General features: G+C 52.7%; 1 protein-coding gene, 1 long non-coding RNA gene and 1 other non-coding gene across 6 annotated transcripts; all 3 read right to left on the bottom strand.

Annotated features, from left to right (window-relative positions):
- Positions 1-7,864: 7,864 nt before the first annotated feature.
- Positions 7,865-9,446, bottom strand: LOC148182704 (uncharacterized). Its single transcript, XR_015774336.1, has 2 exons — positions 9,134-9,446; positions 7,865-8,300 (listed from the first exon to the last, which is right to left on the bottom strand). It is a non-coding gene; the product is annotated as an uncharacterized LOC148182704 (long non-coding RNA).
- LOC148182705 (small Cajal body-specific RNA 16) lies at positions 8,928-9,083 on the bottom strand. Its single transcript, XR_015774364.1, has one exon.
- A 53,446-nt stretch (positions 9,447-62,892) lies between the features above and the next one.
- On the bottom strand, positions 62,893-128,671 carry MGAT5B (alpha-1,6-mannosylglycoprotein 6-beta-N-acetylglucosaminyltransferase B). Of its 4 annotated transcripts, XM_005526803.3 has the most exons (17): positions 128,429-128,671; positions 121,940-122,052; positions 102,933-103,077; positions 91,670-91,782; positions 90,513-90,586; positions 88,922-89,086; positions 87,986-88,150; positions 87,210-87,379; positions 78,573-78,704; positions 77,644-77,777; positions 76,480-76,610; positions 74,079-74,234; positions 73,332-73,478; positions 71,864-71,980; positions 65,323-65,397; positions 64,618-64,892; positions 62,893-63,513 (listed from the first exon to the last, which is right to left on the bottom strand). In XM_005526803.3, exons 1-17 carry the CDS (start codon positions 128,494-128,496, stop codon positions 63,315-63,317), a joined length of 2,379 nt encoding a protein of 792 aa, XP_005526860.2. In that variant the 5' UTR covers positions 128,497-128,671; the 3' UTR covers positions 62,893-63,314. The 4 variants fall into 4 exon arrangements, with proteins under 4 accessions (XP_005526860.2, XP_087921638.1, XP_087921637.1 ...); XM_088065512.1 differs by lacking the exon at positions 121,940-122,052; XM_088065511.1 differs by lacking the exons at positions 121,940-122,052; positions 128,429-128,671 and adding an exon at positions 109,276-109,404.
- Between the last annotated feature and the right edge of the window lie 10,713 nt (positions 128,672-139,384).

The raw sequence follows: 139,384 nt of genomic DNA, 5'->3' as shown, positions 1-139,384 counted from the left end.
TTAGAAAAATAGGAGTCTCAGCCAAAGGCTTAGCAGAAACGGTGAGTGTATTTCCTATAGAAATAAAAACAAAGGCTGTTTACCATCCCTCCTTTTAATGAGTCTGACAGTACAAATACTCTCAGCTCTCTCAACAAGCACTGAATCAAGCTGCTGGGTCACTCACCAGATAGAGACTTTGTCCCTATTTGCCTCTAACATGTTGATAATTTATTTTTTTTTTAATACAAGAGGAGTGATAAGAAACAGTTATTACTAATAAAAGTATTGCACAAATCCATCTCCTTTTAAAGGACACAGTGACTCCACTAGAGCCAGGTCTGCACCCTGTGGGCAAACACAGCACCTTTCAGCAGAGCTCTGTCAGGACAAGTTGCCTTTGTGACTGCTGCTCCTCCAGCACCACAGTGCCTGTGTACAGCTTATTCCTGTGCCTGGAGGAAAACGAGGCATTATGAGGCACTTGCACACCAAAATAACTACCAGTATTGCTATTTTAGGGTTTAGTTTTCAACTTGCAGTCTGTGGATCAGGCCTGTGCTGGCAGCCTTCGTCCATGTGTGTCTCAAAACTTGAGAAACACAAGTTTTGTGACGCTGTTTGCAAACCCCAGAAATACTGCTTATTGTCTCCGATCAGCATCATGCCTGGCATGAATTCCGGTCCTGTATCCAAGGCAATCTCATTATTTGCTATACATACACGATCTGTGTGGCTAATTTCTTTCTCCTTCTCACGAGTGAGGAACCTTCCTGTGCTCCACAGGCATGCCTGTGTTTAGGAGATTAAAGAAAGCAGGCAAGACGCATGAAAAATGTCACCCTGTCGCGGCGGTGGCAGCCTGAATGGGATCACAATTCTGAGACAGATGTTCCTTCCAATTGAATTGTCTGTGTCAGTGATTGCAGAGTTCAGGGTTCTGGAGAGGAGTGAGGCGGAGGGCACGGCTGAGCAGAGGGCTGGCTGCAGCCGGGGAGCTGGCACAGCGCAAGCAGCAGCGCTGCTGATTCTGACACGGCTGCACCATTAATCTGTCTCGGCCTTGAGCACCGCTGGCTGGCTGTCCTGGAATTAATTTGGCTAATGTAGCGCGTGATGGAAAGCCACGTTTGCAATCTCTTTGCCAGGCAAGGCTGGATGGATTGATAGCATCCTCTCTCCCTGGTTAAGAGAACTCACAGCAGAGCTCCACTGAAGGGACGCCCTCTGAGACTGTGGCTCCATCCCCCAAGAGCTGACAGAGAAGATGTTTAACACCTCCTGGCTCTGGTGGTTGTCAGGGGGAGCCTGAGGAGACAGGGAAGAGGTGGCATTGTCACAGGGGTGGCTTTGCCACCCCTGTGCAAGTGGGAGGTGTCAGAGTTTGTTCTGAGGGCAGGTTTCAGTGTCAGTCTCCAAATAACTTGTTTTCTCCAGCACAGGAAGCCTATTTGCAGTCATGGTTTCAAACTGGTGGCTACAGACTAATGTGTGACCACTAAGTAGTTATCTAATGAACAGCTCTTTGATTTGCTTTTGGTCACAATCAGGCTGAGTGTCAATTAAACAAGAGCCCAGTGATGGAAAGGACTGAAATGTCCCCAGACAACTCCTGACAGAGACTGAAAATGAGCCCAGTGCTTTCCTTGTGTCCCATCCCCAATCCCCCCGATGCACATGGGCCCTTGTGGGCCTTTGCTGCACCACTTCTATGGGGAACAAAAAAGAGTGTTCTGGAGCACCCAGGAGGAGGCAAGAGGCAGGTGAATATGGCAGTGATGGGAGCTGAGGCAGAACCAGAAGAACCAGCCCAGCAGACGCTCCAGAGAAGCAGAGGACAAATCTGCCCAGCAGCTCATCCAGCTTGGAAAGCAGAAAAGGGTGTGCAACAGACAGGATGATATGAGAGGGAGACCATCACCCATCCAACAGAGCCCCAGCTAAATTAATTTTGTGTCACAGACAGCAGGAAAGGACTTTTTGAGGGAGGCTGAGCACCCCTTTACCACAACCACTGTGTAAGATGCCCTTGGTGAGCAGCTGAGTGCCCCTCCCCACCACTGCACTGGCACATTCAGGATCAGAGAGAACTGGAGCTGATTGTAATAAACCCATTAGCACATGGATGTGAGCCACAACACAGCACTGTGCAAACTAACCCAGAAGGAGCTTTGTAGGAAGTTAATTGACAAAAATAACCCCCAACCCACCCTGGCTGCTGCGCTTTGCCATGGGAACAATATTGTGCATGTGATCATATTCAGCAGGACACAAGCAGCCTAAGGGTCTTTTTACATTTGGCTTGAAAAGGCTAAAAATAGACCCCAAACCACATTCCTTTTTTACATTGCCATCTCCTCTGCCTCTTCCTATTCACTGGCACTTTCACATGCAAAGCAGGATTTGGGATCCAAGGCCCCATAATTAGACTGCAGCCTGGCAGCTGCAAGTGGAACAGCTGGAGGTGTTATTTTTACAGGTTATTAATTGACTCCATGAAAGCCCAGCAAACAGAGAGCCAGCGAGCTGCAGTCCACAGCCACATGACAAGGTCTTAATGACAGGAAAAGATAAAATAAAAGAGAGAACGCAGAATCCTAAAGCCGATTAGTTAGAGCAATTTCTCCAAAGCTAAATATAGGGAAAAAATCCTCTCCCATCTTCAGCTCCGTTGGCGGAGATGAGAAAGCACAAGGAAGGAGATAGACAGAAATTTCATTTTTCACATAAGCCCCCATGGGTGGAAGGCAGATACTGCTGCTTTGGTGACGCTCCCAACACTTAAATCCAACTGTCCCTGGCAGCTCCCCCTGACCAGCCCTTTGTTCAGCACTCACAAGTGCAGCTGCACTTGCTCCAGCCTCACTGCACTGGACAGGGGAACGACACAGGGAAGGTCCTGGTGCCATGCCAGCACCCAGCCATGGCCAGGCTGGCACAGCCCTGGTACCTCTCTGCCAGACACAGATGGGTGAGCCTGCAGAGCCCTCCCTCAAAGGGGCTGAACCACCCACATTGCCCCAAACCAAAGCAGGACAGAGCCAGGACACTTCTTTCCAACTCTCTTTCCTCCCTGCCTTTCCTGCAGCTGGGGACAGATGAGGCTTGGGGACAGCTGAAGCCACCTGCAGCCACAAGAGACACCCCTCATCAAGAGCTGGAATAAGGAAATGAGTGCTGACAGCACGAGGGGATGGGATTGGGTCATCACCTCTGCAAAACCTATTGTACATCTAACATCTCATGGAAATAAATTACAGGCAACTCCAGCAGAGATGCTGAGAAGCTGGGAAACTGGCAGAGCATTTCAGATTTATGGGAAATTAATTTAGCCCTGGATGCTGAGAGCCAGCAAGGCCCCCTCCCCAGGACAGTCCATATTGCTGGCCCAAGATGTGGGGTCTTTGTCAGACCTCAGGTTTAGCTTCTGAAAATAAATCACACTTGTACAGCAGAGGTGAAGCAGTACCTCTCCCAGAGCAGAGGACAGCCAGGATCCTGGCACTCAGCATCACCTGTGCTGGCAGCCAAAGGGGAAGGGGAGGCACTGGAAAGGCTGCTGCTGCTTGGAGGCCAAAACTTAGCCCAAGAAAGCCCCTTCCTCATCAGGACACAGAACACTCCCATGTTCCACAGGTCTAAGACAGGGATTTCTTCCCACTTTCATTACCGACACAGCAAGAGAAGCACCAAACACCCCCTCCAGATGTGTCTTCACAATGTTCAGTCATAGACAGTGGTTAGAAGAAGGGGATATTTCTCTCCAACCTTGACACTAGACACCCCTCTGGGTGGGTTTGGGGTTTTTCCAGTCCCTCCCATATTCCCCGCTGTTCAGGGTCTGTATCTGGAGACAGGTGAGGGAAACCCATGTTTTGTAATCTCACCCTTTGGAGACCATTTCTGTGATAACCAATCCCCTTAGACATCCCTTCAACACAAGTGTGCCCTCCTGGCCCAAACCCACCCCTGGGCTCACTGCCAGGGCTGTTTTCCATGCCAGCCTGGCAGTGGACTGTCCTCGGGCAGGAAAGCTCCTCTTCAAAAGCCAGCTCTGCCTCGTGATGTGATCTGGGAAGAGCTGTCAGAGCTCCTGCTGGCTGCCAGCACTTCATTCCTGTAGGATGGGGTTGTGGGTCAGGCCTTTATTTCCAGCACTGTCTGCCTGCTCCACACACAGTGCCCAGGCTGCCAAACACCCCCAAACCACAGCAAAGCCATGGGGCTTCCAAAACTTGGGTTTCCTACTGGCATGGAGCTTTTCCCCAGGCTGGGGGTCCCCACAGGAGCAGAAGGGCCAGGGGCAGAGGGACAGCCCCAGAATGGGGGTCCCATGGGGAAGGCAGGGCTGGGTATCCAACCTCAGGGCTACAGGGATACACCACCTTCCCCTCAGCCAGTAATTCAGCCCAGGCAATTGCTCTGTGTCTGGCAACACAGGAGCTGGACCCCCCCACTGCAGGAGCGAAACCAAACATGTTAACAGACAGCTGTGGTTCTGCATGTGCCCTGTGTCCCCATGGTGCTGCACAGAGCCCCTCTGCACTCCCTTTAACCCTGGCAGGTGGCCTGCAAACACACTGCCACAGGAAGGGAACTCAGCATCACCTGTGTGACCCTGCTCAGGCCTGGGGAGGTGCATGTTGCTCCTGCATCCACAGGTGGGGCAGTCCCACGTGTCCCCAGGCTATTTTCCCCGGTAGGGCTCAGTCTGTGCCATCTGTGCTACCATCACACCTCTCCACAAGATCCAAAGCCGTGGTTGCACAGGGATAGACAGCACTTTGGGGACAGCAGGAGGGGAGGAGGCTTTTTCCAGGGGGTGTCAGAATCACAGGTGACAGTGCTGGAGAGCAGAGAGCTGCTGGCAGCTCCCAGGGTTGCGAAAGTCTTTGGCCTTCGTGGCGTGGGATGGGGATTTGGGAGCAAAGCACATCAAGCAAGCTGAAGAGAGTGACATTTTCCTTCCCAGCTGCTCCATCCGTGCCCACGCAGCCGGTGGGATGACTCCGTGCAACTAATGATGCAACGTGATTAGTAAACAAATGATGTATTTGCACCAGGAAACAAAAAAAAAGAGGAAAAGGAGGGAAAAGAAAGAAAACGAGTCACATTCTGGCCTGGCAGCATGCAGCAGTGAGCTCTTTAAAAATCTGCTGAGGAAGGCACTTCCACAGCACATGGTTTGGGCAGATCAATGAAGCTGCAAAGCAGCCTGGCAGGCACACAAATCCACTTTCTAATGAAATTTACAGCAAGTGGAATTTAGGTCACTACTCGGAAGCATTCAGTTTATTCCAGGCAGCTTTTAAAATATTTAAGAAATAGCTGTCAAATTAAGCCTGCTCACCTCTGACTGCAAGGTCCAACTTGGAGCCATGGCAGATTTCTTAGCTATGGCTTAAAAAGAAATATATTTTTAAGCTTTCTTTGATTGCACCCTCCCACCATCACCACAACACAGCGATTGGCATCAACTCCTGCCATGCAATCCTGGCCCTGGTGGGAGCTGTGAGTTCCAAGGATGCTCAGGCTGTACCCAGCCCAGCCTCATCCTTCCCCAGGGTCAGGGCAGTGAGACACCAGACATGTCCTTCCTGCAGGCTGTGCCCAAAGGACTTCAGCTGCTGCTGAAGGAAGAGCAGTGCTACAGCCAGACCTAAAAGCAGCTCTCGAGGGAACAGCTAAAAGCAGCCTCTTAGCAGAGGTGAGCTTTCAGCAAGGCTGAGCCATGCTGAGTGGAAGGGTCTGGGCTTCACTGCAGCTTGCCAGCGTTATTCCCAGATGTCACACTCCAAGAGAGCTGCCAGAGCAGCTTCAGTGAATGGTGGAGGGAGAGGAAAGGTGGCAAACAAGCAGTTTTTTGGCTGTTTACCCAGCAGAAGTGGCCACGGCCCCCAGTCTCCACACTCAAAATTCCTGCAGAGATCAGAGCAGGCCAGACATTTCTGCTTCCAACAAACCCTTACATAACACAGGCTGTGAGCTGATTGCTGCCCCAGCTCAAGGTCCAGCCAGGCACAGAACTCAAAGTTCTTCCAGCCTCAGCACAAACCAGGAGCAGAGTGGGGGAGAGCGGAAGGCAGCCCTGGAGCAGGGCTCAGTGTGAGGGGAGACACCACAGGCACAGCCAGGCCCTCTCTGGGCTGTGCTTTGGAGGACAAAGAGGTTTCCCCATCACTCACCAACCTGCCCCACCTTGGCAGCTGCCCTCAGCTTGTTCCTCACAACCTGGCCATCTCCCCTGCCCACAAGGGACCTGCTCCCCTTCCACAGGGTCTGACCAGACCCCAGCACAGCCCCAGCACTCAGGATTTGGCCTGGCTGCAGTTGAGTTACAACACAGGTGCCTGTGCAAACACCTCTGCCTCCTTCCTCATTATACACATAAATACCCATTTCACGCTCAGCTGATGGAGGATTTGTTAGGCTGGGTTATGATCCTGGCTGCTGCTCCACAGCTGGCTGTGTTCCAGGATCTGGAACCAGGGGACACAGTCTCTGATATCTCTCCCATCAGCACTCCTGGCCATGGATGAGCACCCCAGAGCACGCTCTGACACCATCCCTGTATTCATCCTGCATGGCCTGGCCCTTCTTCCACCTCACTGTCTCTCCTGACAGAGTTCCATGTCCATCCCTGCAGCTCTCCTGCCCCTTTTTCTCCATTCCTTGCCCATAGGGATGTTATTGAGTCTGGAAGAAGTGATCCTTGGATATTATCCGGCTCTCTGGGACCCCTCTTCTCTCTAGGGCATTTTCCCATGGGATTCCTCCAGGAAGGTCCCTGGAGAGGCTGGTTAGCTCTTCCCATGCCCAGGGCTCTGACTGACATCCCTGGCAGCACACAGAGGCCTTGGGCCCTCCTGACTCCACAGAGATGCTCCCCTCCCAGATGGATCCAACTCCAAATGTCTGCAGACCCATACAGTACCAGCAGCTGGAGAGGAGCCTGTGTTCCTCCACATCCCCAGCCACAGCATCACCTTCTCACCCAGACACCCACTGAGTGAGCACTGGGTGCTGGAGCAAAGGCAGCACTGCTGGGTCCAGTTCTGCTCAGGACTTCATTCTTAATGACACTTGGAGACAGAATTTAGCAAGGAAGAAATCCCATACATGGCTAAGGAGCCAACGTGGCCACCTCAAGCTGAGCAGCACATACTACAAGCACAGGGAGCACACACAGCTCAGCAAGCAGCACGGGATTATGGAATTTCACAGCACAGGGTTGTTTGGCTTGGCTTGGGAATGTTGCAGAGCAAGTGGAAATTCCCTCCAGGAAGGGAAATCCAGGAGCCAGGCTCCTGTGCAACATTTGTCCCTGCTGTTTAGATACATTTTGCTCCCCAAACAGAAGGAGAGAGAACTTGAAATGCCCAAGTTATCCTTCCAGGAAACCTCCTGCAGGAGCTGGGTACACCTGATCCAACCTACAGCAGAGCTGCCTGCCCTGCACACTCCAGCTGCTCTTCCTGGCTGCAGGATGGCCAGGGACATCCCATGGAATGCTCCAAGCCCGGCTGGCAGTTGCGTAATGCAACAGGGCAGGGATCTCCCGAGGGATGTAATCCTGCCATGGTCTCGCTGCCTGTGCATACGATAAGAAAGGCTCACAGCTTTCCCATTTCCGTGAAAACGAAAGATTCTGCGGAGCTCCACACCCTCTAGTGGAGGTGGGAGCTCGGCACACCGATGCTCCCAATCCCACAGCACCGCAGAGATCAAGTCGGGATCCCGAAAGCCCCTGCACATCTGCAGGGTGTGACAGCCCCGGGGTCAGTGCAGGTGCCAGTTCTCTGCTGCCTGCACAGCCACCTGCAGCAGTTAAACACCTGCCTGCTGTGCTCAGGCACAAAAGCATTAAATAAGAAAAAAGCAAGTCAACTTTGAAAAATGGATTTTATTCATGTTCACCATCCATTTAGGCACAACTGCTTTCTATAACCTACAGGAAAACTGGAGGGGGACTTTACAAGAGCATGGAGTGCCAGGACAAGGGGGAATGGTTTCAACAGGGAGGGGTTAGGTGGGGTATTGGGGAATTAGTGACGGTGGGGAGGCCCTGGCAGAGGTTGCCCAGACAAGCTGTGGCTACCCTATGGACATGTTCAAGGCCAGGCTGGATGGGGCTTGGGGCAACCTGGGCTAGTGGGAGGTGTCCTTGCCCATGGCAGGGGGTGGAAGGAGATGGTCTTTATGGTCCTTTCCAGCTCAAACCCTTCTATGATTCTGTGATAACCCAAAAAGACCACACAGGTATAACCAAACTGCAAGAGCAGCTCTCACCATCCTGCAGAATCACCTCTCAGTCCAGCCACCTGAAAATAAATAACCAGGATGTTCAGCCAGGAATGCAGCTAAAGCCAGAGCCCCTGTCCTACACAGACCCATCTCCTCTTGATCAGTGTTAACTGAAGCACCATCCCACCCCAGCTCTCCCTAAAATCCTTCCCAAAAGCATCGCTACCACAAGCACTTCCAAAAGCACACCAGAGCCAGATCACCCATCCCACAGCAATAACAAACGGGTAAAGGACCTGTTATTTTGGCAAGGGATTTTTGCCAGGAGCCAAGATCACTGTGGTGCCACTGTGTGGTTCCCAGCACAGGCCTTCCCCCCTCCCTTCCCACACTTGCCAGGGCAGAGTCTGTCCCCAGGTGAACCCCCTGCTGCAGGAGAGACACCAAACATGTAACAACAGAGCAAAGTACACAACTTCCAACAAAGCTTTCCATCTGCTCAAGTGCAGAAACCACCTTATCACTATTCCCTACTATGTGGGGAACAAAGTTGCAACTCAAACAGTATCTAGTGATAAATCAAGCACCCAGGTTCTCATTTCCATACCTGAGAGAGCACCAGTTTGATTTTGCAAGACATTTTCAAAAGACATGTATACATTAAAAAACCCCAACCCTGTTTTTCCTTGGATTAGTGGTGCAGCTGTTGTATGCAGTATCATACATGACCATCAAAATGCTTCATGAATGTTCACACCTGTTACTGCACAGGTGAGGCCCAGCACGGAGCCCACCTGGGAGCTGCTCTTGGGCACGGGTGAGGCTGGCTGGCAGCACCCAGCAGCCGTTCCCCAGCCCACAGACCCCGTACCCCTGCCCAGGAGGAGCACCCAGAGCTCCCACGACTCACCTGGTGCACCCTCACCTCAGGAATGGAAGCACAGAGTCCCACCCATGTCACCATCTGGGGCTGTGGCTTCTCTGGGGCTGAGCCCCCGAAGGAAATCCTGTGAAACTCAAAGTTCTGGGACACTGGCTGCAAAAACAAAGTCCTGGTGTGGTGTTGGCCCGGGGGCTGGCCCTGCAGCCCCCTCCCCACCACACCGCTCACTCCTTACACCCCATCCAGCTGTTCCCTGCTGCTGTCCCACCCTGCTGTGGGCCCAACACCTCCCCAGGGAGCAGCCACAGCCCAGAGTTGTCCTTGCACAGCACCCCAGCCCTCCCACCGAACTCCTACAGTCCCAAAGCCCCCACAGAGACCCCAAACCCTGTGTTCCCCAATGCTCTAGCCCCCCAAACCCTGCCTCCCCCAGCCCTCACTGCAGCCCCCCATGGAACTCTGACCCCCAGGCCGTCAGTACCCCCACTACACCCCAACATCTCCCCTGCATCCCCTCCCACTCCTCACAGCTGCCTCCCCACACCCTGTCCCCCCGACCCTCACTACCCCCCTTCATTGCTTCCCATGCCCCCCAAACCCTGTCTCCCCCAGCCTCCTCACGGTCACCCCCACTTCCCACCCCACTGTAGCACCCCCTGCAACCCCACACCCCTCCCCCCGTACCTCAATACCCGCCACTCTGCACCCCAAACTCCCTCTGCACCCCCAAATCCAGCCGGCCCCCGCTCCCCCCAAACCGCCATACCCTGCACTCCAGTACCCCGCACCCCTTCAGCGCTCCAGCCCCCCCAAACCCCGAGTCCCTCCCGCCCTCCCAGCCGCTGCTTCCCCGGAGCCCCCATTACCGCCCGGCCTGCACTGCACTCTGCCCCCCAGCCCCTCAGTACCCCCAGCGCTCCAGATCCCCCCTACTGCATCTCCCCGGCCCCCTCCCGCACCCAACACCCCACAGACCCGCCATGTCCCCGATCATCCCTCAGTGCCTCTCACACCCCGTGCCCGCCATGTCCCCGAGCCTCCCTCAGCGCCCTCTCACACCCCGTGCCCGCCATGTCCCCGAGCCTCCCTCAGCGCCCTCACACCCCGTGCCCGCCATGTCCCCGAGCCTCCCTCAGCGCCCTCACACCCCGTGCCCGCCATGTCCCCGAGCCTCCCTCAGCGCCCTCACACCCCGTGCCCGCCATGTCCCCGAGCCTCTCTCAGCGCCACGCGGCCAGAAGCGGGGAGCGGAAGCGGAGACCGGGAGCGGGCCCGGGAAAGCACCGAGAGCAGCCGCGGGCCGGAGCGCCGAGCAGGGCACGGCCCGCCGGGGACAGCGCCCTCGTACGGCAAAAGCTGGGACTGCAGCGGCGCCCGGGATCCTCCGGGAAGCGCCGGGAGAGGAGCCGGGGAACGGGAGGAGAAGTGCCGGCAGCGGAGCCCGGCGCTGTGGGGCTCGGGACCGGCAGAGAACAGCTCCCGTGCCGCTCGGGAACGGCCCGAGCCGGCGGGGGTTGGTTTTAGAGCTGCTGGTGCAAAGGGAGTCCCGGAGATGCTCCGGGGACTGCAGCTCCCCGCTCTGCAGCCAGGCTGGGAGCGCTGGGGGCCTTCACCTGGAGAAGAGAAAGCTCCAGGGAGAGCCCAGAGCCCCTTCAGGGTTAGGGGATAGGACAAGACAATAGTTTTATACTGGAAGAAGTGAGGAAGAAATTCCTCCCTGGGACGGTGCTGACACCCTGGCACAGGCTGCCCACAGGAGCTGCAGCTGCCCCAGCCCGGGAGGTGCCCGAGGCCAGGTTGTCCTGCCTGGGACAGTGAAGGGTGTCCTGCCCATGGCAGGTGTGGAATGAGATGGGCTTTTAGGTCCTTTTCAACCCAAATCATTCCATGATTCTATTATTATAATACCCACCAAAGGCAAAATCTCTGCACACAGAGAGTTCAGAGGCCTTTCTTGGCTGGAGCTGAAACCACAGGGCAGTTAATACAGAATAAATCAGTATTTTGATTTAATATTCTGCTGATGGTTCTCAAGGCTGCCTATTTATGTTGAATTGTGCTTCACTTTCAGTGACTCTGACAGCCCCACTCCTGTCTGAGAGAGAGGCTTTCAGCACTAATACAGATATCGCTCAAGAAATTTAATCACAATTTTCCCTCCCAAGACTTTTTGGTATAAACAGCCTGGGAGCAGAAAACCACTCCAACACACAAGCAATAACTTGCTCCCCGATGGCACATTAAAAATGAAGCAGTGTTTACGTTTATTTCTGCAATAACACACTTTAGCAGACCTCTTATAAAATATAAATACAGGTCCAAAGCCGTGCAAAACCTGGATGGGAGGAGCAGCTGGGGAAACCAAACCACCAGAGAACAAAAACTCACTTTTGCCCATTAAAGCTTATTGTGGCCTCTGGGTGCTGGCACATCCAAATACAGATTGAGTGACACAGGGACAGGTTTGTGCCACCAGCCCAGTCGAGCAGGTAATTCCACACTCAGGTTCCCCAGGAGTGGGTGCCTGCGCTGCTCAGAGCCTGCTCTGAATACTAAACTCTTCATTGCCTTGTGATTTTCCTTCTGCTGCTTGTAAATACACAGCAGGAGTGTTCTACAAATACCGGGGAACATCTTTCCAGTCCCTGTGAAAGCAGAGGGCACGATCCCTACTTTGCACAAAGAATTGTGATGCAGGGGATGAATGAAAACACAAATACCTGCAGATCTGAGGAGCTGACTTTTCAAAAGCTGCTTTTGTGCTTCTCAGAGCACAAAGTCCTCCCCTGCTGCCCCTTGACCAGTGCTTACAAGCTGAGGGATGTCCCCTCTCCCAACACAGCCCCGCTTCTCATGTGTTGCTGGTTTAATGCTGAAGTCACAATGCTCAATCTTCTTTTTTTCCTTACAGATTCATAGAATTCTTGAGGTTGGAAAAGACCTCCAAGACCATCAAATCCAACTGTGATTGCAGTGAAATCCTTTAGGATTGCTGGGTATGAGCATGGTGGGAGAGCCCTGGAGCCAAAGGTGCAGTGGCCAAATGAGCTGGCCAGGCTGTGCTGGCTCCCCAGGCACACTCAGGAGAGAGGGGGGCTTGAAAACTGAGCCAGGGGTCTCCAACCCCTCACAGCCTTGTTTGCCACCAGCCTGGCAGGGAGACACAATCCCACTGTGGGCAGGGACAGCCACCCATTCCCTCCAAGGCAGCCCAGGGCACGTGTGTGCAGAACAAAAGCATTTCACATCCTTTCATGAGTTTTATTTGTGAAGATAAAAGCATTTCAGTCCCTTTGCTGCAAGCCATGCATCCTGTTGATCCCCCTGTGCCCACCTCATGCTCAGTCTTTTGCCTCCAAGGGAGCCGGGGGCTGGCTAGCTGCCACACCCAGCAGGATTCCATCCCTCCTGGGTGCAATTCTGCCCAGCTCTGGCCGGCTGTAAACGTTGTGGATCTCATTTGTACAGCAGAGCTCGGGCTGCCTGGCTGATGGCAGGGATAGCGCTGAAAACAAACATTTTTTTTTATTTTTTTTTTTCCTTTTTGATAAAAGAAAACATTACCTCTCCGAGATTTACACAGTAGATCAAGCATAAACCTGAATTATCTCCCTCCTCTCTTTCTCCAGGGAGCAGATAATAGGCGGATGTCTCCATACTTCTGCTTTGTTCCTTGTCACCCAGCTTGGCGGCATTTTGGTTGCTATTAAACCACACTCACCCCCCCTTGACATTTAAAGGCCTGTTGTTTGATTGCTGTCACAGTCCTGTTCGTGGCTTCTTCAACCAGTTCCCTCCTCCTCTTCTCACCAATGATGGATTTTCTCGTTTACTCTTTTTATTTGCTCTCCTCATGCTGTGCTCCAGCAGAATGCTCTCACTGCCGGACGTGGGGTTTGCTACTTGCCCATGGTGTCACATCGCACCCGAGCAGCTCTGGGCACAGTGGAGCTGCCCTGGCTTTCAGCAGAGCTGGGAAAACTGAATAGCACCTGGATCTGGGAGCCTGGTCCTGCTGGGGTTGGATCCTGCTGCTTTCGGGGCCACTGCTGTGGTGTGGGATGTGTCAGACCACAGATATTCCTGATGGGGTCATTGGTTTCCACAGCTGATCCATTGCCCCACGTGGAATATCCCATGGGAAGAGTGGACACTGGCCCCAGGGTGAGGAGCACCTGGTCCCTGAGGGTGGGGAGCGGAGCCTTTCTGCTCCTTGGGAGCAAAGCTGGGATGCACCATCAGCTGGGGGATTGATTTACAGCTCATCCACCAGGGGAGAATGCACAGAGCAGAGGGTTTGCTGCCACCAGAGCTTTGCCAGATGATCTGCAAAGGACAAAGTATTCCAGTGCATCAAGCCCTTAAAATCCCTTAAAATCCCTTTGGACCTCTCTGAGCCCTCCTCTTGGCAAGGTCAGAAACGCTGAGGGTGGGACCCAGCTCTGCCAGTCATGCCAGAAAGTTGGTCTCATGTTCAGGTGTGGAGTTCAACGGGTAAAAGTAGGTAAACACAGGTGAAGTTCTTTTTTACCAGAGTTTGAAATAAAGCTGAGCCCTTGGACCGTGCATGACTGTACTCTGGGTATCTCTGTACCTGCTCCTGGCCTGCTCCCACCACCCAAACTCCTGTGTGTCCCAGGGCTGCTCACACTGAGAGAATCATGGAATCGTTAAGTTTGGAAGAGATCTCTAAGATCACCGAGTCCAACCCTTAACCCAGAACCACTGAAACGTCCTCAAGTGCCACATCCACACATCTTTTAAATCCCTCCAGGGATGGTGACTCCCCTCCATCCTGGGCAGTCTGTTCCAGGGCTTGACAACCCTTTCAGTGAAGAAATTCTCCATAACAGCTGATCTAAACCTCCCCTGGTACAACTTGAGGCCATTCCCTCTCCTCCAGTCCCTGTTCCCAGGGAACAGAGCCCAACATTTCTCCACCTGCCCCTCCTGGCAGGGAGCTGTGCAGAGGCAGAAGGGGCCCCCTGAACCTCCTTTTCTGCAGGCTGAGCCTGCCCAGCTCCCTGTCATAAGACTTGTGGTTGCAGACCCTTCCCCAGCTCCTGTCTGGCCACACTCAGCCCCTCAGTGTCCCTTGTAGTGCCCCTGGCTCATAGGGACCATCCAGTTCCTGCTGCCTTGGAAATGGGCTGTGAGCTACCCTGGCCCTTCTCCCTCTTGGGAAACACATCCAGCAGATACCAAAAGGCAGGTGTCCCCCCTCAGGAAGAGTGGCATGGCTGGTCATGTCACCTGGACACCTGAGCCCAAGGCATTTGGAAGAGCACACATCCCTCCCACCGCAGTGACAAGCTGAAAGCTCAGGGATCTCTGCCTTCATCTGAAAAACTAAGTGAAAATTCCCTACTCCACAGAGCTCAGCTGTAGCTGAAATTACTCCCATCAGCATCTCCTCTGTCCCCAGCCCCCTGCTGCAGAGAAGGTTGAAGAGGTTTGTGTATCTAATAAATTGTTATTCAAACACACTTGCTCGACTTGCTTGTAGAGGAAACATCCCTGACCAAATCCAGCTGTGCTGGGGAAAGATGTTTTCTCTCTCAGGCACTTGTCACTGTCCCCAGCTGGAGGTTCCTCCCCCCTCAGCCTGACAGTTTGTGTGCACGAGCCAGTGGAGCCAGCTGGGCTGGTGTCCTCCTCTCTGAAGATGACAAATCAAGAGCTGGTGACCTGCTGAGGAGCACCACTGTGGCCAGGAGTGTGCTGATTGCAGCACATCCCCACTGCTGCCTCCCACCTACCAGGGGCTTCCTTTTCTGGAGAATAACTCCTTGTGGCAAAATTTCTTCCAGATGCAGCTGTGTGTGGCTGTGCTGCCCTCCCACCAGCTGTACCAGGTGTGGTTTGTCCTCTCCACAGCCAGCAGCAGGCCCTGTGTCATGGAGCTGGACAAACTCCTCAGGCACTGAGCAGCGTGCCCACCCTGAGCTCCTTCCTCTCTGCTGTCAGGCACAGAATTAACACCTGCACAGCAGCATCCTCAGGCCTCTCCACGGAGCTGGAACACACCCCAGAGTGGGCTGGAGAGTCCCTCCCCAACCAGCACGCCTGCAAGGGTGGCACTGTCCGTGCCACAGGGTTCCTGGGGTCTCTGAGATGACATTTCTGGCTCTGTGTGTGCCTGCAGGCTGGCACTCAGCACCAGCAGCCTCTCAGCTGCTCCTCCCATGAGCTGTGGGATGGGGAGGGCTCTGGGCTGGCAGTGAGGTGTGAGGTGTGTCTGCACTCCAGGGTAAATACCCATTTCCAACCATAGCAGACCCCGAGCTGGAAGGCTGGGCATGGCAGAGGTGACTCAACAAAGGACCATGGCAATCTCTTTTAGCCTGTGCTCAGGCAGCCACACTCTAAAAGACTCCAAAGCACTTGAGAGCTTTCTGTACCCTTCAGAGCGAGGCCAAGGCACAGCCAGAGTGCCTTCTGGCTGCTGAAATTATCCCAAGGAAATGCCTCAGTATTGTGCCCAGGGGATCAGCTCTGAGGTGCTTTGCTCTGACACCCTCTTGTTCCACCAAACCCACATCCCTAAAGATCCCACAGCCCCAGCCAGGCAGTGGCACCACTCACAGAGCCCCCCCACCCCCGGCTGCCTCCCCACCACCCCAAAAATCTGCTTAACAGGGCCACAGATGCACAGGAGACGTTTCCAACACAGACGTCAAGGATGAGCGGGTGCCCTTTGCAATCTCCTTCTGCTGCATTCCTATAGAGTCTGGCCAATTTGCATAATAAACATGAGCTATAAATGTCAAAATCGGCCACATCCACATCTTATTTTCAGTTCACACTCTGACTGCATCTTTTTGACTCAAACTTGCCTTTGCAAATAGCTGGAGCCTGGCACCCTGTGCCTGCTGCCTTCCTGGATCGGTGGGGCTGGGCTGCCAGAGCCCAACACCCAACCTCCTTACGGCCACCCCAGAGCTCCTGCCTCCCCTGCAGATGCAATTTTAGTGGCTCTGTCACTGCTGCCTGGCACAAGTGGGCCCAGAAAAGTGCTGAGCCAGGAGGCAGAGCTGTACAGCAGCCTGGGGAGGGCCTCCTCTGCATGCCAAGAGGGAAACTGAGGCAGAACCAGCCAGGGATCTGGTTCTCCATGGCAGATCCACGCTGCAGGCTGGGGTACCCAGTGCCACCATTGTCTCACCTTGCTTTGCACCGTGTCGAGTGCCATGAGAATGGAAACATGTGGAATGTGTTTTCAAAGGTGCAGAGTGAGGAGAGACAGCTTCAAATCCTGGTGTCTTCCAGAGTTATCCATTCACTGCATTCCTCCTGCTGGGCCGTGGATAAACCGCACACAAACCCTGTATAAACCTGTATAGATCTGTATAAACCTGTATAGACCTGTATAAACCTGTATAGATCTGTATAAACCTGTATAGATCTGTATAAACCTGTATAGACCTGTATAAACCTGTATAGATCTGTATAAACCTGTATAAACCTGTATAAACCAGTATAAACCCACCTGCTGCTCTCTGGGACCCACTGTGGTCCCCTGCTGCCTGCATCCCGTGGCTCCTGCAGGACACACTTCAGCCTTGTACCCATTTTGGATCCCTACAGCACCGCTCTTCATTGCACTCTTCAAATGCAAATGAGGATTTGCAGGAAGCCATTTGATTCACGGGTTCATCCTTTATTTTGGCAGATAGCATCAGTTAAACGCCTGCTTATTTCTGCTTTCTGAGAACAATATAAACCACTTAAGTACACATGCAAGACAGACTGAGCCCTAAGTGCTTATGAGCTGTTTGATTTACCGAGGTGTCTTTATCTTTGCCGAGTATCTCGTGAAGTCATTTATTATTTAGCAGTAAATTAAAGTAGAGAGTCTGTGATTTTCAACAACAGAAATTAATATCCCAGCACTCTTTTGTACCATATATATCTAAAATTTACAGCACTGGAACCAGCCAGACAGTGCTGCAAAACCATCCGTTTCCTCTCTCCCTTGCTACCTGCTGATCACTGCTGCATAGCAGGAATAAAAAATGGACTGGCAGGAGAGACAGGAAAGGGTAGTTTTAAATTAAAAGTCCAGTTTTTGTGGTTCTCAAGAGACCCCCTTTGCTCACATCACTTATGGATAATAAAGTGAACATGCAGCAATCTTGCCTTGAGACAGCTGAGTTTTAACCTCACTGGTTCTGTGCTTGGTTAATAATAACAATAATAATAATTATTATTATTACTACCACACCTGCAAGCCTTGGAAGCACACGCTGTTGAATTCTTTGCCCACCTGTCCACAGTGGAGGGGTGGCCAGGGGTGGTTCAGAATCAGAATTCCAGGATAGTCAGGGTTGGAAGGGCCCTCTGGAGATCACCCAGCCCAACCCTGCTGCCAAGGCAGGGTCACCTGGGGCAGGGAACATGGAAACACATCCAGGTGGGTTTGGAATGTCCCTAGAGCTGGAGACCGCACAACCTCCCTGGGCAGCTGTTCCAGAGCTCTGCCCCTCCATGGGATCAGTTCTTCCTCGTGTTGGGGTGGGACTTGTTGTGTTTCAGTTCACGGCCACTGCTCCTTGTGCTGTCACTGGGCACCACTGAACAGGGTCTGGGGGTATTCCCCACCCCATCCCCTGCAGAGCTGGAGCAGGAGGGGCTATCCAGGGGCACAAGGGACAGCAAGGACAGAGCTCTTCCTTCTGAGGCTCATAAAGCCCATGTGTGGCTTTAGGAACGAGGCTGGGGTGTCACATTGGGGAACAACACATCCCTGGAGCTCCAACCCCCTCCTTTGGGTCTGTGCCAGTTCACCACCAGCAGCCTGGTGCCAGGTTCAAGAGCAATATCATGGCCAGAAAGTTTTATGGGCTGTGTCGGGCTCTGGCTGACACAAAGCAGCCAATAATTTATAGCAATCTCATGTACTACAAAGGCAAAACATGTCCCTCTTGGATGGAGCTCTGCAAGCCAGAGGGATAAATCAGCTCCAGCAGGGAGCAAAGATGAGAAAAGCAGAAAAAATGACCCAAAATGTTCTACTTAGATCCTTTGAAAGGAGCAGAGAGAAGGGGCCCTGCAAATCCCTCCTGGTGTGGGTGGTGTGGGCTGGCCTGGTCAGGCACCAGGGCTGTGCCGTGGTTCTGAGCCCTGCCTGGACAGTCACCTCCAACAGCTCCTTCCACCACCTTTTGTCCATGCCCACATGAGCCCCCCATCCCACCTGGGCTGCAGAATGAGGAGGGTTTGTCCCCAGAGCTGTGCCCCAGGTGCCCTGCAGAGCCATCTGGGCGGTGGCAGGGGTGCACTCAGCAGCTGCTCCTTATTCCTGCCTGGGGACGAGGCACAGAGCCCTGTCCCCAGACCAGCACAGGGGTTGTGCTTTTGGCCAGCAGATCCATCCTCTGGAAAACCCCCAGGAAACCCAGCCCTAGCTCAGATGGTGCCAGGACACCCATGGGCAGTGTGGGTGCTTTCTCCAAGCAGCAGCTCGAGCCGCACGGAGCAGCAGAGCCCAGGCTCCCAGCACCTGCAGAGGTGTTTCACTGCGCTCACCAGCCTTTCCTCTCACCAGCAGCTGTGCCACTCCTGCCACCGTGGTGCTGCCACACGTAGTGTGCACTCCTGCCCTGGCCTGCTGAGCCCTCATTTCCACCACGCTCGCTCACCGCGGTCGCACGGGCTGGATCACTCCCAAATTATACTTGTGCCCTTCAATTTCTCAGCTAAATTAAGAGAGTCGTTTGTCTTACAGCCAACCAGATAAAAACATGGAAAGACATCAGGAAACTCAGCCTGTAACAAGTCACGCTTTCCCTCTTTCTTCTCCTCAATGCAGAGAAATTTCCAAGGAGAAACCGTGGCAACGTTATTTGTCTTTGTTTTTGGGAAGAAAAGCAAGCTGATTAAAAGCAAACAAAAAGCAAGAACTGTGAAGTCCCAGAGGCTCCCTTGCAGGAGTTCAAAGGAAAAAAAGGAATAAAAAACTGGGAATGTTAGAGCAAGACATTTAAGCTTTGAAGACCGTATCAGTTATGGATGAATTAAAACACACGATAATTAGCACTGAAAGCTACAATACCTGAGGAGATGGGGGAAATTGCTTTCTTCACGCTCATCAAGCCCTTCCAAGGATGCTCCTGCCAGGATGGGTTTTGGGGGCAGGCTCTGTGTTGTGACTGGCAGTGTGTGCACGTGGTGGCTGTGAAAAACGAGGTTCACATATTTTTATATAGAATTTAAAAGTTTAATAGAAAGACAATTAGGAGATAAAAATAAAGTATACAGATACAGCCGGGTGTCTCTGCATTCAGCCAAGAGAGCACACCTCACTAACAAAGGATTGTCCCTTAAAAACAGAACCTTACTGCATATTCATAAATTCTCATACATGATTCAAACATTCTTTTTAAGTTTTGGATGTTTCTTTGTTTAGTTTCTGACTCGCCCCCTTCCCAATAAATCGATCTTCTTGGCTCCACCGAGTTTCACATTCCCTGATAACAGAAATGCAATAAATTCCTCCCCCAGAGCTCTGGTCACTGCTGTCCTCATCTGGACAAGATAATCCAAGAATGGAGTGGGGTCTCTAATGATCTTTTTCAGTCTTTGGGTTACACAAATGAAAAATAGTTTTTGTTTTAATACTGTGCCATAGCTCAACACATATGTATATTATACCACTATTTCTAAATTTCATCAATAACAGAAATAGAAGGAACTATACTAACATAACAATGTTTTCTGACCTTATACATCTAACATTCATTTTAATATTTGCCAAAAGCCAGCAATACAATATGTATCTATAACAGTGGCTGAGCTGGGACAAGGGTTATCCTGGGGAAACATGCTGCTGCCTGCATGGCTCGGGATTGCAGCCCACCCCAGCCCGGAGCAGGGATGGGACACAGCCTCTGTGCTCTGTGCCAATCCCCCAGCATGATGCCACCTGGGCAGGGAGATAAGGAGGGAGGACAAAAGTCCTCCACGAGCCTCGGGAAGCACCTGAAGTTTATCTGCTCGGCCTCTGCCAGCTGGAGATTACAGGCTTTTGTTTTCTTCTTTCCAGTGGCAAGAGGAAATAAAAAGTAAACAGGAAAAAAGCCCATCCTGCATGCAAAGCATGATCCTCAAATAAATACCACGGCTATGTTATCCCATTAAAAAAGCATTTAGCTTCGAGCTTTGAACACCTCGAGCTGGGTTTCTGGCTGTGGTGAGCAAAGGGGCTCGGTGCCTGCCAGCTGCTCCTGGCTCCTGCCTCCCTGGCAAACCATTTCCTCCTGGGTCAGAAATTATTTAACAGAGCTGCTCGGCTCCAGACCTGCCCAGGAGTTAATTTACTTGAAAACCAACAAATTCCATTAGGTACCTCTGTAGATCCTGAGCGGGGAGTCCAACTCTCCAAGAGTTCCACCTTTCCCTTTATAATCGTGTCAGGCTCTGCCCCTCCCACCGTGGGAAAGGAGCTTTTGGGCTGCTAAATCCTCTCCTGGTTCTGCAGAAAAGGGATGGCTGGAGCATTGTGCTCTGCTGGCCCTCCGGGGGCAGCGAATCCACCCAATCTCCAGCAGATGAATGGGAAAGAAGCGCTTCCCTGCGCGCACACAACACCGGGGCAGAGATAAGGATGCTCAGAGGGAAGAAAAAAAAGCCCAGGGAGATCTCTATCAAATAATGTGTTCCTGTAGGAGCGATTCTCAGCAGAGGAGAGGCTGTGCTGGGCTCCGTGGCACTTAGGGAGAGAAATTCAGAGCCGTGGAGATTACACAAAGAATAGAATTCTGTTTGCGCTGCAACAAAGTTAATCAAGTTGCATTTTTCTTTTTGGAGGAGGAGAAGGTGGTAAAATGAGGCAGCAAGGAGCCAGCCCTTCCACCCGTGCTGAGGGTGGCTTTTCTTTGCAGGTCCCTTGTCCTTGGTGGGGTGACAAGAGCAGGGGATGTGTCACCAACTCCATCAAGAGAAACCCCTCTCTGTGGAGCCCCTCCGCCCTCAACATCCCCAACTCCCCTCAGGTCCCCCTCCTGCTACTTCTTTATTTCTTTTAAGCCGCCCCCCCATTTTATAGTTTTTATCTCAATTCGAGCAGATCAAAGTTGACCCATCCTGCCAGAACTTTCATTCCTTTAGATGTGAAAGATGTGAGACACCCTGATGGCCGTTCCAAACCCTCCCTGGCTCAGGAGAGCGGCCGTGCTCCTGCACAGCAGCAGAACTGCAGCCAGCAAGGCTTTGCTGTGGTGTTTAAAAAGCTCTGGACCAAGTGTTTTCCTCCTGGACCATAAATTTGCAAAGCCCTTTCACCCTGGAATATTGAAGCTTCCCCGTGAGTGCCTCAGATGAGCAAACATCCTTCACACGAGGGAGTTTGAGGCTTCTCCTGCCATCATTTCTCCCTAATTTTAGGATGAGAGGATGGGATGAGGCAGGTACAGGGCTCAAAACCACGCAGCCCCTCCTGCTCCATGTCCCCATCCGCAGAGCCGGGTGATGGTCCAGGACCCCAACGCGGGGTGTGCCAGGGGGGCTTCCCGGGACAGGAGGGGGCATCCCGGGCAGGATGGAGCCAGGAGAGGCTGAGCCCTCCTGGAGCTCCTCGGGCATCGGCTCCGAGAGCCCTGACTGCCACTAGATGTCAGCGGAGACTGGGAATGGGGAGAGGGAGAGAGGGAGAGAGGGAGAGAGGGAGGGAGGGAGGAAGGGAGGGAGGGAGGGAGGGAGGGAGGGAGGGAGGAAGGAAGGAAGGAAGGAAGGAAGGAAGGAAGGAAGGAAGGAAGGAAGGAAGGAAGGAAGGAAGGAAGGAAGGAAGGAAGGAAGGAAGGAAGGAAGGAAGGAAGGAAGGAAGGAAGGAAGGAAGGAAGGGAGGAAGGAAGGAAGGAAGGAAGGAAGGAGGGAAGGAAGGAAGGAAGGAAGGAAGGAAGGAAGGAAGGAAGGAAGGAAGGAAGGAAGGAAGGAAGGAAGGAAGGAAGGAAGGAAGGAAGGAAGGAAGGAAAGTCCCTCATCTGAGCAGGCAGCTGCTCCTGGTTAGGCAATAAATGGGGTGTGGGAACAGCAGGGGAAGGAAATCAGGGCCTTTCTTTGAAGGGTGTGCTACACACACCTTGTTGGTGTGCAGGGAGCTGTGGGGTCAGCTGTGCCCCCAGCCTGAGCTCTGCACTGTCCCCAGAATCCTGTCACCAGCAAGAATGCACTGGCCATTTTTAACCTCCCCCTAAAATCACCCACCCCTATTTAACACCCTGCTAAAACCCTCGGAGCCTGCCACATCCTCTGCTTTCCTTTGCAATAGGCCTTTCCCCAGATGTGAAGGATTATTTTGGTTTCTCCAGGAGGATGAGACACTCACAGCACCGAGCCAGGCTGGGATGCCCCAGGGCAGAGGGCAGCCCCATCCCAGCTGAACACACATCCTCCCTCCCTCAGGTCTGGGAGCTTTGCTGCTGCCCCCAGTGTGGGACCAGTCTCCTCTCCAGCAGGCTGGGCTCACTCACAGCATTGACACCTAACAAAAAAATAACAAACACTTTATTTCCTCATGAAAATGAGGAATGGGGATGTTACCACTTGGAGAGATTTGATTTTGTGCTCACTGAATTATGACACATCAGTGGCAACCTCCTGATGAGATGCAGTTTCACATCACCAGTGGACGACTATTTAGACAGAGTTTGAAGTAATTCCCCAGCTTTCCCCAGTAAAACACTTCAAAATCACCTTTTCCTAGCAAATATCCCCTGCAATTTCTATTTTCTAGTAAAAAAAAAAAAAAAAAAGTAATTTGCATCAAATTCTCAGCTATTTCTTGTTGTGGGCTGAAGGTTTGCTGATATTAAATGGTAGAGAAGGGTAAAATTCCCATTCTCTTGCCAGTCTGGGTCTCCCTTTGTCCTCCTTGTTTTCAGACCTGGCATCCATCCCTCAATACAAAAGGTTCCATTTCCAGTTCTGCTTCTCTTCTTCCAAATATGTTCCAAGACTCAGAGGGCTATGGAAGAGCAGCCACTGTTGTGCAGGGCCCACACCCCAAAATCCTCCTGAAAGCCCACACTGATTAAAAGATTTCAGTTTCTTTCAGCTTATTTTTAAAATTTTGGTTCAGTTAGATTTTTATATTTTATTTTTTTTCATGGTTCACTGGCTGAAGAGGCTCTTACAGATAAAGGTTGCCTTGCACCCACTGGAGGTGGATGGAGAGAGATTTGCTGGGCTGGAATCACCTGTTGCCAACTGAGGGGGGCTGTTCTGCTGTATTTCCCAGGATTTTAGGCAGCATGTGCAAGGATGGGTGTTTTGGTGGCTCTGAGCTCTGGGCTGGCAGGGTAAAACCAGCCCTGAGCAGCTCTGCCAGGGTAAAACCATCCCTGAGCAGCTCTGCCAGGGTAAAACCAGCCCTGAACAGCTCTGCCAGGGTAAAACCATCCCTGAGCAGCTCTGCCAGGGTAAAACCAGCCCTGAACAGCTCTGCCAGGGTAAAACCATCCCTGAACAGCTCTGCCAGGGTAAAACCATCCCTGGGCAGCTCTGCCAGGGTAAAACCAGCCCTGAACAGCTCTGCCAGGGTAAAACCAGCCCTGAGCAGCTCTGCCAGGGTAAAACCAGCCCTGGGCAGCAGTGCCAGGGTAAAACCAGCCCTGAGCAGCAGTGCCAGGGTAAAACCAGCCCTGGGCAGCTCTGCCAGGGTAAAACCAGCCCTGGGCAGCTCTGCCAGGGTAAAACCATCCCTGAGCAGCTCTGCCAGGGTAAAACCAGCCCTGGGCAGCTCTGCCACATCCACACCAGGCTGGACGTGCTCACAGGGATGCTGCAAACCCTGAGTGGGATTTGCAGTGTATTAACCCCCCCCTCAAAGATGTTTTTGGAGCAGCAGGGGCCGGGGGAGGCTTTAAGAGACACCTCTGGCCAAGTCCTGGCTGACACATTGCAGGGTGGTCCCTGGCAGGGGGACAGAGCCAGCGGAGCAGCCCTGAATAATGCACAAAGCACCAGGAATAACAAACAGCTCCATCCCTGCAGCCCTGCTCCAGGCTCCAATCCCAGCCTTTCTTGGGAAGGGCTGATCAAAATCCAGCCACCATCCCGGAATGTGCAGAGCCTGGGCGGGCTGGGGGCTGCCTGGGCTCCCAGCAAGCAGGAAAACAGCTATTAGGCTTTTTGAAGCCTTCTGAAGGGAATTAAAAGGGAATTAAGTTGCTCACTTCAGCTTAGTCAGTACAAATAAACCTTCAGCTGTTGGATTAGCGATGCCAGAGCAGGAGCAGTGGCTGCTGGAATTTCTTTCTTTCCATTTTTTTCCCCTTTTTTTTTTTTTTTTTTTTTCTCCCTTTGTAATTTCATTCTTGTTATTCAGGGCAACAGAGTGTCAAAGCAGGCTGGATTTTCTCCAAGCAAGCTCTGCCTTTGCAGCCACGGTGCTACTGCTGTCATCCCTCATGGAAATAAAGGAAGAAGCAAAACCAACCAAACCAAAACCTTAATCCCAATTCACACCGGTGCCTTTCACCCCCACAAGAGCCCAATGCAGATCTCATTTTTCATGTATTGGAGAATACTTGGGAAATAAATGAGCAGTTTGCTCTGAAATCCAGAGCAGGGCTGGCACAAAGGCAGTCAGGGTGATCCATCCCTTCCCTGAATTACTGAATTAATGTGAGGAACACCGATTTCTTCAGGTACATGACAGCCAGCTCAGGGCTCAGTTTCCCCTACTGCAAAATCCCACTGCTATTTTCTTCAGTGCATGGGTGTACAGAATCATTTAGATTGGAAAAGACCTTTAAAATCACGTGCAACCACCAACCCAGCACTGCATGACTGGATATCAACTTTTAACTGTGCAAATCTATATAAATACATAGATAGATATAGATATAAATAGGTATAGATATAGATGATATATAGATATAGATATAGATATAGATATAGATATAGATATAGATATAGATATAGATATAGATATAGATATAGATATAGATATAGATATAGATATAGATATAGATTAGATATAGATATAGATAGATATAGATAGATAAAGGTTTAATCATGGAAGCAGAGAATCATTTAGGTTGGGAAGGACCTTTAAGATCATTGAGTGCAACTGTTAACCCAGCACTGCATGATTGGATATCACCTTGCTAATCTATTTTATTTATATAAAAAGGTTAATAATATAATTATATTCCATAATACAATTATGGAAGCACAGAAAAGTTAAGGTTGGAAAGAACCTTAAAGATCATTGAGTCCAACTGCTAACCCAGCACTGCAGGGCTGGGTATCAGCCTGCAAAGCTGTCTCTACATCTATAAATGCACACACACAGAGAAATGCTATTTATAGTGGGAAAAATGGGAATTTCTGGCTATGATGCCAGGACAGACACACTCAGAAGGGGTCACAGCATTGCAGCCTGGAGCTGCATTTCCTGAGTTAAGCCCAAGCAGGAGGCAGGACAAGCAGCCAGGAAACAGTGCCTGGTTTGAGGTGACAGTGGGTCCTGGATCCCAGTGGATCCTGTGAGCCCCAGGGTTTTCCATCATTCCACCCAGACTGGGTGCAGATGCTTCATTTGGGCAGGACACCAGCTGGGGCTACTTAAGCTGGGTTTTTGTGGTTTCCCTGAGCGGGGTTTTAAGCATTGCAAAGCCTCTGGTGCTGCTCAGGTTTATCCACCACCCCCTGTCCTGTCCCAGGCTCAGCACGGAGCAAACCCCACAGCAGAGCAGTCCTGCTGGCACCCAGCTGCCAGCCCCTGCTGCTGCCTGGGCACCTGGGCACAGCCAGGGCCCAGGGGGGCAGAGGGGGCTCCTTGGGACAGGGAAATGTCCCAGCATCCTGGCTCAGCCGTGTCACCTCGTCCCCTGCACGACAGAGCTTCCCAAGGGTGGAGAGGGAGCTCAGGGGGTTTGTGCAACACCAGGGCTTTTAGCACTTGGGCTCTGGGCTCTGGGGTGGTCTTTGGGGGAGCCAGCCCTGGTGGGGTCTGCAGGGCTGGAGCTGCAGGTTCCACGCCTGGTGTGACACACGGGGAGCCCACGCAGCACAAACCCTCCCTGCCTCTGAGTCAGCGAGAAACACGAGCACAGCTGAGCAAATACCATCGACACACGCGCTTATTAATTGGGTAAACCTCATCTTTTGTTGTTTGCAGAGCTCTTCCAGGGAAGGTTCAGCAGCTGGGAGGTTATTCCTCCTCACCCCCCTGCTCTGGGTGCTGCAAGTCGTGTGAGGACCTTGCTGCAGCAGGAATTCAGGGAATGAAGGATGCCCATGAGCCTGGCAGGCTGCATCCTGCTGCCCCCAGTGCCTCAGTTCCCCCAGTGGCTATTCCAGCCACTTCCAGTGCTGCTCCCTGCCCATGTCCCTGTTTGCCCAGCATGTTTTCCCAAGCACCAGCCCAAAGGAGGGGTCCAAAGGCAGCTGGAGAAAACCCATTTCAAAGGCTTAGGGAAACATTTACAGCCCTGAGCATTTTCTCTGCGTGCAGCACCCAGCACAGTGCTCTCAGGCACCCTCCTGCTCTTCTCTCTGCTCCCACTCCCTCTCCCTCCTGAGAGCCCCTCATGACCCAAAAAGATGGACAGTGGGCTGAGAGCTGAATGGACCAGAGAGAAAACCCTCTAAAAGGTCCATGTGGCAGGTAAAACCCTATGGCACAGTCTGGACTGGACTCTGACACTGCCTGGATGCCTCACAGCACCTCAGAGCTGGCAGGGGAAGCTTTTCCTGACTGTGAGGGGACACTGGACAGTGGGAGAGTCAGGAGCAATGCTCAAATGAAGCAGGAAAGGAGGGAGATGCCGAGATTCTCTCTCCAGGAAGGTCCCACCCATGGCACAATGAGGCACAGATCAGGATGGGTTTAGGTCAGAGCTCCCAGCCCTGAGCCTGGGCCCTGGGATCACTTCACAGAATTGTTTAGGCTTCAAAAGGCTCCAAGATCATTGAGTCCAACCTTTGCCTGACCTGCCAACCAGACCATACCACTGTGTTCCATGCCCAGCTGTTTTTTAAACATCTCCAGGGGTGGTGAATCCATCACATCCCTGGGAAGCCCATTCCAATGCTTGGCCACTTTTCCCATGAAAAAACTCCTCCTGATGATCAAGCTGAACCACTGTCCCAGTGCTAAACAAAAACATTGTTAGCACTGAGCTGCTTGAGCTGAGGGCTGAGCTATCAAACCTTTTTCCTCTTCCAGAGCCTGGAGATGAGGAGAGGGATCAGGAATTTCAACCCCATTGTGCCCAGGGGTGGGAGGGGATGAAGGTGGCAGAGCAAAGGGGAGAGACAGATCCCACCTGGAACATCTTTGCTGCACCAAAAAGTGCTGTGATTGATGTAAATAACACCCAGGAAAGTGTTAAAATGGGGTTAAAAACTTCCCCCACTGGCAGCCTGGGGCTGGCATCACCCTGGATCAGGGTAGGGACTGACTGAGCAGTCAGGGACAGGAGCATCACCCCAGGGCTTTAACAGAGCAATTCCCTCCAGGGAGAAGAGCACTCACCCAGTGCTGACCTCTTACCAAGTCTCTTTTTTTCCAAACTTCTGCTTTCTTGAGTGTGAACACCCCTCAGCTGCTCCACACAGAGGGAGGACGTGTCACACACCTGGGGACAAATCCCAGAGCTGCCACCTCCTGCAGCCCAGGAAGGAGCTGATCCAGCCAGGCTGCAGGCCTTGCCTCACTCCTGCAGCCCAGGATAAAACACCCATCCAGCCCAAAAACACCCAAAACAGCCCAAAAACACCCAGAACAGTGGGAACTGATCTGCCAAAATACGAGTGAAGCAAAGCAAGACTTTGCTGCTGCTACCAAGATGCCAAGCCCCAGTGCCTCTCCCTCTGATGCTATTCAGCTTGACAATGTCTTTTCCAATAAACTCTCTGGCTTTCCAGGCCCTGTGCTGTCTGGCATGTAATACTTAGGCTGTTAGGAGGATGTTTCATCCCCGCTTTCCTCTCCTGCTGCTCACCTCAAGGCAATGTTGGGTGTGCGTGCTCCAGCCAGCCGGGGTCAGGGTGGGAGCGGCAGGGCCCTCACGGGGGCTCAGAAGTACCTTGGGTTCCTCTGAGGGTGGCAGGAGACCAAAACTGCTTTGTACGAGCCCTCTGGGATGGGTGGTGCAGGAAAAAAAGGATAAAATGTGTCTGGGGAGGGTTCAGCCAGCCCTGGTGACACCCCCTGAGTGTGCTTTGTCTCTGCCTTGGCTCGGTGTGCAGGGAAAGCAAAGCAGGAGCTGGCTCTACCTCAGACACTCATTTCCATTGCTGCTGGGGCCACGGGGAGCCTGCAAAGCCTCTGCACATCTGGGCACGAGCCTTGTCCCTGCAGAGCCCACGGCATCCGTGCATGGGCAGGAGCCCTCCCAGGCTGGAGAAACCCAGCTCTGTGACTCCTGTGACAGCTCCCACGGGCTCTGGCCCCGGGGTTTGTCTGGACAAGATGTTCTGGGACACAAACTGGACAAAGGGACAGCGGCAGATGGGACAGGGAGCACGTCAGGCAGTGTGGGATCAGCTTGTTCCCCACAGGAACCTGTTTGGCTTGCGAGCATCCCCTCCACGTTCCCAGCAAATGCACAAAAGCTGCAGAGCTGCCTGACAAGTGATGAATTTGGCCCTGGCCTAAAAATGTCACTTAATGTTCTCCTTCCCCATGACAAACGTGCTGGGGTTTGATGGTAATCAAACTGGGGGCAGAACTAACAGAAACTCCAAACACAGACACAGCAACCGAACTGTCCAATAAAATCTTAACCCTTGATCATCCTCTCTTTAGAGAAATCATTTACGTTTTTTCAAGACAGAGGAAATAGAAATTCCTTCATTTCAAGCAGCTGCTGCGTGGCCCAGGCCAGTGGTGAGGCAGAGGCAGCTCAGAAGCCCTGGGGAGGGTGGACAGGGCTGGAAAACCTGGAGCAAGCAGCATCCAACCCCGACCTGCTGCCCCAGCCTGGAGCCAGTGCTGGGAGTCACGGGATGAGCCTCGTCCTGCTAATGCAATAATTGAACATGATTGCCTGCCCTGCTCGGATCATGGCCAACACCCATCACAGGAACATCAGCCACCAGGAGATTCATTTGTTAATGAGGGAGGGAAAATAACAGCTCGGTTGTGCTGCCAGACATGGCCCTGGAGCTCGTGGGGGTTTGCATGGAGTGAGCTGGGAGCAGAGGGCACCAGGACCAGCCCTGGGAGCTCAGGTTCCTGCTGGACCTGGTGATGGTTGGTTCTGATGTAGCACTGAGGGTTTAGAGGAGGCTGAATAGGCAATGTCCCTGTTCCCATCCTCCAGCTCTGATTAATGGGGTTTGCTCCCTGCACCTCATTACCTGATCAGGGGGAACAGCTCAGCCACTGCTAAGGAAAAACAGTGAGCAAGCAGAAAGAGAAAAATGCCTACAATAGACTTTTGTTAATAAAATCCATGACAAGGATAATAAATGAACCTTTCCTCAGCTGTCTTTCCTGTCCCAGAAACCATCCCTTGCTCTAAAGCACCGGGGAGATTTTTCTCTTTTCCACCACTGAGAAGGTTCAGCTGCCTGGCACAGCAGGATTTTTTCCCAGCTTGGAGAAAAGCATCTGAATCTGATCTCAGAGACTGAATCCTCATAAAGGGTGGAAATCTCTGATCAGCTGCCACTCCTCATGGGACATCCAGACTGAAAAGGAATTGTTTTGAGCGATGTAGATTTTGATATTGTGTATTAATTCTTCCTGGATGTTATCAACGTGATAACAGTGAGGTGGCATCCAGAAGCACATCCCACATCCCTGGGCTGCAGGGGGGAATATCCCTGTGTTTTTACACAAACAAAGTGAAAACCACAAGTTCTGTTTGTGCATGTGCAAAATCTCACATTCCAGTCCCTGAGCACTGGCAAGAACCTGGATTTGCTGGAGGTGTGGGCCAACATCCCAGGGATGTCACCCTTGGGGCTCTGGGATGGGCCACAAACCCCACAGACAGCAAACCCCTGGGTCTGCCATGCATTAATCAAGATACACAGGATATTTCCATGGAAATTAATCAGCCCATCAACCTTTTGCAGAGGGAGCAAGGGCCCAAAACCCCCAATAACAGCAGCAAACCCCTCTCACCAGCCCTGGTTTGTTACACACCCCTGTTCCACAAGCTCCCAGGCTTTGTCCCCGTTGGCATTGCAGGGTCCCTCCTCCAGCCCCAGCACGGTCCAGGCCACAGCACAGTGTCACCAGAACCCAGAGCTTTCCCTTCCCCAGGGCACAGGCAGGAGAATCCACCCTGGTGCTGCAGCCCTGTGCCCCAGCTCCCCTCATCCCCCATCACTGCTGATGCTGACACCAAAGACAAAACCTGCCCAGGACCATTTCCCCCTCTTGTTTTCCACTTTCATTTTTCATTTTCATTTCCACTTTCCATTTTTGCCCAGCCCCTCTCTCTGGCAATGTGCTCCCACCAAACCGAATTTGGAGGATCAGAGCGTTTAAATCCATTTCCACAGGATGGATTTAACTGGACAGGTTTTGCTTTAAACTCAAATACCCTCCTGGGGATTCATTACCAAAATCCATCCACTTCCCATTTGTTGCTAATGGGAGGGAAGATGAGTTTTGAATAATTAAAAGGTGTCTCCTCTGTGCCTGTGGCAGGACAGAGCACACAGGATGTGCTGCTGCTCTGCTCCTGCTCCAGGGTCCCAGCCCAGCCCCTCTGGTAACCCTGTAACCCTCCTGAACCATTGACCAATCCTGCAAGCTCCTTAAATATTTACTGAGGCTCCTCTAAACTATTTAGGAACCCTACAAAACCCCAAACTATTTACAGAAACACAAACTGTGCCAGTGTTTCACAACAAAATAAATTTCTTCCTTATATCTAGCCTGAATCGACCCTCTTTTAGTTTAAAAACATCATTTCTGACCCGTCCCAAGCCCTGCTAAAAACTCTGAATCCCACAAACTCCCAGCCAGCTCCTGTTTGCAGGACACGAGCAGGATCCTGGCTGGGACACGAGCAATGCATCAGGTGCACATCAAACTGAGCACCAGGGATAAAACTGAGATGAAACCAGACCTAAAACAAAAAAAAATCACAGCTTAAAGCTCTTCCACATTCCAGTCTGGAGCTGCTGGATCTCCAGAGGGCTGGGCTGCCCAGGCACATTGGATGGCACTTGCTTCCCCTCACAAGGGCAGGGGGGGAAAGTGATGACAAATTCCTCCAGTTAATTAAAAAGCCCCACTTCAACAACATAGGAGAGCTTTTGAACTAATTTATGAGCGTTTATTCATTTTGTCCCAGCACAATCTCTGTGGAAATGTAAAATTCAGCTCCTGCATGATTTTCTCTTTGCATTGACTGGAAGGAGAAAGAACGAATAGATTCTGCTAAATTAATTATCAGCATTGATTTCTTGCCTTTTTTATATTTTTATCCCAAGACAGAGCCCTCAGTAACTTTGAAGAATCTCCAGCACTCAGGCTTGGAAAATTGATCTAGCAGTTTCTGTGAAGCAGCATTTCCAAGCTCCCCTTCCTCAAAATACATTCTAAATGTTAATTTGCATGCTCGAAAGGAACCAGGTGATTTGTCATTATATTTGCCTCTTCTCCCAGATGTAGCTACTCGTTCCCTTCTTAATTGATTTTCATATTTAGATTCAGTTCTAGGGAAAGTAATTTGGGGACTGAATTGGAGAGAGAATTAATAGCTGACAACAAATGGGAACTTGGATGGGACTTCATTAGGGCCATCCGAGTGCCCAGACTGGGTCTCTCTTCCTCCAGCACTTTCATTTCCATCATCTATTATAAATCATTATGGTGAAAAATAGCTACAGAATAGAGACTCCTCGCTGCTTTTGCAAAGCTGAGGTGAAAGCTGCCAGATAAGGGGGAAGAATTTGCAAACATTCATTGGAATAAAAGGCCTGGAGGGTCCTTCCTGGCTCCATCCATCATTGCTGGTGGGAGATCTGGTGTGCAGGAGCAGGGGATCCCTGCAGTCAGGCCCAAAGCCCATGGGTATCATCCCCAGCAGGGTGTGATGTGATGTGGTGTGTGTCCCCAATCCGTGTGTCCCCAGCACGGTGTGATGTGATGTGTGTCCCCAGCACGGTGTGATGTCTGTCCCCAGCAGGGTGTGGTGTGTGTCCCCAGCAGGGTGTGGTGTGTGTCCCCAGCAGGGTGTGATGTGTGTCCCCATCCAGGTGTGGCCTTGAGGTGTGTCCCTACCTCTGTCTGCAGCCATCAGGGTCTGATGGGGAGGGGGCAGGAGCCCAAGGATGTGCCAGGGCTTTCACAGAAGAGATCCCGTGTCCCAAGGGCACCCAGGGAAGTGCAGCCACAAAAAGCAGCATGGAGATCTCCTGGGATAATGGCATCCCAGGCCTTTTCCAGCTGGCACCCACAGCCTGCAGCTCCCTCTGCCCACACAGGACACACAGCAGTGCTCGAGTCCCTCCCTGCTCAGGGACATCAAAGCCAATGGGATGCTCGTGGTGGCCAAATTCCCATGAACTTTGGCTGGGAGAAGCTTGAAGCCCAAGACCCCCTGGTTCAGCTGGGCCCTCCTGCCCCTGGGACTGCTCTGAGCATCCCAGGACAGCTCCCTGGGATGCCACAGCCCAGGAAAGGCTTTGGCAGCCTCACCCATCCCAGAGCTTTCCTTAGCATCACTTTATTGACAGCCAGGAGGGTACCAGGCAGGGCAGCAGTGCTCCAGCAAAGCAGCAGAAGTTCCCCAGCCCGATAGCTCAAGGAGCTGCACTTTCACTCCACTTTCACTTTTAACAACTGAACTTTTAAAAAATAAAAGAAAAAGCATGCCCAAACCAACCCATCTTTTAAGGAAGAACTGGGAGGTTTTTTCCACCAGTAGGTTTGGTTTTAGGGCTGCTCCAACCCTGGCTGACTGGAGGAAGTTTCATCCTCTCTTCTAAACACAGTTAATTCTCTTATAAATTAACTCACACGGTGTCACAGTACATTACCTCACCTAGGAACGTTTTTATTTTGAACTTGCTGTGGCTGATGAATGGAACAATGCATGGATTTTCTCTGGGGGTGTTTTACCCACAATGTAACTTATTAAAATACAGCTGACTGCAGAAGAAATAGCTCTTCTTAAGCAGGGCCTGGGTCATCCAGTGAAACCCAGATAATGAAGAATGGTTTATGGCAAAACTGTTAAATCAGCAGCACTTGTGCAGACCGGCTCTGGGATTTCCTGCGATCACAGGAAGGTGCCAGGCAAGGTGCCATGGACCAGCAGCTGGATGGAAAGCAGGGGGCCCCAGGAGAGTGGCATGAAGCCACCTCAAGGTGTGACAACTCTGCTGAGCTGTGACAGTGACGATGTCCCTGCCCAGCTGCTGTACAGGGAGCTGTACCCACTCTCTTGGCTGGTGTGATTTATTCCAGCATTTTATCCCTCGATGCTGTTTGTTTGCAGAAGGGGCCACGAGGCAGGGCAAGGCAGGTTCACTCCTGGCTGTGTTTGCTTTCCCCTGTGCCTGAGCCATCAGCGTGAGCCTGGGGTCTCCCCATGTTTCCAGAGACAGGTTTCCACATTTCCAGAGCAGATGTGTGCCAGGGACAGCGGTGCCTCCAGCAGCTGGGGAAAGCCCTGGGCAGGGGGGATAAATCCCTTAACCCTGCCCTGCTCACCAGCAGCACCTGCCTTTGGCCTCCTCCCTCCCCCAAAAGAGAAAAGAGATGCAAACCCCATTTTACCGCTCTCTGAGTCAGGGAGGGGTCATTAACCCTTCCCCACCCAGACACCCTCCCCTGTAGGCCAGGTGCCTCGCCCAGCTGGGGTTTCCATGCTGGTCCCACCCCATCTCCTCCCTTTCCAGCCCCCCATCATGAGGCCGCAGCGCCGTGCCTCAGTTTCCCAGCCGTGCGCTGTCACAGCCCCGGCGGTGACTTGTCACACGGCCGAAGCACAGCGAGAATCTCTGCTGAGGGATGTGAATCCGAGTCCAGCACGCTCCCGGGGTGTGCAGGGATGAGCAGAGCCGCAGCTGGAGGCAGCCGGGCACAGCCGGAGCATCCCCGGCGGCGTCACCGGAGCCGGGCTGGGACCGTCCCGGGCCCCGCAGCACAGCCGGACAATTCCTGCGGGTTTTCCTGCACCAGCCGGGCCGGGCCGGGCCGGGAGGCGGCCGGGGATGCTCGGAGGTGCCGGGCTGCCCAAGGATTTCATGGAAATTCCCCCTGCGCTCGTTCCGCTCATGCCAGAGCCGGCACAGCCCCTTAACTTCATCCCGCCCGTCCTGGCAAAGCTCGGCTTCAACCACGCCGTGCAGAACTTCCCCTTGTCCGGATTATCTCTGCAGGGACCATCCCTCCCGTCTTTAACAAACATTCCCTTTTCCCCCCGTGGTAAATCTGCCCCGAGCTCCCGGGACGGGGCAGCAGCCGCTGCTTCCCAAATCCCTTCTTAATTATAAACGATGAGCGCTTGAAAACCCGACCCGAGGTGGCTGCTGTTGAGTCATCCTCTCTTTAATTGCTTGCAAATATTGCACTGTCTCACAGTGTGGGTTGTAAATTACCAGCAAATAAAGTGTGGAAGCTGTTTTACAGCTAATATATTGTTTCTTGGGAAATTTTGGGATTAAATGGATCTTCCTGCTGAGCTAACAGCCCCTTTCGCTGGGAATTCGGCTGTGGGGGTTGCTGACCTCTCGCTGGACCTTGCCTGCCCCTTGCAGGTAGGAAAAGCCGTAAAGGGTGGGGAAACAAAAGCTGATGGAGGCATCCAGCCCATCTGCTGTGACAGTGTTGGTGCCACTCGCTGAGAGCCCCAGGAGTGCCAAACACTATTTATCAATATTTCCCAATACCCCCTAAGGTGAGTCTTTCTGAAGATTTGAACATGAGGGTTCATTAAGTGACTTCAAGTGAAAAAAGAAAAAAATAATAAAAGATGCCGTTCAGCAGTGCAGATTTCCCCAGAGGCTTCTGTTATTATCATCTTCCCAGTTATGAGTGATTTAGTCTTAATGTTCCTGGCTTGGCATACACTGCAAATCATTGTTCCCGTTGTGAATCCACTGCAGCTCTCCTGGGACGAGGGGACACAGCTACCACAGGTGCCAGCATCCCCCTGCCTTCCCCAGCAGTCCCCAGGGCAGCACCCCTTGCTGATGTCTCTTAATCCTGGGGGATTAAAAGTTATTCAGGAATTGTTGAGGTGGGGGTGGAATTTGGAGGTCTTTGCTGGGGGGTGGGGAAGCCTTTGGGTCATCACATCCACAGCTGGTGGTGACCCGAGGCAGGCAGGGCTCCTGCCAGCAGCCAGCCCTGCCAGGAAAATCTCCAAGAAAAAAATGTTGGAATTGCCCCCAGATTTAACCTCAGTTATTAATTCCCAGCTCTGGACTCTGAGGGGGTCTGTCCATCACCAAAATGCATCTTAAATCAATTCCCATCTCTGGACTCCAAGGACATCTCTCCATCACTGAAATGCACCTGTCCCAGGGGAAGATGGTGGGAATTGTTTGGAAACCCGAGGAAAGGGGATGGAAAGCAGAAAACAGCAGCCACCTCTCTGGAGAGGTGCTGAGCACCTTGCAAAATCGATGGTGGCCAAGCAAAGGAAGGAAATGGTGCCTCCCTCCCATGCCTTGAGCTGTTGGTTTGTTTTCCAGGCACAGGATCAGAAGAATTACAGAGTTACAGAGGGGCTCAAGGCTGAGCAAGGCAGCAAAAGCTCCAGCAAGGATTTGGCCCTGGCACAGGCAGGTGACAGCTGAGAACTGCAGCAGGATCTCCAGTCACATTAAAATGACAAATTTCCAAGCATGAAGCGATGACTTGGATGTGCTTTGTGTATGACTAACAGAAAATTAGATTTCACATTGTTCCTGGATCATTCTCATAGTCACCCTGGGAGGAAATGGAAGGAATTCTTTGAAGCAAAACTTGCCCTCCCAAGAAATCAAGGTTATTTCAGAGGTTTATAACTTCCTGTTGGCCATCAAAAAACAGGAGGCAAAATCCACAGCAACCTCAAATATCCCCCAAGCCACTGCATCCCTCTGATTACCTAGAAAAGGCAAATCAAGAGTTAAGAAGCTCTACAGATTTTTTCCCAGCCTTCCTCCATAACTCCACAATGAAGGATAATTAATTGATGAAGGCGTTTGCTCTGCAAACTAAAATTAGCATTTTTTTTTCTTTCAGTGTGTGCAACCTGCAAATTCTCAGCGATTCCAGGGGCCGCTGCTGGGGGATGGATCCTGGGCAGGAATTGGGCAGGGGTCAGTCCTTCAGGCCTTTCCACAGCAGCTCGTGGAACAAAGGAGGATTTTCCAGGATCAGCCAGCGAGTTTTGCTACATTTCAACTCCAAGTGCTTTACAGCTCCCTGAAAGGAGGTTGTGCACAAGTGGGGTCAGTCTCTTCTCCACATAACAAGCACTAGGACAAAAGGAAAAGGCTCCAAGTTGCACCAGGGAAGGTTTATTTCAATACTAGGAACAATTTCTTCATGGAAATTGTTGTCAGGCATGGGAACAGGCTGCCCAGGGCAGTGGTGAAATCACCATCTGTGCAAGAGCTCCAAAATGTGCTGAGGGACGTGGGTGAGTGGTGAGCAGGCAGTGCTGGGTTAATGCTTGGACTCCATGGGTTTGGAGACCTTTTCCAACCTTAACAATCCCATGATTCCACCCTGAGCATCACCAAGGAGGGAGAAGTGTCCGTGCTCTGTCAGTCCTGCATTGCTGACCTTTGGAGAGCCCTGCACATTCCCCCTGCTCCCCATCCCCTGCAGACACCTCCACTCGGGACTGCAAAGGGAAACCACAGCTCCTAGGACACCCAGGGAGGAATTAGATGGATGTTTACATCCAGGATGATGGATGGAGAGACTGAGGTTGTTTTCTGGGCTGTTCCTCACCCAGCTTCTCCTGCAGAGCCATCCCACACCAACTCTTGGAAAACATTACCCACCCTTCAGGAAAAGCCTGGTGCAGCCAGCAAACCATTTCCTCCACCAGAAATACCTGGAAGAGAGTAAAAGAAGTGGAGAGGAAGGAAGCTGTAAAGCAGAGGAAGCTGGAAGGCATTCCCAGCCTCGGCACAGTGACGCTCAGGAGCTGAGAAGGCATAAAAGAGTATCTGGTCTTTGTTCACCCCTGGAGCGCTGGCAAAGATGAGCAAGAACAATAAAAATTCCACCAGTCCAAGGTTTTCCTGGATGAGGGTTAAGGCTTTTCTCAGTAAGAACTCTGAATAGTGTGAAAATAATAACAGAAAGCATTTTTGTTGTCTCCAGGGAGGAAGATGCATATGAAGGAGCTTTTCCTGGCCAGGCTGTGCTGGCAGCCCTGGATACAAATTGCTGCCACCCTGATTCCAAGAGCCACCTTGAAGGAACACTGGAAGGAAATGTGTCCTTCCCTCCTTCCCTCCAGCTAATTTTATATTTCTCTTTCTGGCTGTGCTGCAGAGTAATGAACGTGGGTGATTTGCCATCAGATAAATTGCACGCCATTAGCTGCCTGTTTAGAGACCATATTTCCTCTTTGTGATGAGAGCTCAATATCTTCCCAATGAATTATGACTTAGAGATCTTCTAGACCTGGACTGTAAGTACCAAGCAATTACTGCACCATAATTCCAGGGTGTAATTCCAGGGCTGCTCACCTCCCTGCTGCACAGAGTCTCTGAAACCTCCTCAGGTGGACTGCAGGAAGCTTCTCCAGGTTTAAAAGAATGGCTCCATGGCAGCTGTTCCAAGCAGCTCCCTTTTCCCTTCTCCTTTTCCCCTGCCCACCGAAGCTCAGTGGGCTCCAGGCTTGCACTTTGCAATAGGAGTGGGCTCAAACCACAGGAAAGTGGCCAAAATCTTTTGCCTACACACAAATTAAACGCTGGTGCTGCTGCCCCATGGTGCCCAAGTTCCCCTGGAGGGCTGACACGAACATCCCAGCCCAGATGGGATGGGATACATCCCCAGGGATGCAGCCTCTTGGGCAAACACCTCCCTGCTCAGGACCACCTGCCCTGCTCTGCCTTGGGGTGGCTACAGAGAGCAGAGGCTGGACAGAGTCAGAGAATAAAGTGGGGATTTATTAAAGCCCTTCAACAGATGCACCTTGGGCAGTCAAAGCCTTGCAGAGGCTGCACCCAAGCTGGATGAGGGTCATGAGTTTTTCAGGCAGAAATAAGTTTGGTCCATTTACATATCAGGGGTTAATTCTCCATTTAAAGCTTCAGGTAATGAAGTCATATTCCCCCCCAATTCACTTTTGTTTGTACTTTTTGGGGCCTGAGGCTGTGGTGTGTCCTTGGATCTCAGGCCCAGAGGGATTGTTTTGTCTGACCAAAATGTGAGGACAGCAGCTGACACTCTGTATGGGGTTCAGAGTTATGCACTAATGCAGTGCAGGATATGAAAAATAGGAAAGCTAAAATCTTAAGGCATCAGCACAGCAGAAAGAAAACCCTTCCTTCCCTTTAGGAAAATCTCTGTGCCCTGGGACATGAGTCCAGAGCCACATTTACATCTTTAATAGAAGCAATTATTGAGCTCTGAGCTCCCAGCCCAGAGCTTGGGGTGGTGGAACCTTCCCAAACCCTGCTGGGAGCAGGAGCAGGGCCCAGCTCTGGCAGCAGCTCCCAGCAAACAGCCTCATTCATGGATGATGGATAATATTCATTAAGGAAGATCATTCCTGATGAACAATGAAACACCAGAGTAACCTCAGCATGGACAGATGGGTGGTGAGCACCACAAACCCCTGATTTACCAGAGCTTCCCCTTCAGTAAAAATTACAGAAATGAGCTAAGCAGGAAACTTCCTCATTTTCTCTTTTTTATTTTTAACAGCTCTTCTCACTCCTGACATCACTGTACCATCAGGCCTTGGAAAGCCTTGGAAAGTCTCCCAAAAGGATCAAGTCCCTGACAGGCTTGGTGGGGTGACCCCAGCTCTTCTTGGCTGGGGAGTTGCTTGTTTGAATCAAAATTGTCCTGTTCTCCTTAATACTTAAATTCCAGGGAAATGACCCCATTCTGAGACAAACCAGGGTTCAGATTTTTCTCTCTGTTTCCCTTCTCCAAGAAAAAAAAATAAAAATGAAAAAAAAAAAATTCTTTGCAATGAATTTCTTTTTTTGAATGATGAAGAAACAGCACAAACCTACAGGAGATATTTCAGCCTCCCAAACTGCTGACGTTGAAATGTATCCAGGAGACCATACTGTGAGTATTTTAAATAGATCAAATAACCCTCGCTTTGCAAAGGCAGATTTTTGTGTCCCAGGCCCCAGGCAGGTGGAATTCAAGTGAGTTTGGATGGAGCATTAATAGCGTGTTAATGAAGCCTCGCCCGCCCCGCTCACACTCTTCAAAGGCACTCTTGTTTTTGTACTGTAATTGTCCACTGAGAAATGACAAAACAAACAGCAATTACTGTGCAAAAGGGATTTTTAAAAAAATGATGCCAGTAGGAGCGGAGCCCGTGGAGCAGCACTAGTGATACACACACACGAAACTGCTGCCAGTTGCTGGGAACTGGAAGCACAGAAGTGCCTTGTTTCCCTGTTTTCCTCTTTTCCTTCTTTTGCCTTTGCTCATTATTAGATTTTTGCAGCGGGAGCGATGCCCAGGGATGGAGGCAGATGGTGCCTCCGCAGGCAGACCCACGAGGAGATCCCAAAAAACATCCCAAAACATCCCCAGCTTGCCATGGGCAGCGGGGCTGCTCCTCTGGCATCCCTGAGCTCCCCAGAATTGCATCCCTGGAAATTCCAAATAATTCCTCCTCACCCAGAGGCCATTCCAGCATCAGCCAGCGCAGGATGTGCCCTGAAACAGCTCCAGCCTCTCCAAAAAGGAGATCTGGCCCACCCTGGGGGTGTTTTATTGGCATGATGCACACAATCCGTTATCTTCATTAGGATGGCCCTGGCCCTGCTTATGGGCAATCCGTGGAATTTTTTTCCTTGAGATAACAAAAGCTCCCGGATCTGCTGGGCAGGAAAGTGCTGATAACAGCACAGGGCCATTTATTTAGTGTGGGATTGTTACAGAGAGAGCCCGAGCAGGCAGCAGTGGGCAATTACTGTCGGCTCTGACCTGCAAATGGGGAAAAATTCCCCTTCCCGGGAAGGAGAACGAGAAGTTATGGACTGGACTCGGTGCTGTGGCAAGGCAAATAATAATAATAATTCTCTGTACCTGGAAAGATTGAGGGCTGAAGTGTTCCCTGCCTGCTCTGCCACAGCTCTCCACCTTTACTTTTGGACTGTTTCCAGTTCCAGAGTGGTTTCTCTTTACGTGAAATACGCTTTTATTTTTTTTTTTTAATTAAAAATTGAGTTTGTTGTTGAGATGCACCCTCCTTTAATTTAAGCAGCTTGTATAAAAACATCAGGCAGCACACGAGCGCTGTCAGCTCGATAAAGAAGCTTTAAAACCATGGAAGTTTTAGTGGCTGAAGGGGTGGATCCAGCACCTCCCAGCATCCCTACCCTCCAAAACTGCAGCCTAAATAAATTCCTTCTGCATTAACATATCCCAGTAATTTAGTCATTGCAAACCCTAGGAATTGGGAAAAGTGGCAAAGCTCCTTTGCCTTTTCCCGCCTGTGAACAAATCCTAAGTATTATATTCATTTTAAACCCATAAAGAGTATGAAAAGTGGGAACAAAGCACTTATCTCCCTCCTGGTGGTTAGTGCTTATCTTGTTTAGGAAATCGGCTTTAAATGAAAGCTCAGATAAGCTAATTCTTTTATTTGTGGCTAGCACATTTTAAATAGTTTTATTTAGCTAATAAAACCCATTTTTTATACTGGTTTTTGGGCATCTTAAATTGATGATCAATTTCCATCTAAATAGACCATGGCACATGGTATGAGTCCAAACTTAATAATCATCTCATAAAGAAAAAAATGCATCATTCCCTATAACATAATAAAATGCAAACACAAGAATTGCTGTAAATGTACATTAAGCTACATAATTGCTTAAGTAACCTCCCACATACAAAATGGTTTTTTTCTGTTTAGCAAAACAGAGGAGCTTTAGAAGAATCAAAGCTGCAGGTTGGTGGTTACCAATAAAGAATCAAATTATGGGAATAAATAAAACACACAAATGAGAAACAAGATTAAAAGCTGGTAATTTAAACCAAGCTTTCTGCTTTGCTCATTCAAATCATCATTAAAAGAGGTGGTTGAAATAAATCATCTCTGGAGTTTTCAGCTTTCAACTCCTTGAACCCCAGGAAAAGGCTGGGAGGGGTGAGCAGCAGCCCTGGCACGCTGAGGGACACAGCTGGAAGGGGTGGGACAGGGCAGGGGACTTCAGGATGGAGCTGAACTCTGGTGAATGACAAAACCTGAACTACAGGTGCCCAGAATGGATGAAAAAATCCAAATGACAAGAGCTCAAAGCTGCCCAGGTCACTCAGTCCTCCCCAGTCCCAGCTCCATCAAACACCACATCCTTGGAAAGATGTTTGTCCCACAGCTGTTCCTGAATCCCAGGGTCCAGGAGAGAAAGCTGGGATGTGGGGAGAGGCACAGAAGAACAGCAGACTCACGGCTGAGGCTCAGTTTGGCTGCACATCCCGAGATGTTCAGGCACTGATGGGTGACCCAGAGCCCTGGAGCAGGGAGATGAGATCCTGTCCCCCCTGCAGCCACAGGATCCACCCCTTCCCGTGGTTTTTAGGGGTAGGATATTCAAGTTTTGTGGGAAAATGTTAATAGGGATCCTCCCAAGTCGGCATCCCACAAGCAGGATGAGGTGGGAAGGAGCAGGAGGTGTGTGCCAGCCCCACAGCAGTGTCCCAGCTGGAAATCCATCCCTCCTGGGAGGGAGATGGATCCAACTTCCTGCTGCCAGTGCTGTTAGGACGCTGTGGGGAGCCCAGGGATGCAGGATCCCAAAGTCCCACAGAATCACTCATAACAAGACCCCCTGGCACCTGGACCTGCCCCCACCTGGGGTTTCCCACTGTGAAGCAATGAAGGTTTCACATCTCCCCATGCCTGGCTCCCACGGTCCTCCCCACTCCTCCTGAGGACAAGGAGTCCCTTTGGAGTGGATGGAGAGAAGTCTGAAGAGAGAATTTGGGATTTTAGCAGGATCTGGGGCATCCCAGAGGGCACACAGGGTCAGGGTGGGGCACGTCCCCACTGGCTATGGCAGCGTCCTGGGAAGGCACTCAGGAAAAAATCCAGTTCCTTCCTGGCATCTCTGGCTTTGCCTTGCTTGCAGAGCACTCCCCAGCAAGGCAGAGCATCTTTCTTCCATAGGAAACAGAGAAGCTCAGCAAAATCTAGCAATAACGTGTTGTTTTCTATTCCACTGCTCAGCGAGGAGCCTCTGGGGATGGCAGGGAGGGAAAGGGACCTCAAAATAGCGGCAGACACTCTGTGCGGTTGGAGAAGCTTTCCAGAGCACAGAAATCCCGAAATAGAGCAAACATTCCCCTTCCCTATTCCTGTTCCAAGGAAAGGGCTCGGGTGGGAGCAGGGTGAGGTGCCCTGTGTTTTTGGGAAGAGCTCCCAGCACTGCTGGGAAGCGGCAGGAGGATTTGGAGGGGCATCTCCCATTGTCAGCCAGCTGAGGGACCCCAGGGTCACATCTGGGGGAGTGGGGACACTGCAGCTCCCCCACCCACATGTGGCACAGCCTCCTGTCTTGGCATCCATTGCTGCACCCAGAGAGGCCTTTGGCAGAGCGTGGGGAGAGGCAATCTCTGAGCAAATCACCCTGGCCAGAGAGAGAAATCCTAAAAACGCCACCTTCTTTCCTGGGAGCCACATTCCAGCAGCCAGGCTGGCTCCAGGAGCTGAGCATCTGCTGGCTTAACCGTGGGACACCAGGGTCTTGGAGGTCTCTTCCAGCTTTAATGATCCCACGGCTCGTTAGCAGCACAGGGCTGCTCCAGACCTTCCGTGCTTGGGGACAGCCGGGTGCCAGGGCCACCATGCCCACAGCAGTCACCCTGTGCCCCAGGCTGACCCCCAAGAACCCCCCAGGGGAGGCAGGACCAGTCTCCAGCCCCATCTGAAACCCAGTGCCTGCAGTGGGAGCACACAGAGCTGTGCCTGCCCTGTCCCCTCCATCTGTCCCTTGCCATGGCTCCAAAAGGAGACCTGAGCTCCATCCCTTGTCCCCATCATCCTCCTGCCCCCAGGAAAGAGAGGAGATGGCTCCAGCCAGCACAGGGAAAGGTGCCCAGTAGCCAGGGCTGTGGGTGGCATAATGGAAGCATGAGGAGAGTCTAATTCCTTCTGCAGGAGCACCCTGCAGAGATTTGGTGTCTGGGAAGGGTCAGAGGCCCCAGGAGGGAGCAGAGCCCACAGCCGGGTCTCTGCTCCAGGAGCTGCTGCAGCTTTTGGTGCCTGCCTGGCTCGAGCTCTGGCCACATCCCAGCTCAGTCGCTTTCAAGTTCTTCCCATCTCCTTGTTAAACCAAACTGGGCATCAGCTGAAAGCAGCAGCACCAGCACCAGATGTCCCAGGTCCCACACGAGCCTTGTTTGCCGTATGAGGCACCAGCTCAAGGCTTTCTTTGTCTTGCCAAGAACAAGTGCTAAGGCAAAGCACGGGCCTTGTGCTGCCAGGAGGTACAAATTGGCACCCTTTAGCCATCCCCAAAATAACCCAAACTTGTTTGACATAACAAGGTGATTAAATCAGAGTGAGAAATTCTGCTGCTCGAAGCCAACAGGATACGGTGACATAAAACAAGTTTCAGATCTCAGCTCAATTAGGGGAGGGATGCAGAGGGTTTTGGGGAGGGGGACACCTGCAGGGGCTTCCCAGAGCTCACTGTGCCATGCCAGCAGTGCCAGGCTGGGGCAAGCAGGGGGTCTGCATGCACCCACGGCTCCGAGGGCTGGGCAAACACAGAGATTGTCTGATATGGCTGATTCCACCCATTTTCAGCCTCCCCACCTCGTCAGGGCGTGTGAGGACACCCTGCCATGGGTCAGTGATCTGCCACCCCCTCCCACACCCACTGCCCACCTGTTCTGCTGCTGCCACACTCCTGCAGGAGGAACTGGGTGTGTTCGAGCTGCTGTTAGCACAGATGGGTTGGGCTCTGTCGGCAGAGAACATTTTGGCAGAGTTTTTGCTTCTGCCTCACCAGGCAGGGGGGGAAAAGCCAGGAAGATGCTGCACAGCAAATGAGTCCAGCATGAAAGGGAGGGAATTTTCCAGGATGGTGGGAAGGACCCAGCCAGGCTCCCAGGCTGGAGCAGGAGAGCAGCTCCACACCACGACACAGAACATCAGCCAGGTATGAGCACGTGGTGAGAGCTCCAGAACCCGACCTGCTCCCAACATCAGCTGTCCCAGGGGCTCCCCAAGATCCCAGGGGACATCCCTGACCCCCCAGCCCTGTACTGCTTGGGGAGACCCTCAGGGACCTGCAGAGCTCACCCAGGCCATCTGCCCCATCCCCCTGTGCAGACACTTCCAGCAGACTCCTGATGACCCTCACAGGGTTGTCTCAGCTTGGCCAGCTCTCGTCTCCGATGATTTGGAGCCTCTCTGGTTCCTGTCATGCAAATGGAGGGATGGCAAATCTTTGGCCAGCAGTAATTCACAGCCAGACAGCGCAGGGACTGAAGATAACCAAGGGCTTTGAAACCCAATAGTCCCTAAACACTTTCAGGTGCCACCTTTGCCTTTCTATCTTCAGGCTTCAGGGACAAATAACTCCTCACGATCTGTGTTCCCGGCTCCTCTCGCCTGAACTCCAGAGAAGGATTTCAGTCAGGTCTAGCACAACACGTGGCCATTCCTCATAAAATTACTTTCATTCATTTATCTCCATTCTGCCTTTTCAAGTCCTTTCCTTGCGTGTTACTTCGGCCAAATTCCCAATTCCCTGAATTTATTATCACTATAAAATGGTTGCGTGCTCCCCAGCATGACCTAGACACGCGCCCCACTGCGATGCTTTAAAGGCTTTCGTCTGTTCCTATGGCAACTGGGGAAGGAGGCAAGAGCTGCAGCCAGCACGGGGATGGATCCTGCTGGATGCTGCCGTCCCTTCCCGGCTGCCAGGAGCCCCCAGCCCCACCGGGGGATTCACAGAGCTGCAACAAGCAGGAACACGTTTTCCTGGGCTTTGCTGTCCCCTGCTCAGCTCCTGGCGGCTCAGTGTCCACACGTGGTGGAAGGAGCTCAGCTGGTCCAGAGGGGCACGGGCTGAGGCTGGGATGGGATGGGATGGAGAGCCCGTGGTGCCATCCAGCTGGGCTGGTCACTCTGATGTCCACTCTGCTCCAAGGGAGACACCTCACACAAACACACTCCCCCCAAAGCAGGCAGCTCTGCCCCAAAATCTGCTTCTGCAAATCCTACTGCCTTCAACCTGTTGATAGACACGGAGGCCTTTCCTTTCATTTACTGATGTTATTCTCTTTTAATTCTTTATTAATCAATTCCCACATCAGCCACTCCATCAGCTTGCCCGGGATGGGAGTGGAGCTGACAGGCCTGTAATTATCCAGGTCGTCTCATTTATCCTTTTTAAACATTGGCAGAGATCTCACCTGGGAAATCAGCAGAGCAGATTCAGTTCTTGCTTTTGACACAGACATGATTTTTTTCTCCTCCTGTGATGGGTCCCAGCCCTCAAGCTGGGGATCCTGTGGGAGCTGCCAAACCAGCACTTTGCACACTGCCATGGGCACCATCACTGTCTCCTGCAGCAGCCCAGCTTTCATTTAAAACTGGGGAAACAGCAGGGAAGGGCTCCCCATCCTCTCTGCAGCACAGGGGCTGGTCCCTCTGCTGCTCCCAGAGCAGCTGAGCTCCAGGGAAGGCAGATCTCAGCTTTCACCACATTACACAGAGCATTTCCTGAGCACCCCTGCTCCGGGACAGCTCAGGAGGTTTCCCCCCATTTTCCAGTTTGAAAAAAGCTGTTCAAAAATGAACCAAATTTTAACAAGTGGCGAAAATTGGATTATTTCCTTCTGGAAACAAGCCAAGAGGAGCTACAAATTTCCCCACTCTGGGTGGTCCTGAGCTGATGTCCTGATGTGGCTCAGGGTGACAGCACATGGGAACATCCCCACAGCTGGCCATTGGGAAGGTGAGGGGCAGGAGTGTCCCCTTCCGTCTGAGGGCAGTGACACTGGGACCAGCAGCCATCCCACAAGGATTCACAGCTGCTGAACTCTCCCTGGTCCATCAAAATCCTGTGAAGCTCCACAGCCTCCAAGAAAATGCGTGAAACAACTTTTGCAGGCAGCAAACACCCATGCCAGGGCTCCTGCAGCAGGTAAATTACAGCACCTATAAATCTACGTGCAGCACCTTCTGCAGCCTGGCTGCTTTTAACACCCATCAAAAAACACTGGAAAAAGTGAAAGGAGATGGAGAGGAGAGGCAATCCTCTGGAGACGAGCCCTGGCTGCGTGCAGGGGCGGCAGCACATTCACACACCCCCGTTGCCTCTGATCCAGCTCGCCTTTGCTTCCAATTTTACACTTAGGAAGGATGCTGCTTATTCAGGCAGAGCCTTGAGCAACTGGCCCAGCCCCTGGGCTCGTGCTGCACATGGTGCAAAGCACTGGAGAGGTTTGGGAAAAGCTTCCCCTCCTCTGGCAGCCGCACGGCCGTGACACACTGCCAGCACAGAGGGGCAGAAAAGCCTCTGCTCGCTGCCATCTGGCAAACAGAGCTCGGGGAGCCGGGGCTGAGGTGAAGGGGAAAAGAGTTTCTCTGTTTGCTCGCTTGTAGGAAGGAGGAGGAGGTTAAACCGGGGGCAGGAGCCCGTTTGCCAGCCTGGCAGGGAGCGCTGAGCCTCGCTGCTGATCCCTGCTCACCCCTGCCAGAGCTGCTCCCTGAGGAATGATGGAAATCCAGCGCTCCTTGGTGCTGGGAGGCACTGGGAGCGAGGGCAGGCATCACCAGGCTCCATCCAGCGCTTGTTAAACCCCCTCTTTATACCAGAGGATTTGTGTGGGATTGCTGCTCAGCAGCAGAAGGGTTTGTTCTGAGCAGGGGGATAGCAGGGGATGAGAAAACACGGCATTTTAAAGCCCAAGGCTGCCCGGGGCTCCCTGGCATTTCCCTCTTGCTGCTGCTTTGTAATCCCGGTTTGTGCCTCGCAGCAGGTCCCAAAAGCAGGGAGGCAAAGGGCAGCTGGATGTGTGGATCCCTCTGCGAGGATGCTCTGCAGGGACTGCCCAGCACTGCTGCAAGGAGGGATGGAGGCAGCAGCAAACCCCACAGCAGCCTTTTCCTGCCAGGAAAGCTTGGAAAAGGCAACAGCCTCCAAGGAAGTGTTTGTGTGCACGGCCTGCCAGAGGAAGCTCAGAGCTGCTCCAAGGAGGCTGGAATTTGGGTCAAAGAGGAGATCCTGTCAGCTGCCTGCCTTCCCCACACCTCAGGACAGATTTGGAGGGTCCTTGGGCATGGGAAGGGATCCTTGTTCCAGGGCATTTGTGGGAATGGTCCCATCCAACACACAGCCCCAGGTGAGCGGAGCCAGGGAGCCCACACGGAGCTGGCAGGTGAGTGGCTCCACTGCCAAAGCAACAGGGACATCTCCCTCTGAGATTTCTGAGTGTGGCATTCCTGCCCATGCTCAGGCTACCTCGTTTTTCACCTCTCCTGGCTCTGAGCTACTTCCCAGATGATCCTGGGGGCTCCTCTCCCTGTTTGCTGCCTTCCCTGGCCTTTCCCCACAGCGCTGGGGTGCTCTCTGGCCAGCGACACGAGGGGTGGCTGGAGGCACCAGGGACACCAGAGCTGAAAGAAGCCCACCAGGATCCTCCTTGGCAGGGGAGGGAGTGCGCAGCCCAGCCCAGAGCAGCTCCACCAGTGCCACAAGCCCAGCTCAGTTTGGAGAACCACCCTGTGAGCCAGCACTTCCACGGCTCCCTGTTCCCAGCACATCACGCACAGGGAGCCCACTGCTGCCTGAAAGGCCCTTAAAAAGCTTTGTTCAATACCTGTGTGGTTGTTAAAAGGCCTGGCATCGATTCTCTTTGCACATCCCCACCAGCCCAGCCCTCCCCGGCCTCCCAAACCCCGGCGCTCCCTCTGAGGGCAGCAGTTTATGTAACACACTCAGTGCATCCAAACCGTGCACAGGCACAGAAAGGCCTTCTGAGCACACCTAAAGCTGCTTTTTCAGCAGACACAGGGCACAAACTACTCACAGGGATATTACAGCGTGTGCCCTTTGCTCGCAGGCCCTGGCACTACCCAGCAAAATTCCCAGAAATTCGGGAGTGCTGAGGATTTAATGGCTGCAGGGACGAGGCTGTGAAAAATAAATGGGCTTTGTTTGGTAGCTTCCTGCCACTTGTGGGAAACAAAGTGGTTTCAAACACCACAGCTTTTAAAGCTGGGTATTTTTAAAACAAAGAAGTGAAGGAGATTTCCAGCTGACAGCGGAGAAGGCAAGATGAGCTTGGGAAGAGCTGGGGAAGGAGATGGAGGCTTTGGAAAGGCTCAGCCCTTCTTCCCTCCCACAGCAGCAGCGGGAGAGAGTGTGAGAGCCTTCAGCCTCACAGGGTCTGCACCACAGAGCTCTGTGTGGCCTTGGGTGGGATGTGACCCCCATGAATGCCACATCTCCGAGGTGCCGAGGGTTTGTGCAGGAGCATCAAGGATTTTGGGCAGGAGCAGAGGGGTGTGTGGGGTGAGCATCACCCCCCTCACCTCAGGCTGGGATTTGGGACAGGATGAAGAGCCCGGACCCGCAGCAGGCAGCTGCTCACCTGTGGATACAGAGCCCAGCAGCCAGAGGAGGCATTTCCCTTATTTACAGCAACTTCCCGGGACCCCAGGTCAGAACTGAAAGTGGTTGCTTTTTGAGAAGCTATTTAGACCTCTGGAGAGGAGCACACACCATCTCCACAAATTCCAGCTGTGTCGAGGGCAGCAGGATCAGAGAATATGTCCTGACCACGAATTCATCAATCTCTTCAGGAAAGAATCAATTTTTATGTGCTCGTAGCTGTGGGGATTATTGTTGACCTTGTGTGATCATAAATAGAAGGCACTTTTGGCACAGCCCCTGCTTTCATCTGGCTCCTCTTTATCTTCCTCTCTCTCTCCCTCTCCACTTCCCCATTTTTGGAAGGTAGCTGCCTACTTTGCACCTGCCTACAGCAATCTCCTTTGGAAACATCCATGCATCTTTATCTGCTAAAGGCAGGATCCTATCAGAGAGTCGCAGAGTGGTTTGGGTTGGAAGTGAGCCGAAAGCTCATCTCATTCCACCCCCCTGCCATGGGCAGGGACACCTTCCACCATCCCAGGTTGTCCAAGCCCCATCCAATCTGGCCCTGGACTCTTCCAGGGGTGGGACAGCTGCTCTGGGCAGTCTGTGCCTCCCCACCCTCCCAGGGAGGAATTCCTTCCCAATATCCCCTCTAACCCTGCCCTCTGTAAGTGAAGCCATTCCCCCTTGTCCTGTCACTCCAGGTCATTGTCAAAGGTGCCCTTGGTGCTCCTGGGCTCCATCTCCATGGGGGACGCGGTGTTTGGGCTGACATGGGCAGGACAGGTGGGGCACAGAGCAGCCTGGCACCTGCCCCCAAACCCTCCCCACGCCCATCTTCCCCTGCCCACAGCTCTGCTTTCTGCCAGGCTGCACCCACACACTGATGGCCCTGGGCTGAGCTGGCTGCTGAGCTGGGAGCTGCCAGAACGGTTCCACAGCTCTCCTCTCCTCCCCAGCCCCTGCAGGAGCCCGGGATGATCGGCCAGACCCATCACAACCACCTTTAATTCACAGAAACTGGGACAACAGCGAGCCAAGGGCAGCACGGGAGCTCAGCCTGGGCTGGGGGCTGAGAGCCAGCGTTCTTTGGCTGCATTGCCATTGCTTGGCCCCTGCCTGCTCAGCCCAGGGCTGCCTGTTCCTCCTTCTCCAGCACCCAACCAACCAATGGAATACAGCAGGAAGCAGCAATTAACCCAGCCTCTCCCAAATGGAAGCTCTCAGCCCTCCCTGCTGCTCCAGGCAGCTTCAGAGCACAAGATCACCCATTATTGTGCATCCTCTGCTCATCTCCACCCACACCTGAGTCAGCCTGAGATTCACAAAACCCAGGGACAGGCTCCTCCACAAAGCAGCTGGGGCAGGGCATTGCTGTCACACCTGTGACCTGGCGTTTTCCATCCTTCCCACACATGAGGACACTGCAGCCTCTGCCCAGAGCATCTCACCTCATTCCTGGGAGCATCACAGCAGCTTTCAGCTCCGGGATGAGCCATGAGGCTGGATCGTGTTTCCCACAAAGCATCGCACCCCTAGATCCCTCAGGAACGAGGCAAGGCACAGGTTCTGTGAAATTACTGATGGGGAAAGAAAAAATAGAAAAATATATTTTACAGACCCATCTCCTGCACAGGCAGGCAGGTCTTTGAAAGCTGGAATGCCTTGTAAAATCTGGGTCAGTTTTGTGAGATTATTTTGAAGGAGTGGAAAATCATTCTGACAACATCAAACTACCCCGTTTTGGCATTTTTTTTTCCCCTCTGAATGAAGTGCCTTGGAATGACTTTTAGTTCTTTATGATCTAGTGAAGTTAAATCAAAGTTGGACCCGAATAAAACGCCACAAATGATTGGTGACAGAGCTGTGAACTCTGTCTCTGGAGCCGGTGGGGAGCAGCCGGGTCTCTCACCAGGCCAGCACTGCCTCAGCTCATGGAGCCAGACACCTAAATCACCCCTTCCCTCTCCCCTGCTCCTCCTTCAAGCCAATTCCCTTCTCTTTCTGGGCCAGCAGACATCAGAGAAACGCAGACCAGGGAGTTCTGCTCCCGTCTGGGGGCCGCTGGTGGACTCTGTGGGATGGGAATGAGAAATATTTGCCTTTCGGGAGAGCAGCACCCCAGCTCGGGGAGGAAGCTGGTCACACCCTGTGCCTCGCAGGAGGCACTGCCCGGTGCCCCAGGGAAGGTCCTGCTGCCCCACCAAGGGCAGAATCCCCCTCCCATTCCCAGCACGTGCCAAAGCCACCATCCCAAGTGATGAGACCCGCCTGGGGACAGGGATCGGTGTGGCAGCACGGTGTGAGAGCCCTGGGCATCACCAGGATCCGCTGCTTCAGTGGAGATCCCACCTGGACCAGCCTCATCCCTTCCCCACCGCCCCCTCCCAGGAGTGACCGACCCCGACACCGCTGTGACCTCCCTGAGCAAGGGGGGGCTCCGGCTACTGCTGTGGCAAAGGGGGCAATGAGGCCACCCCATGGGCAGTGGGTGAGCCCAGACCCCTCGGGGTGGGCAGGGGATCACCCCAGACCCCTCAGGGAGGACAGGGGATCACCCCAGACCCCTCAGGGAGGACAGGGGATCACCCCAGACCCCTCGGGGAGGACAGGGGATCACCCCAGACCCCTCAGGGAGGACAGGGGATCACCCCAGACCCCTTGGGGTGGGCAGGGGATCACCCCAGACCCCTCAGGGAGGACAGGGAATCACCCCAGACCCCTCAAGGAGGGAAGGGGACCACTCCAGACCCCTCGGGGGGCTGCAGCTGCCCCATCTGTGTGAGGCCCTGCTCCTGCAGAGAGAGCCCCCAGCCCTCTCATGGCCACCAGCTCCAGCCCCCTCCCCGTGCAGCTCATCAGGCTCTGGATGGGAGGACAGCAGACAGAGCAGGTGATAATTTCATTTCCCTTGCAAATGAGCCCACGTTCCTTCTCCATCCCCAGCACCTCATCAGCAGAGCCATCATCCCCACCCCACTCACTTCAACTCATCCCCCAGCCCTGACAAAGCCATTCCCACCTCACAGGAGCCCTTCTCAGCACCTCACTGCAGACAGGTTTGCTTACCAATGAAGTTATTACGGTTAACTATTAATATTAACGAGAACAACTTGCTTTTCCAGCAGACAGCGTTCCCTAAACCATCAGCCAGCAGCAGCTCCTGGAGCCGTGTCCATGGAGAGGTGCCTCGGGATGGGATCATGCAGAGGGTGCCTTGGACAGAAAAGGGGCTTTGTGAATGTGGGGAAAGGGCTGAGGTGTGAGATGTGGGTGCAAGAGACTGGAAAACCCCAACAGGTCCCAGCCCAGCCCAAGGACACCCCAAATCCCCTCACAGGGAATATTTTATCCCATTTCCTCATCCCTCGCCTTCCTCCATCGAGGCTTTCCCAACCCCACTGCCACCCCACGCAGGATGGGGGTCCAAAATCAGCCAGCCCAAATCCACAAGCTCTGCTGAAGTTCCAGCTGCTTTCAGCAGCTGTATTTTCTGGTTTTGCTGTATTTCAGCATCCCTGGGAGCTCTCCTGCTCCCCACAGACCATTCCCCATCACAGGCACTTTAAACTACACCGTGCTGGAGCAGAGTAATTAAAAGCAAGCCTGAAACCTTCCCAGGGAACTGAGAGCGAAACCCAGGCTGCAGAAAACTCCTGGAAACAAAACCTGGGAGCTCCTGAGTCCCCTCCTGGTCAGGGGATGGGTGCAGGCACTGGATGGGGGTCACAGGGAGCAGCCACTGGGTGATGGTGTCACCTCCTGAGGTGCCACCTGCCCCGGGATCCCCACTGGGGTTAATGCTCAGACCCCAATGGCATCAGCTCAGATCCCAGCAGTCGCCAACCTCCCCGAGAGCTGTGATCCTGCCCTGCCTTGGCTGGAAATACAGAATTGAAGGGAGGGGTTCCTTCTGCTCCCCCCAGCTCTCCTCACCCTGACCCAGCCCTCTGGTGCCCCCCTACACCCCTGAGCCCTGACACACCAGAGATGGGCTCCATCCTGCCCCCAGCCCCCCTCCCTGCAAAACAGATGGGGACCAGGAAAAGCCAAGAGAGCCAGCAGGATTCAACCCCACTTTCCTTAATTTCTGTTGAATAATTAAACCCTGGGAAGTTAATACTTTCTGCTCAAAAAACACCAACTCCAGTGTTTGTAATTACTGTTTTATTGAAGCATTAAAAATTAAAGGGCATCCTGAGGTTACAGCGAACATGAGAGCTGTGTTCAGCCCCAGCAAGGGCAAGCTGAGCTCTTGGGCACCAGCCCAGCACTGGGGGGCACAGCCCCTCAATCTACCCCCAAAACCTGGGAGCCACAAGCCCTGCCCAGCCCAGGCTGCCTCCCTGAGGAGAGAACCCCCAAACCATCTCCCCTGTGGCTGTCAACAGCCTCCAGCCTCCCCTCAGGGCACAGGAGTGGGGATATCAGCTCCCAGCGGAGCCTCAGGCCCCCCAACCCTGCAGCCAGGGTCACCCCAGAGCCCCCCACCTGCAGCAGCACAGCCCAAACCTCACCTCCAACAACCCTTCATGGGCTCCAGGTGCTCCCACCCTTCCTGCACCATGGCATGGGCTCACTGGAGGCCAGGCTGGCCCCATCCTGCCGTGTCCAGAATAGGGAACAAGGGCAGAAAGGTGTTTGTAGTACCACAGCTGTGAGGAAACCTTTCCTCCCCTGGGTCTCATGAGCTCCCATCGCTCTGCCATCGATCCATCCCAAGGGGAGTGAGGGTTTGCAGCCAGAACATCTGCTGGCCCTGCAGGGCATGTCTGGGCTGGGGGGATGCAATTCCCCCAGCCCAGAGCAAGGGGACACGGCCAGTGCTGTGTCAGGGCAGAAAATAAAGGGTTGGAAATGCCAGGGAGGGTTTCCATGCTCGTGGAATGGGGGAGTGAGCAGGCTGGAGAATCACCAGCCCTGGGGAGGTGCTCAGACCTGCACATAGAGGATCCCTCTGCCAGCTGCTGGATGTGGGAAAAAAGAGGGGAAGGGGTGCAGAGCTGGGCAGGAGACCCTCAGACCCCACCACTCCACGTGTGCCAGCCAGGGCTGTGCCAGGAGCAAAGCTGGAAGGACCAGAGTCATCCTGGAGGGTTTGAAGCTGCATGGCCTAGGGAGTGTGGCCCGTGGGGAGGGTGACAAAAGCCACCTCGGTCCCCACTGAGGACACCTCCCTCTTGAAAAGCAGAGACTCAGCCCAGGGGTGTTGTGGCCTCTCCTGTTTTCTGAAGTCCTATTTCAGGAAGCAAAACAAACCCAAACAGGAGATGTTTTGCTGGTTTTGGGTGGGGAGGGAGAGCAGTTCAGCGCTGTTCCCATCACCTCAGAGCTGCCAAGCTGGGAGCATCCCCCATCCCTCCTGCCAGCCCTCATCCCAGTCCTGCTCTTCCCTCCCAGCTCCTCTCGGGAGGTGCCCGGTGCTGCAATTCCACCCTCGGCTGCTTCAGGGCTCCTCTGCAGTTCCCAGGCCTGGCTGCTGGCGGGTTGTGTGGCTGAGAGCCAGAAATACCCAGCAGCTCTGTCCCCACCACATTCCCCCAGTCTGGGCTGCTCTCTTCCCCACTTTGGGGACTTGTTACTCCAGTTTGGCCCCTCATAACCCATGTGGGGGGTGCAGTGGGGCACAGCCCTGCTCTGGAGCACCCGACTGTCCCAGCCATCCCAAGCCACATGGATCACCATCCCACCACCCAATGCCCCCAGAAACTCCCAAACTGGTTTCCATGGCAGTGAGTTTCCAGCGCTCTCATCAGTCTCCATGGCAATGCCTCTTCTCGCTCCCCATCCAGGGCAGTGGGGCACTGCCAGGGCTCCCCAGTTCCCCCCAGCAGATCCCCCAGTTCCCCCCAGCAGATCCCCCAGTTCCCCCAGCAGCTCTGCCCTGCCAGCAAGCCCGTGCAGCTCTCTCCAGCTGCACAGACGGCTCCTGTCGGGTACCTGAGCAGGCGGATCGGGCTCAGCTTCCCACAAACTCCAGGAGAATCCAATTTCCTTCCCTCTGCCCGCCCCTCACCCCCGTCTCTGCTGGTTCCCCACTGCTGTCTGCTGTTCTGGGGCTGCCTGGCAGGTACTTGGCGCTCTCCCAAGCCCGGGGTTGCAAACCATCCCCGCAGTAGCAGAAGGAGACGAGCTTTGTAAAAGTGACGCACGGCAGATGCAGATTAATTTTATTTTACAGTCCTGCTGAGGCTTTTGAGCGAGTCACCGATACGGGACTAAAAATACCACCAGGGGCCTCGAGTTTTTATTTTTCCTGTTCAACAACACTTACAACAAAAACACCCAGCCAAAATAGCAGCTACAAAACCGGCTGAGCCCCCGGTGGGCGGTGGAGGAGCTGGGGGTGGGCAGGTGAGAAGGCTCTGCCTGTGCTGGGGTGGCCAGAGGAAGAGGAGGAGGAGGAAGAGGAGGAGGAGGAGGAAGAAGAGAAGGAGCATTGCCCTTCCTCTGCAGCAGAACAGGCTTCCAAGGAAGATAACCCCAGGATCTGTGGTGCACAATTCTCTGCAGCTTTGGATGATGCTGAGCCAAATGTAAGGAGCAAAATCCTCTGTTTTCTGTGCTGCTGAATATTGGCAGTGTGATTTTGTCAGTGAATTTCTCCTTCCTGGGGTATTTAATGGAGCTTTGTCTGACTGCTTTGATGCAGCCAGGGCACTGGGCATCCAAAATTCCATTGTGGCCATGCTGGGAGCCAGCCTTTGGGGGGAAGCCTCTCCAGGAGTTCATCTTTCAGCCTCCTGGCCAATTCTCAGTAGAGCATTGGCAGCATCTTTCCCAGTGCCCAGGGAGGAGTCAGGCACTGGGGATTTTACATCCCACGGCTCTGGAAGCAAAAGGTAACAGCAAAGCTGTGTTGGGATGCTCCCACAGGAGCTCTCTGAGCAGGACAGGGGTGCAGGGATGAGGTTTAGAGGTTCTGCTGGCTGGGGTTTAGGGAGCAGGAGTGAAGTAAGGAGGGTTTGGAGGCAGGGCTGGATACAACCCTGAGCTGGCCCTGGGATCCAAGGGGTCCAGAGCCTGTCCTGTGATCCAGGACCAAGCAGGAGGAAAGGGCTGCTCCCTGTCCCTGCTGAGGCCAGCTGGCACCTCTTGGTTCACGTGCCCAGAAAAAGGAGGACAAGCAGATGTTCCCAGTCAGGCTCTTTGCAGCACAGAGCAGCAGTGAGGAGGTCTCTGAAATGTCCCTGCACTTTGGTTTTCTGGTAGGAGCCTGCTCAAACAGGAGCATGAGCAGCCAAATTCAGGGTGTTCTTGGAAAAGTGGCGATGATGAAATTGAGTCAGGGGGTCACTGGGTCACACAGTGGTGTCCCCAACCTGTCCCCCACCCTGGGGAGAGCAGGCCAAGGGGCCCAATCCCCTCTCCCCAGGGGACGCCCAGGTGGCAGCTCTGGTGTCACAGACACGTCACTGCCCGTCCTCCCCTTTGAGAGAGATAGTGCAGCTGTGGCTCGGGGGGAGAGATGATCAACCATTATAACTCCTATTACAGCTCCTAACTGGGATTAACTTGGTGACTTAATTAAGTGTGGAAATCTGCTGCCTCCCACTTTTCTTTTGTGAACTTCTTGCTGCCAAGCCCAGTCCCAGCCTGGCAACATCTGGCACAGCTGGAAGGGCAGAGGACTGGCCCTGCTGTGTGGTGCCAGTGGCACTGCTGGTGACAGCCAGAGGGGCTCCATTCAGCACCCAGCCACTGCCACAGTCTGACCCAGGTGCAGAGATGGCAAAGGGTGGGGACAGGAACCAAGAGGGCTCAGACCTCAGTGCCAAACATGAACAGCCTTTGCAGCGGGACAGGAATGTCACAAGAGCCTGGGGACGGCCGAGGAACATCTTGCTGATGCCCTGAGGGTCTGGTGGCTGAGGAACCTTGCAGGTAAATCTGGTGGAACATCCTCCTTTGTTTCCAGGGCAAAGCATGCAAGGAAATCCCGGTGTGCCAGACTGGTGAGAGCAGGGAACATGGGGCAAAGCACACCCAGGGGTCAGCAAGGGTGCAGGATTGGGAATGTCAGGAGAGGGAGAAGCAGCAGTTCCAGTGCCCTGTGCAGCAGCCAGGGGTTCCTTTCCCTGAGGAAAGCACTGCAGGATCCCCCCACCTACAGCTTCTGTATGAGAGGAATGAGGGATTTGTCTTTCCAAACAAGCTGTGGGTCTGCTGGTAAATAAAATTAGCACTGAGAGATAAAAGAAACAATGGGATGGACTCCACTGATTGATGAATGGACAAAAGATATTTGTCTTTACAAACAAACTGTAGGTTTGCTGATAAATGAAACTGAAAGATGAAAGAAACAATGGGGGAAACACCATAAATTCCATAAGAATTAAAAATGAAGAGGGAGGGTGATACATTAGAGGGGAATCTCAGGTATCAGGCACTCTGGGAAGTCTGTACCTCTCAAGTTCCTCAGCCAGTGGGGAAAGAGAGAGGGACATGGCCGGGAAATTGGGATAAAAAGGAGGCTGCATCCTCCAAAAACTGGAGAGACCCCAGGGGAATGGCCCATGGCCTCTCTGTTTATTTGAATAAAGTTCCAGGACTCCTCTGTCTCCTTTTTGGACACGAACCTCTGGTGTTTGGGGATTCATTTTCCTGACACGTAGAAGGACATGGGTGTGTTCCTGTGGGTTCAGAGGAGACCATGGGGAGATGCTCCAAGGGCTGGAGCCGCTCTGCTCTGGCCAGGCTGGGAGAGCTGGGGGTGCTCCCCTGGAGAAGAGAAACTCCAGGGAGAGCTCAGAGCCCCTTCCAGAGCCTGAAGGGAAAGATGGGGACAGATGTTTTAGCAGGGGCTGTTGTGCTGAGACAAGGGGTGATGGTTTAAAACTAAAACAGGGTCATTTCAGACTGAATATAAGGAAAAAGTTATTTATAGAGAGGGTGTTGAGGCCCTGGCACAGGTTGCCCAGAGAAGCTGTGGCTGTCCCTGGATCCCTGGAAGTGCTCAAGGCCAGGCTGGACGAGGTTTGGAGCACCCTGGGGAGTGGGAGGTGTCCAGGCCCATGGCAGAGGTTGGAATGAGATGAAATTCAAATGTTCCTTCCAACTCAAACCCCATAATTCTGTAATTCCCATCTATCCCAGCACTGTCCAGGCCTGCTGTGCTCCCTGTTCCATGTACAGATCCTGCCTTGCTCCCACTGCTGCACACAGCCAGACAGCTGGCAGAGCTGCTGGAGCTCCCTATTATTTTTCTCAGCACTCTCCTGAAAATTAATTAATTCAATTAATTGATTAAATAAACAGTCCTCCACGCTCGGTGGCTCTGAGCCAGCTGTGCACGGTGTCGAGCTGCAAGAGCATCACTCATTCCCAGGCTGACTTCCCACATCAGTCCCAGTGACTGCGAACTGGGGGGATTTGGGAAGGAATCAGGGATGGTGAGTGAGGGGTTGCAGTGCAACAATCAGCAAAAAGCTGCACACAAAGCTCTGGAGTGGCTGCATTTCCATGCAGGTTGTGAAGCCTTCCCTTATTTCTTAGTGATGCTGTCAGATGCTTTGAATCCTTGGATGAAAGGCACTAAATTAGGACAGATCGTTATTTCCTGTTTTCTGGTTTATATTTAGAGAGAAGCTGATACCTCTGGCAGCTCTAACATTAAAAACAATCTTCTCTCCTGTTTCTAACAGGTCTCTACTGGAACCTCAGCTCCAGAGGGTGAAGGGTGGTGGGAGCCCTCTGAGAGACGGAGAGGAGATGGGCTGAACACCCAGCAGCCCTTTTCCTCTGGAATTCCAGAGCTAGCAGCCAGGTCTTTGGAATGGACAATTCATTTATTTACTTTTGCCCTCCTGATGCCCTTTGCAGGCAGCAGTGGCACCTGTGCCAAGGAGCCCTGGCTGGATGCCAAACCCCCCAGACATTCCCCTCTCTCCCCATCCTCCCCAAATTTAATTTCTCCCCCTCTCCAGAGGGCCTGGATGCTGAGGGCTGGGTTCTGGCTCAGCTTCCACTCTCCTGGGCTGGGGGATGTCCCATCCTGACCCCTCCTCAGGCACCTGCAGGAGAAGCTGCTCCCTCAGCATTTCTGCTCAGGTCTGGCCATGGCTCTTGGTGTTTCTCTGCCTGCCTCGGGGGATGCTATTGAATGAGCCTTATCTCTCCCGAGAAAACATCGATCCCGAGTTTTAATGGCTTTCCACTAACGAGCCACAATGAGTGTCACTGGGCACCGCTGCTGGAGCTGATAAAAATGGGAATGCTCAGCCCCACAGCTCTGAAAAGGACTTTCTCCCCCAGTCCACGTCCCTTCTACAAGATAAAATAAAATAAAGGATGAAAAAGAAAGAGAAAGAAATAAAGGCAGAAGATTTTGCTGCTCTTTTCACCCAGTAAGTCTGAGGACAGATTTTCAATTTGTTCACTTTCTTTACAGCTCTGGATTTGCCACAGGGAGGGAGAGATGAAGGAAGGGGACAGGAGATTAAATGCATTCTTTTATTTTGGGAAAGTCATCCTAAAGGGGGAAAAATAATATTAAAAAAGAAAAAAAAAGTAGGAAAACCCTGACATCAGGGAGACAGGACTCAATTAAAGCAAGACCTTGAAATACATGAGGCAGCAGCGCCGAGCACGGGTCCATCAGCCATCCCTGTCAGGCTCCGGGGGCTGTGTGGCAGCAAGATCCATCACCTGGGGAAATAACCGCGGTGCTTACATCTTCAGCAGCTCCTTGATCTGCTGATAAACCCGTTAGGGGAAATAAATGGGTTTCTCCTGCCCGGACCGTCCACATCAGGGATGCGATTTGCAGTTTTACCCGGCCGCTGATAAGCCGAGGATCAGGAAGGAAAAGCTGCTTTAAGCATTCGCTAATAAAGCCCCAGATAAGAGCGGAGCAGCCCCAGGACCTCCCCAGGCTGGGATTTACAGCCCCAGGCTGGGATTCACAGCCCCAGGTTGGATTCACAGCCCCAGGTTGGGATTCACAGCCCCAGGTTGGATTCACAGCCCCAGGTTGGGATTCACAGCCCCAGGTTGGATTCACAGCCCCAGGTTGGATTCACAGCCCCAGGTTGGATTCACAGCCCCAGGCTGGGATTTACAGCCCCAGGCTGGGATTCACAGCCCCAGGCTGGGATTTACAGCCCCAGGTTGGATTCACAGCCCCAGGTTGGATTCACAGCCCCAGGTTGGATTCACAGCCCCAGGTTGGATTCACAGCCCCAGGTTGGATTCACAGCCCCAGGTTGGATTCACAGCGCCAGTCTGCTCGGGCCCTGGGGGGACCCATCCTCTCCCCCAGCCCCCCTGCACAGGCAGGGCTTGGTGCCATCAATATTCAAAACGGAGAGGGGCAAAAACCCCAATCAACTCCATAAAGAAAGTTCTGGGTGGAATTACTTAGAAGAAGAGTGAGGCTCAGAAACATAAATCGCTCCTGGCTTCGTTTCTAGGTAAGGAAAATGGATTTCCAGAACAATATCATTCTTTTGACACGCCTGTCCTGGTTTCACAGCTGCCAGAAAACAGGATAGGAAACAAATCCAAGACATTCCAGGATGTTCTGCTGGCTGGATGTCACCAGAGATGCCACCAAAAGATGTGGGACCGAAATGTCCCACCCTGAGGGACCCCAGGGGCTCCCGATGCCCCCACTTTAGTTATTAAACAAACTGTCCCACCCAGCAGCATCGGAGAGTGCAGCTGACAGACAACTTATTTCATTTTGTTTGGGTTTATTCATAGTTTTGAGAGCATTTCCTCTTCTTTTCCCCCTCCCAACTGGGGATTTATTCTTTCCAATTAGCTGTGGGCATCAGAACCTCTTTCATAGGGCAGCAGCTCTGCTTCCCTTCAAATCTCTTTCATGCTCCTGCTTAATAAATTGTGAATTTGATGTTTGTGTCCTCAGGTCTCCCTTCCAAATGGAAATGTGTCCTGGCCAGAGACCAGGCTGCTCAGGAAAGAGTTTGGGAAGGCAGTTGGGATGCCCAGTGATCACCAGGCACAGCCAGGGCAGAGAAAAGCATTTCCAGGTGACAAAGTCCCTCCAGGAGCTGCTGCTGACCCAGCAGCTCCATTCCTTGGTGCCACTGTGCCCCTGGCACACACACAGCCCCCACGTAACAGATATTTTGATGCCAATTCTGCACCCAAAAGTGATGTTAACACCCAGCACTGGCATTCCCAAGGCAGCCCAGCCTGAAGCTTGCCCTGCCATGGGGTTTTACAGACCAAGGCATGTGGGATGAGGCAGCAGGGGTGCCCCAGCAGCCACACTCTGGTCCCTGTTACATCCAACAGGCATGACTGATGCTCCATCACCAACAGGCAAAGGAGAAGCTTTTTCCCCAGGCAGCCCCTCAGCACTGATGGGGCAGAGACATGACAGGCAATAGCAGAGCCTCACTCAGCCCCATCACCCAAATTTACAGGCTGACTTGAGTTCCAACAAGGTTCCAGACAGATCATTATTTCCCATGACAGCGGCGAAGGTGAGCCAGCCACCTTTTATTTCAGCCTGGAGAAAAATGCTCCTGCCAGGGGATAATTTGGGCTCTCTGCAGTGGGAAGCAGCGCTGGATTGCTGAAAGGTGAAGGCTATTTTAAAAGCAGCTGAGCAGAAACAGTGGAAAAAGCTGCCCAGGGAGCTGATGTATAACAAGCGCTGCCTCACGAGGCATCCCGAGCCTCTCAGTCTTTAAAACTCGCTTAGACCTCCTATAAAATCTGGTTTTATTTAGTGTTTACAGCCCTGGGAGGTGAACTGCTGGTGGTTCCTGCTGGCAGACCCCCCGTGCCTCTCCCAGCCCAGCTGCTGCCCACCCAGCACTGGCAGCAGTCTGTGCCAGGGGACGCTTTGAGGCCGAGATGAAAGGTGCTGTGGAGCGGTGTTGCTGCTCAGCTCTGCGAAGAGAGGCTTGTGCTGCTTTTATTTAGACACACGCTGGCTGCAAGACACAAAAATTACTTAATCAATCCTTCCCCTCGGCTGGCGTCACAGGCAGGATGGAGGCTGCCCACGCAGTTTGGAGCTGAAGATGATAAATTGCTCTGGGATAACGGCAGCGTCTCCGTCCAGGGCAGGATGTGGCCAGGCTGACATGGGGGGTGCCCAGAGGACACAGCACCCTGTGGTGACACAGCAGGGACATGGGGAGGGCAGGCTGGATGTGCCAGCGGGTGTGGCACAGCTCCAGCGAGTGGCTGGGGCACAGGGCAGACCTCATGCACTCATCCTGCCTCTGCTCTCATCAGTCTGTGAGACAGAGGGGACAATCCTGCCAGGGATCCTGCAGTGCCAGATCAGGCTGCCACCCCACCAGCCTCCCTCGCCAGCCACACCAGGAGCAATCCCAGGAGCAAAAAAATGTTTCTGGCCCCTGATTTTCCAGCCACAGGTTTTATGGAGTGCAGGAATCTCCCCTTTCAACCTCACAAGCAGCAGCAGGGCTGAGCATCAACCTTACAGCAACACCTTGCCCTGGTGAGCAGCCCCACAAAAACAAACCAGCTCACCCCAGCCAGCACCAACCCAGCCAGGGGATGTGCCAGGAGGGGAAACTTCAGCAGTGGGGGGAAACGCCCTCAAAGCAAGAGGAGCAGCATTAAGGAAAGGGAAGAAGTAAAGAGTTCTATGGAAGATGGTTGCTTGGAGCTCACCTCTTGCTGTGCTGGCAATATCTGGGGCACACAGAGTCAGGATGTTGCTCTTCAGCTGCTCTGCCCTTGAATTCCCACCAGGAATTCCTCCCCTCTGCCCACTCACCTGAATCCCGAGCAGCCCCTGTGCCCTCACCAGCAGCTCCCACCATCCCTGGGGGGATGCTTAGCTCCATGCATGGACCAGCAGGGTGAAGAGCAGCCTGGAGGCTGGGGGGATCACTTTGGGCACCTCTGCCCTGCCTGAGGACCAGCAGCTTTCCCAGGAGCCAGCCCCATCCCACCCTTCACTGTCCAGCCCACACTGGCTCTTCCTGGGGGTACCAGGGAATGCTCCTGGCAGTCCCCAACGTGTCCATCCAACCCAGCCACTCCCTCCCCAGCTCCACATCCACAACAGCCACCAGCATCACCCCTGCCCCCAGCAGTGCAGCTCTCTCTCTGCCCAAGAACTCCCACAGAAGGGCTGGGTGTGGATTCCCCTTTAATTCACCACTTGTCAGGGGGAGGGTTAAAAAAAAATCAATAAATAAAACAACTTAGGATGCTTGAAGAAGATGAAAACCCTGAAACTGCAGTCTGCTGGTGGCTTGTCCCATTGCCAGAGGAGGGGAAGGGAGTTCCCAGCCCCTCTCTCCCCACCACCCCATCCCAGTGCCACCAGGTCCAGGTGGGTTCGGATGCGGTCGGACGATGCTCCTCGGGAAGAAAATGACTCCAGAGTTCAGGCCATGGTCATTCACAGTTGGCTGGTGGATGAAACAACCCCCAGAGTCCGACAGCCCCGGCTCAGCCACCGGCAGGGACCCGTCCCAGCTCCTCGGCCGCCGCAGAGTTCTGAGGAGAAGCCACGCGGTGCCGGTGTGGCAGGCGCGGTGTGGCCGGCCCGTCACAAGCAGTCCCTGCACAGAGCCACCTGTCCTTGGCGGAAATCGCGGCAGGGACACAGGCGCCGGTACTTGGCGTTGGAGCCGGCGCAGCTGAAGAGCAGCGGCTCCTTCTGGAGGTAGCACTCGTGGACGTTCTCGGCCACCGCGGGGTACAGATGGTTCATCTCATACTCGGTGCTGTCGCAGACGATGCTGAGCCTGGGGGCCAAGGCAAGGTGGTCAGGTCAGGTGAGGGTCTGCTGGGGGGTCACTGAAGGGTTTTTGTCCTTCCTGGGGAGGTTCCTTTGCTAAGGGTGGGGCAGGTCTTTGCTGAGCTCTGTTTGCCACCCCTTGGCTACATGTGAGTGCTCGTCACCAGCCCAACACGCCACGCAGGAAGGGGAGACCCTGGCAACTCAACCCTGCAGCCCAGAGACTGCCCCAACCCCACAGATGGCTCAGAATCACCCACAAAACCCCACCCAAATCCTAGGAGCTGGACTCAGTGATCCTTGTGGGCCCCTTCCAGCTCATGATGTTCGATGGCTGTCTTACAGCCCCTTGCTGACCAACAGTTCTGTCCTCTCTCCATGGACACCTCCTACTGCAGATAACACTCCCTGGAAGGGCCAGGGGATCAGTGAATTCCCACATGCTCCCCGTTAGCCGGGATTAACCACAAAACTGGGCTGGGCAGCAGCAAAAGCCCCGAGGAGCAGCAGAAATGCACAGCGTGGATTTTAACACCCCTCCCCTCCCAGACGGAGCAGCAGCACTGGCACTGCCCTCCCACCAACCCTTCCCAACTGACAAGTCCCTGAGTTAGCTTGGTTTAAGGTCTGGAGGAGGATGTGCAGGGGGAAGGAGTGAAAGGCAGGCCCCAGCTCTAATTTATCCTATAAAAATGTCAGCGGGACGCGCGGCGCCTGCCTGACCAGCGTGACAGCACCAGCAACGCTCGCATTTTAATTGCCCAGAGAGCAGCACGGAGCCCAGTGGCAGATTTATACTCTATTAAAACTTCACCACTGTGTGTTCAAAATGCAGTTTTATAGAGAGAGACATTAAAAAGGAGAGGAAGGGGAGAGAACATGTGGGAGGTGGAGAGGAATGGGGTCGGAAAGAGGCGGAACCGTGGTTGGAAACGCTGTTGTTGCCTGCTGAAGAGTGAAGCTGGGCCCTGACTTGGGCATGAAGGCTCATCACTGGGATTTTGGGAGGGGGAACATGAGGAAAAATGGGTGCAGGGGATGTGGGGAGCAAAGGGAACATCGTCTGTCTGGTGGCCCTCCCCACAAGCTCACTGAGAAGGCCCCAACTCACTGGAGAAACACCTCCTCCTTGTTGAGGAACCTGAAGAAGGTGGGCTCGCAGACCAGCCCGTGCCGCCGGCACGTCTCCGTGCACGTGTGCTGGGGCTCCGACACCCACACCTGCAGCGAGGCCACCGGGGGCCACGCCTGGGGAGCCCTCCCGGCGCTGGGGGACCACACCAGGTGGGTGGAGTTGGGGGACAGGGCCAGCAGGCTTGGAGGGCTTTGCATAGCAGGAGTCTTGGTCTTGGGAGACGGAGGAAGAGATGATGTGGTGCAGAAATCCTGGTGGCAGAGGAGATAATGGGTCAGCGCCCTGAGATGTTAACAGCAGGGAAGGGAGGCCACTGGTGGGACAGGAGGACACTTGGGGTGATGACTTTGCTCATCAGGTTGAGATCACTTGCATGCAGAGATGGCATCTCCTGCTGTGGGGGATGAACCTCTTCTCTCACCTCTTCTCCCACTGCTGCCTTATTCTCTGCAGCAGAAAGGCCCTGACCCAGCCCCGGCACCCCCAGGTATCCTCCACCAACCCCCAGCACCTCTGGTCCACGACAAGCCTCCCCCAGCCCCATCTCCTGGTGCTCTCTGCAATCAGGGCACAGCCTGCACAGTGCCCATGGCAGAACAGGGATGCTCCCCAGGAAGAAGAGGGAAATTTGGCCATGAGGACAGAGATGGTTCCCCAGGGAGGAAAGGGATTCTCCCCAACCTGGTGCTGAATGTAGGCGTGGATCCGCTCCAGCATCCCCTCGCAGGTGTACTCGTAAGGCAGGTAAGGGTCCACCTGTGAAGGGCAAGAGCAGAGCACAGGCAGCAGCTGGGGACAGCCTTGCCCTGCCCCTGAGACAGCAGAACCTTGGGCACGGCTCCCCCACCCACCAGAGCCCACAACTCGTGTCTGCCCACCAAAGCAAGCAGGGAAGAATCCTAGGGCTGGAGAGACCTCATAAAGTGATAAAGAGAGAGGAGTACTTTGGGTTCAACCTACTGGTGCAAATGAAATCACCCTGTTCCACTTTAGTCTACCTTCTCTCCACTTTTAGTGAGTTATAAAATCAAATCAGTTTTCATCCAATAGGTCACTTCAAACTAAAGCACAAACTGTTCCAGCCCAACAAACACTCTGCAGCTGTGGGCAAGGGTGGAGCAATCTTAAAATACAGGGGAAGAGGTAGCATTGGAAAAGATGCCAAGCTAATCCAGAGCAAGAGCATCTCGGTGCTGCCCCAGGTCTGGTCTGGCATCCTCTGTTCCCCTGACCACTCAGAGAGGAAGCTCCAGGCTCCGAACCACAAAACTGGCCAGGAAAGGACAGAGCTGGGACCGGCTGTGCACAACCCAGGGAAAAGCATCTCCCTTTTCCCACTGCCACATCACTGAGGGTTTGCTGCCCAGTGCAGGTGGCTGTGGTGGGGTGGAAGCCATCGTCTCTGCCAGTCCCAGGGGCTTGGTGGTCCCTGCTGGGATGGGGCAGGAGCTGGGTGAGCACTGGGATGGAGCAAACACTGGTTCCCACATGGATGTCAGTGCTGTCCCTGCACCTCCACGTCCAGAACTGCTATTTACAGAGTCAGCAGTGCTCAAACCATGGGATATTTTCAGTGTGGGTTACAAAATGCTCCTGCTCTCCAGGAGACTCTGCCTGCCCTCCCTCCTCTGCACAGTGGCTCAGCAGTGTCCCCACATGAGCTTGTCCATGGCACTGTGGTGGCACAGGTTCCAGGGCAGGCAGGAGCAGCCAGGAGCAGCCTGGAACAGCCAGGAGCTGCCAGCCAGGCTCCCTGCCTTCAGCAGGACCAGTGCCTGCCCCCAGGTTTGCAGTGATTTTCCCCATGGGAAGAGCACTGCCACAAGGGCTTGTGATTGATGCCTCCCTTCCCTCTGGAACAAATTATTTTTAAGGAATTTTCTGCCCTGGGAAGACATATTTTTCCACAGTCCCTTATTTTTCCAGAGAGATGTTAGATGAGGTGCAGGAGGTTGGTGCATGGAAGGGGCCAGTCCTGGGACCTCCTTTCCCCTTGTGCATCTCTGCAGAGCTTTTATTCAGAAGGATTATAAGCAAAACCACCCAAAGATAATTAATCCAGAAAACTGATGCTTCTATTTTCTGAGCTCTGCACCTCCAAAATAGCTATTTCCTTTTGAAGTACCTGTCAAAACCAAGCTCAAAGGCTCAGTCTGCTGAGAACCCTCTAAGCATCTCCCTGCCATAAATATCCCACCTGAGATCTCAGACAGGCTGGAAAGCACAGCTGTTTCATCTAATTACAGATGTGCACGCTAATCAGGGCTGACACAGTGACAGGCACCAATCCTGCCTCTGAATTCCTGATGGGCTCTCAGTTAACTGGGGCAGAGCCCTCTCAAAGCAAAATTGCCTGTCTGGGTTTCAGAGCCAGGCTGGGACTGCGTGGCACAGGTTTGGAGGAGACAAAGCACCCCTTGCTCAGCATCACCAGTGCTCAGTTTCATCTCAACCCTGCTTTCATGGGGGGCCTTTCCCCTTTGCCAGGCACAATTCCAGAAGCAGCCTCATCCCCCAGAACACTGCAGCACCTCACACAGCCCCTCCTTGTGCCTTCACATGTATCCAGGGGTGCAATCCCACCTCTCCAAGGCTCCCAGGGGCTCTGTGGGATCCCTGGGCATCAGGAGTGGGCTGGAGCCCACTGCAGCCCCTGCTCCTCCAGCCCCTCTCCCTCTCAGGGGTCCCCCAAAGGCTCTCACTTCCCTCTGCTCCCCTCTCCAGGTTTTGTTAGGATTCAGCTTGCGCACTCAAGACTGAGAAAATGCCAATTTTGAGAAGATAATTGTTTAATTAAGACCTGACAGGCTCGGCCTCTTCTCAACAGCCAAGCTGTTAATGGCACTCCTCACGGGGAGCTCAGGATGTCCCCAGAGCCCTGGGAGGGAGGAGGAGGAGGAAGAGGAGGGGGGTTATGAGGTGGGGATCACTGCATCCCACTGCAGGATGATGCTGGCATGGGAGGGAATGGAGGGGTTGGTAAGATGGGCTTTGCCATCCTGTGGGGAACACAGAGCCAGAGCTTCCCAGCCCCAGCGCTCCCTCCATCAGCCAAGCAGGGAGTTACTGGTGTCCCATGGGGCTGCCACCACGAGAGCCCTGGGTTCAGAGTCTCCAGCTGGAAGGGAATATGAGGCCTCCTTCATTCAAAAGAAAAAGAAAGAGGGGAGGAAAAAAATCTGAACGTCATCAGACAAATAAGTAGAAAAATAATGCAATTCTGTGCTGGCACGTAACAGCAGGCTGGAACATTTTAACCAGCTATTTTCACTGTGATGTTTAATGTGCCGCTCTTTCAGGCATAGTCTGAAATGTATAATTTTCCATTATAGTCCTGTATGTTTGACTTTAATATAATGAAGCCTTCTCCCTTCACTACACCAGAATATTGGGTCTATTAAATTGCTTGTGCGAGGACTGGTTTTGACAATGGGAAAAGCTGAAGGCCCAGAAAATGGTGGTGCTTGCTAACCTCTCTCCTTCTCCAGCCTCTAACCCCAGGATTAGAGACAGAATCCATCACTGGGACAAGCCTCCAGCATCACCTTTCCCAGGGGGACACCACCCCCTGGCCCTGTGCTGAGATTTCATCTCTGGGGTAGAGGGGTTTGGTGCTTCCCTGATTTTAACTTTCCTCATAAATAGGTCAGGGATGCAAAGAATCAGGGAAAGCCAGAACTGCTCCAAGTGAGATGAACAGCAGAGACACAGCCTGCCAAAAACCTTGCCCAGCAGCTGCAGGGCAACCTGGAATGGGTGTCACCTCCAAAAGGATGAGATAGAGCAGCACAAGGGCTGTTCTTGGGGGAAAAGAACACAGATTGCAAACCCCAGCCACGTCCCAGGCATGATTCAGCTCTGCCTCCAGAAGGAAGAAGTTTCTTTCAGGCAGAACTAGGTTGGGAGGGACGCCGGCTGCATCCCAACTGCTCTGTTTGCACAAAGGCAGCAGCCAGCCCTGCGCCTGGGGAGCTGTGCCAGCCCAGCAGGAGCTGTGGGAGGGCACAGCCTGCCCCGAGCTGCAGCCCTGCGGGTCAGCAGGAGAAACTGGGGTGCTGCAGTGACGCTAAAATATTGCTGAGAGCCAGTAAATCCCCCTCAGACCAAAGCAGGGAGAGCTCCTTGTCAGCTTGACCACACCAGAGTTACTGCCAGCTTCATGAACCAGCTCCCAGATTCCCAGACAGGCTCTCAGCATCCTGGTTCTCAGCCCCTGCTCCCCAGCACAGCTTCCAGCTGATGGCAAAGCCAGCTTTCCCACAAAATCCCATATCCCCAAAAATGTCTTACTGAGTTCTGGCCTAGAAGATACAAAACATCTCTGGGATATGTGATTTTACGGTCATACGAGAACAAAAATTCCCTAAATAAAATCAATTTCAGGTCAGTTTTCAATTTCCAATGTTTTCATCCATCAGGGAGAGGGAAAATGTTGTGTTTCAGGTTCAATCTGTCTGAGTTGGTGAAGCAAAGGGAAATGCATCATTTCAGATCCAGCATTCCTTTCAATAAATTGGCAGGGTATTTCCAAACAAAGGCAGGCAGATGGGAAACAAAACCATAGTATTTCATTCCAGTAATTTTGAAATGAAATGTTTTGACAGAAAAAAAAAATAAATTGATGTTGGTTATTCTGAAACACAGACAAATTTATTAGATATTCCAATAACAAAACACCCCATTTTGCCTTCAGGGGGGAAAAAAATAGGAGTCAGTAAAATAATTCCTCCAAACTCCAGTAACTGGCTGGGAACAGGACCACTAAATTGCCCAGCTACCATCTCTCTGCTGCTCCTCCTGCTAATGCCCTTGTTTTCAATTCCTGCTGTAACAAACAGTATTTTAAAGACAAGATACCCATGAACTCCTGGAGCCAAAGCCCATAATAAGGCTTTTAAACCTGTAAGGTAGGTCAATTTTTAGGCTTAATTGCCTTGACAACATCTCTAATAAAGCAGGCCTTTCTATTTAAAAGATAAAAAGGTGGTGGGGGGGAAGGAAAGAGGCTGCTGTAAGTTATTCACACTCACTCCCTGCTCTGCTCTGGGAGGATTTATACAATGTCTTTAAAACCCCAGGGAGGGGAGCTGTGGATGTTGTTGGGAAGGACCTCGTGTCGCAGAGCAAATGGGGCCTCAGCAACTGGAGTTGTTCATCTGGGGCAAATTTAGGACTCCCAGCAGCTGAGGGTAATTCCAGAGGCTGGGATGCTTCGTGGGAGGGCACTGCAGAGGGGGTCCTGATCCCAGGGTGGGAATGAGGAGAAGAGCTGGGACAGGGGCTTGATTTGGGGCAAAACCCCCTTTTTTGGGTTGGGCACAGCAGCAGCACACTCCAGTGAGTGCCCAGTTCTGGACACCAGCTCCTCCTGCCCAGTGCCCATCACGCCACCAAACCCTTCCCTAAAATCCTTTTCAGTTCTTTAATTTTTAACCAGACCATTAAGCACCTAAATGACCTGGTACACATCCAGCCAACACTGCAGCAGCACAACACAGCTGCCCAGGAACCAGCACAGCCCTTTCTCCATCCTCAACCTCACCATTCTTTAATTACTTTAACAGCACCACAGCACCAGGCTTCACTGTTTGTTTTCTTCTCTTCTGGAAAAACTGAAAATTCCCTTCTCTCTCCCAAAACAGCTCCCAGCCTCCCGCCCACCGCAATTCCTTCACTTCAGGGCTGTCTCCAGCCCAGATGGTGGAGGGTCAAGCTCTGACAGCCTGGCAGCACAGCAGCAGGGATGTCATTATTTTTAATTTCATTCTAATCGAGATACAGGAATGAATGTGCAAAACAACAACTGTTTTCCTACGTCGGGTTTGATCAGTCTTTACAAACTCACGGAGAAAATGAGAAGAGCTGCAGTAAATCACCCTGGAGGAGGTGACACACAGGGTGATGGCACAGCCACATTACCTGAATCAGGTCCCCAGATTGCCACAGGCACCCACCTCTGCAGCTTCTAATGCAGGGGAAGCAAGGATGAGCCTTCTCTGACCAGCAGCACACCTGTGCCCCCAAATCCCACCCAGCACCGTGAACCCAGGGTTCCACAGCACATCCCTGTCCTCCAGAGAGGATGGCTCAACCCAGAAGCCAGCAAAATGGCTATCAGCACTTTCCTCCCCTCCAGGAAAACCGATTTGAATAATTTGGACAGTTTGAAAGGCTCCTGTCACAGGGTGAGAGGTAAATATTAATGAGGGAGCGTTTCTGGAGTGGGCACAGCAGGAATGCTGCTTTCCCTGGCGTTCTACATCCCTCAGAGACAGCTCCTGAAGTTATTCCCATCGATTTGCTCCATCCCAAGGTAAGGATCAGTGAAATGGGGGAAAGGCAGGTGCAGAGGGCTGCGGCTCTCTGGGTGTTCTGGTGAACCATCAGAAGTGCTGCTCGGAGGCCTGATGGGTGCCTGGGGATCACCCTTGGCATTGTGCCCGGTGAGGTGGGCTGGCAGGGCGGTACTTCTTTTGCTGTTTTCTATGGGAACTGAATGCCATAACAGGAAACAAGGGGAGCAGGAGTGAGGGGAGGCACTGCTCCTGCCACCAGGTCTTGTTGCCGGGTCACACTCCACCAGGACCAAGTGGCTTTCCTGCAAACCAGACTGTGCCGGGTGAGAGGGGTTACTGAGCCCCTTGTTTGTTGGTTCATCTTCATTTTCTGCTGATGTGAGTGGCTGGGATGTGGTGAGGGAGCCTGGTTTACCTTTTGGATGTAAGAAACTAAATGTTGATTTTTATTTCCCACCTCCTTTCTCTGGTAACTTGCTGAGAAGGCTGAGGGATTTCTTTAGAAATGACACACACACACACGGAGCCCCTGTCCATATTAGACTCCGTCCAGATATCATTATTGAGATTTGTGCACTTCACACTAAGAACTTCATTATCACACCAGCTCCCAGAACTGCTCTACACCTGCAGCAGCCTCAGCCCCTGCCCCCAAACCTTATCTCAGCCTCCCCTTGCTCCAGACCTACCCACAGGATTCCCAGGGGATCCCTCAAAGGCACAGCTCTGCCCTGAGGAAACACCTACAGTGCTCCTGCCAGAGCAAGGTGGGAGCATGTGTGCCCCTGGGGCTGCAGGAAAGGATGAAAAAATCCAGAGAGGAAAAGAAATTAATGTCTGAAAAGGAGAGCCAGGCTCCAACATCTGCTGCTGCTTGTCCAAACCCAGCAGCAGGGAGGTCACCCCAAAACTGCTCCGAGCCATACCTGGGTCCTCATGATGGTTTTGATGGCAGCTTCGAACTCCTCGGAGTTGTTGTAGTCAACAGTCCACACGTGGGGCTTCCCGATGAACTCTTCAGCATACGGGTGTTGGGAGGACACCTGAAACACAGCAGTGCCAGCTTTGCAATCCCTGCTGGAACGGCTGCTGCTTCCTGCTGGCAGCTGGGTGGCAGAGAGGAGCAGCAGCCTCACAGCCACACTGGGCTTTAACACTGCACCAGGGAGTGCTGGAGGAAGGTTTCCTCTGAATCCAGGTGCTCCCCAACTTCAGGATGATGTGCTATAATTCCCACTGGGTTGGGATGCCCCATTCCCAGCAGCACTGAATTCCTTTTGCAGGCTGGAATATCTCCATCTCGGTAACACAGGAACAATTTAACCTTGACCTCAGCCACTCTGTGGGTCTGGATGGTAAAAACGCACCAAAGCAGGAAAGGCCTGTGAAGGCACCACATCTCCCAGCTCTAGAAACAAGGCAGGGGGAAAATTCATTGCCACTGAAGTCTGGGCGAGTCTGGCACTGGGGGACAGCAGTGCTGGAAGCTGCATTCCCCTGCTGCCACAGGCAGCCCACTCACTGGCACTCCACAGGTACTGACATCTTTCTTCTCCCTGGGCTGCCCACCCAGCTGATTTCTGAGGATCTGCCTCTTTTGTGTCAGCCCTGAGGTGCCTTTTCAGCCCTGCTCTCCCCTGGGAAGGGAACAGAGAGGTTGCTGAGCAGAGGAGGTGTTTTGGGGGCACCACAAAACATGGCAGAGGGGCCTGAACCGCTGCCAGCTGCAGAAGAAGAGCTGTGTGGTTTATCCTCCTCATTGCTGTCCCTCCTCATTTCTTTCCCTGCAGATTGATCACCTCCTTCCCCTCCGGCACATGAACACCCTGAGGCATTTCACAGCCCTCACCCCGGCTGCCAGCCGGCTCCAGGCTGGGGTACAGCCCCAGCCCCACCCGAATGGGTGTTAACTCCTAATTCGGGGGGTGCAGGACAGCCCAGTCCAGCTGCACAGCCCCCAGCTCGGTGAGGGAGCCTCGCTCTGCATTATCCACTTTATTAATAATAAAAGAGGCAATTTTCTCAAGCCTTTAAGTTTTAAAGAGTTCCTGCTCTACTTAGATTGAATTCCCAGCCATGGGCAAGCCTGGAGGGATTTCATAGCCCTGCAGGTCCTGCTGTCCCTGTGGGCACAGAGGGATGAGCAGGGGAGCATCATCCTGGGAGCAGGGTGTGGGGGATGATGGATCTGGGCTCCTGCACCACCTTCTCCTTGGAAACCCCAAACCTAGAGCAGAGCCCCTTCTCCCCGAGGCAGATCCCCAGACCCCATCAGCAGACATCCACAGAGGAAATCTTGCCGAAGGAAGAAAGCACCCTCAGTGTGGCAGCTGCTCTTCCCCAGGCTGGCCCAAGCCCAGGGGTGGCTCCATGCAGCCCCCACACCACATTTACCTCTCTGGATGTGGGTTTCCCGCGGAAGAACTCGTGGTTGAGGGAGCTGTGGGGAGGGTTGAACCGCGCCTGCAGGAAAACGCAGCCGTTGGCGATGGCCTCCAGCGGGGCCGGGCCCTCGTAGGGGAACCCAAAGCCAATGAAGAGCTGCAAGGCAGAAACACAGCGCTGCTGGGTGATTGTTCCCCACAGGGAAAGCTCCCAGATAAACCCATCAACATCCCCTCTCTGCTCCTGCACACCAGGCCTCTAATGGGGTTCGATAAACTGGGCTCAAAATTCCCCCTTTTCCATCAACCACAGCCATGGGGTGTCCAGGAGCTGCAGGTTCCTCCGTGGTGCTCACAACCATCACTTTGGCTCTGCATGGAGCAACTCGGCTTTGCCAAAGCTGTTTGGGCTGGTAAATCAGGAATATTTCCTCCAGGCACCAGCTGAAGGCAACAGGGATGCACCCACACCCACACACTCCAAGAATCTCGTTTATTTTTATCACAGCTATAAGGTGGGAAAGAAACTCCTCACCCCACTCAGCAATAAATGAATTAATGAGGAAACTTTGTGCTCTGCCTGTGGACAGTCTGCAAAGAGAAACCCATCAGACACATCTTGATCTGAAATGTGCTCTGCTCGGTTCCTGCCTAATTATCCCCGGCTGAGAGGCTCGTGGTTAATTATCCCAGCTGGGAGTGGCTGCAAGCCGGGGAGGAGCACGGGGAATGGAGGTCCTGGGATGCCCTCACCCACCTTTGCCTTCCTCAGCAGCTGCTGGAACTCGTGCTGGGGCAGCAGTCCGTGGTTCTTCACGAACGCCGGCACCTCGGGTGGCCTCTGTGTCTCGTAATAAACTGTGCCATGGATCTCCATGTACTTGTTGAGGATGGCCAGGAACTTCTCCTTGCCCTGGGGAGGAAGGCAGAGACGTGAACTACACCAAAGGATGGGTCTGACCTCCCCTTCACTGTTACGGGGGCGTTAACTCTCAAAATGCTGTCCCACAGCACCTGCCATGCTTCAGGCAGACACACAGCAGGGCAAAATCCCCACCCTCCCCTCCTCATTCCTTGGAAACACATCCTGGACTGCCCCAGGCTCCTGGAGAGCCTGAATGGCTGCAGGATCCATCACTCTGATCAAGTTCCTGCCTTCCCTGTCCCCTCCAAGGGCAACTTCCACTCTGGAGCTGCTGAATTAAAGGCTTCAGAGGGTTCAGAAAGAAGTCTGCAAAGACCAGAGCTTGCTAATAGCCTCTTATTCCAAGTAACAAGTTCCAAGGATTTTCTCATTCAGATTTAATCCTGTTTCACCACCTGGAAAATGAAGGGGGTCATCAATTTTCTTCTCTTGGAAGCTTCCCTCCTTTTGCTCCAAAGCAGCCTTTCATTTTAACAATTTGTCCGCTGCAGATTTTTTTTTGCTTGAAAAAACCACAAAGGGGCCATCCTTTGGATGCTGAATTTTCCAGTGCTGCTACATCCCCAAAAGAGCAAAGACCAGGGGGAATAAGGAGTTATAAATGGGGAATTTGAGAAAACTCTGTACATTGCCTTAAAGCCTCCTCGAATGCTGCATTTCTTCCCTCAGCCATGGATCCCTGGAATTCTCCAAGGCTCTAAGGCTTTCCCAGCTTATTAAAACTTCAGCTCCTATTGTGAGCCAGAGGCAAGAAGTTCAGAGGGGTAGGAAATGAGAAATAAAGGGAAGGGAGGTTTAATTAAATATTTCTAAATGTCAAAAACATCCTGCTTTGGAGGGGGTGTTTGGCCCAAGGCTGCTAAGTAAGCACCTGGCTCCAGGAGATGGAGGTGGTCTTTGCCTTTCTAGACCTCAAAATCACTGAAAATAAGGAAAAAAAACCCTCTATTCCCTTTTTTATTCCATGGAGTGATAAGATGGGAAGTAGAGGCCAGGCAGCCTGGCCTCAAGGAACCAGCAAGGCTCAGTCCCAGCCTCTTCACCCAGGAATAAATTACCCCAAATATGCAGTTTGGGGAAAACTGATGGTGTTTGTGAGTTCTGACTCAAAACAGCAAATGCCTGTAGCACTCAGAGTGGAAGGAAATGTCCATTCTGGGGTTTAACTCTCTTTAGTGCCTTCCCAAATTACCTTAACTAAACTCCAAGGAAACTTCTGGATAAGAAAGGGCAGGGGAATGGTAGAAAAATAAGACAAGATGTTGCAGTTCTCCTAAAATGAGATTTAGTGGGTTTCAGTAGGGAGCCCCCCAGCCAGGCAGAGACAGGGGGGATTTGCTCTCAGGCCTGAGGAGTGATGGAAATCCCACAAACACCAGTAAAGAGGAGATGGAGTAGCTGGATCCTGGCTCACCACAAGCATCCCTGCTAATTAGCAGCTGCTAATCAGGAAAGCTGGCAAGGAGAGGAGGTACAGCCCCCACTGCATCAACCCACATCAGTCCCAGCAGCTCCAGAGGACCAAGCCCACGTCAAGGCAAAGTCAACTCCGACAAAAACCTTTTCTCTCCCGAGAAGAGGCGCAGAGGCAAAGCCCAGCAGCAGCTGGTGTGGTACAGTACCTGCAACTGGAGCAGCCCCAGGCAGTGCACAGAAGGAAAAATAGAAATAAATCAACAGACAATGAGAATTAGCTCCTTTTTACAGCCCTGCAAGGAAAAGCAGCTTGCTAGCTCTGGATAAGATGGGGGGAGCCCCATCTGGAGATGCAAGGGGATGTTTTGGGGGCTGGAGGGGCTGTTCCCATGCAGTGACCCACCCCTGTCCCCCAGCTGCTCCAGGCTTGGGGAGCACAACCCCTTTTCACAGAGTGCTTGAAAGCAGACAAAAACTATCCCCATCATAATGCAGCAATCACTGCAATTAATTAGTGACAATCATTATAATTAATTACACAAAATCATCGATACAAAATCCTCAGCCTCAAAACTTGCTGGGAGGAAGCATCACTCAGAGCAAGGAGCAGGGAATGGCATCCCACCAGCCTCTCCCTGTTTGCTTGGAGGCTCTGGATGTGTCACATCACTCCCCCAGGAGAGGGACAAGGACAATCCTCCACGAACACACCCAGATCTGCACCTGCACAGCTCGGGGTGAGAGCCAGAGGCTCCCAGCTCTGCCTGTGCCTACCCCTGCCTGCCTGGCTTGTCCCCACCAGCCCAAGGTCACCCACCTTCCAGATGCTGGCCTCCTTGCCATACACCACGGCCATGCTGCTCACTTTGTTGGCCTTGATGAGCTGTTTCTCGGTCTGGTTGAGCTCCTCTGACACAAAGCCCATGAAGGAGTTGTCGGGAGTGTGAGCTGTGGGCACCAAGGGGAGGAGACACGTGGCTGGACAGTTGTTTTTTGGGATGACTCCAGGATTGGGGATACAGCCTGAGATGAGCCCAGCTCCGGAGTTTTGTTGGAGTATGGAGGAAAATGGAGCTTGAATCCCTGTTCAAGCAGCTCATGAAATCCAGGATTCAGCCCCACTTGAGCAGCTCTTCACACACTGAGGTGTTTTTAAGGCTGCCAGAGGGGCTTTATCCAGCCAGGAAAAAGCAATGCTTGAGTCACCCAGCAGCCAGTGGGACACTGGGCTCTTCTCAGGCCTGCACATCTCCCGTCCATGCCACAGGCTGCTGTCACATTCAGGATCCCAGCTGAGAGCAAACCAGGCTCTGTAACCAACACCACCCCAGCTGGAAGCTGCTGGCAGTGCCCTGACAGTGCTGGAGCAGTGGAAGGAGCCTGGTCTCTCTCCCTGGATCATTCTGTAGCCCAAGAGGTGGCCCAGCAGGAGCTTCTTGTGGGCAGGGGAAGCAGGAGCAGAGCCGGGGAGCACAACACTGCCTGAGCTTCACCTCATGGATTATCTCAGACCCTCAGAACCACCCTGGCAGGCCCCCACTGATGCCTTAAGTTTTATCTTTTACATTTTTCAGATCCTGTCCTGCATTAGGGTATAACTCTGAATTCCAAACAGAGTGTTAGTAAGCTCTCTTCACAGTTTGGTCAGACAGAACAATCCTTCCAAGCTTCAATTCAAGACTCAAGCACACTCCACAGCCTCAGGCCCCAAAAAGTATAAACAAAAGTGAATTGGGGGAAGCAAACTGGGGGAATATAACTTCATTACCTGAAGCTATAACTGGAGAATTAACCCCTGATATGCAAAAATACCAAACTTATATCATGACCACCATCCACCTTGGGTGCAGCCTCTGCCAGGCTTTTGCACAGCCCAAGGTGTATCTATAAAAGACCTTTAATAAACACCTACTTTATTATTTTAATACATTTTAACGTCTAGGCTGTGCTGTAGGCAGCCTGTCCAGGCAGCAGCACTTACGGAACATGGTCATGAACTGGGTGGGCTGCAGGTTCCAGTAGCCCCAGTTGGTGCGGTAGCCACGCAGCGTGGCGTACTCCTCGTGGTTGTAGGCCGGCTCTGTCCCGAACGTGTCGATCACCCTGACACGGCACCTGAGGAACAGACACCCCCTGAGGACATCTGCTGTCCCCAGGAACCTCGTCCCTCGTCTGCAGCCCGAGCAGAGGGGTCCCAAGGAGCCCTTCCCAACGCTGCTCCCTCCCTGCAGGAGGATTTCCCTTCGCAGGACCCTGCCACAGTGATGAACCTCCCAAAGGATTATTAATGCCTTTCCCAATATCCTGGGAATGCTGAGGCAGGCACTACCAGCACAAGGCTGAGGAGAGAAGAGGAACAACAAGCAAGGGAAGAGCAAAACAAGCTGAATGCAAGAGCAAATGCATTTATAATAAAAGCAATAACGCAGCTTGTCATTTTTCTCTCTAATAAAATTGTGTAGGATAGTGGAAGAGATGGGAAAAAACATAATAAATAGCAGGTCTATCAGCACTAAATTAAATCACAGATTTTCCTGGCTGGTGATGTACCAGGGGACGATGACATTTGTCTTGATGCTCAAGGAGCTGGGGACAGGGCTCCTTACAGATTCCCAAGGCTCACACTCCTCTCCTTGCTGTGCCCACCCCTGGCTGCAGGAGTGGAATGCAAGCACATATCAACACACTGCAGGCACGTGCAGGGTCTGGTCTTTCCCCAACTCTCTCTCTTTTAATGAGGTTTTATCCTAAATATGTGAGGCTCAGAATGCCTCGTGCCCTGGCAGCAGGGGACACAGTAAGGCACCAGCCAGGCAAAAATCAAACGTAAAATTGGATCGGTCATTAGCATTAATCTTTGCTTGCTAATTAATGAAATGGAGAACAAGAGCAGGCAGTGGCTTTGCTTACCTGTATTTCTTAAAGGACAGCCCCATATGCTGCTTCATCTGCTGGAGGCCGTGGTAGTCGGTGTAGATCAGGTCGAAAGGCAGAGGACTGGTCAAGGGGCAGTTCCCCCGTCCTGGAGGCACCCCTAAGTGACTGGGGAGAAGCAGGAGGATCAGCCCCCAGCACCACCAAAGGCCTGCAGCACAAACACTCCTTTCCCTGCTGAGCAGGAGCCATCCAACAGCTGCTCTTTGATGCAGGGGAACGCAGATGGTTCTCCTCGCTCCGGTTTTTATTTCCCAGGCCAAAGATCTGGAGAGTTCTGGTCCCTCCCCATCTTTGCACCTGCTCCAGCTGAGTTCCTGCTCCTCCCAGATGGACTGTGAGGCACAGCATTCCCAGCCAGGGCTCACCAGCATCCCAGTCACCACACACCCTCCCTTGGACCTCTCCTGTTGAAGACACCAGATTTCGTTTGCTTTCATTGCAGTCACACCAGTGACAGACTTGTAAAGCCACATCTTTCCTCTCCTCTCTGCCTGCAAGGCTCCCAGCTGAGCCTAAAGCTCCCTGTTCCCAGCTCTACATCCCTCCCAGCACACCCTGGAATGTTTTCTTATTCCAGTCCTTACCCACCACATCCCAAAGCACTCTCAGCTTCTCCTTGACTCTGCTGGCAATGCTTGTCCTTGGATGTTGGGCACATTTCATTCATATTTCTCACTTTTGGTCCCATCTATGAAATAATTCCATAAAACAGGGGCAGCTGGGCCCTGGGTCTCACTCAGGGGGTTTCCAGCCAGTTCCTTACAAACAGCCACACTCAGCCCCTCTTCCCTCATCCAGTGGATAAAATGCATTGTGCAAATCCAGACAAACTCGACTGACTGCAATCTCTTTATCAAGACCATCAGTTATCTCACTGCTAGGGTGAGATGTGATTAATCCAGCAAGATACAGGGCTGGTAAACCTGTTGTGTGTCTCCTTCAATTTCCAATTACCTCTGTGAACTGATGAATCCCTCTCTCCAAAGCTGTTCCACCAAGTGTACCACTGATGTCAGCCTGACAGCCCATCTGCTTGTCTGGACCATGTTTCCTCCTTCTCAGAAAAAAAACCCCCCGTGACACCTTCCAGCTTCAGCAGGTTTCTCAAAAATCCATGTTGCTTGTACTTGTGATTTCCCAGTGCCAGTTTGCTCAGGAGCTGATTCACTCTGCAGTTTTAATGCTCTTGTATTTTGTTTTTCCTCCTAAAGATGATAATTCTTCATCCTCATAACTCCACTCACACCCAAAAAGCAGCAGCATCCTCATGGAAAACCAAACTGCTGAGCTGATTTGGTCCACCCAGGCTGTCTCACTCCCACCACGCAGTTGTCCCGTTTTGTTCTCAGTCCTTCCAACAAGGCTGAGGAATTCCTGTTTCATTTCACAAGTCTGAGCTCAGAAATCTCACCCTTAGCTCCTGCCTGCCAGGACGTCTGTCTTTGTTTTCTTCTGGGCTCCTCACTTACTCCAAACCCCTCTTTGGAGATGGGAATTTATCCCAGCCATGCCTGTAGGTATTTTCTTTTCTTTAAGGAATAAAAGTTCTGCTCAGGTTTTACACTCCCAGACTTTGAATCTTTTCTTCTCTTACTGGTTCTCTTAATTTCTCTGCATTTTCCCTTCTGAACCTGAGAATTCCCTTCCCAGCCCTACCTGGGTTTATCTGTTCCTCAGCTGAAGCACAAAAGGACCCACAACCCCACAGTCCATCCTCTGAGGAACACTTCCATAAGGTCCTCACCCCTTGCTGAGCCCTTCAGCATTTCACCTATCAATCCCATGGCTGTTTCCAGAGGAAATCCATGGCTTTCCCATCCAGGGACACAATTATCACAAGGATTTGCCCTCCAGTCTCTCACTAACATCAGAAGGGGCCACACAGAGCCAGCTGACCATAAGAAATATGATAAAGGGCTCTTGGTTGGCTTCTGTCCACACCTCCCTGTTCTTCTGAACCTGATCTGGTGGAAGATGCCCCTGTTCACTGCCAGGGTTTGGACCAGAAGACCTTTAAAAGGTCTCTCTGAACTCAGACTTTTCTATGATTCCTTTCCTATGATTCTGATGTGGTTCCGAGTCCTTGAGCACTGAGCACCAAGATCCAGCCCCATCCCAACCTGACACCGGTGAAGGGTCACCCCAAACTCCTGACCATGCCAGGGACTCCAGAAAATGTGTAAATGTGGAACAACCTCGCTGGCCAAAGCCAGGAAAAAGAGAGAATTTCAATTTAAGATGAAGAGCTGCTTTTGCAGCTGCTTCATTGCTCTTGTCACAAGGAATCTCAGCAGCAGCTCAGGGCGGCCTGGCCGGGGATGCCGCAGGGGGAACAGGTTGCAGTTTTGTCACTTTTATGCACAATTTTACACGACAGGACTGATTGGGAAGATGGCAGGAATGGAAAGGCTCTCACCTCCCACAGCCACCTCGGTACAATAAATAGGGCACCAAGGAGACTCAACCTCCCGGGAAGGCTGAAGGGGAATTTTTAAGCCAGGATTTTGTAGAGATGGAATTCTAAACAACACATTTGCTCACACAATGCTGCTTTTCCCTCAGTCATCAGACAAACAGTGATTTACACCAGCCTGCACTGTGGTGGAACCAATCCATAAACCTTGTATTTAACTAAAAATCCCCAAACCATTACACTGTGCTTGCAGCACACACCATCCTCTAGCTGGTACATGTCACACAAGCCACTGCACTACAAAATAATCTGTAATTTAAGGAAGCCCTAACCAAGCTTGACGAGGGGCTGCAGGAAGCAGCAATTAGTGTAACTCATGCTGAAGCCTCCAGAAAAGTTCCCACAAGTTGGGGAGAGCAGGTCTGACTCTCCCAGCTCCCATCAGCACCGCAATCTGCCACACATCCCCTCTCCAGGTGCTCAGGACTTGCCACATCCATTTATACTCTGTGCCATGGCTACGTGGCTGGAATAGCTCTGAGAGCAGAAGCAGTGGCTTTGAGCAGAACATCTCTTCATTTACCCCCTTTATCCTCCCTAAACACTTTATAACCACTGATTTTAATATTCCACTCATGCAAATCCAGCCTGCACTTCTGAGATGGGGGTGGGGGGAGAATTTTTTTTTTATTCCTCCTTATTTAAACATTCTTTATTCAGGCTTTCATCATTTGCCAGTTAAGTCAACTAATTTTCTACTAAACCCAATTTCACTCATGGTTGGAGTGCAATTTCCCTGATTTTTCCTCGTGCCATGTACTATTAATGGCGCTTGAAATTACGCAAATAAAATTGATGAGCGCAAACGCCGCCTTCGCAGCCCAGGGACCTGCTGTGGAAACCACCCGATGCCAGCCCCTGGGGAAACCTCCCCTCCCAGACCAGCCAAGGGTGGTGACCAGCTCAGCACCTCTGGCTGGCCATCCAGGGGCTCATCCCATCCCCAATCCCAGATCAGAGTGTCGGCTGAGCCCTGGCTTCTCTCCGCGAGGGAGCAGCCGGAGCCGCTCCCATCCAAGCGGATGCCGCGCTCGCCTCTCCGCCAGCTGCCTCCACCAGCTGTGCCTACTCCAGAATAAATCTCCAGCAGCTTCTTGTCCTGCTATTTTCCTCTCAGAGGTACTTTAATCAGCCAGGGGACCATCCCCTCCCTGGGCACAGTGCAGGCGCTCTGGAGTCAGATGATGAGGGGTTATCTTTACATCCCATTGACCTATTTTCAAATTAACCCAACGTTTCTTTCCGCGTTATCGCTCCTGGTGCTGAGAAGTCCAGCACTGAATGGATCTCATGGGCATCTCCTGGCAGCCTGGGCCAATATTCTGTATTATATTTAATTGCATTTTCTCTGCCCACATCTGCTGCCATCAGCAAAGTCTGAGAACGGAGCAGGGATCCTGTCCTCGCTGCTCCCTCACCTTCTCCATGGCTGCGAGCGCCCAGCAGGCACTGGGATGTTATCCAGGGGTGAAAGGTGTCAGAGCCAGGCCTGAGCAGATCCCAGGGGTCTGTGACAACCCCATCACAACCAACAAGTGCAAATCTAAGCCCACAGAATGAACATCCTACTGCCTGCCCTCTGCTCTTCGCCCTGCTGGAATGAGCACTCCCTGGAAAGGAGGATTTCCAAGCAATTTCAACACCTGCAATGGTTTCACTTTTGCAAGGTGCACCTGGACTGTTTCTCTGGTCCATCATTGATCTTGTATGACACAGCCCCATGCAGGGGGGAAGTTCAGTTATCCATTTATTTATTTCCAGGACCTGGAGATGCACAGGATGGTGCCAGAACAAACACTTCTTTGTGGTTGTGGATTCAGCAAACATGAAGGAACTTCCCAGGAAAGGAGAAATCAATACTTGGATTCCTGCAGGGAGCAGCAGAAACTGAGCACTAACATGCTGGTGGTACCTGGGCAGACCCTGAGACTATTCTCCTGCTGTCACAGGAGCTCCAAAAAAAAGAAGAAATTCTTCCTTGTGAGGGAGATGAGGCCCTGGCAGAGGCTGCCCAGAGAAGCTGTGGCTGCTCCATCCAGGGGAGTGCCCAAGGCCAGGTTGGACTCGAGTACCAGGAGCACCTGATGCTCTGTTAAAGGCTGAAGGTTCCTCCCCACCAGTGCAGAGCTGATCAATCCACAGCCTCTCCATGCAGATCCATCAGGATCACACAGATCTGGCCACTTCTGGCTGTTTCCATAAGCAGTTCCTTTCTCTCCCACACAACAGCAGGACTGGTTTTTCCAGCTGGCGAGGGGAGTGAAGCCAGAGCCTGGGCATGGTGCAGGTTTTCATATGAACAGATGCAAGACAGAAAGATGGCTTTTATCTGCCAGGAGACAATTAGAAATGTGCTTTCTGGACGTTGTGTTTCCATCTGAGCTGCCCTTTTTGCAGCCTGAGCACACCTCAGTGAGCATGGAAAGTGCAGGAAAATCACAGCTCTTGCTGTGTGCCAGGCACTGAGAGGAGAGTGGGGGCAGTGGGAGCAGAGCTTCATCCCACCACAGCTCCAAGGCTCCATCCACCCCACCCCAGAGAGGGTGGCTCAGCACCCAAACCACACACTGGCCACAGCAGGGAAAGGGCTGCCAGCACCGGATACAGGCACGTGCTTCAAATCCAGCGCTTTGACAGGACCAGAATTGAGTCCAGAACTTGACACAGGAGCAATTAAGCTCCGGGAACACTTTGTAAAGCCCTGACCCCAAGAGGCATCAAATCCCATTTTCTTCGACTTTCTGTCCTGCTTTATGAGCAGTTAATTTCGAGGGGACCATTGAGAAAAGCACATTTCAGTGCTTTTCTGAAGTCCCCAGCAGCTCACAGCTGTGCAGCCACTTCTCCCCCAGCCTCTCCCTTAGCCCCAGAAAAGCAGTTGGACATGCCAAGATGACCACTCCCATGGCTCAAGGACGAGGGAAGGATCTGGAACTTCCAGGCATTCCCCTTGTGCTGCTTCTCCCAGGGAAAAGGCTGACAGGATCCTTCCTGCCTGACCCCAGAGCACAGGTGCTCCAGAGGAAAAGCCTCAGCTTATTAAAGCTTTTTTTCCGCGGGCACAGCCATTGCTCCAAAGCGCTGCTTGTAATTTTCCAGCATCTACTCATGAGCTGCCTCATTACCAACCCAGCTCAGAGCTTTCAGGCACTTCCCACTCCTCCCCTAGCAAGCAACAACACCAACACTGGCCTGGTTTCTCACCTCCCTGAAAGCACTTTTGGGCTACCAACACAGCACCAGGGGTCTTCAGCAAGATTCAAGTGTTGGCGTTCACATTTGGGATGTTTCTTCCCTCCCTGCTTCAAGACAAGGCTCAAAATGCTGCTGGCTGCCCACCCAGCACAAATCTCAGAGAGAAAACAGCTCCTGGCTCCCCACTCCAGCTGGGCAGTTCATTTTCCTCCTGGGAAGATGCACATAGAAACACTGAATGGTTTTGGGTTGGAAGGGAACAGATAACTCAGTGTTTCACCCCTTGACTCTCCAGAGGCACCAGAAGCAGCTCACAAATTCACTGGGGGTTCAAACGAGAGCAAACACCTGCGCTTAGCTCAGCAACAGGAGAAAAAATAGCCCCTGGTAGGACTCGGCAGTGGAATTCACAGATCTTTACAGTCGGTAGTGGATAAAAGGTAACCCAAATAAACTGGCCCTGGAAAACCGGGGAGGAGCTCCGTGGCTGTGATCTCAGACTTCACAGGGATATTTGGACAGTGCTGAGCTGGGGATGAAGCCGGCAGATTCCCTGAGCTCCCTATCTTTGTTTCAGATTAGCATCGGTCCCTAAAACAAAGGAAGAACCGTTTGACACCCCTGCCCCTCACTGCTGGCCAGGGAGATGTGCCCAGCACACATGGTCACACTCCCAACATGTTTTCACCCCCAGCCCTCCATCACCAGCTTTTTTGATCAGGGCCTTACTTCTCCTCCTTCATATTCCTGATCCTCAGCACTCCTGATCCAATCCAGACCCAATCCATGCACTGCTGCATTGCAATCAATACAGATGCTAATCATGAACAACTCTCAGATAACCGCTGGCTGAAGTGTATGCAGGCAAATCTTCCAGTGATCCCTTGCCAGTGATCAATACATGCAGAAAAATCAGCTCAGAAATTTGGAGAGACAAAAAAAAAACCCCAAAAAACCAACAAATCAGGAGAGAGGTTAATCTTTGCTGAATAATTTATGGACTCCAGTGAAGGCTTTGCTGGGTGGGAGCAGCTACAGCTCCCAGCCATGAAAAGAGCAGGGGTTGCCAAATTAAAATACACAAGGATGGATTCAACGTTTCACACTGCTGGAGTAAAATATCCCCAAACCCACCCCGACACTGCTGCCTGTCCTGCTGCACGGCCAGCAAGAGACACACAGCATGGGAGAGGACAAATTCAGGCCCAGTCTGCAGAGGCACAAAGCTTTGCTGCTTCAGGAGGGTGCAGAAGGCAGGAGGGATAAGGGATCAGAGTGCCCGGGCTGCCGCTTCCCCCGTGACAGGGATTTAGCTTTGCTGCATCCCTGCAGCCCAGCTCCAGCCCTTTGTGCATCTCTGGCTCTCTGCAACCCCTCCCCAAAGCTGTGGCCACAGGTAAAACCCCCTCCAGGCTTTAAGGAAGAGCCCAAGATTAACTCTTAGCACGCCTCAGGACTAATTACACGTGTTCTGCTAAGCCTCCCAGTCACTCCTGGTCAGGCAAAAGCTTTTTCCAGCACTCCTTAGAGGCACCAGCCCAGCAGCAGGAATGTCACTGAGAGATCTGCAGGCACCAGGATTGCTGGCACCACTCGGGCCTCCCCTAGCACAGAACCTCTGTCCCTCGTGACATCCCATTAAACCATCTCTTGATGGGCTGCACCAAGGTGCCAGTGGTGACCCCACAAACGCTGGGCTTGGTCTCCAAAGGGACAGAGGGGACGTGGTTCCATCCCCAGGTCCTGTCTCACCCCAGCCCATCAATATGGAAGTGAGCACTTGGTGTGTGTGTCCAGCATTTGAAACATCACAAAGCCAGGCACAGGACACGTGCTCGGGGAGGTGGGGACATTTTCTGGGACAAAGAGAAGGGCAAGATGTGCAGCCCCAGCCCGGCTCACACACTTCCCATCTCAGCTACAAAGGGGAAGAGATGGCATCCCAAGGAACACATCCAAATCCACGTCCCAAGAGGAGCTCTCATCACTGCCAAGTGACCTGGAAGCTGCCAGGCTTCTGGCAAAGGCAAAATACTACAGGCACAGGGCAGCTGTCACCAGAGTCACTTGCAGAGGAAAACGGGTGCTGCAAAACCACCCCGTGAGACCCCGGCAGCTCCTTCCCCTCCCTGAACAACCACCATGAGGTTTGTCACTAAAAAACACAAACAAGAACCACACAACAGCAACAACATAACCCTCCCAGCCATTAATTCCTTTCATCCTTGAGTACACGGCTATCATTTAGTACATCATTCCCGCCTCTTTGAGGAGATGCTGCCTCTTGCATTAGGACCGGGTTGTTTTTTTTTTTAGTTAATTAGTTAGGAGCTAATTCCATTCATTAATTCGGAATGCTTCAGAGACTGAGTTGGGGTTTTTTGTTGTTTTTATCCAGGATTGTTGGGGTTTTTTCACTCCCTTTTCAGCATGGCTCATTATGTGGCCAGCGCTGGCTTAGCATCTCCCAAAGCCTGCCCAGTCCCCGAAGAAGCTTCAGGCTCTCCTTGATTTCTAAACCATCTAATTTGCAATTTCCCTGGTAGTGCCAGACAGGCAGGCAGGAAGGCAGGCAGGAAGGAAGGAGCCCAGCAGGGAGCATCCCTGGGGAATGGGGTGGGAAAGGGAGTTTTCCCGTGGCCAGCTCCAGGCAGGTGTCAGGGGACACAGGTTATGCTGTGTGCTGGTGATGCTCTGTGTGCTGAAGCCACAGAGCACAGCCCCACTCCAGGTATGTCCACATCAGCTCCATGCAAAGCATCACTCCACACCAGTGCTTCCCACTTTCCTAGGATGTAGAAGGATGAGATCTCTCCCAGCCATGGTGCTGGTGGCACAGTACAGCACCAGCCCTGTCTGAGATGCAGGTGGGCAAAGAGCCTCCCCCAGCCTTTTTGGATCTGGTGCTTCCACCCAAGACCTCAATGCAACCCAGCACCCACCTCTGCAGCTCCTTCAGGGAGACCGTGACCCTCAGGCTGTGTCCCAGCATGAAGAGGGCAGCCAGGATGTCAGCCCACTGCACCATCTCACCCAGAGGGCCTCCCTTCAGCACCCGTGGGCTGAAAACATCCCCCGACTCCTCTGTCAGGAAGCCAATATGGATCAAGATCTGCAGAGACAAGGAGAGGGATCAGCACTGGGGAAAAGGACAATTTGGGTTTTCCAGCCCAGAATGACTTATGGGATGAATTTTTGATTCCCTCCAGCTCCTTGGCAGGCTGTAATTACTCAGGGAGCTCAGTCAGGTGTGCAGACAAATGATCTATGTCCAATTAGCACAGACCCAATGGTCAGAGCTTGGCAGCTCCCTCTGAGTGCCACTCTGTGTCCCAGCGCCTGGCTCGTGTTGTCCACGTCCATCACAGTCTGCACCATGGGCTGGAGCTGGATTTCCCAGCACACAGGGGCCAAAGGAAAAGGCACAACAAAAACACCAACAGGAATGCCAGCAACCTCAGCTTATCCTCAGAGGAGACCTGTCAGGCTCCAATGGAGCTGGACACCATCTCCACCCACCAGGACCCATTTCCAAAATCCACCCCATTGCTCAGCAACACCAACCCTGCCACATCCCAAATGCCTGCGGGGTCATGTCCATGACAGACCACCCCTACAGACCCACACACTTCCATAAACAGGTTTCCTCCCAGCTGGCTCCCATCCCAGCTGTCCCTGGGCTCAGCTTCCCCCTCTGTTCCCTGAGAACCCCCCGTACGTGTTTCTGGTCCCGCTGCCGTCCCGCCAGCTTCTGCTCGAGGCGCCGCGCCGCCCGCAGCCACTGCTGGGCCAGGTGCCGGATCCTCTTCTTCATGAAGCTCAGGGACTCCTTGCCCGTGCCGATGAGCTCCAGCAGGCGAGCCAGGTCCCTCCGGAAAGCTGCCTAGGGAAGGAGCACGCTCTGCACGGTGAGTGTAGGGAAAGCGGCCGGCAGAGGAGCCCCTGGGCTGTCCCGCGGCCTGGCAGAGGTGATCTGAGTCCTTCCTGCTCCCCTGGAGCCATCACTGCTCCTCCACTTCATGTCCCAAATCCCAGAGGGATCCCACTGCACCGAGGGCTCGTGAGAGCCCGATTCCTCAGGAGAGGAAAGGCAGGGGAGTGTTGGAGTGGGTCCAGAGGGGGCCACAAAAATGATCGGAGGGATGAAGCATCTGTGCTGTGGAGACAGACTGAGGGAGCTGGGGGTGCTCAGCCTGGACAGAGAAGGCTCCAGAGAGATCTTTTTGCAACCTGTCAATACTTACAGGGGCTTATAAAAAGACAAGGTCAGACTTTTTAGCAGGGTCTGTTGCAAGAGGACAAGGAGCGATGGCTTTAAACTAAGAGAGTTGACTCAGACTAGATATAAAGAGGAAACTTTTCATGGTGAGGGTGATAAAACATGAGCACAGGTCACAAAGAGAAGTGGTGGATGCTCCATCCCTTGAAACATTCAAGGCCAGGTCGGGCAGGGCCTGGAACAACCCGTTCTACTGCAAGGTGTCCCTGCCCATAAAGATCCCTTCCAACACCAACCATCCTGTCATTCTGTGAAAAAAAACCACGAGAAGCATCACGGCCCCACTGACACTGATGATTATTTCCAGCAGCCTTGATGCCAATGCCTCCTCCCAAAGCCCGGGGCCCAGCAGGAGCCAGGCTGGGCCCACCTTACCTGCACCCGCAGCGGCGGCGAGGGCACGGCCACCGTCCGGTTTCGCCAGGGCAGGGGGGGACAGAACCACTCGACCTCGCTGAGGTAGATGAGGAAGGAGCACTCGGTGCCGTCCACGCCAAAAAACGCATAGCAGGGGTCAGAGGTCCAGCGGGCCCTCATCCACTGCAAGGGGCAAAGAAACACGTGGGGCTCAGGGAGGAGATGTGCCGGCCCTGCCAGCTGCCACTGCTGTGGAAAACCTCTGATCTCCGTCCCCCTTGTCTGTCTGGGGGATAAAAATGAAGGGCAGAGGGTGGAGAAAGGGCTGCAAACCCAGCCCCTGTGCCACGGGCTGATGTTCACCCCTCGGTGCCTCCAGGGAATGCCGGGCAGAGGAAGAGCCAGCAGGGTTTGCTGGGGACCCCCTGGGTTTCTAGCACTGGTTCCATTCTTCCCTGAGGGCACAGCCATTAATCCCCAGGAGATGATGCACAACAGGGATTTCTTCTGGCTGGCTTTGCTGGGGAGCTGCTGATCTCATCGCCCCTGGAGCAGCAGGGCAAGGACACAGATCTGCCAGCAGTCCCCAGGGATGATTTCACATGGAGGAGAACAACCAGGGACCAGAGCAGCGATTTATCATCCCCCACAAAGGCTCTTGCCAGCCTCTTCCTAATTCAACTACAAAAACAAATCTGCTCAGGGACTGGTTGCTGTGCCCAATCTGTAAAGCACAGCAATCACCAGGAGGGGAGATGGGATTACAGCCTTCCACAATTGCATTACACCCTGAATTTACTCAAATCATGGAAGGAAAGGATGGCTAACACCCATGGAAGAGAAAAATCCAGCCCCCCTCCAATATCATTTTCTTACACCCTTCAACTTCTTCTCAGGGAGACTCAACCCTGCAAAAGAGTGAGCTTGAAGCAGGTTGGGAAGAGGAGGGAAAACGGCGATGCTTTTAATTAGTTGATGTAAATGTGCTCTCTGACAAAGCCATCATGCTCTGGGCCAAGTGCCAGGCTGCATTCTGGTGTGAAGAGCAAGCTGGGTGAGGCAGGACATCCGATTTGAGATGGAGGTGCTGCTCTGGGCAGTGCTGGGCTTGTTCCCCAGACACCAGGGAATGCTCCATATATTCAGAGATGATGTGTCAGAGCTTTCTGCTCACTTTGCTTCTGGCATTAAACACACAAACTGCAGACAGGGAGGGCTGCAGGCAGAGATGCTCTCACAGCTGATTCCACTGCATTCTGTGGCGTCAGTGCTTTGTACCACTCCAGCTAAAGGTACATTTGGGGAGGGAATTATTGGGGGAAAACAACCCCATTTCTGTAGCAAAGGCTGCCAGAAAAGGTTGGACGCCTCCCTTGTGTTTTCTCATCAAAGCACTGCCCTGCTTTGCTTTCCACACCTTTGGCTCTGCTCCTCCTCCATCAATGGGCTGCACCTTTCCAATATTAACAAACATTCTATTCTGGAAAACATCCCATTCCCCATTGCCCTTCCCAGTTTAGCCCCCAGGGCCACTGCTCTGGGCCCTTCCCCTCCCAGCAGCTTCCATCCCAGCCAGAGACCCTCTCCCAGTCAGGGAACCCCAACTCACCTCCACCTTCCCAGCACAGTCGGGGTACTTGGGGTCCCGGGGCACCTCACACTGATCCCTCCTGCCTTCCATCACTGCAGAGAGACAATTTGGGCATGGGGAGAGCTGGGGTGTGACAGAGGAGCAGCTAGAAATGCTGTGAGGAGATTGGGATGGGATGGGATGGGATGGGATGGGATGGGATGGGATGGGATGGGATGGGATGGGATGGGATGGGATGGGATGGGATGGGATGGGATGGGATGGGGCTGGCAGCCCCCAAAGATGTTCATTGATGCCACAGCTGTGCTGGGAGAGAGCCCCATCCCACTGGATGGAGCAGGACATCAAGATGTGAAGCAGCTTCAGGATCCTTCCCAAATCAGAGACAAAACAGAGGAAACCACCCTGCTTCAATGCCAGGAAGGTCTCCCTTCCCTAAATCTCAGCAGGTCCATTTCCAGCACTTCCCTGTGCCCTCTGCCTGGTCCAGACCCCAAGTTCCACCTATCCCCACTCTTGTAAGCAGGCTGCAGGATCTAGGGAAGTACTTGACAAGTTTACGCTGTAAGCTTGATATAAAAGCTGTCCTGCTGAGCTGCTGGAAGAAGACTCAGCCCACAGGGTGAGTTCCAGAATAAGCCATAAAGTGGCTAAAAAGGTATCAGGATCTTTTCTCCTCCCATGGTTGGGTGAATAAAAGCCACCACCCCTCCTCTAAGCCCTCCTTTGCCCATAATTGAAAAGCATGAGGTGCAAGAGGCAGTGGGAGGATCTCCTGCCTCAGCCCCAAGAACCATGCAGCCATGTGGGGAAACATCTGCAGAGCCCAGCTGCCCTCCCAGCAGTGCCACAGTGGGATGGAAATGTCTCTCCTGGTGCTGAATCCCAACCTCTGTGAATTTGGATCCAAACCACCAAATTCTTCTATCCAGGTGCCTGTGCTGGCACCGCTCCTCACCTTTAATTTCACATTTAATTCCCTGGCATTTATTCCTGACAGCCACTCAGATTTGTCACCACTCGTTCCCCCCTGGCAGGCACAAGTTTTCCAAGGGAGGAGCCTCAAGATCAGCCTCCATTTCTGGGACTTTTACCAAATTTGTCATGGTTGGACCTTCCCATGGGCACAGCAAAACACACAGGGGGTTTGGAGTGGGGACCCCAGGGCCACTCACCTTTCCCATTCAGGAGGCTGTTCCGGAGAATCTGATCCACCTTTATTGCAATGTCCGACACGTTTTGAGCTATGGCCTGGATCCTCTCCATCAACCCAGCTGCTGGCTGGAACCTGGGAAAGAAACCAAATTAACCCTGAGAACTTGATGTCTCCCAGTGGTGACACTCAGAGGTGCTCAGAGAGAAATCCATGCTCTTGGAAGCTGCCAGCAGGTTGAACTTAGCTCCAGGGTGAAACATGGGAATGCCTGGTGCAGCATTTAGCAGGCAAAGAAGTCACTTTCTTCCAGGAGTTTTGATTGAAAACCTATTTGAATCAGTATTTTATACATATTCTGCCATTTTTTTGCAGTGTGCTGTTAAACATGGATCCACCTGTGCATTTTACGTGGGGAAAATATTAAACAGACCGCCAAAAAGATGTTTTTTCTTATTTCAGATGTGCTGTGTTTGAAAATCCTCTGCTGTGATTATTTGCCTTGCAGTAGGAAAAAAAATGGAGAAAAAGAATAAAAATGCAGGGAAAAGAAGGTAAAACTGAGGAGGGCTGAGGAGGTTTGTGGGCTTGAAGCAGAGTGATGAAAAACAAACAGGACACCTGGATGCCCTGAGCCAGCCCATCCACCTAAGGTGGGGATCAGTTTGTCCTCCCAAGGAACAAGTGACAAGACAAAACAGCCTCAAGTTGCACCTGGGAAGGTTTAGGTTGGATATCAGGAAAAATTTCTTCACTGAAAGTGAAGCCAGGCATTGGAACAGCCTGCCCAGGGAAGCAGTGGGATCATCATCCCTGGAAGTGTCCCACAGATCCCCAGATGTGTTTCTCAGGGACATGGGCTAGGCAGTGCTGGGTCAATGGTTGGACTTGAGGATATCAGAGGTGTTTTCCAACCTCAGGGATTCTGAGATTCAGGTGGGAGGACTTCCAGGACCCCAGCAGGGAGCTGTGCAGGGACAGGGAGCTGGGGCTGAGGAGGGGATTGCAGCCCCAGCAAAGCCCACAGGGACCTTCCACCAAGGTCAGATCCCAGCAGCTTGCATAGCTGCACGTGCTTCCATGGAATCAAACCTGGAATCAACACTGTCCTGGGTGAACAGCCCCGCTGAACTCATCTAAGGAACACATTTTGTAAACAGAGCCCTGTAAAGAGGCTGGAGGTCACTTAAAACCTGGAATAACCTGGAAAAGGGCAAAGAGAACTCCATCCATCAGCAGTGGAGCCCTGCCACTCCAATGCCTCCCCTGCCACTTCCACCACAAACAGCCACCACGTCTCCAGGAGTTATCCCAGTAAATAATTTCCCCTCCTGCAGCGTTGGGGTGGTAAGTTTTCCCTCCCGCTGCCGCTGAGGTCATTTTAATACAAGGGAATGTCACATGCAGTGAGCAAAACCAAAAGGGCTACCTTGAATACTCGTGGCACAAAAAATATGTGCTGATGTCAGGTCCTTCGTGGTGAAGTTTTATGTTTGTTCTCCAGCAGATCAGTGAACCTGAAGGCTGGGATTTAAAGTACCTCTGTCCTCAAGGCTAAAAAAATCCTGGTTTTATGAACCGACACTGCTTCGGCTGTTGATTTAAAGTCCATTTGCCAGCAGCGAGCAGCCCACATTTTTCCTTCTGGCATGGTTTACGACCATCAATATTCAGGCTGCATATCTCTACAGGGAGCCACTGATCTTGGGCTTTTAAGAAATAATAATTAAATGCAGAGGACACCATTGCCCCCGAGTCACTACCAACCTTTGCAGAGAATAAACCCCAGGTATCCTGCTGTAACTGCTGCAGCAGGGAGGCTGCTCATGAGGCCCTGGGAAAATATGGGCACAAAAATAACCTGAGATAAGCTTTGCTTGTCAGCATGGCTCCGAGGAGATAAAATTGTCCTGGTCTGAAAGCTCTCAAACCCCCATTTCTGCAACCATTTTTCCACCAGCAAGCAGCCATCAGACCCTACAGGTGATGCAGAGGCACTCAGTAAACACCTGGGATGGGCAATTTAGGAGAAAATATCACATGGATGCAGTGAATTTAGAGCCAGTGAGCCCAAACTCCTGTTTCAACAGGAAAGGATGTGAAGATGCTCTCCAGGTTTCTCCATCACTCATGGCAAGGAGAGAGGATGGGCACAGCCACAACAGCACTGCTCTCGCCCTTCAGATTAGCTCACAGTCTGGCTTCTGCCTCTTCCCAGAAGGTATCATGGTCCTCACTTGCTCCCAAACACAAGGAACCAGGTGAGCCTCAAAAATCAACAGCAGCCTCAGTCCCCACCTCCTCACTGATGACCTCCAGACCTCAGCTCAGCCAGGGCTGAGCACTGGGCAGCCACAAAAACTCTCAAACAAAAATCAGGATCGTTGTCCTAAATAAATGTTTTTTTTCCAGCTCAGCCTTGTCCTGCCTGGCAGCCACAGTGCTGGGTGATGGAGCTGGCCCAGGCTCTGTGCCAGCTTGCCCAGCTCTTGTGAAGCTACAACTGCTTCCCAAACACAAAGATTTCAACTCAAATCCCTTAGATGCAAAATGTATTTCTGAGCATCACACTCCAGTCCCCCAAACAAGCCAGGCATCGCATGAGCATCACAAGGCTTTCCCCAAAACACAGGATTACTCGAAAATGGCACTAAAAATATCCACCATGACTCTTGGAACATACGAGAGGGGAAAGAGAAAGGTAGAAAAGTCTCTTTGAAACACAGAACCAGGCTCAGATCTTCCCATGCTCCTCACCCTTGCATGTCAAACTGGCTGCCTGCAAACCCTGGTGACTCTGAGTGAGGGATTTCACAGCTGGGGAGAAGAGCCACGCTCCCAGAGCACTGCCAGGTCCCAGTGTTTGTATCTGCTGGGTAACAAGGCCATCACAGGAGCAGCAAATTTCCTGTAAGGCATTAAAGAGGTGACAAGCAGGTTAAGCATAAGTTACATTAACTATCAGCACAGCGATTTGTCACCCAGGCAGGGGATGAGAAAATAAGGCATTTAAAGGTGTATCTCCAATGTGAAAAGGTTCTGTGTGCCTCGTAGGAGGTTGATGCCTTGTTGTTAGTAACTGGAGACACCAGAGGGACAAGGTAAGTGGTTTATTCTGCTCAACAACATCTCAGCAGAGCAGGAATATCCCACCAGGTGGTCGTATCCAAGCCAGGATGCCAGCACAGCCCTTGCCAGCCCAGCAGGAAAAAAAATCTCCTTTCTTCCAGCACCACCACTGCCCAGGGAGCAGCTTTTTGCCTTTTCCCTTTTCGCTTTTTAAATTTTTCCATAGCGACATGCTAAATGCCACCAAAATATGCTGGCACTGTGCCAGCTATTGAAACTCTACTAAATTACCACAGCTTTTCTAGAACAATTTTTTCCCTGGGACCTTAAAACCGTTTACTACAGCAAATACAGTACTTTTACTCCTAACCATCAATATAGATTTCATCTTTATTATTTTCAGATTTATATTTCCCCCTGTTGATTAAGATTCAGATCACACCGTGCCTTATAATGCTCTGTATACAGTATTCATCTCCTTTCAGAAACTGCTATTAAGATGTATCTTTCCCCACTGACAGATCATTTGCCATAGAATATAGCTGGAGGTTGGGTTTTCTGTCACTTTTTTATGCATTAATTTGGTTCCCTTCACTTTGCTCTTGTCCCCAACTCCGCAGCACCAGCTCGGATTCAGCCTGTTTATCCCTTTACAAGCCACTGTATTTTTATTGCCTTTTATAAAAGTGGCATTATGAAAAGATGAATCTCTTTCTCTTTGTGTGTTGTCTTCATAATACAAGCCCTAAACATATTTGCTTGCTCATCCGATATTTCTTGCTATTAACTTGTGAAAGCCATGGCTTTGGGAAGACCAATACAGATGGAGAAAAGCAGATGTTCTGAAGATAATACATCAACAAATTCAGCATTTGCACAGAGCAGTTTACCAAAGGATTTCCACTTGCTCACATCCAGTGTCTGTGCTGCCATTTGCCTCTTCAAATATTTTTTTAAGTTTTTGCCCAAAGGCCCAAAGCAGGGCAGAAAGCAGCAGGGCTGGTGCTGAGCTCTCACTGCTTCACTGCTCTGGGGACACAAATCACATCCATCCCCACAACAGCCAGGACAGGGAGCTGAAATCTCACAGGCAGCACTGATGGCCAAGGGAAAAGGATCTTTCCAGGCCTCCTGGTTCCTGCTGCAGCTTGTGAGGTGTTGCCTGTTGAAACAGCTGGGATATCCCCAGGAGAAATGAGCCCAAGGGCATCTCCAGTGGGTCACCCTGAGGGCTCAGGCTGCTCTTCCTGTCCATCCATCTGTCCCTTGGAAAACACTCAGAGTCACCCAACTCTGTGAAGTCACCAACTCGGGGCCTGGAAAACTGAGGGGTCCCAGGGGTGTGGGTAGAAGCCCTCATCCAAGTGCTGGATAACTAAAAAAAGTCATTTAAATGTCCAAGAAGATGGAGGAATTAAAAGCTTTGCTCCACTAACATAAGAGAATGCAAGTAAAACTCATCCATGCTGGAGCAGCAAACATTTCTGGGAGATCCATGCCGTTGTGTGTATCTCCACATCCTCTCTGAGATGGCTTGTACCCAAAACTCCAGAAGCCAGAGCTGCCCATGTGGGAGAGGGCAGGACACAGACCCAGGGGGTTATTGGGTGGCTGATGCTCTAAAATTTGTGTCACAGTCCCTTGATACCGATGACCCCAGCACAGGAGGTGCAGCAGGAGAGGCCGGGGGCAGGTACCCTGCTCAGGAGGTTGGGCTGTGCAGTTCATGTTTATTGGCCTTGTAATCCTGGATTTAATCCTCATGGCTCCAGTGCTGTTCCCCTGAGCTGGGATGAGCAGCCAGGGCTGGGACTGAGCTGCTGGTCCCTGTGGTGGGAGGGCAGCACAGCCCCTGCTGGGATGGGAAGCGCAGGGAGTGTTCCACATCCTGCCCCACTTGGGAAAGGCTCAGGCCCCCAGGGAGCAGAGCAAAAGCCCAAAGCTCTGCTTATGATCACTTTGGCAGAAACTCAGAGTAGCATTAGAGGGAAAGGAGTGCAGGGGCTGAGGCACAGTTCTCTCTGCTTTGCTCCCCCTGGACGGGGCTCTGCCAGGTAGCTCAGATCCTCGGTGCCTTTCCTGACAAGGACAAGGATGTGGCACCCGGCTTTGCACATGTGAGAAGGCCCATACCACAGAGAAGTGGGTTTATTCTTCACAGTCTGCTCCTGACAGTCAGCTGGATGAGAAATTAAAATTAAATTAAAATATTTTTTAAAAAATCAGAGGATTGGTTTGCTCCCAGTGCAATTTCTGGTGTTTCTGTACATCTCAATGTTTTCCACCTCAGGGTGACACAAACAGCTCTGCCTCCCCTCCACAAACACCTGAGTAAAGACCCAAGTTCACTCTGACCATGTTTGTGCTCACCCTGGGGACATATTCCAGAGAACATGGCTTGGGATGGGAGCATTCCTTGGAAACTCATTTGAAGCAAATTCCAGATGATGCATGGGCAGAGCCCTGATTGAACTGCTCCAACACCAAGTTACATAATAAATCACATAATAAATATGGGAGCATTTAACTCACTAAACTACTTCCATTTATTTCCATTTCAGTTGATTGTGGGTGATATTTCTCACACAAATGCTTTTCTAAGAGATCCTGAGCTAACCCAAAGGCCACGGCTGCACACCCCAGGGGAGGACACTGACATTTCAGTGAGCTGGCAATAAACTTCATGAAAAAAATGATGAACAGCAGCTTTCCAACCAAACCCTGTAGCTCACCAGCATGGCCAGCAAAGTATAACCAGCACCATTAATTAAAATATTTTATTAGTGCTATAAAATGCTTTGAGATCTTCCCCAAGCAGAACACGAAGCTGAAGCCACAAGCCCAAACTTTCATTTTCCTCCTGACCCTCAGAGCAGAACTGGGCTGAGCCACAGGCCCAGGCAGCTGTGGGTTTATTTATGGGAACAAAAGAGATCATGAAAAGGAGGGTTACAGGATCACCACTTTGTTGGGGCATAAATCAGATATATTTATCTACAGGCTTGAGTAGCCTGATGCAGGCTGGGAGGAACCACCTTCAGTGAGCTGGGAAGGCACTGCCAGCCTCACAGTCTTGACTAAGAGGGACCTGCCTAAAAGTGAGACCAAAACCACCAGTTTTGATCACAATCCTTGGGGCAGAGGATCCCCTGGGGCAAGATACATTCCTCAGCCCCCATTTCCTTTGCCAGCTGTGTGTTTGGTGGTCATGCTCTGTTTAATTTGAGCAGGGGTATTTTGGCAGCCTGTGTTTCCACTGCCAGCACTATACCCTCCCCAGACGCCCCTTTCCATCATGTCCATTCCCACCTGAGCCCATCCCTCTGTTTGCTCCCAGCTGCTCCAAAATCAGGAAACCTGATGGAGGTTAACAGGCTCTGATTTTGCTTGGAGGGTAAAACAGACACACAGGTTGGGTAAAGGCAGCCCCATGCCACCAGGGCCCCAGCACTGGTCCTGTACAGCCAGCCAAGCCAAAACCAACCACGGCACAAAACCACCAGGGACTGCACATTCAGCAAGAAGCCTCATTTGCCAGCCTTATCACATTTATTTGTGATAAAGGAGCCCTCGGTGTGTCAATGCTTCGGCATGACATAAAATAAAAAATTCAATATCATGAATAAAAAAATAAATTAAAATAAAATAAACAGAAGGCAAAGCCTGCTGCAGAATTAGGTTCAGCAAATTGAGCAGGAGCTGCTGGGGGAGGTACAAGGCTGGGAGCAGGAGGGGAGGGTGTGAGAGACCTGGGCATACCTTGGCACCTATCACCGTGCTGGTGATGCCCAGCACCATTGGGCTGTGGGGCTCTTCCATGAGGTCACAGCCCTTCTGGAAATGTGGGACGCATGGATGGACCCTGCTCATCTGCTAGCAGCACACAGCCACCTCCCTGCTGTGTCTTAGAGAGAAAAGCAATTTATCTCAGCTGCCCAGGCCTGAATTCCCCCGTTTATGTCCTCTCTTGATCCTAATGGGGACTCCAGACATGCAGGGAGTCTCTATACTGTGCCCATCCCCTCCAAGTAACACTGAAATCATCCAGGGCCAGGCTGGAGACATCCTCAGGAGCTGGCAAGAAACATCTCATCACCTCTCCCTGGATGGGCTGTGGGACCTGGGAGGAAGGTGAGCACTGGGGAGGAAGGCTCCTGTCTCCTGATGCACCCCTGCTCTTGCAGAACAACACCCAGCAAAGCCAGGCTGGACCACAAGATGGGTCTTACCTTCCCTGGGTGCTCTGAGCAGCTCTCACCCCCTCCCCTTGCTGCAGCCCCTCAGTTTGCTGAGGAGATGGGGAGGGAATGCACAGAGGGGTCCGAGACTGCTCCAGGCTCACCTGGGCAGCAGGAGACCACAGCATCTGGCAGTGATTTCACTGCAGCCAGCTCACCACCAGCAACAATTCAGGAATTAATAGAGCCAGGCTGGCAGGATGCAGGAACATCATCCATTTAGTGTCATATTGCGAGACTTTTAATTACTGGGGGAATATGGAGTCATGTAATGATTACAAGAACAAATACTTAAAGTGTGTGGAAATTAACTGAGCCTTGGCAGTAATTAAGCTTGAAGATTAATCAGTCCTTAGCAAATAACACCCTTTGCAGGCTAACCACCATGTAGGGGAGAGGGATGACCAGGGATGCCAGTGCTGCAGACCCCAGCCTCCCCCTCTGCCATGTCCCTGTGGGATGGGGTGGGCAGGGGCAGCCCAGCTCCTGGAAAAGGGCTTCTCCAAACCCCAACACTGCTGGGTTACGGTGCCAGCTTGGGTCAGCCGCTTCAGACCCCTCCTCCCCTCCCTCCCTCCCAAGCGCTTCCCAGAGAGAGATCAACACTCCCCCTGCAAACTGATGTTTCCCTTGCCCAGTAAACAGCTCTCCAGGAGGCTTCCATAAGTGCTCCTAATTTCCTTTCCCTCTGATGATTTACGAGGGTTGCATTCAATTAACAGCAGTATTGATTTTCCCGCAGCTGACTGGCAGGCTGCTCGCCCTCGTTAGGGAATCCATCCTTCCCTTCCCAGCATGGGCAGGATGCAGACAGAAGGGAGCCCAGGCAAGGCTGGAGAAGGGAGCAGCAACACCTGGGGCTCACAGGTGCAGCCTGTGTCCTTATCCCAGTGTGTGACATCCCACACAACTGTTGGGCAGCTCTTCTAAGGGGGAGAAAGTTGGAGTGGGACATTTGGGATTTCCAAGAGTTTTATCTAAAGCAAGGGGCCAGAAATGGAGGCATCTGTGGAATATTCAGTCAGACAGCCCTTAACGGAGCAAGATTTTGGAGCAATGTTCAGCTTGGAAGGCTGGGAGGCTTTCCAAGGCAGGTCATTAATTCCACCCTGTATATACAGACTTTTCCTTGCACTTTCCAAGGGGTAAAGCCACCCTGAGCCTCTGCTGGAGTTGTACAGTGCTCACAGGTTATTCCATAAAGCTCAGCAAAGCCTTCACCTCCTTCCTCTCAGCTGGGGCTCTGCAAAACCCAGCCCACCTGATTCCATTGGAGATCCAGCCTTAAGCAGGAGAGGACTTTGTAAAAACAAGCATTAATCCACTTTTGGGCAACTGGAACCGCAAAGCCCACGCTGGCAGCTGTGCTGAGCGGGAAGAAGACGAAGGCAGCAGCCGTGCCAAGCAGGGACGCTTTGAAGACTAAAATCCCTTTGAAATTAACACCCTTTAATTGTATTATCTTTCCCTGACAGCCTCAAGTCGGTCACTGGTGATCAAAGAGACAGAGACAGGGAGGGAAGGAGACAAGCCCTTGGAGGAATCCCGGGATCCTAACGAGGAGCAGCACTCGGGGGTTTCTGTGGGGCTGATCCAGGCCCAGGAGCCATTGCTGGGTCCCAGTGCAGCTGGAGGTGCCCAATCCCCCCTCAGAACAGGGGTCCCCAGGACTGCAGCTGGTTACCCTCAGAGGGACAAGGACCTCAGCAACCAGACTCCACAGGGTTTCACATCAGCTGCTTTTGGATTCCTCCTGGGATGCTCAGCTCAGCTCCAGAGAGCACCCAAAGCTGTGGGATCAGCACAGAGCCAGGCTCTGCTCAGAGCAGACAGCTCTGTACCCCTCCCAGCTGCCTCACACACCCCTCAAAGGGCAGCAGGGACCAGGACGAGCCAAGAAATGTCACTCTGGATGAGGCAGCACGTGTGGCAGCAGAGGTGGAGCCACTCAAACCTGCTGAGACCCAGAAGAGCTGTAACACTTCCAACACATCCACATCCCCTCTGGCCACAGCCCTCAGCCAGACCCAGGGCTGCAGAGAAGGAAGGGAGCACTCAGGAAATGCTTCCCAAGTGTTGGCAAATGCTGCCAGTGCTTCATTAGGGACTTTTCATTAGGGACATTTGTCACGGTGAAATCCCACCCACAAGAAACTCCCCCGTGGTGGCTGCTTCACCTGGAGATGCTCTGCCCCATGAGCAGATCTTCAGAGGCCAGGTGAGAACAAGGAGAGGAGACAGACAGGGTTGGATGCAGAATCAAGTGAAGAGAATTGATTTCTCTTTAGGGGTGATTTATAAGGAGCAAAAGGTGATAAACCCATTGCCCCTGACTTTCCATTCCTGAAAATTAAGACATCTGTAATCTCAACCACTCAGGCCCATCTGAGCACACACACAAAACCTGAGGCTCTTTTGATGTGGGTCCATCAGCTCCCATCCTCTCTGGTCTCTCCAAGTGATGGTCTCAGAGTCATCACTCACACAGCAGATCTGAAACACCAAATCCTCATCTGCAGCCACTGCTGCCAGCCCACAGAAAAGCTTTCATCTCTTGGCTCCTGGTGTAGAGAAACAGCCACCACCTGAAATCACTGGTTCTTTTAACACAAGATCGGCCAAGAAAATCACTAAATGTGAGCAAGGGTCTTCCAGTGGCTGGCTGTAACAATCCTGTCCACTCCTCTCTGGGATTATTGGTGATCTCATTCTCTTGGGTATCAGCCAACCTCAGAACAACAAAATCCCCAGCACCTACCATGGCTGAGGCAAATTATATTTTCTCAGTGCTGGAAATGATGCTACATAAAAGGCAGGACCACGCACTCCACGGCTGCCTGTGCAGCTCTAACTCAGGTGTGCAGGTACTGTGGCAGAGCTCAGCCTTTAATTACAGGCTCACTTACTCTGTTTTCCATTACAGGCACAAAAGAGGCTCGTGAGGAAAGCAAGGCAGAGGGATGGAAATGCTGATGGGAACAGGGAAAAGCACAGTGATGGCAGGAGGTGGAGGTGGGAATGTTATGTGGATCCACAGCTCCTGTGCTGTCAGCACAGAACAGGGCAGGGGTGACCCCTGCATGTCACATCCCTGCCATCCACCTCTCCTGTGTCACCCGAGGCTCCACCTGAGCAAAATCCACACTGGCATCTTTTCCACACTGCCAAGTTTGTCTCAACTGTGGTTTTTCATCCCTGCCCCCCCATCACCGGTTACTATTTGTGCAGCTCTTGGCCTGGCACTCAAATTAGTATCAATGGATGTTCAAAGGCTCCCAGAGCACAGGGAAATGTCTCTCTAGCTAATCAGTGTGCCACGACAGGAAGGTTTGATGGCATCTCTCCTGCTGCCAGCTGAGATGTGCATCACAGGGAGCCAGGGCATCATTTTAAGCCCTTCTGCACATTTTAAACCTTGCTCAATTCCAAGGCTGAGCACATCAGCCCTGGATTCCAAACAACCACCAGCTCCACGGGAGGAGTACAGGGACAGAGCAAGTGTCCTGAGCTCAGGGAGCACATCCCACACACACCAGGTGCTGCTCCAGCCCTCGGCAAGTCCCACCTCCAGCTGCACCACAGCACAGCAGTGCAGACACTGCCACACTTGCAGCTGCTTCAGGAAATCATGGAATCATAGAATAGCCCAAGTTAGAAGAGACCCATAAGGATCACTGAGTCCAACTCCTGGCCCTGCACAGGACAGCCCCAAAAATCACAGTGTTCCTGAGAGCATAGTGGAAATTCTTCTTGATCTCTAGCAAGCATGGGGTTGTGACCACTAATCCTAAAAATCACAGTCAGTTCAGAAATCCCAAAAGAAAAGGTTCCAGACATGGCAAATGAGACTAAAAAAGATCTCCCCAAGCCCCATGTCCCACTGAGCCCCACCACCCTCACAGAGCAGCTCAGCACGTTGGGGTGTTCCGCTCCTGCAAAGCCCCCACACCCAGCACTGCTCCACAGGGTCTGACTGACCTGTCCAGAGGGAATCGTGCTTCATCCCCTTTGTGGAAGTCAGTGCTGTTCTCCAGCCTGGCCAGGATGTCCATCCTCTTCATCAGCACCTCCAGCATGTCGCTCATCCTCCGCAGCAGCCCTCGGGACTCCAGCGCGCCCATCACTGCGGCACACAGAGAGCAGCTGAGACACGGCCACGGCTGCCACTGACAGACCCCACCCCTGGCACCCCCTGCCCACGGCTCCAGCCCCACAGCTGCCCGTGCTCCTGTGCTCCCCAGCCCCACGGGTGGGCTCGGTGCTGTATGGACCATCTCGGTGTCCCCTCTGCCCCACAGCCCCATCATCCTGCCCGAGCAGGGTAAATCCCTGCCCAAATCCACTTGGGCTCCTCCAGCTCAGGACAGCCAGTGGTTATTTCAGCCCTGGATCCAGCCCCCTCACTGGGCATGAGCTCCTGGTTTATCCACCTGATCCAGCCTGTCCTGTGGGCTTATGGTAAACTGACTTTATTCCCAACCAAACAGCCTTTCATTTGGCACTTTTCACTGTCCACCTAGCCCAGCATCCTGCCTTTGACAGCAGCCTGCAGGGGATGCTGAAGGAAAAACATGGGAAACTAATCAAAGAGGTGGTCCTCCCCCACCACATCCTCCCAGCAGCACCGGATTTTCCTGTTACAGAAAAGAAGAAATTTTCTGCCTAAATCTGCAATGGGATGGGTGACCCAGCACTGGAAATAGCTCAAGTGCTGCATCTCAGAAACCACTCCCAGCAGGAAAGGCCCCCAGTTCCCAGCCCTGTTTAACACTGTTTCCTGTGGGTTTGCATGGCACTGACCTGCTGCCACATGGAAAGCACAGGGGGATCCAGGAGCTCCTGGCTCCCAGCTTGATTTGCCATCTAGTGACAGGCAGCCTGAGCCCAGAGCCAGGGAACAGAAAATAAAGCTCCTGTTTCATCTCAGCTCGGCTCATTTCACGTTGGTAATAACTTAATCAGTGCATAATCCCCTGAACCTCTCCCGTTTAGCTTATCTCTGCCATTCCACTCACATATGCTTTCCAAGAGGCAGCACATATTTAATCCAGGGAGCAGCAGGAGCCAGGGGGGCAGCACTGGGAAGGAAAGCAGCTGCTGGAAGTCGTGGGGGCCATCAGGAGGCTACCAGGTGGTCATCAGGAGGCTATCAGGTGGCTATCAGGGTTTAGGGACACCTCATGTACCTCCAAACAGATGCACAACCAGTCTTGCAAAGCCAGAGGGAGTTTGGGCTCCCCTATCCTGGCACAGCCAGGGCAGTGGGATGGATCAGGGCAGCCCAATGGAATTGTGTGCCAGGGACAGCCCTGGCATGGGCTTCTCCTCACCTCGGGAGCTGAGTAGGTGAAACAGCAGAGAGGCCTCAGTGTGGGGTCTGGGTGGTTTGGGTGTTCATACAAGAGCGGGGTATGGCCATGGGGGGATCAGGGCACCGTGACAGCTCCTGCTGCTGCATCCATTCCATCCCCACTGCCCCAGGAATTCACCCACTCTTCAGCCACAGCTCCCAGGGGTTGGGAAAGTTGCTTCCCAGGGAAGGCTGCACTGGCACTGCAGCTGAACTGGAGGCCCCAGCCCCTCACACTCCTCGGCCAGGCTCTCGCCCCGGCGGGCGCTGGGATAACATCGGATCACTGCGGCTCTGTCAGACACATGGCACACGAGCACAGGGTTATGAGCAAACCCTTAACCCCTCCAAGAAGCTGCCACTGGGCCAGACCTCACCAAAGGCTGCCTTCCACACTTGGCTGAGATTATCAGCAGCCCATTATTTTTCCTGACGCTATCTAACAAAACAGAAGAAACACTGAGAGCCAAAGCAATTCCTCAAAAAAAGAGGACAAACCAACATTCATGAATGGAAAGTGGGCTCTTCCTCAAACATCCCCTCAGTTCCATGGCAAGAAGTCAGTGAGTTCTGCTTGAATCAGTGGGTGCCTGAGGCCCTGTGCAGCCCCAGACCTTCCTGGGTGGGTTTGGGGACACAGGAGCCACCTGTGCCCATCCCACCAGGAAGGTCCCCTAGGTGATATAAGAGCCACAGCCTCTCCCACTGAAGAGCAGCAGCACTAATGAGTCTGCAATTAAAAGATGCTATGGGGGTAAAGAAGTGGAATCTTGGAACCTGGAGCTCTGTTTTGACAAGGACTGCCTCAAACACAGCTGAGCGAATCAGGAAAAGGCACAGCCAAGGGAAACAGAACAGCTCTGACATGGGTTTAAATCAGAAAATCCACTTTATTTGTCCATAGACTGAGCCCATTCCAATGACATCCCTCCCACAGCTGGGCTGTGTTCATGGGTTGCAGCCCCCATCACCCTCTGTCCATCCCAGGGTTGACCATCCCCCAAACAGGGATTTCTACTCAGAATTTACTTCTGCTCTGACATCCCAGCATGGCCAGCAGGTCAGAGCTTAGACCTTAAACTCAGTTTTTGAGTGAGACAGTGATTACCAATCCCTCTTGGATGCTCCTGCGCTGCAGTGGGTGAGGCTGGAGGTCAGGAAAAGGACCTGACCCGATCCCTACAGCTGGCCAGAAAGGCTGAAACCACAACCACCAGATTCCCGTGGGCAGAATCCATCCTGGCCTGGGGATTTGGATCCCAGCTTGTCTGGGGGGTCAGGTTGTGATAGTTTGCTAGGAAGATGCAAGGGTTGTGCCTGGGAAGGCAGTGGAGGTGGAGAATTCCTGGCAGTCCAGGCAAGGATGCTCGCTCCAAGACTTCATCACAGAAGCACAGCTGACAAGAGAGGTCTGCTCCCAAATCACTAATGAGGGGTGAGGATATTCCCACCAGGGCACAAATCCATTTCCCTGTGGATGCCAGAGTGGCCAGCAGCAACTGGAGCCACAAGCTCCAGTTCTGCACCCCACCACCAGCCTGCCCCTGACATTGTACTGCCTGAATTTCCCTGACAACTCCCCTCCTGTCACTGCCACCATCCAATTCCCAGCTGGTTTCCAGCCACTGCAGGATGCTTTCCAATAGCAAAGCTCTGAGCTTTGCTGTCAGCAATGAGCAGAGATATTCCTTCTCAAATAAAGAAATAAAAAAAAAAATCCCAAATACCAAGTAAAAATAGTAATAATAAAAAAAAATAAAATCCCAGATTTCTCTGCATTATCTTTTGAGGCAGCCTGCCAGAAAGCAGAACTGTGGCAGGACACATCTCACCCAGCCCTCCCCTGGCACTCAGAGATGAAGTCGAAGCTCTTCCGCATCAACACCTCTCTCTTTCTGTTCCTGGTCTTTGTTGTTGTTGTTTTTCCAGCAGCTTAAGGAAGCTAACAACGAACTGACGTTTTTGGCAATGATTATTACATCTCTTGGAAAGTGTGTCTCATTAAAACCAGAAGAAAGGAGGAAAAGTGCTGAAGCGACTCTTTTAAAAATGCAAGAGCTGGGATTAATTTGTTAACCTGAAACGGAGACTCAGACTGCCACCCAGGGCTGCTCAGCTGCCTGAGCCAGGCACGGGGATCCAGAGGGTGGAGGAGATCCTGGCCAGGACCTCAGGCTTCTCCCTAAAGCCAGTGATGAAGATCCTCATGGAGACTTTACCCACAGCACTGCAGGCAGTCAGGATAAACCCAAACCCACCTTAACAGCACAAAAACCCAGTAAACCAGTTCTGAAAAATTAAACTGTGCTGAAAACCACTTTCTTTTAGAAAACAAAGCCACCAAGCTGCTAGTTAGAAAGGAAAAATATTCTAATTTCCCCTGATAATCAGCAATGATGGGACAGCAAATACAAGTAAACCCCACCGACAGATTAATTGGAGTTTGTTAAAGTATGACAGGGTTTTGACAGTTTTCCTGAGTGGCAGCCACGCTTTCCAGGCAATCACTGAACTGACAGAGGTTTTCATAGCAGCACTAGGAAATAATGATTGCAATCAATCATATCTTACCGGATTCCATGAGACACGCTGGTAAACACAGCAGAGGGAGGAGAATTATTTATGGGCCTTCTGAAGAGCATGCAGCTAAGTAATTGGATGAAATCAGGGGAAAAAAGGAAAGCAGCCCCTAAGGGTGATGTCTTGTGGAAGAAGGAATAGCTTCTCTGTGAAACCAGTGGAATAGTCAACAGCCAATATGCTCAAATTTGGATGGGTTGAAACCCAAGGGAATTCACTAACGATGCTCTTGTCTTTAAAATACCTCCTTGGAGTGAAAGCAGCAGTGAGCAGGCGTCACCCCCTGCCAGCACCTGCCACTGGAACCTCCAGAACAGCAGCCAGGATGAGCATTCAGGGGAGTTTTGCTGCGTGTGCCAGCCTGAATTCAAAGGTGAAGTTCAGCAGAGCTCAATGATCCTTGTGGATCCCTCCCAGTTGAGGATATTCTGTGTTTCTACCATTCTCTGACCATGCAGGAGTGGAGAGCAGCTGAGAGGAGCATCCCTAGAGCAGGGGACACTCTGCTGGGCAGTCCAGCACAGGGCTAGGACCAGTGAGAGTGATGTGAAGTGCTGCTGGCAAAGCCCAGACCACAGGGAAAGGAGCAGACAGAAAGGAGTTTCCTTGTGTTTTCCACATTTTGGGATCTTGAGCATCCTCCACCACTGCTCACGTTGGGAGCCCTCTCCACCCAGCCCTTCCCAAGCACGGATGGAGTGTGCAGGATGCCACCCTGTCACACAGGCACAGAATGTTTTTAAAAGGAGTTAAACTCCTCAGGGAAATAAAAAGAGCACTTTGGGTCATGTCCCCCTGGTTTCAGCTGGGGTGGAGTTAATTTTTTTCTCAGTGGCTGGTGTGGGGCTGTGTTTTGGAATTGTGCTGAGCACAGGGGTGATTTTACAGAGATGTTTTTGTTGTTGCTGAGCAGGGCTCACACAGAGCCAAGGCCTTTGCTGCTTCTCACTCTGCCAGGCTGCTGAGGAAGCTGGGGGTGCTTGGGAGGTGACACAGCCAGCACAGGGGACCCAGACTGACCAAAGGGATATTCCAGACCCTACAACATCATGGCTGGGGTAAAAAATGGGGGAAGAAGGAGGAAGGGGGTTCTGGTATTAGTTAGTGGGTGGTGAACAATTGTACCATGCATCACTTGTTTGTTTCATTTTTGTTTCACTATAATTTATCATTATTAATGAATTTTCCTTTTTTTCAATTAGTAAACTTTTCTCAACATACAAGTTTTACTCCAATCCTTCTTTCATTCCAGAGGGATTGACAGAGTGGCCTTGTGGTGCTTAATTTCCATCTGGGCTTAAACCACAACATCACTTTAGCCACTTGGAGTGACTGAAACCTCCCTGGTGGCAGCTCCCATACCTGGGTCACTCAGCCTCATCCTGCTCCAGAAGTCTCACACTGCTCAGCAATAGCTTTGTGCTGAGAAGATGGGGGAAAAAAACACATTTCCACCCAAATCCAAGTTATTTCAAGGGCAGCAGAAACCTCCCTTGTCCTCCTGTGGGGACATCGAGGCACAGCCTCAACCCACATCTCCACAGACCCATGTGAAGAGCACCAAAGCATCTCCCTGACATTTAAAATGCAATCCCACACTGTATTCCCAATATCCATAACCTGGCTGGTTGTTGTTGGTCCCCTCCCTTCTCAGACCTGTCACAGCCCTGCCTGGCCATCCCACAACAGCAAATCCCCTGCTTGTCCTGGAGCTCACAGATAGTGAGATATTGCTTATGTCCATTGAAAATACCAGCTGAATTAATTTCAATCTAAAGCATCATTTGCTTTGGTTTTCTCCTTTAAAGGACAACTCCAGGCTGTTTAAACCCCTCAAAAGGGCAGCACAATCTTGAAAGATTTATTGCAGAGGAAGCTGGAGGATCTCCAGTGGGGTTGAGGCAGACCCAGACCTCACTGGCAGCTCCTCAGGGTGGTACCTGGGGATCCCATCCTACTGTGAGGGCACTCACCCTGGCATTTTCCCAGGGAGCAAAGCCCCAGCCCTTCAATTCTCTGCCCCTCTGGTGTTCATCTATTTACTTTCACCATCGATTTGGATTAAAGCAGATTAAAAGACCAAAGAGCCAACTAGCCAAGGACTAACTCTGACACATAATCCATTGCAATCACAGCCCAGAGACACAGCTCTAGCTCTAACTGGAAACAAGAGAGCCCAAGGCCAGGCTCAGGTTGGCAGCAGTGGCCACCTCCTGTCTCCATCCCTTTGGGGAACCTGCTCCAAGGTCCCTCGGGGTGGCTGCACCCCCTAAGGACACCCACTCCCCAGCATGGGCTCCCAGACAGTTTTTGCTGCCAGCAAACCCACCCACAGGTGCCATTAAACTGCTACAGATTTATTAATTTAAGTTATGCAGAGATAACACAGACCTGCTCAGCCAGCAGCCCAGAGGAAGAGAGCACCAGGAGCCTCACAGGGAGCTGCCACACAGCTGGAGAAGCAGCTCAGGAGCTGTGGGTGAGAGCTCCAGCTGCACCATCGATCTGATCTGCTCCGAGAGCACCGGCAGCAAAGCGGCTCCCTGGTAATCAGCCAAATTAAGCAGCCTTAAGTCACTGGCTGGTAAAGTAGATTATGTCCCACCTGCCTGCTATCACCTGCTCCTGGATTTATCCATCCCCTGTCGCACTGCTGTGTAAATGTGCAGCCCCAGGGCTGTTTTCCCTCACTCTCTGCATCCTTGGGCAGGCAGAGCCTGTCACGCACTCTGTGTCCTGCAGGACTGGTTCCACACCCCGGCCAGGCAGGACCTGACCCAGGGCTCTGCTGGGGCAGCTGTGTGACAGCAGCAATTGCAACCTTTCCCTGGGCTCAGGCGACCCCCTGCTTCCCTGCAGCCCCTCACAGCAGCAGTGCCTGGGGTCCATGGCAGCAGGGGGACAAACGTGGGAGCCAGACCCGGCTGTGGGTGGGAATAACCCCGTTCAGCCCCAGAAATCTCTCCTGCAGGCCTCACCCCTACAGCCAGGCCCTGCCCTGCCCATCTCGCTCCCAGACTGTCACAGCAAAGCCACGTCCTTGGGATCCACGGCCAGCAGCTCCAGGAGCAGTGAGCTGCACCTCTGCTCCCTCCTGCAGCCCCTGCAGCTTCTCCTGCTGGCACAGTGCCCCAGGAGGGCTCCTGGAGGAGGCTGCTCACAGGAAACCTCCCTGAGGTGTCCCTGTCCCAGCCCCGCTGGCTCTGGGGTCTCCTTCTTCCCTCCTTCAGCTGCAGGAGCCTGAGCTGAGCCTGCAGAAGAGGGTCCTGATGCTTTTCCAGCCATCCAGCTCCCCCTGTCCTTCCCATCCCAAAGGAAAACCTGGAGGAACAGCCTGCAGCTCCACCCAGACACGTCCGCTCCCTATTTCCAGACAAATAAGAAAAGGCAGGAAAATGAACAATACAAACACAGTCGCAGTCAGGAGCATTTCATTGCTGCAGGGGAGAGCCCAGGGCTGTTCCCCCAACTTCTATTACTTGTTATCCCACCATACACACACCAGAGATCTGATGTCCCCCCTGGGGACTGTCCCACGAGTCCTGCCGTGAGCCATCACTGCAGGTAAAAGGAGCTGGATCATCTCCTGTTCCCCACAGCCCCCAGAGATGGGCTGGGGGAGTTGGGAAGCTGGGGAAGAAGAGATGAATACACACAGCCCCAACACAAGCTGCAGTTCAGCTTTTATTTGTTCTAATATATCCTTTAACACATCTTTCTTCCTCCTTCTCATCCCCCCTTTCACTTTTTTTTTTTTTTTTAAAAAAGCAGCAGCAGGGAGTTTTTAGCTGCTTCTCTATTGCCAGCCAGCACTATTTTAAATTGCATTTTAAGCTGTTCTGCAGCACTTCAAACACCTCACACTGCAGGACAGGCTTCCAAATTACAAGATTAACATCGATTTTAAATTGCTTCCTAAAACAAAAGGGCTCCAGCACAGGGATGGATCAAGGGCAGCTGCTGGAGCAAAGCCCAAAGGACACCAGAGCTCCTGGGGCATGGCTGGACCCACACTGGGGTGGATGCTGTTGGGACTGGGGGCAAACTGGACCCTGGATTTGCAGCTGAGAGCCCCAGTTTCAGGTGAAAAGCAGCATACACAGGTCCCACGGGACAGGGACAGCCCCAGAGTGACTCCACAGAGCCACAAGCCAGGGACCAGTCTGCATTTGTGTTCCTGGTGTTTACAGGAGGCTTCTCTCCGAGGGCACCAGCGCTTAACTCAGCTGCTTCTCCTCCTAATGGTCCCCATTGCTCATCCAGGGAAAATTGTACTTGTGCCCCATGGACTGCAGGAAAGGAAGGATTGCACCCAGCATTTGAACAGCCCAAAACCAGGCAGTGGGAGGCTCCAGGAGGCTCAGCACCACCATCAATCCCCCAGCCCTGCACATCCAGTGCTCGAGCCCACAGCCACACTCACGGCTGCCCCAAAAGGTTCTGCTTCAGAAACAGCAGAACTCACTCATTTAACACTTCTAAAATGATCACCCTTTCTCCTTCAGCCAAAAAGATTGGCCAAACAGTGCTGGGCATCCTGCCACTTTGCTTCCAGGGGCAAATAAATCATCCCTTTCCTCCAAACCCATAAATCTCCAGCGAGCCCAGGGGGCAGATCCTCCAAGCAGCAGCAGAGCCCAGAGCAGGGCTCCCAGAGCTGGGGGGCATTGGCAGAGCTGCAGGATGAGCCTCAGCTAATCTCTGCTCAAGCTGAACCGAGCCCTGCTCTGTCATTTAAGCCAGAGAAACAAATAAATCAATGGGAAAACCCAGCTTTTACAGAGGCTGCTATGGTTCCCACTGTGCTAGTTTTATTTTCTGAAGTACCTGCTGCCTCCCAGGCTCAGGATGACTTTTGATTTAGGAGTGAAAAGGAGTAATAAAAGCATGAAGAGTCATTAACATTCCTCCTGGCCATGGTGGGGTGTTGGCTCATCACAAGTTGTTGGAAATGCCATTTGACTTCCTTATGAGCTATAGAAAATCAATTAATTGATTTAATCATTCCCTGGGTGTCCCTGCTTACGGAGATAACAGAGCGCCAGGGCAGAAGGATGCTGCTCCTGCCTCCTCCAACACGGGGCCAGCAGGGAAGGGGCCAGCACACATCCCTGCTCTGAGGTCCTCATCACTGCTGCCCCGGTTCAAGACAGGTGAATTCACACTTCCATTTTCCAATCAGCTTGGTGGCATCATTTTTTTATTTTCTTTAAGCCTGCAGGCAATTCAATTCTGAGCAGTAATTGCATGAAACAGGCACTTCTTCAGGAAGAGACATTTTCCCAGGGTGGATTAAGCCTTAACCACTACAACAGCAGCCCTGACACTTCTCTTTACCACTCTGTGCCCTGCAAAGCATCAATCTGCATTTTGCTCCCCCAGCACATCCCCACACGAGTGGGCAGGAACCCCCAGTGGCATGTGGAACCCCAGGGATGCCTTTACTTTCATTATTTCAACAGCTCTCATTTCCCTGCCTGCAACACAGATTTAATAAGGGCAGTAAAGTTCTACACTTCCACTTTAAATTCCCTTTCCAGGCGTGGGTTGAGGATGGGAACGCAGTGCACGTAACGATGGGTGCAGAGCTTGGGGCTGGACTGAGGACACCAGCAGAGGAAGGAGAGGCCACAGGATTTTAACCAACCCTCATTTTCCCCACCCAGGAAAAATAATGGTCTGCTCCCAAAACACTGCAGATTAAGGACACCCCTGTGCTGGCCCAGGGGTTGCAGTCCCAGCACGGTGGAGCTGATGGCACTCGTGGGTGTTGTGTCACCTGCTTCAAAGAGCTCTTGGAGCAGCTGAGCCCCCAGCAGGAGCTGGCAAAAGGCAATGTGTGGGGCAGAAAGCTCTCAGTCTGCATCTGGGCTCTACCTGGATTTGGTGTCTCCCCTACCTCCCTTCTCCCCACCAATGATTGGACAAGGAAGGAAGAGAAGGGTGGGAGCTGCCGGAGCTCGGCATTTCCAGGGGAGCCCCAGAGCCAACCCTGCTCCAGGAGAAATCAAAAGCCCATCAGCTCCCAGCAGAGCTCCTCACCATCAAAGGAGATGCTCCCAGTGCCAGCCAGCTCCACTTGGCACCAACCAGACAACTTCTTACAGCATCAGCTGGCTGCTCCAGCCTCCGAGGATTCACGGGCTGGCTTTGGAAGGGACAGATGCAGAGAGGATGGAAGTGAGCCCCAAGCACTGCTGCCCAGCATGCTCCTCCACAGGGCTTCCCCCTGGCTGGCACCAGGAGAGTCTAATCCAGCCCTGGATGCAGCAGCAGCAAGATGAAGCACTGGGGACATGCAGGATCTGCAGGTCCCTGCTGGTGCCGAGGAGGTGACACCACACTCTGACCCACACCTGGCACCTGGAAAACCAGCCTGGATAACAACCCCCCAGGCACTGAGGGGAGAGTGGATGGGAGAGGCAAACCTCCTGTCTTATTTGCTTCTTCCAGAAGCAAACTCTGGATTCAGACCCTGAGAAGAGTCTCATCCCTTCTCCTGGAGCAGCATCCCAGGCACCGCTGGCAAGGCACGCTCCAGCATCCGCTGATCCTGACAAGCTGCTTACAAGCGCTGCAGTTATCCAGGGCTGCTCAGCAGACAACATCAAAACATGACACCAGCAGCCCAGGAGAGGGTTGTAACTCACTCAGGAAGAAACTGGGAATAATTAACTCCAAGTTTGCTGAGCAGAGCCCGCCTGACTCCCTCCCTCTCCCGCCCGTGTCCCCTGTCACCGTCACTTGCTTACACGAGTCTTCACAACTGGTTCTGCTGTCGCCTCTGCTGAGCATTAAAGGCAGCAAGATAAATTTATAACTCACATGACTCCTTGAAAGCAAAGGGAACACGAACATCCCTGGAACTACACGTTTTGGGCCGTGTCTCAGGGAGGCAGCAGCCCAAGCCCTCGCTCCCGGGTGCTCTCTCCAGCCAGAGCAGGTAAGAAAAGGGATTCCCAAAGCCACAAAGCAACTTTTGGGTATTCTGCCCAACCCAAGCTCCTGTCAGAAGATCTGTGTGCTCTGCCCAGAGGCAGACTGAGATCTGTCACAAGTGGCAGGACCCAAATTTGCAAATGGGTCCTGAAAATGACCTTTCCTGACAGAGGAAGAGGTGAACGCATCTGTGTTTTATTTTAAAGCTCTCTTGGGCTGAGCAGCATCTCAGTGCAGCTCAGCTGAACAGAGCTGTGCCCTCCTCTGCTGTCAGCGAGCACAAGGACAGAGTACACAGTGGGTCAGGATCATGGATACCTCCAGACCTCCACCTCCTCCTCCTCCTCCTCCTCCTCCTCCTCCTCCCCTCCTGGCACAGCTGACTGCAAGGGGGGATGACAGAGTAACTCAAGCTCACTCTGATCCTTAGCAAATCCGAGCCTGACCTTTCTGCATCCTCTGTGAGAACAAATGGTGATGTTACCTGGCCATGCTAACCCAGCTGGGATGCTGCTGGAGCAGAAGGAGAAGCAGCAGAGCTGGGAGCAGGAGCAAAGGACCCCTCTGTGGAGATCATGTAGGTTCTCACATTTCTATTTGGGCTCTCTGCTCCGCTCCTCAGGGAGCAATGCAAGGCATTGAAATAACATGAGATCCCATTGCTTCACGGTGCTGTGGCTCTGAAATGGTGAAAATGCCCTACAAAACCCTGAGCAACCTTCAGCATTATCATCTGCAGCACAATTCCCACCCCTCCACATGCCTGCCCTGGAGAGAAACAGATGCCACAAATACCAAAGCTTACAGCTGTGCTGCACAGCCCTAAACATCTCCCTCTCTCCTCTTCTGTGTTCACTGATGGAAAAATTAGCTTTAAGCAGGTGAAACTCTAGGAACTGGAGCAAGTGACAGCAGCAGGAGAGGCTGAGCACTCCAGGAGCTGGAATACTGAGAGGGTTTGAGGAGGAGAGGGCAGGATTCCTGCCATCTCCAGCACAACATGCCTTGACTGTTGGCTCTGGATCTCTCCTGGGAGTCCTGTAGCCCAGTGTGGCAAACCAGAGCCCCAGTGCTCAGCTTCCCCATGGTCTGCATGTGGGACAGGACACCAAGAGCCAGCAAGGGGAGGTGTCCAGATTATTTTGTTGTCCACATTTATTTTTATTCCCTCCAAAATGAACATAAATGACCAAATCTTTTTGCAGCAGAGGTTGTTCTTTGGTGACCTGCCATTCTGCTGGGTCACAGACCACAGGAAGTCCCTGCAGGGGCTGTGCACTGCCCACCTCCAGACGGATTCCAGGTGGAGTTACCATCGCCCAGCTGCAATGTCCCAGTGCTGCAGGACTGGGAAAACCTCTCTTCTAGCCCACAAGCTGCTTTTCAGGGTCCATATCCTGCAGCCTTGAGATCAGACCCCAAAACAGACTCACAGAATGACCAGGTTGGAAGAGACCTCCAAGATCATTGAGTCCAACCCAGCCCTAACGCCTCAACTGAGCCATGGCATCGAGTGCCACATCCAGTGTTTTTGTAAACACGTCCAGGGATGGTGACTCCACCACCTCCCCAGGCAGACCATTCCACCACTTTATCATCCTTTCTGCAAAAAACCTTTTTCTAATATCCAACCTGTATTTCCCTTGGTGCAGCTTGAGGCTGTGTCCTCTCATTCTGTCAGTGGCTGCCTGGAAAAAGAGACCGACCCCACCTTCCCACAGCCACCTTTCAGGGAGTGATAAGGTCACCTCTGAGTCTCCTTTTCTCCAGGATAAACACCCCCAGCTCCCTCAGCCTTTCCTCACAGGGTTTGTGTTCCCAGCCCCTCGCCAGCCTCGTTGCCTCCTCTGGATGCCCTCAAGGGTCTCAATGTCCTTCCTGAACTGAGGGCCCAGAACTGGACTCAGCACTCAAGGTGAGACCTCACCAGTGCCGTGTACAGGGGAAGAATGAGCTCCCTGCTCCTGCTGGCCACACCATTCCTGATCCAGGCCAGGGGCCACTGCCTTTCTTGGCCACCAGGGCACTGCTGGCTCGTGTTCAGCTGCTGTCACCAGCATCCCCAGGTCCCTTTCTGGGCACTGTCCAGCCACACCGTCCCCACCCTATAACATTGCAAGGGGTGTTTGTGGCCAAAATGCAGGACTCGGCACTTGGACCTATTAAACTTCATCCCATTGGACTTTGCCCATCCATCCAACCATTCCAGGTCTCTCTGCAGAGCCCTCCTCCCTTCCAACAGATGGGCACATGCTCCCAGCTTAGTGTCACCTGCAGATTTACTGATGAACGACTCAATACCCTCATCCATGTCATCAATAAAAATATTGGACAGAGCTGGCCCCAGCACAGACCCCTGAGGGACACCCCTGGTCACTGCCCCCCAGCTGGAAGCAGAACTGTTCACCACCACTCTCTGGGCCCAGCTATGCAGGCAGTTCTAAACCCAGCACAGAGTGCTCCTGTCCAAGCCTGGGCTGCAGTTTTTCCAGGGAATGCTGTGGGAGACAGTGCCAAAGTCCTTGCTGAAGTCCAAATAGACACATCCAGAGACTTTCCTGCATCCACCAGGCAGTCACCAGGTCATAAAAGGAGACCAGGTTGGTCAAACACAACCTACCCCTCCTAAATCCACCCTGGCTGGGTCTGATAAACCTGGCCATCCTGTGTGTGCTGCATGATGACACTCAGTGGAAACTGTTCCTTTACCTTACTGGGTACTGAGGTCAGGATCCTCCTTCCTACTCTTCTTGTGAATGGGTGTCACACTGGCCAGCTTCCAGTCATCTGGAACCTCCCCACTGAGCCAGGATTGTTGGTAAATGGTGGAAAGCAGCTTCACAAGCTCATCTGACAGCTCCCTCATCACCCTGGGATGGATCCCATCTGGTCCCATAGATTTATGACTATCCAAGAGTCTCAGCAGTTCTCTGACTGCCTCCTCCTGGATAACAGGGGGACCATTCTGCTCCCTGATACCATCTACCAACCCAGGAGAACAAAACACATCTCAGCAACCTAGAACAAGGTGCAACAGCCTTGTAGAGGCTGAGCTTCACCCCTGCTTACTTCTATTTTCCAGTTTGGGCTCTAAAATCAGCTCTCCCCCACCCTTGTCCTTCCTTCATCCCCTTCCCACTGATCCTGCTCCCAAAGTGGTGGAGGAAACACAACACTGGAGCCCAGTTGTGGTCAGCCACAGGAAACCAGCTGGAGATGCTGCTGGGAGCACACTTTGGGGTGGGAAAAGGCAGGTGTTGAGCTCAGCAGCTGAGCAGCAGGAAACACCTGGAAACAGGTTGAAAAGACAGTTATGGGAACAGCAAACACACAACTCCAGCCGCTCAGCAAACCCCCACTTCCCAAAGGCAGCAGGATTCAAGGACCTCAGCACCAGAACTGCTGCTGCAGCAGTGACCCCCAGCACAGAGATACCTGTGAACCACTTCAAATGCTTCTGTCCAAGTCCCAGCAAGGTCAGCTGAAACCAAAACAGACCCTTCTTGCAAGAACCAGCAGGAGGGCAGAGCTCAGCTCCAGCCACTTCAGGATATCAGGACCTGTCCTGCACCTCCCCTGGGTTTGCAGCAAATTCCTCCAGCACCTCATACCCAACCCTGCAGGCATCAACAGCAAGAGGACTCCAAAGGCTTTTGATTCTTTACAGCAGCTACAGCAGTTGCAGGCAATATTCCAGCCACATCTAATCGTGTTTTAACACTTAATAACCTATTTTCCCCCATTAATCCCCAGCAGCAGCAAGCTCCACCAGCAGATGTACATCCCACCAAATCCAGCCTGGGGCACAGCCACGGGCTGAGGGACCACGGCCAAATCCCTCCCAGCACCATGATTAGAGAATTTGGTACTTTTTCAGCATCAGCCTCCTGCCCCCTGACTCCAGCAGTAAAACAACCACAAGAAAGATGCTTGGGGGAAAAAAAGAATCATCAAACACATTAAATTCTAAATAAGAAGAAAGAAGAAGGAGCAGAAAACTCAATCTCTTGAGTCTAGAGACCTTCCCAAAGCATCTCCCACATTCAAAATTTATAGACTTCTCTGTTTCCCTTTTCTATCTACATCTTTGTTTGCAGAACAAATTCTTTCAGTGGCCATTTCAAAACAAAGGAACCTTTGTCTGTGTTTACTTGACAGCAGCAGATTAGGATAAAATAAGTTGCATTTCAGAAGGGTTTTTTTATTTATTGTTAAGATGCAAAGCCTCTACTGCAGCAAATCACCAAGCAGAGAATCCATCTGAGGAATGATTTCTGGCACACACCGAGAAACTTGGCTTTTGGAGAGAACCTCTGAGAAAGGTATTCACATACAAAAATCAAATTTTAAATGGGATTAACTTCTGGACTGTGACATTATCCATTTCTCCTTTTCATGCTCCTGCCTCACATCTATGTTTATTTTGGTTATGATCGGCTGCTCTCACAGTTCAGGAGCCAGGAAAGCTCTGGGCAGGGCTGGGGCATTTTCATGTCTCCCTTTGAATTTCAATAGCTGAGGCTCAAGGCTGGGCTGGGCAGGCCACTCAGGGAGAGACAGGAACAGCCCCAGCCTAAACTGGACCAGGGACCATGAACTTTAGTATTCATCCACAACCCAAATGATTTTTTGGATGCAGATGATTTTAAAGCCAATGATTTTTTGAGATCCCCCAGCTCTCTGCAGCCACCCCAGGACAGGCACTGAAAGGCATGGGCAGCTTTCCCTGCACAGCTGAGTCTGGCAGGGCATGAAACAGCCACTAAAGCTGGGATCAGCCCCAGGAGGGACTGCAGGAGCTGACACTCACTCATCACAAGCCCACCCCATTTATGCTCCAGCCCCACTGCAGAGCAGCTCACCCCAGAGCACAGAGGAGGATATCAGCAGCTTCTCTGCAACATCCATCAAATATTGAATAATGCTCCAAAGGGCACTTCAGGAGTCCAGGTGGAGCAGGGACCAGGCTCCTTCCCCACCAGGAGCCCATTCCCAGGAAACACTCAGGCCTGGGCATGGCAAACCTGAGGCCATACACCCAGGAACTCTTCCCAAGCTACTGGCCATGAACCTGTCCAGGTTTGTGCAGATTCCCACTCCTCATCACACCAAGAGCTCATCAGCCCAGCACAAGTAGCCTGCTCCTCTGAGCTCGCCTCCAGCCCAGCACTGTGTGCTTAACAGCAGCCATAACCGCCAGGAATATTTCCTGGGTTTCCCTGGGATCCAGAACACATGTTAATTAAATGCCAGTTTGTTATTCAAACAGACCTTTGGAGATTTCACATCACTAATAAACAGCACATCCATTCCTGCTCCCACCCTCCCCACTTCGATGTTCACTCCACTCTCCTCCAGGAGTTCTGCCTCCCCTCGGCCAGGAGCGACCTCTGGAGTTCCCTCCTCAGCCTCCTGCTCCGAGCAGAGGGGCTCAGACCTGCCCACAGCCCCACATCAGCTGGGTGTGCTCTCAGAGCCTGCAGGGATGGAGATTCTCCACCTCCCCAGAGGCTGTGACTCCCCATTTCCCAGTGCACCAGGGAGCCTGCCCAGGCTCCATCACCCTTCCTGCCTTTTCTATGGCTGGGATAGTTGGTTCTTCCAGCCATCAGGTGCTGCCCCCAACAGCCACAGCCTTTCACAGGTGACAGGGGGAGGTCTGTGGTGACATTGGCCAGATCCTGACCAGCACATTCCCTGAGGCCTTGGTCCCACTCTGCTTTGGGGTTACTCACTCCTGGCAACAGCTACATCACCCTGGGGCACAGGCAGTCCCTACACACCTGTGTGACAGGAGCTGGAACCCCAAAAGCCTGGACTGGGTGTTAAAGGGTGAGAAAAAGCCCCTCAGGTTGTGCCTGCCAAGCTTTGGGGACAAAGAACACAACCTTCCTCCAGCATCTCCCTCCAGAGACAGGAGAGAGGATGCTTTGTGTTTGAAACCAGTGTGTGAGGCCATGAATGAAGCTCATCTTCCCCAATAAGAAGCACAGCAACTGCCAAATGTGCAGCAATTCATCTGGAAGCAATAGTTTGTTTGGCAAAGCCACTGAATATAGGAGAAAAAATTGGATTTGCATTGAATTTTTGAGCTTTCTAACAAAGCAGGACTTGCCTTACCCAGTTAGAAAGCTAAGAGACCAAAACCTTGAAAAATTAGAGGACATAGGTCACAATTTATTTATTTTCTTCTTTAAATGAGACCAGTCAGGCATTACCAGAAGCAACATTCAACCTGCACCACCTCAGAGCAAAGCAGCATCTCTCCCAGCCAGCAAGGCCAGTGCTCACAGCCCTCAGCAGAGCCAAAGAGCATCAGGCAAGAGGGTGAACCCATTTACACACCTTGATTTAACCAGCTGAACCCCCAAGTGTGCAGGATTTGAGGTGTGAGGGCCTGAAAAAGGAGATTTGTTTTGACCCAACTCCAGTGCTGACGCTGCTCCCAGTAAACCAGAGACAGGCCAGGATGCAGTCAGTGGGTTCAAAGGTCTGGGTTAAATTAATGACAAGGATAAGGATGGGAAAAGCCACTCCAAGTCATCCAGAAAGGGGGTAAAGAGCTGAGTAATGGGGTTTCTGCCATTATTTTACCCCAAATTTAGAGCCCTCTGGGGTGACCCCAGGTGCTTCTGCAGGTTTCTGGAAACCTTTGCTGCTCTTTGCAGCACAACCTGTGCCACACCTCAGCTGGCCCCACAGTTAATCTGTGTCTCTGCCTTTCTTTCACCTCTACAAACTTCAAGGACACTGGGGCTCCTCTGGGACAGAGAGCAGCTGTAACACTGTCACCTTGGTTTTAAACTCAGCAATCTTTTCAGAACCCATCTCCTCAAAAGCCAGGTCTGGAGAAGGTTTGGAGAAGAGGGTGGTCTGGGGGCTTCTGCCCACTCTCCTTGTGCTGTTTCTTATCCCAAGAAGGAAGAAATCCCCTAAAACCAGATTTCACTCACCAGCCATCCCGGAATGTGTGCTTGGCTTGGGGACAGGAGCACAGAACACACCTTCCCCATGGGGACACGTACCCTGACAAGTGCAGAAACACTGAAAAGCACTGACCCTGCCACCACTCCAGGCTGAGGTCACCAGGAACACACCAGTCCTTGGAAAAGGGGTTTAATGGAGCTGGTGATGGGGACAGGAGGGGAGGATCAGCCACCATGTCCTCCATCCACAGGGAGAACAGAAATCCAGCGGCCACAGACTGCAAATCCATCTCTTGGAAAGTTAACTGAGGGCTTTAACACCACCCATCTTCTGGAAACCATCACTTGATCCCTCTCCTCCTGTAGGGAAGCAGCAGTGCCTCAAGGAAAGGATTTAATGCTCCAAAATCACATTCTAGGTGAGGCTGTGGAGCTTAGATCATTCCATATTTTTGGCACGGAGGAGGAGAAGACCACGGTGGCCTGACCAAGCCCATCTCACCCTGCTCAGGGGAGTTCAAGCTGGGCAGTTCCCTCTCTGTGTTTCACTTGACTGGAATCTCAGAGGAAAGGTCAGGGGAAGCTCCATCCATGGCAGCAGTGTCCTCCCAGAGCAAGGGCAGGATGTGACTGTCCCACCACAGACCTGTCTCCTGAGCTGACTTCATGTCTCACCAAAAAAATGCAACGTAACACACACTTGCTAAAAATCAGAATATTCCTCTTCTACATGTCAGTATCTGCACAAAACCACAAAGGCCCTTTATTTTCTCTTCCTAAGGAGCAATTTCCACTCCCTGCAGACCACAAGTGCTCAAACCCACCGAGACCTCCAAACTCCTGAGCCAAATGCTCCACACATCAGCCCAGGGGCAGCCCACAGCTCACACTGCTGCCAGCTGAGGGTCTGATCCCACTGCTCTCCCGTTTTCTGCTGCAAGCCAGGGTCAGCACCCACACTCCAGCATTCACCCCACTGCCTCACACCTCTGGGCACGAGCACAGCCAGCTTTGAGCCACACAGCAAGAGAGGCCAACAGGGCCCTGAGCCATCCTGGTAATCCCAAAAAGGGGCCAGGAAGGACCTGTGGGAGTGGAAGATCCAAGCACCATCCTCCTGCATCCCTGGCACTCATCAGCTCAGCCCTGGAGCACCTCATGGGGCAGGCCGGACACGGGGCCGCGCTCACCTTCGGTGCGGATGGTGAAGGGGGAGTCCCCCAGGCGCTTGGCTGAGAACTGCCCTCCCAGGGACGTCATCAGGAAGCACAGGGTGAAAAATCCAATGCCCAGCACGAAAATCCTGCGGGAGAGAAAGCAGAGCTGGAGCAAGGTGTGATGAGGAGCCACCTCCTCCCTCCCGGGCCAGCCCCAGCACCCCCTGCCCCTGGGGTAATCCCTTCACACGACAGCAGGAGAAGCTTTGGGTTTCTGGGACAATCCCAGCTCCATCCCTGGGGCTCACCCCACCCAGCCCTGGCAGGGAGCATCTGTGCAGCCCCAGCCCCACCTCACCCCAGCCATGGCCAGACCCTCATGAGCTCCACAAAGAGCCCAGGGTGCTTCTGCCCAAACCCTGGCACTGAGCAGGGGGGCTTTTCCTGAGAACCCCCCCAAAATCCCTGCAGCCTGCTCCAATGGGCAGGCCTTGAGGAATCCTCCTCTCAAGGGGCAGGGGTGGATTTACATCTTCAGTGGGGAAGCTGAGCCAGACCACAGCTGGCCATACAATGCTCCACTGGGTCCAGCCCAACAACCCAGACCACAGGAACCACTACAATAAACAATACCTGTGTTCCTCTGGGAGAGAGGAGTAAAGAGAGACCTCTACCTTCCCTTCCTCCCAAAGGATCTAAAAAAAAAACCCTTTCAGTTTTTTAAATAAAGCCTTTTGTTCCCCTGTAACTAGGCCACCGGCATTGCACTACGGGGCACAGGGGGACCTGCAGGGCAGCACTCATGTGCCCTGGGGCCATCCCATCACCACTGTGTTCACCAGGACTGGCAGGGAAGTGGCTCCCAGGGGACACACGTGGCAGGATGTCACCTGCAGGTCACCTCCAGGGAGGACCAGGAGCTCCCAGCACTGCTCCTGCTCAGGCCAGATTCGGGCCAGTCACTCTTCTGGGGGCGGAAGGGCTGAAGGCAAGAGCTCTGTGCCAGCCTGGCTGTTGTGCACCAGGGAGTGTAAAGCAGAGTGCTCTGTGCCAAGGGAAGGATGTTTGGCCTCCTTCCACTGCTCAGAGACGCTGCCATCATCCCCGAGACTCTGTGGAGGTGCCGCAGCCTCCAGCGGACACACGGGAAAAGCCCTGGCAGAGCCACTGCCAGGTGTCAGTGTGACAGCTCCCGGAGCAGCAGCAGCATCTCAGCCACCAAACCCAGGGGAAATCTTGAGGAGGAGAAGGAGAAAAGACAACCCCCAGCCAGCCTCGTGAAACAACAGGTTTGTCTTCCAACAGGTAAATCCCGTGTGGGACAGGGAGCTGAAAAAGCCCTCGGGGCTGCCCGCTGCCATCGCTGCCTCTCAGCATCCCTGAGCCAAAGGGAAGCAAAACACGGGGGACAGGAGCCTCCAAGCCTCCTTTACAAGCTCACAGCAACCTCCACAGGGCTCAGGAGCTGCACACAGACACAGCACAGCCACCCAGGCTTTTCCAGGTGCAAAGGAGCCCACAGACCTCCACCTAAGCATTCCTATGTAACTAAAAAGGCAGAGGAGCAGGAACCAGCCTTCAACTCTGGGCTACAGCACACCAGCACCACAATTATCTGCTGCTGGAAAGGGCTAACAAATAAAGTGACCTGCTTCAAAACTCTCGTTAGTGACTGGAGATGTTGTGGAGAGCTCAAGTACGGGGTCAAGCAGCTCAAGAGGGGCTGGGCTTCCCCAGGGAAATCTGGTGGAGGAGCTCCCAGGGCAGCTCCACACTGTCCCAGCACAGCATGGCCAGGCTTTCCTTGCCTGGAAAGACCCCTGGGCAAGACATGGCACTTACAGGAGATCCCACAAGCTCCCTACCTCCATCCAGGCAGCTCTGACGCTGCTGTCACACAGAGAGCACACACCTGAGCCCCAGATCCAGGGCAGCCTCTCTCAGCAGCAGCCAGCTCAAGAACAAATGGTTTCCTTTTCCTGCTCCGAGGAGGATCAGCCTTGCTCACAGCAGACAGGGCCCTAACTCCTGCCCATCCCCATGGATCAGCCCTGCCCCATCCCTGGTGGATCAGGGGCACCTGGCCATGGGCTCTGGACAAGCAGCACAGCACAGCTCCCCATCCCCTTCTCACCTCCCACCTAACCAAGAGGAAAAGCAGCACCCTGGGCTTGTCAGCACGAATGAGCCCTGCCAGCAGCACACTCAGCACCAGCACAAACACTGCCTGACAGCCAGGCCCGAGCTGGCCTGCCAGAGCTGACCCACCTGGGAAAGGGGATGCTCAAGCACATCACTGAAACTGCCTGACATCTCCATGCAGGCTTGGACCAGCTCGGGTCCCTTTAATTTCCAAATGAGCTGCCCCTGGAGGGGTGGAAAGCGGTTTCCACACCATATATAAACCACTGTGCACTCACTAATCCAGGCGCCCATCCCTAAAGGTTTGGCTACGGGCACAGCTGGTGAGCCCCACAAGCAATAACCAGTGGAGCAGAACCACCCCCTCCCCAGCAGATGCTGATGAACCATCGAGCTGTGGAATCTGCATTCAGACATGAGCCAGACCTCAGCCCCCTCCCCAAAGCAGACCTGGGAGAAGGGTTTCCAGAGAGCCGTGGTCCAGCTCCAGCAGAGAGGTGATTGTGGAGGCAGCAGAGCTTCCCTGATGCTGCAAAGCAGCGTGGTGTCCCATAAATAGCTTGGAGAGGGGGTGATCTGGGGACATTAGTGCACTGCCATTATCACAGCCTGAGCCCAGTGCAGTGCTGGGTCTGGGAAAGGCTCTCAGGAACACACTGGAGGGGGTGGCTGCACCCAGCTTGACTTTGGAGGGCTGAATTTACCCTTAGGGAACACTGTGTGCCTCGGCACTTCCCTGGCAGGAGAGGACAACAGCAGGCTGGAGAAGAAACAAGCTGAAGGGGATCAAAGCCCAAACAAGTCCTGCACCCGAGGGCCCCCCCTGGGAGCACATCCTGGTACCAAACCCAGCCATGGCCCTGTCCTGCTATCCCCTCCCCCCAGGAGCATTTTAACAAAGCATCACCTGAATAAATACTCAGACCTGATGCTGCTCTCACACCTCCTATTGACAATATCTTCATCATTATGCGAGACCTTGTTGATGCTTTTTAATCTTCATAATTATAGTCTGGCAAGGAGGGATCGTTAAACACCAAGCAGAAAGAAAAAGGGGAAGGGAAGAAAAAGATACAAAGGTGATCTGTGCTTTACCATCTCCCTAGGAAACTAAACCTTTTTCATTTTGACTGGATTACAGAGAGAGTAGGGGAGATGCAAGATGCTCTTTCCATAAAAAACAACAACAAAAACAAAGGGAATTGGAGCCTTACTGGAATTACTGTCCTTGGGAGATCCAGCCCAGAGCAGGGCTCCAGGGAGCAGGGAGGTTGCAGGGCTGGACCCTCAACCTGAGAACCCAAACTCCTTTACTTTTGCTGATGTTCTCCAGGTGAATAAAAATGCCTGGGTCAGATTCAGCTTAGTGAAAACTCCTTATACAGAAAACGAATTTACCACAAAGTAGATAAAACATACCAGATCCCAGCACTAGCTCCTCTTCCCCAAAATCAAGACTAGCTCCCTGAAGACTATGGAGTTCCAAGGACCAAATAGCATCTATCCTGCACGCTGGCTTTGCCTGTCATCCAATGTCACATTTAATTCATCACTCAGGCGCAGTTCTGGTGCCAAGTCCCTCTCCACATCCTCCCCAAACTGAAATGTTCACAGTTCTGGGCTCTGGCTCAGTGCCCAAAAGAGAAGAAAGCGAAATTCCTCAAGTCTTAAATGAAAATTGGAAGTGATGCCCCAGTCACGGAGGATTTTGGCCCATGGAACTGAAAGCTGGGTGTGACCAGGAGGGTCTGAGTGCTGAGTTGGGATGTGATGGGGGGAGAAAGGCCAGCAGCACCCAGCAGGATGGGACTGTGTCTGGGAATGTGACACTGGGACCATGCCCATGGTGCCACATCACCCAGCAGGGACCCACAGGGAGAATCCTACACAGGTGCAGGGGGAAACCAAGGGCTACAGAGTCAGGTTAAATCTTTTATTAGACAAGTGTTCAGCTCCCAAAAGCTGAGCCACCATTCCTACCAGCACAGGTCAGGTTAATAAATGACCCCTCTCCCTCAAACCTGTTTTGCTGGGAGCCCGACAGGGTTGTGCTGCTGTCAAACTGATGCTCAGCCATGGGCACCGTGATCCATGCAGGGGACCAGAGTGAACTCTCACACTGACCACTGTTACATCCCACAGAACGCCTGGATCTGGTTTCCAGCTGGCAAACAGAACTACAGAGCCAAGAGCTGGGCGAGCTGGACTGGATTCCTTGGTGAATTCTTGCCCGTATCCAGCACCATCACAAACGAGACCTCCTTTGCTGCTGAGATGAAGTCAGAGCCACCCTTGGACACTCTTGTGGTTTTCCAGACTGATCTGCTCCCTCTTCCCTTTCTGCAGGCGCTCTCCCAGCTCAGGGCTCAGCATTGCTTTGCTAAACGTGTCTGGAGGGTGGTTAATGAAATGTTTTGGTGCACAGGATCAGGTTTCCTGTGTGCTGTTTGCCGATGGCACCGCTCCTCCTGCTCCTCTGATGGCTGTGATCCACATCAGGCAAGGGATTGCACCACGGGATTCCCCGGAGCAGTGAGGCTCTGCCCAGCCAGCAGCAGGGAAACAATTTCCAGGACCCCTCCTGATTGCCAGGATCTTCTCCCACTCCTGGAGGTTATCCCTGACCCCCATCAGCCAAGGATGTGGGGTGCTGACGTTAGGGGAGCAGAGCTGATTGGCACCGGGTTATGGCTGGAGCTGGGCAGAGCCAACACTCACCCACGCTGGGATAGGAGCAAGGTGACACAGGACTGTGGCATGGGGGGGTCACACTCAGCATGACAGCAGCATGGAGGAGGTGCAGAGGTCCTGGACACTGTGGGACAGTAAGGAGAGGGTCTTGGGAATTCCTCCTCTTGCACAGGGAGAGCCTGGCTGTTAACAGCAAGGTAACCCCACTGGTTCCAGTGGCACCAATACTGGTCTGTACTGGTTGGAGAGCAGAAGCCAGCCCAGGGCACACAGCCAGGGCAGTGCAAGCCTGGACACCAGAGACTATCACAAACCCCTCATCCAGCCATCACAAACCCCTCATCCACACACATCCTCATCCCTGATGGGACTTTGTCATCACCCTGTGCTCTCCCACCCTGACCCCAGGTCTCTGCTGGAGATGGGGTTCCCCTGTCTCAGGGGTGATGCCCAGGGCACAGGAATGTTCCAGCCAGTCACTTCCTCACTGTGGAATTCAAACGCAGTTAAGAAAGCAAACAGCCAGGCAAGGAGGGCTCCCCTGGGTGAGAGTGCCCTTCTCGCGTCTGTCGCGCTCACTCCCGGCTCCACTCGGAGCAAGCCGGAGTCGTGGGAAGCCTCACAGCTCTGCCACGGCTTTGTGGCATCCCCTTGGCCGAGTTCCCCAGTCCCAGGGCAGTGCCGCGGGATCCAGCAGCAGAAATCGCTGCAGGCAAGCAGAGCCAAGCAGCTCCCGAGGAGAACAGAAAACCTCTCCATACCTGAGCGCAAGCGAGCGGCGCCAGCCCAGCCCGTCCTCCCTCTCTGCGCCGGGCAATAGCCTGGACTAAGCAAAAAGGCAGCGAGCAGATCCCTGCGGTGACCCCAGACCCCCAAACACAGTGGGGAGTGCTGGAAACCTCTGGGCTGCGCTCACCCCACCTCGAGCTTCGTTCCTCGGCACGTTCCCCTCCATCCATAAGGGGTTTTGGTCCCTCTCCCCATCGAAACACCAAGGAACTGCCACCACCTTGTGTCTCAAGCTCAGGAGCAGCCCAAGCACATCTCCAGGGAAGCAAAGAAGCCGGAGAGCAAGGGCTGGAGAGAGGAAGCGAATGTTTGGAAGCAAAAATGGGGAGTTACAGCAAGGGGAAAAGCAATGGGTGGGTACGGGTGTGCTGAAGCCGGAGGGGTTCGGGTTTGGACACCCACCCCAGCCCCACTGCCAGTTCAGGGTGGGTTTCGAAATCCCCAGCTGCACCAGCAGGCTTAAACCAGAGGAACCGATTCGCCCCCACTATCAACATCTCCGAGAACGGTACTCAGAACGGTACCAGCGGCGAGCAGCCCTGCGATAGCCCCAGAGGCACCGGCGGTGGGGTGAACCTGCCCCAGCGAGAGTCGCACGCTGCCCCGCGGGCAGGACCTGCCCGGATCCCTGCACGGCCGGCTGGGCTGAGTACACCTGCACGCACAGCCCCCAGGGACACCCGGCCACCACAGCCCGCAGGGACACCGGGCCACCACAGCCCCCAGGGACACCCGGCCACCACAGCCCCAGGGACACCCGGAGCTCGCACAGGGACACCCGGACACCACAGCCCCCAGTGACACCGGCCAGCCGCATCCCCCCGCACCAAACGCGCTCCGCCGGCAGCTCCCCACCCGCAGGAGCCGGGCGAGGCGGCCAGAAGGAATCACCAACTTTACCTAAAGGGTCTCAAGGTGACGAGGCATCTTCTGACCATTATCTTGCCATCCGCGTTGACAGTGATCATCGTTCAAAGTTGCGGGCAGGGGGCGGCCCCGCACGCCCCCAGCGGCAGCGAGGGCGGCAGGAGCGGGGCTCAGCGGGCGGGGGCTGCGCGGGGGCACCGGGGGGACACGGCCCCCCTGCCCTACCCTTGCCCCTGCCCGCTGCCGGCCGAGCCCATGGCCGGGCCCCGGGCTCCGCTCCGCGCACCCCGCGCTGCGGCTCCGCTCCGCCCCGCACCGCCCCGCGGAGCCTCCGCCGGGCTCCGCCGGGCTCCGCTTGCCATCTAGCGGCAGCCCGGCCCCGCAGAGGGGGGGTCGGGGCAGGGCGGCAGGGGAGTGGGGGTGCGGCAGCCCCCCCGAGGTGAGGGGATGGCGTTTTGAGGGGAGGATGGCCGGGTTTGGGCGGAGAGGGCGGCAGCATCCCCGCGCAGGTGACAGCCCGCGGCGGGGGGACCTCGGGAGGCAGGGCTGGCCCTTTGGAGGGGACAGCCAGATCAGAAACGCCACCGAGCACCGTGCCGGAGTGATGTTCGATTTGGGGGGGGTTAGGAGCAGGGCAAACCTCCCTTGCCGGAAAAGGCGGGTCTGGAGTCTGGCAGCACCAGGCTGCAGCTCTGTGGCCCCATCAGATGTTTTCTCTCTGGGGGGCACAGTCACGGCCCACGATGTGGGTCCCCAAATTCCCCGGGTATTTTCAGGGTACCGCCAAAAGGACCAGGGCGGTGTCCTTGGGAAGACAAAGAAAGGGCCGTGAGAGCTGAGGCAGGAGAAGAAGTACTGAGCTCAGCAGAGGTGTTTCCAGCTCTCCTGTGAAAGGTGGCAAGCACAAAAAGCTTCCCAAAAGTTGGGATTTAAAGGAGCCAAGTGTGCACAGAGCCCAGAGACGCCCCATTTCCAACCCCAGCCAGGATGGGTGCACCCCACTGAGGGTGAGGGACAGGATGCAGCACTCTGGGGTGGGCACAGAATGGCTGGAAGGACAATGCTGTCCCCCATGTGCACTCCTGGCCAGGCTACAGGACAGGGCCAGGCTGTGCTCTGGGGGGCTGTGATGCCAACATGCCACACTGACCCCGTGGCTGCTGCCCCTCTTTGCACAGGACACCACCACAGGTAATAAAGCACAGGTGACACTGGGTGACAGCTGTCCCTTTGCCTTCCCCACACTGGGATGCTCTCCCCCCATGGTCTTCCCCAGCCTTTCTCCATCCCATTTTCCTCCAGAGAGAGAAACCCCCCTGCAGCCCTACCTGCCTGGCCTGGCTTAGTGATCCCTCCTCAAGTGCTGAGCAATTCCAGTGCCCTCCCAGCACCAGCCACTCCCTCCTCTAAAAACCAACCTTGATTGTGCACAATCCCAGGGTTTTCCCGTGGGGCTGATGAGGAGGAAGTGCTGCTGTGATACTGCATTTCCACAGGCATCCCATGTGCTCACACTGTTTCCTTCTCCCCAGTGGAAACCAGCGGTGGCCTTGGTCACCTCCAGGGAGCCTAAGCTGCAACAGCACCAGCCACACGTGAGCTCAGGGATAGCAACTGGAAACTTACCCCAAATCAATTTTTTATATAATTTTATATATTCTTTTATAAAACAGCCCTTTTTTTCCAAGCAGAAGTGAGAGGCAAAACCCTATTCTCCAGGACTTCTTAAATGCAGAAGGATTTTTGTGTTCATCCACACTTTTCATGGGCAGGTGACAGGGAAGGAGTCATTGTCACACAGAGTAGGATCCCAGCAGGATGCAGACGGACACACAGACTGAGGATTTGTGTGGCTCAGGAGCAGCACAAACAAACCCTCAGGTCATCTTGGCAAGGACACCCTTCTCTGAAGCCCATCCTGTGGGGATCTTATGGACACAGCCAGGCAGCCCCAGTGCATGGGCAGACCCCAAACACCAGCTGGGTGCTCGGTCCCTGCTGTTTTAGGTGCAGCTGGGAACATCTGGCCTCCTCTGGATTCTCCAGGAGGGGAGCAGCAGCCTAATGAAGGTGCCATGGGGATCTTGCTACCCCTGATTGTCTGCCTGCTCACTCCATTCCCATCTCCTGCTGCTCTGACAGGAATTCTTAGTCCTCACCTGAGCAGCAAAACCACCTCAAAATCTGGTGCTGCCCTCCAGAGCCCGGCTCCAGGAGAAGGCAGAGCCCTTCATTCCAAGAACTTCTTTCCAAGATCAGCTCAGCTCCATGGGGCTGGAAACCTTCCTAGTGCACATAAACACTGCATGGAGTGGGTGGTGGAGCAGCCAAGCCACCTCCTGGGGTGTGCCAGGATCCAGCTGTGCCTTCCTGAGAGCCTGGGGTGGGGGGACAGGGAATATCCAGCCCAGGAGGACAGAGCAGGGGGGCCCAGAGTTCCAGTGAGGGGTGAATTCTGCGGGATGGGAACCTCTGACCTCCAGAAGGATAAATCCAAGGTCCTTCTGTGCATCCCACAAGCTCTGGATTGTGCCAGTCCAGCTCCTCCCCGAGGCCACTGGCAGCGGCTTCCCAGCAGGAAAATCTGGGGTGTGGCAAGGCACCACACATTAATTATTTAAGAATTAGGGGTGAGTGCCATTGAGGGGAGAAGGGACCAGGGAGGAGATGGTGTCCTCCCATTCCTCCTTCCAGAGCTTATCCCAGGCTGGAAAACTCCCCCAAAGGGTTTGGCTGGTCCTGGGCAGGCAGAAGGCAGCTCAGACACTTTGGCTTCTTCCAGGTGCCTCCTGAACACTGACCAGGAAATGAAAATGAAATAAAATAAAATACAACATTAAAAATTTAAAAAATGAAATAAATTATAAATTATAAATTATAAATTATAGAATATAAAATATAAAATATAAAATATAATAATATAAAAAATGTAAATATAATAATATATAACAATATATAACATACAATAATATATAACAATATATAGTAATATATAATAGAATATAATATGAAATAAAATGTAATATTAAATATTATATAATATAAAACATAAAATAAAATATAATATGAAATAAACTAAACAAAACAAAATAAAATAAAATTAAATAAAATTAAATTAAATTAAATTAAATTAAATTAAATATAGAAATCTGCTCTTGTCTATCTCCATGCACATCCTGGCAGGGTGCTGGGGTCAGCAGCAACAGTCAGAATTACTTCTGCCACTCCCAATTCCCACCAGAATCAGCTGTGCAGGATCCACCACAGCAACAGGAATGTGGCATTCCCCATCCCCCCAGGGCCCTCATCCCTGAGGAGAAAAGCTGCAGCAGACAGTCCTTTCCCTGTGCTGCTGCTTGAAACAAAAGCTTAATTAACTACCAGCTCGATGTCTGTTTAGAGGGATAAATCTAAAATCCAAGGATGGTAATAAAGTAGTGAATTATCTTCTTCGGCAGCTGAGAAGCAATAGCCCCAAAAATCAATATGCTGAAGTTATAGTGCACACACACATACACACACACACACAGAGGTTTGTTTGTTATTCTGAATTCAGCAGCAGCAGGGAATGGAGAGAACCAGCCCAGCAGCCAGCTGGCCCAAAAGGAACCAGTTTTACACCGGTTTTTACACCCAGATGTGGAAATGGAGCATCTCTGGTGCAGGCTCCAGGCTGCCCCTCCACAGCTCTGCCTGTAACTGGGCCAGGGCCAAAGCTCCGACACCAGAGCATGCTCTGGGAGATGGGACTCACCTTCCAGCACTGGCCCAGTGTCCTGGTTTAGGGCAAATTTGGGAGGAAACCTCCAAATGGGGTCCCCTTCAAGCTGCCCTTACCCCCCACAGGTCTGGGAGACATAAACCTTCTTTGAGAGAAGTGGAAAAATCTGTTTGTTTGACAAGCAAAGTACTCACAAACTTGGAAAATGGATCGTATTAAACAATGGAACCTCTCTCTGCTCTGAAGAGGTGGCAAATTCAGAAGTTCTTGTCTGGGGGCAGCTCAGCTCAGTCTCTTATCAGCCCCTCCTGGCTGGAAAATGCCGCGGCCCGGCCCCGCTGGGCCCAGGCCTGAGCTCCCGGGGTTTGTCTGGGCCTTCAGTCCAGAGCAGGGCCCAGCAGCTCCAAGAAAAAGAAAAGCCACAGTCTGGGGAACTTCTCTGCCTCAGCTGGCTGAAAAAACAGCCCGAAGGAGAGCTGTGTCCTGCTGTCCCTGCTGCAGACAGCACAGTCCAGGAGCAGGAGCACAGAGCAGTCAGTGCTGTTTGTGCAAACAAACTGCGGCCTCTTCTCTCCCCCTTCACACTCAGAACCGGCCTTAGAGGGGCAGAACTTAATATCCAGCATAAACAGAACAACTGGGGGTACAAGAATCATAAAATCACCCTAGGACACCCAGCAAAAGACCTTGGGAATTTTCAGCTGATCCCTGGTAACTGTGCAAGCCCGAGTCCCACAGCTCCCCAACCTGCCGTGACTGCACAGAACCTCACTGGGTCACCACAGCTGCAGAAAAAGGGTTATAAATGCAGGGGAGCTGTAACCCACCAGAAATAAAGCTTAAAATACATTCCTGCAAAGGTCACGGACACACACTCATCGCTGCTCAGCTGGGGCACCTCCAGACAAGCCACAGTGACAGGATTTACCTGGGCTTCACCTGGATCATGTGCTGGGGATCCAAAAGCACCCCAGGACCCTCCAGAGACTCCCCACTCCAGCCCAGGACCCTGCTTCAACCCTTTCCAAAGGCTGGGGGTTGGGTCTGCCCATGTTTCATCTTGGAGCCTTCTCTCGAGCCTCAAGCTACTTGGTCTTCATGGAAAAATAATGATCCTGGAGGGGGAGAATCACAGCAAACGGTGGAGCTGTAATGTGCCATGACAAGCCACTTCCTTAAGTCCTCCCCACGCACAGCCTTGCCCTTGAGATAAGAGAGATAATTTGATTTCGGGAGCTGCGATGCCCAAATGCTCTGGGCGTTAGGATCACTTAGTCACCGTAACTTCTCTGTCCCCCCCAGGCAACATTGCTGGGGACAGGGAGCTCTTTTATTGACATGAAACCACTGGGCTCCAGCGCTGGCTCAGCCTCAATTGCTGCATTCACGCCTCTGCCCATCTCTGTAGCAACAAGGCAGAAAGGCTCCGAGCCCGGGCCTGGCCTCCTGTGTCACTGAGCATCACTAGCTAAAAAACAGCTAAAAACCCCTAAATTTGCTCCTCTGTTGGTGTTTGGAGAGAACAGTGGGCAAAAACCAGGGAGGGGATGGCAGTGTCCTAAAGCCACCTTTGTGTCCCCACACACAGGATGCTCAGGAGCTCCCTGAGACTGCTGAAAGGGACCAAGAGGTGACAGCAAAGACCCTGGGCACAGCTGGCCTTACAGTAAAAGTGCAGTAAATGTGGGTGCTGAAGATTCATCCACTAGTTTAAAGTCCCTGTGACTGCAGCCTGCAGAAGATGATTTCCCTTCAACACTGGAAATCCAGAAACACTGCTCAGCTAACACAGCAATGAGAGGGCACCTGACACTACCCTGGGGGATTTACCAGTCATGAACGTCCCAGAATCTGTTCTCTGGTCCATGGGGCTGCTCTCTGCTCCCCAGGGCTGTTCTCTGGGACAGTTCTTCAGTTCACAGGGTTGTTCTCTGACCCCTGGAGCTGTTCTTTGATCCCTGGAGTTGTTTTTTGGTCCCTGGAGCTTTTCACTGGTCCCTGGGGGATGTTCTCTGATCCCCAGAGCTGTTCTCTGGAGCTGTTCTCTGGTCTCTGGAGCTGTTCTTTGGTCCCTGGAGCTGTTCACTGGGGCTGTTTTCTGGAGTTCTCTGTTCCCTGGAGCTATCTGCATGGCTGAGGTCTCAGTGGGGTGCAAGGTACCAGCAGGCAGACACTGATCTCAGTCCTCTCCTACCCTGAGAAGGCAGCTGGGAGCCCGATGATGATGTTCAGCACTTCTGCACCGCCTGAAGGCAGAGCCAGCAGCATCCCCGGGGACAAATCCGGCAGGGTTGGAGGCTGGCTGCAGCCCTCAGCAGTCTGGATCCCATCTCCTGCTGGGAGCATCCCCTGGGGAGCAGGGGGAGCAGGATTGCAGCCCTTGGATCCCAGGGATGCTGCAGCCCCCAGTGCTGGCAGCACAGCCCAGGACACGTCCTGTGCTCAGGCACCTGCTGGAGGTGCACAGCCGGGTCAGGTGTAACACACGGGATTCTCCAGCTCCCGTCAGCACAGGGCTGTCAGCGCTGCCTTGCACGGGGAATTTGGGAAATTCCTGCTCTTCCAGCCCGTCAGCACTGTGAATCCTTCACTTCCATTAGCTGCTAATTTGCTAATGCAGCAGAGGAAAATAATCGATGTAAGGATCACTCCTCAGCTCCCAATAGGATTATGTGTTCTGAGAGCAGCGGGGAAGCTGAATTTCCCTTTCTCTTCCTGCTTAAATAAACTCATGCCATTTTCCTTACTATGTTAATTAAACCCAGCAGCGACCCCGGCTTCACGAGAAGCAAACACAAAAGGTGAAAGGAGAACCTGGCCCAGCTTTATCGGTCAAGAAGGGCTCCCGGCTCGCCGGCTGCAAAGGGAGATGCTAAGAGGAAACACGAGCAGCAATTAAAAATTAAAGAGAGACGGAGATGTGTGCAGCAGAGAAGGGAGGTGCATTTGGATCGCTGCAGTGCATTAAGCTCCTGACCCCCCCGGGGACAACAATTCCCTCGCTGGGCAGCTCTGCCCAGCTCCATCCACACAGGGAAGAGGCAACAAAGAAGGGACCGAGCCCAGGGTAAAGGAGAGCAGCAGGGCAGGGTGGGAAACGCTGAACCACTGCTCCTGAAGGGGACTGAGCATCCTTCCTCCCTTCGGGCGAGGTTATTTGAGGAGAAACACCCCAGAGCACACTCACCGGGAAGAGGAGCAGGAAAAAAGTCAGGGAAAGAGTGAGCCCCGAGGGCTGGATCTGTCCCTTTGCTGGGCAGACTCCTCAGAGCTGCCAGTTCAGGTTTGCCTCCCCCGTCACACTCAGCTGAGCACATTTCCCAGCCCGGTGCGGTCCCAGGAGGACAATACATTGCTCAGCCATTGGATTAGCATCGAAAGGACAAGAAAAATCCTCTGCAGGAGCCTCCCAGCCGCGTTAGCGCGTTATCCTGAGCTCCTGCAGCAAGTGCTGCCTCCCCGGCCCGGGAGAGCCCTGGAGCTCCCCCAGCCTTCCCACGGGATGAGGATGGATCCCATCCCCCGTGGAACAAACCCGCTGACCTGGTGGCATCACCGTGCACGGTGTGCTTGAGCTCAAGGTGAAAAGTGCTTCACACGGGGCTGGGAAGAAGGGAGAGCTCAAAGCACCCCGACAGGATCCCGTATCCATGAGGTACAGCAATCCAGGGCTCACATCAACACCCCGAAATGAGCCCAGCAGGGCACCCACAGCCCCTGCAAGAGGCTGGGGAGTGCCAGAGCTGGGAGCAGAGGAGTGCTGCAGCAGGAGGATGGTTTAGCCAAATTAAGAGGGACAATATATATCAAGCTTTGGCTGTAATTAAAGAAAATCAAGTCAGGGGTGAGAAGAGCAGGAGCTCTCCAGCCTTTTAAGAGATTCCATGCCGCTGCACGGCACTCACAGCCCTTCCTGACAGGGTTTGGGAGGAGTTTGTGCCTGGGTGCCCCTGAGCCCGAGCACCCAAAGGGGAGCTGAGGATCGCCCACCCCATCCCTCGGGGCCCATCAGAGGCGACAGAAGCGCCCTTGTCCCAGTTCCCCCCAGCTGCTGGTGCCCCCAGACAAAGCTCTGCTCCTGCTGAAGCACAAGGCCAGTCCTAGAGCCGGGCAGTGGGAATCCCCCCACCATGGGAGGCAGAGCCATCGCAGCTGGGGAGGGGAAGTGGCCCCCGACTGCTGCACTGCTCATGAACACAGGTGGATTGTCCACAAGCACACCATTCAGGCGTGGAAATGTTCAAGTCCAGTTATTAAAATTATTGAGGAATTCCTCAGCCTGAACTAAGGTGCAAACGAGACCATATACCAGTGACAGTAGTAGGGAATTTATTTATTAGCAAATGTGAGGGAAAGAAAAGGGGAAAGAAAGAAATAGGGAAAGAGGAGCTTGGGGAATGTGGGTGGGAGAGAGTGAGGCGGAGACAGACTAGGTAGAAAGTATCATCATTCCATGAATCCAGATGGCACTCCATTGATCCTCCTCTGGTCTTCTTGGTGGTGAAGGTCTCCCCAAAAAGCATAGAATAATGTTTTAATATGGTTAATATACACACAGGCCAGGTAGAGAAATCCAGGCACCTTCCTGGTGGGGAGTTTGCCCTTGTCTTTTACAACAGACTCTGAGTTTGTTCTATCACATGTAGTCCTGTGGTTCAGGAATGACTCTGGGGGACACACTGGGGAGCTTTTGGTGGATTTAGGCACCCCCTCAGCTGCCTCTCACAAAAATGTCCCATGGATGTGGCATTCCCGGGATTGGGGGTTCCACAGCCAGTGTGTGCAAGGGAGGATGGGTTCACTGCCCCTGAGCAGAGGTTACAACACACCCAAACTTCCTTCCCCCACCTAGGTTAGAGGGGAAATCTGTACAAACCTGCTCCCAGCAAATGGGTCTGTAGGCTGTGGCCTCCCCCACCCCAAAGCAAGTCAGAAATGATCCTTGGTGTGGCTGCTGGGTCAGGTTCACACTCTTTTCCTTGTTTCCTTGTTTGTTCCAGGTGAAACCCTTTTTCCCTTTATCCAATCTCAGCAGTTCCACTTTCCAAAGTTCCGATCTTCAGGGAGGTTTCTCTGGCTGTAGCTTCTTTATACAGCTTTAGTTATAATGAGCAAACCTTCATATCGGTGTTTGAGGCATGAACAATTTCAGTCTGTGACAGGTGTCCCCACAACACCAACACCAGCACCTCCCTGCCCTCATTTCTCTCAGGCAACAGGGAGAGGGCTCAGCCAGGGCTGCTGCTGGTCCCTGGGGCTGGCAGCAGGAGAAGGGGGCACAGGCTGCCCCTGCAGTGAGGAGCTGAGCCTCAGCTCCCTGGAAGAGCTGCCTTTTGGGGACCCTGGGGACACCTCTGTGCTGGGGACTGCAGGATCAGCCCCCAGCCAAGGCCTTGCACTGCCCTGTTTTGGACACAGCCAGAAGAGCAGGAGAGCCCAGCAAAGCCCAGAGCTCCCTGGGGTGCCCTGTGAGGACATCAGGAGCCTCCAGCTGAGCTGGGGGTCCCTTCCTCCTGCTGGGCTTCCTCCCTTCAGCCACCCCTGGCACAGAGCCCCTGCCCTGCCCTGGCTGATGCCCAGCCCAGCTGCTGGAGCAGATACAGGACATGGGCACACGTGGCTTTTGTTACCAAGATCCTGGGAGCATCCAGCTCCTTCCTCACCCTGTCAGCCCCATTCAGAAGGTGACGGCAGCTCCAGGCACAGCCCCAGGAGCTGGTGGTGCTGGAGCTTCTGAGGGCTGAGGAGGAGACACCAACCCACAGAGCTCTCCAGCTCAAGGCAATTCCCTTGGGTGCCCACCAGCCCCAGCTGTGTTAAAAGTTGCTGGATCAGGAGGCTGAAAGTGGGAGAAGTCTCATTTTGCAACCCCATCTCTGCCAAAAGACTCCAAAATTGATCCAGGAATTCCTAAACTGTTCTGAATTATTCAAATTCGTGATGAAACAAATGGAAAGCCCCCAGCTATGGGCTGGGATCATGCAATTAGACTGTTAGAAAATAAACCTCTGAAACCCTCAGACATTCAAACCCAAGAGACTACATGAAGAAAAATGTTCACTTTTCACATCCGAGTAGAAATAATTTTAGATTTTTATTTTTATTATTATTTTATAAAGGAAATGAGCATATTTCAATCCAGTCAAGAGTGAAATTGAGTTTAACAACAAAGCAATTTCTATTAGTGGAGACAGAGGGGGGAAAAAATATGGATGAATAGGAAACTGACAAAGAAATGTATCAGACAATGGTGGAATTAGGAATTAGGAGACATTGCTTTACTGCTGATAATATAAGCACATAATGATCTAACTCATCCCTAATGTGCTCCTTTCCTGGAACAACACGGTAAAATCGTAACAGTGGAAAAGATTGGGGTTTAATTCTGCCTTCCATCCAGCAGGGGAGGGAAAGGGGTGCTGTGCTTTGTGACCTCCATTAGGGCTGGTCCCTTTCTCCTGTAGAGCTCCTCCTCTTCCCATCCCATTCCTTTTCACCTTCTCCACTCACTGCTGGTGCTTCTGGGGACAGGCAGCATCCAGCTGTCCTCTCCTGAGGGTCCCCATCCCAAGCCACACAGCATCACCACGGCTTCTCTCCCAAGGTGTCGCTGCTCCTCATCTCAGATCAATTCCATTGCCAAGGATCCAGGTCATTTGGTTAAAAATTTAAAGTTTGAATAGTCTTAAGCATCAAATCTTAAAGCAATTACACTGCCCTAAATCTTTATTGGCTTTAAAGATTAACTTCTCATCTCCAACAAGGCAGCTCCACTTGTTTCTGCTCAGCAGGACCACAATTTGAATATGGAGACAAAGGAATATTGATCACACCCTACATTGCTAAATGGAATTTTTTGTACCTCTTTCCTTCATTTCCCTTTCTTTTCTCTAGTTCTTCTCCTGCAGACAAGCCAGTGAAGGTGAACTGCTGCAGGAGCTGAGGCTGGAGCTGCCAGGTGCTCTGTCACAGAGGCAGGGAGGAATGCAAAACTCAATTTCCAGCGAGTCCTGTTCCCTTTGAAATCAATTAGGCGGCTCCCGAGGCCCTGGGTTGAAAAGAGACGACGGAGGCAATCAAGGGGAGCAGCTCTTGAGTAAAAGAGCAGTAAAAGCACCGAGCAATTCCCTAAAACGCTGCTGATCCATCAGCTAAGAGGGTCTGTGAAGGAAGCCAGGATTTGAGCAGCTGGTTTTGTACCAACCCTCCTTCCCAGGGCACGGCTGGGACACGCGGCCAAAGCCACCCCAGTGCCATGGGACAGGTGT

Source organism: Pseudopodoces humilis, chromosome 21, assembly GCF_049639895.1.
Source record: "Pseudopodoces humilis isolate 2021_Gansu_Grassland_sample_001 chromosome 21, ASM4963989v1, whole genome shotgun sequence".
Taxonomy (NCBI): Eukaryota; Metazoa; Chordata; class Aves; order Passeriformes; family Paridae; genus Pseudopodoces; species Pseudopodoces humilis.
This window is presented reverse-complemented; position numbering and strand designations above follow the sequence as displayed.

Bases quoted from the DNA above. Each gene is read 5' to 3' on its own strand.
- MGAT5B (XM_005526803.3), bottom strand. From the start codon at position 128,496: ATGATCACTGTCAACGCGGATGGCAAGATAATGGTCAGAAGATGCCTC. The intron at 90,587-91,669 runs GTGAGTGGCCCT...GTCTCTCTGCAG, and splicing joins CAGCCTCCTGAATGGGAAAG to TGATGGAAGGCAGGAGGGAT. The intron at 63,514-64,617 runs GTGAGTTGGGGC...CTTGGCCCCCAG, and splicing joins AAGGAGGAGGTGTTTCTCCA to GCTCAGCATCGTCTGCGACA.